Below are 129909 nucleotides of genomic sequence, written 5' to 3' on the forward strand. Positions count from 1 at the left end.
TGACCTTTGACCTTTGAGCAACAACTTGTTCCTGAAAGCCCAAACAAGCCATAATTATGATAATTCCCAGAAACACACTCGCGCTCCTTTGAGTGTGTGATTGTTTCGATTAAAGACGGCGGCGGGCGTTAAATAAATAATGTGCATCATCAAACTAGAGCCCTCAACTTTATATCATGCACAGCATACGTGATATGTTTATAACCTTTTAGAGAGAATAAGGGTCTTGATGAATAGTTTATGTCATTACATGCAACAAGTCTTCGGTGAAAGAAATCACTGCCAGTTCAATCTTTCAAAAAACAAAAAACACAAATAAAACAGAATTAATTTGATCGCAACATTAAAATTATTTTTTTTGGGAAACCCGCAGTTTGATAATCCTCAGATTTGTTTTGACGGCTGAAAAACCAATCATGGACATGTTTTTTTTTTTGGGGGGGGGGGCTCAGGGCTTCATCATCGGACCTCCCGCTGTGCGTCTGGAGGTCTTCATCTCTCTCATCGGCTTATCACCTGGGAGGGCAAAGGGGGTCCCGGTTTAGGTGAGGGAGGCAGAAAGATTGGTGGATTACGTAAGAGCTCTCACATTGTAGCAGATTTAAAGCATTTATAAATGACAAATTTGCAATATTTTTGACATGCATGTCTCCAAATGTTTTTTATTGTAAAAGGAGACAACTATCGATATACGACTGCAACGCCGAGTCATTTTGTGCAGGTTTATTTGATAAAACATCTTATTAAAAAATACAAAACGTGTGCATAACGTGCCGTGTGGAGTCGAGTGGTGCTCAGTAAACCCACCATGTAGCGATAAAAGCCATTCATCAGTTAGATTACGGGGCGGCGAACACACACACACACACACACACACACACACACACACACACACACACACTTTCAGAGTGAGTGTGGCTGCTCGGAGAGGTTAATTAATCATAGTTGGAATAGAAGCAGATATCGCCTGCTCACGACGTGCAGCCCGGAGTCCATCATCAGGCTTAACGAAGCCGACGGACAGACAGAGGCGTGATTGATGACACCGCAAAGGAACAGCCGGAATATGAACTCGTTATTAGTTATTTATGAGTCGCATCTTTGGGAGTCGTTTAGAATCTTCTGTCTGCCTTCTCTCTCTCTCTCTCTCTTGTCTCTCCTCTTCTTCTTCTTTTTTTGACATGTGGGCCTGTTTTATGTGTGTGTGTGTGTGTGTGTGTGTGTGTGTGTGTGTGTGTGTGTGTCCTTATTACGCACCACAGGCTCAACTCAATATTCTGCTGACAAAGACGGAGCGAGGGAGAGATTATAGGGAGGAAATGAAAAAAAAAGGCATGAATTTAAAAAAAAGCCTAACATGCATGTTACGGGGAGTAAAAAAAAAAGAAAAAAAGAAGGATGGAGGGGCGTGAGAAGAACAAAAGAAAGGGAGGAAGTTAAAGCAGAAAATGGGTGAAGAATATAATGGAATATAAAAACTCTGACAAGATATAAAACGACCCATATGTATAACATATTAACCATTACTATTTATAGTCTTAATGTAAAACACGTTACCTCATTGTCGACGTGCCACGCGACCAGTTGCATTGCATCAAAAATATATATATATATATATCTCTTATGAGGTAAATAAAGGCTGAATGAAGAGAAATGACTCATCAAAACAAGCAGAAGCATCGGCGTGTCGTGCACGCACGGAGTCGTTTTGAGGTCGGCATCAAGTTTACAACCTACATCATGATGTATCATAGCTGGTGCAGAAAAAAAGCCCTTTTATCTCCTCTCCATTATTCAACTGCTGCTGCGTAGCTGACACTTTGGAAGACTCTCGTCAACCATGCCGGGAATACTCGTACAGCCTGTGCAGTCACGGAGAGAAAATCTGGGCCTTTTTTTTTTGGGGGGGGGGGGGGGGGGGTCCTGTTGTCATTGTTGCAAGACAGGAAGTGAACTTTGACCCGAAGCAGTGGGAACAGAATGGAAATGAGAGGGTCTTTGCATAGCTATCACACGCACACACACACACACACACACACGGGAGATTACTGATCTCAAACACAGAAGCAGTTTGCATCCGTGTGTGTGCATGTGTGCACGACCCAGATTTTTGGGGTCAGCGGAGTACGCTGTGTGTGTGTGTGTGTGTGTGTGTGTGTGTGTGTGTGTGCAGACCCCACGTGAAGATCTTGAGTGAAGAGCAGGGATTTTTTTAGGTGCATCAGAACTCACCCGTCTCTCTTCTATATCCCATGACATGCTCCGCCAGCTTATGCTATTTTTGGCCGACGTGCTATTTTCGTGCGACGTCTCCCCACGAGATAACGGTCGCTGTGTAATTCAAGGCGTGTGTGTGTGTGTGTGTGTGTGTGTGTGTGTGTGTGTGTGTGTGTGGAGACGGGGTTCGGTCGGCGTGTGTGCTGCTGTTTCCCGTCACTGCGGTGATTAATTCTGTCAATGGAAATTGGTAGAGATGTGTGGAAAGGAGAGATAACAAGATGATGATTATGTGCTCTTGTTCAGGCAGGCACAAACATACACACACACATACATCTACACACACACACATACATCTACACACACACACGCATACATCTACACACACACACGCATACTTGCACAAAGGTGTCTGAACAATGAGCAAATGTACAAAAGATAGAAGGACACACATCACATGCAGCAAAGGAATGCACATTTAATTACGGAAGATGTGTGTGTGTGTGTGTGTGTGTGTGTGTGTGTGTGTGTGTGTGTGTGTGTGTGTGTGTGTAAGCCAATTAAGGTGTATTGTGAGCAAATTTATTCAATTATGACAACTCACAAACGAAATCGACGCACATCTTAATTTTAAGAAATGGATTCCGACCATTTCATCGCTTTTCGCGCCCTCCAGTCGGCCTCCTGGCGACCCACTAATGGCTGCTTTGCCGTTACCGTGGAGATTTACAGACTCCACACATGGCCTTATGGGAGCCGGTCAAAACAAAGAACAACCCTGACAGCTGCTAACGGTCTTGAGATTGCTGCAGAGGTGTGTGTGTGTGACCATGTGTGTGTGACTGTGTGTGTGTGTGTTTACCACATCTCTGCAAACACCGAAGAGAAGACGTGGGGGCAGAGGAGAGAGAGAGAGAGAGAGAGAGAGAGAGAGAGAGACACCGCTGGCTAATGGGTTTCCCGCAGGGCCATCCCTCACCGCGACCCTCAGTAGAAAGTGGCGCCGCCACAGGGGAGCAGCTATTAGGAAAACCTCAGTCTTCTTCATCCGCTAACAAGACTGTGGAAGTAGTTCCTCCTGATCCCGGCTCACGAGAAATAAAATAATCACAGCGACGGGCGTCTGACAGGAGCGGACTAAAATGATCTGCTCACAATTGCTAAAAGCTTTTTTCATCAACGCGCTTTAATGCTGACGGACACCCAAACTAGTGGAGGGGAAATGGATGTTTATCAATGTATGGGAATGCATTTTAAACTGGATTAAAAGGGGTAGAATGATGACATGGACTGGAGTATTATCACCTCTCTCTCTCGGCTCTGGCAAACATTTATTATCGTAGTCGATTCATCCGCTAATTACTTTTCCATTGATTTCCAGTAACCTTTCGGTTTTATGCTGTCGTGGGTTGGGTGATCGCTCTCAGAGCGGATTTCATGCATCTTTTTCTGACTGAACATTGCTTTTAACAAGCAAAGGGGTTCCACAGGGCCCATTACTATTTAAAATCCTCCCAAACGGTGTTATTGCTCCAACATTATGCAGATGATACAATCCTTTATACGGATTGGCCACATCTATTGATTTATAATCTGCCTTTAATGATCTTTGTTTTAAACCTGGGATTCTACGTTATATTTCTCTAATAATACTGAAATTCAAGTTGTTCAAACTTATAAATGTCTGGAAATTTAGTGAGATTGTAGTTGGCAAACGAAGGAAAAAAATAGTTAAAAGATAAAGGAAGTCAATGGAGCACAAGATTAGTCACGTCCCTCCTCTACTCTGGATTTGATGTGTTATCAAAATCTTAATTGGACAGTTTTGAGAAATTAGAGCTGCTTTTTGGATGCAGATGCACCCCTCACCCCTCTTAACCCTTCAAAAAAAAAAACTATTCTTGGCTTTTGAGCACTGTTGGTGATATTTAAGGTGGTACTGCAATAAAGCTTCTGCTCATATAGACAATAATGTCCCTTTATGGCACAAAATGCCCACCTAAGTGTTTGTAGACTTTAAGCTAACTGCACGGTTCACTTTTCAAAAGGTCCATTAAGACACGATCGAAAAAATTCACGAGTGTAAACAAACATATGGGGATGTGAATACAGTGCATCAAACCACATGTAAATGATATGAGGGAGGAAAAAACAACACAGTACGGTGAATTTTAAACAGATATACGCTACTTTTTTTAATTATATGAACATATGTATATTCTGTGTGCAGAATATTTAATCTCCGAAGCTCAAAACGGATCAGAATCCGATGATCATCCATTTCGGTGTAGGAGTCGAGACGCACGTGAGCGCCCACAAACGTATAACTGCATAGAAAAACACACACACACACACACACACACACAATGAGGACAATGCAAACATTCTCCATCTGTCATTAAAATGCTGGTCCGGTAAGCAATCCATCCATTCCAGCATGCATCGATTCCTTCATTCCCTCCGCCGGTCACTCTTAAACTTCATTGGTCCATATGTTCATCCGACCGACCCTCCGGTGATGTCATTTGCTCCGGCCCCACGCGGACCACGCAGACCTTGAATCTCCCACATGCCTTTACCTCCATCTTGTTAACCCTCCTGTCGACCCCGCTCACTAAAAAAACCAAGCAGCTAATGAATTGTCAACAGTTTGTGTCCACCCTGTCGTCGTCATTCTTCAGACGGTATGATGTGTTTGTGTTGCATTGTGGGCAGTTTGAACCCACTGAACAGACCTGTGTGTGTGTGTGTGCGTGTGTGCGTGTGTGCGTGTGTGCGTGTGTGTGTGTGTGAGAGAGAAGCAGAATGGGTATGCTTGTTTTTCAGCGACACATCTTCTGTCAGACGTGTGGAGTTTCAAGTCGTCCTTCTCTCCCCGCGGTATTAAAGGAGGAGGAACCAGATCGGGCTTGGAGGAAAAAATTGAATGAACACTGTAGCCTGGAGATGTAATACAACACACACTTACAGCTGGGGGGGGGGGTGGGGGGGGACTGCCGGCTGCCCCCTTGAGGTGATTGATTTGGTGGGCGCGTGATATATTTTTGCACCAATCGAGAGCGAGCTGAAATATTTATTCGACACCTCTCTTTATTGGTCGTGATACCACAGTGTTTCTTCTCTCAGACGATTATTACATTCAAAATTCAAGGTTTTTCACCACCTGGTCCAATAGACAAAAAAAGGTTTAACAGGAGAATATTTTTGGAAAAAAGATAAGACGATGTTTGATTGCGTAATAGCTGCTGAGCTGTTGTGTAACAAGTATTCTATTTTTGTTCATCTTTTGTTATTTCTTTCTGTTTTGGTTTATAGTTTTTTTCCTATGTTAAACAAAGAATGTAAGTTTCCCTTTAACCTGCATCAAGTCGTATTTGTTTTTATAAAAACATGCAAAGGTGTATTGTGCAGCAGTTCATATACAAGTTCATACTAAATATGCTCTGCAGATATGCTGAGTGTACAAATATACTTTTATTAAACAAGTGTTTTCATCATGTTGAAGAAGAAACGTGTAACCTAGGCTACATTTACTCCACTGCAAAATGAATTTGCATTATAATTTAGCAGCAATGTTCAACTCAAACATTCAAAACACAGATCTCATTTGTTTGTATTCATCCACAAAACAAAAATCACCATGATGCTAAGATAAAAAAAAAATACACAGACAATAAAGTTTTGACGCCAAGTTATTTATTTAAGTAACATGACGCCTGTAACAGTACTATCTGAACATTTTGTTTTCTTTCTGAATAAAAAAAACTATACCATTTTATTACCATAACAACCACCGATGTTTCTGCTGCTCCCAGAGGAGGCGATTGTCGTCTTATTCCTGACTCCTAGGTCAGGTCGGGTTAATAATCTGGTCCGTGCGTACAGCGACACCCAGCGGCGGACGCGGTGAACAGCGACCGCCTTGTGTAAACGCGAACGTGCGACGTTTGTCCCTCGCGACTCTCCGTGGATCGCCGCTGTCATGTCAGCCCCCTTCGCGGTGAGTTACCCTTCACGTTTCGACTTGTTATCACGCTTTAGAGTAGATTTAACGATATTTGCACTTGATTAGCACATGAGAGTGTGTGCGCGTGTGAGCACGTGCTCGGTGTGACGTCACGCTGCGTGCTCTTTCAAGCCGCACGGCTCACCAGACAACCCACAATATATATCTCTCTCTCTCTCTCCTCCGCCCCCAGCGTCTGCTGCGGAGGTGCTGCCGGCGGTCGGCTCTCCTCGCCGGTGCCGTTCGGCCGTGGAGCTCCGGCTCGGCGTCCCCGCCGGCTCTGCACACGCGGTTCCTCCTCTACCTCACGCAGCGGTTCTATGACGTGGAGATGCTCCTGAGCTGGGGGTCTCTGCAGAGGAGGAAGATGATTCAGAAGAGGAATGCGTAAGAGGATGTCTTGAACCAGTGCTGCTGTTTGCAAAAAAAGTTCAACAGGCCTGCATGATATTATTCAATATGCAATATTTACATCAGCAGCACTCTATCGTATGTAGATGGTGTTGTGCAACAGGTTGCAGTAAAATAATTAATAATGCTTTGTAACAGGTTTCCTGTAGATATTTAACCATCACTGATTGTTTTCCTGTCTCTCACAGTTACTATGGCTACACTCAGCAGATCTATGGTGCAGACTTAGCATCAGCGTATTATATCTTGAGTCTGAGGGGAGGATTTAGGTAAGTGCCCTGCAACCTTGTCTCCGTACTGTCTGTCATATATATATATATATATATATATATATATATATATTCCAACGTGAAATGAAGCATTCGCATGGGGCTGCAAGTAACAATAATTTTCATCACTGATTGATTTTCAATCGATTTTCTTTTTGGTTCATCCCCCCCAAAGAAATGTAAATGCCCGTCAAAAGTTGCCATGGTGGCCTCCTCAAATGTTTGTTTTTTGTACGTAGCCGTAACATTTTGAATGTACCTGATATGAAGCAGAGAAAAGCAGAAAACCCCTCACATTAAAAATAAATTGTTTGGAGTTTAAGCTTTAAAAAAAACCCTAGCAAATAACCAATTATTTAAATAGTTTGTTTATTTTTATAGCATAACAGACTGACTTCCTGTTTGCTATCGGCTGATTCTCAGACTCTTGATTTGCATTCGATGTCTCGATTTTTTTAATGACGATTTATTAGCCGTGTCGTCGAAATGTGCCCGCTGCGATCCGGTTGTCACGTGATCGTCTGCGTTGTGCCGTCAGGTATGTCGGCCAGTCGGAGTGGTTCCGTACAGACCGGAGGGGCAAATTCAACTGGAAGTTCTTGGATCACAAAGAGACGCCCCTCGAGGAAGTGAACATGAGCTACACGGTCATCAACTACGGCGGACTGGGGAACCTGGGTAATGAATTTTTACCTTTACTGTAACCGTCATTTTCTATCTGTCTTGTACTCTGCGCTGTTCATCCATCTGCTTCGTCCTCTCTCAGAGGGGCAGAAGTCTTTGCGGACCCTGTCGTTACGAGGATGTCCCGAGGTGGACGACTGGTTCCTGGCCAGGCTCCACGTGTTCCAGGACTCTCTGGAGGAACTGGACATCTCTCACTGTCCTCGCATCACTACAGGCGGCCTGGCAGCGCTCAGGAATCTCAAGTGAGGGTCCGAACACCGACGTCGAGTTAGTATTTTTCCAAAGGGTACATTTGCATTGAGTCCCTCCCTCTTTGTGTGTGTGTGTGTGTGTGTGTGTGTGTGTGTGTGTGTGTGTGTGTGTGTGTGTGTGTGTGTGTGTGTGTGTGTGTGTGTGTGTGTGTGTGTGTGTGTGTGTGTGTGTGTGTGTGTGTGTGTGTGTGTGTGTGTGTGTGTGTGTGTGTGTGTGTGTGTGTGTGTGTGTGTGTGTGTGTGTGTGTGTGTGTGTGTGTGTGTGTGTGTGTGTGTGTGTGGCAGGGGACTGCGGCGTCTGGACGTGTCGTCGCTCCCCGGGATCTCGAGTTCCGGGTTGCTGGTTATCCTGCTGGAGGAGATGTTACCGCAGTGCCAGGTCGTCGCCACCGGCTACGACCACAGCCTGAGGGAGGAGAGCGGAGAGGAGATGAAAGGGTCGAGGTAGGGAACAGGCCCGGGACTCGGAGGGATCAAGAGACCGTGTTTTCGGAAAGGAGGGAGTCCTCTGACGGAACGAGCGCCGATGGAGCAAAGAGACATGTGGAGAAACCACCTCGCAGCAATTTAACCATCGCAGCTTATTGCCAGGTTCGGACCAAATTTGGTGGTCGCAGATAAAGTCCGTGACCGTGGATGTATAAAGAGAACTGCGTTGGGAGGCAGCGCCCTGTTCACCCCTTGGAAAGTTCCTCCTCAGTGGCGCATAAAATCCTGATGAAGATACCTGTAGCTTCCACATCCCTTTCCCCGCCTCCCAGCCTTGTTCTCTGACTCATTTCTCGAAGTATATATCTTTGATTTTTGGCTATTGGAGCATTTTCAACTTTTAGGTTCTTTATGATTTCAATAAAAGCTAATCATGCGTTTGCACTGGGAAGTGTGTTCCACTTTAAAAATAAATATTCACCGAGTTACAGACATCTCTTTCCCAAAGTAAGTCTATGGGACCTGGAAATGCCACCATTTGGCCACTTTATGAACCAGTTATTGACGCATATTTGACATGAGCATGCGAAAAAAAGTGTGGAAGAATAATATACTACCACTAGTTTGTTGAATCATTCGGCTTTGTGATGTAAAACATGACACATGTCATCACAGTCTGTTTGTGTTGAGTCAACTTGTTGTCTAGAGTGCACACATTTATGACGTATATGCAAAAATGTGCTCTTTTTCCATCCAATGTGGTAATATTTTGATTTGCTTAAATGTACAGAATAAAGATTCAGAATTTGAATATGGTTATTGCATCAAGTCGTGTTTCACAATGAAATCCGTGTGGCTAAACGTCTCAGTGTGTCTGCATGTATGTTTATAATCCTCCCAGTGGAGGCTGTGAGGAAATGAAAGCCCATAATCCAGTATGAGCCAGTGTCAGACCACACAGGGGGGGACGAAGACACCAATAAGGCTGGGAGACAAGAGCGGATGGTGAGGAAGAAATCACTGACACTCCAGTACGTTAAGATGTTTTGATGCAAACATAATTTGTTTTTTTAGAACTAATTTGACCTCCAACCTCATGTTGGGTAGTGTTGTTATTGCCAGTTGTCAATTCTCATATTCTATTCGCTTTGAATTTAGAGTTGTAGGCGTCATCAGCGGTAGGAACCAATGGCGCCGTGGGAACCGGGTCACGAGGAACACGGACAGTATTTGCGACGGACAACAACAAGGAGGTCCAGCCGAGTGCTCGCTGTAGTAGATAGCTAGCTCGCTACCCGGTCGTAACTTCGCGTGAGATTTTGGGATTTAAACACAATTGTCATCCGCACCCTCGTGGTTGAAGTGTCTCAGTAGACTTATAGATGTCTGATGCACCGGGTAGGAAGTCTGATTTGTGAATGAAATATCACAACTTGCGCTGGCTAGTCTAGCTAGCTTAGCTAGCTAGACTAGCTTCATGGCGTTACACGGAGAAACATTCGTTGAGTTTTAACGTGTCATTACATTTTTCATTTGTAGAACTTCCTAAAGAAGAAGAAGAAGAAAGGGAGGAGGAGTTAACGCCTGAGCCAGAGGTGAGTAAACACATTTTATCTGCCGTTGCGATACCGCCTTTCATCTTTTAATGTGATGACAACGTCGCAATACACTTCTAACGTACCGTTATTTAATTGATTGTTTACCGTAGTTGTATTGTACATTTTAATATTATGAAAGGACGTCTGGTGCTATTGCACTGTGGTTTTTTGTTTATTGTTATGCACCTTTTCACAGACTAAAATCATTTGTTTTTGTAATAAGCAATGGTGATTTTTGCAGGATCAATCCGACGACAGCAGCGGGGAAGAGGCTGCAGGCAACACGGAGAGTATGTGGGGGAAACGACGGCACATATGAACAACTTTAATATAAAGTTATACTCTTTTACAGTTCAGTTAATCTGGCCTCGTACATCATTAATATATTCTGTAGACGTGCTGCGTACATTAATTTATTATTCATGAATACATTTATCTTTTTATTGATTTGTATCTGCATCCACAGTGTTGTGTTTACACTTGAACGCATCGCCATCTTCTTGTGTGTTTTTTCTCCCAGTGGACTTCCTGCGTAACCTCTTCTCCAGCACCCTCGGTCTCGGCTCCGCAGACAAAGTTCTGGACGAGCTGACCCTGGACGGAGTGGCGCAATACATAAAGAGTGGCAAATGTGAGTCCTCGACCCGCCGCGGGTTTGTTTACAAGCCTGTTGTCGTGAAGCACTTGTTTATTTATTTATTTATTTATTCGTCTCTGCATCCTCGCAGGTAAAAACATTCTCTGCATGGTCGGAGCAGGAATATCCACATGTGAGTGTCTCGGTTTAAATACCAAAGTACCACTTTCATTAGTCGTTGTTTTGTTTGTTTTAAAGATTTGTAATCATCGGTAACCGTCTACGTAATTTCCACCAACAGCGGCTGGAATCCCTGATTTCCGCTCACCGGAAACTGGCCTGTACGCAAATATGCAAAAATATAACCTGCCTTACCCAGAGGCCATCTTCCAGATAGATTACTTTAAGGTTTGTGTGTGAACGGTTACTTTGTTTGACGGTTTTGACAAATTATTAGAAATAATATTGGAACCTTTTATTATATCAATATGTAAGATCAAAGATTTACCTCCTATATTTTCTCAGAAACATCCAGAGCCTTTCTTTGCCTTGGCCAAGGAGCTTTACCCAGGACAGTTTAAGGTACAACCCCACGTGTTGCTGCCTTTTTTAGGTCTCATATTGAGTATTTAAAACTATGAAATAAATTTTTAAAATTCTTTATAAGGCTAAAATTTTGTGTTTTTTGGGTGTTTAGCCGACTATCTGTCACTACTTCATGAAGCTGCTGAAGGACAAGGGGCACCTGAGACGCTGCTACACACAGGTGAGAAAAGTGTCTCCGCTTCCCATCGACCGTGCGTCGAATCTTTCTGGTTTGGCATCGACGTTCACGCACGTTTTGTTCATTCAGAACATCGACACCCTGGAGCGAGTGGCCGGGCTCGAGGGAGACGATCTGATTGAAGCTCATGGGACGTTCTTCACGTCCCACTGCGTGAGCTTCTGTTGCCGCCAGGAGTACAACCTGGACTGGATGAGAGGTGCCGCTTCGCTTTTTGTTAGTCTTTTTTACGAGAGCCTGGGGGTTGTCGAGTCGTCGTGATTTAAAGCCGTTCTTTAACGTCGTCCTCTTGCTTTCGCAGATAAAATCTTCTCCGAAGACATTCCTCGATGTGACAAGTGCAGCAGTTTGGTGAAGCCAGGTCAGTGGATCTTTGGCTCTTATTGTTCATTTAAGTTCGATAAGATTTTTCCATGTCGTTTTTTTTTTTTTTTCCTTCGTTCCTCCTCCTCCTCCTCCTCAAAGCCCCACCACACAGTGCTATCTTCTTACTTCACAAACGTGACTGCTACAATTGTGTCACCGGTTATCTCAGTATCTTTCTGTCCCTCGGTCCTCTTTCCCCAGATATCGTCTTCTTCGGAGAGAGTCTGCCCGTCCGGTTCTTCACTTCAATGAAGATGGTGAGCACACAAGATGGTGGTTCTGCGTGCATGTTTGAAGGCAACGCGATGTAACCCCCGCTTCCTTTTACCCGCCAGGACTTTCCTCGCTGTGATCTCCTCATCATCATGGGGACGTCGCTGCAGGTCCAACCGTTTGCAGGTCTCGTCGGCAGGTACTGCAGATCCAGATCCAGATCCATATTCCTGGCATCTACCCGCTGATCACAGAAAAAATAATATACACAAATATATATATATATAAAAGTAAGTCATTCTTTTTTTTCCTCTCTCTTGTTTCTCTTGTTATTTAGGGTTTCAAAAGGTTGCCCCCGTCTGCTCATTAACATGGAGAAGGCAGGGCAGGTGAGCCTACATCCGTCCGCCAACAGCTTCCCTCCTTCATACACACTCCTTTCTTTTTGCCATCGATGTATTTCTCGGACTCTCTGTGCAGCGTCGTTTGTTTCTGCTTGCAGGCCGATCCTTTGTTTGGGCTGCTGGGTTTCGGAGGCGGCATGGACTTTGACTCCGAGAAGGCGTACAGGTAATCCAGAGACGCTGCCGCTGCACCATCTTGTCTTTTTTGGCTTTCTGTCCAAGAGCAGACATTAGGAGAAAGAATACAGATGGAAACAGTTTTTAAATATTGACCAACTGATCCAAAATGATCAGTGATAACTGATAAATTAAACATGCACGAGTAGTTTCGACTTACAACATGCAGTTTGCTTCTTTACCACCAGAGGGTGCCGATGCATCGTCCATAATTATCATTTTTAGTGCGATACTTCGTTTGTGCTTCACTACATCTTTTAGCTTAACATTTGATGTAGTTAGTCAGCACCTCACTCACTCAATAATCACTCAATAGTGCTGCAAATGAAGAAGTCGCATGGAGGTTTTAACATGGTGTCCTTTCTTTCTTTTCCTTCTCTCCAGAGATGTAGCTCACATCAGCACGTGTGACGACGGCTGTCTGGCCCTCGCCGAGCTGTTGGGATGGAAGGCAAGTTACACAATCATCAGGCCCTAGTTCCTCTGCTCATTTTAAGGCTTGCACTTTTCGTTTAAGTCCAGGCTATTTGTCACGGAACAAATGGCCTCGGACCGCAGTGATCACTTCAGTCAGGAGGTAATCAGGCCAATATTAAAATATAGGCTCATTAGTGTTTTACTGATCTAATTTTTGAGGGTATGTGTCTGTTGTTTTAAATCGTCGGGCCTCTCATTTCCTCTCTGATTGCCTTCTCCTCATCTCATTTGTTACTTTTGACTCCTCCCACACTGTATAAAGTACACATGGGAAGTTCCAGCTGCGTTAAATTAAACATACTAACGGATCATTTTAAGGATTGATCCTCTTTCCAGAGGGACATCTTGTTCCTGTGAGCAACACCAAACTGTATGTGTTGATAAAAATCAATAGCTTGCTCATATTTCGGTCAATCAGTATGGTTGGATTAAATGAATAGTTCTATAAAGTCCACCTACCAGCGCGTTGCATTTAGCTTGTTTAATCTTCAACAACGGAATAGTAAAAAAACCTCAATTTATGCTTTTTTTAGAGGAAGCGACGTGACTGCAAAAACTTCTTGGTGAACAAACGGCTCGGAGCAATGACTTCCTGGAGTCTGGTTCTCATTGTGCGGTTGCCAGGCAACCAGCCGAGATGCTGCACCACGTAACCACAGAGTGTCGCTTTTTAACTTTTTTTTTTTTGTGTACGAACGTACAGCAGCACAATAAGGAAAAAGTAAGGAAAGAAAAGAGGAAAAAAAGTCTTCCTCTTTTTCTGTTGCGCGTGTCCTCCTTGCGCATTAGTCACGTTAACTCCCCCTCCACCTCCCCTTCCAGGTGGAGCTGGAGGAGCTGGTGAAGCAGGAGCATGCGAGGATCGACGGCCAGGAGAAGGAGAAGGAGAAGGTCGGCGAGAGCAAAGGAGCTGCAGCCGAGGTGAGCGCTGCTGCACCGGTGGCACCAGAGCCCAAGAAGGAAGAGTGACTTATTCAAAAGCTCCCTGGAGGAGGAGGAGGAGGAGGAGGAGGAGGAGGAGGAGGAGGAGGAGGAGGAGGAGGAGGAGGAGGACGAGGAGGACGAGGACAACAGGGTTTCTTGTTTGGAAGTGAAGCTTCGGCGGGGGTGTCACACTCTCATTTTCCACAGGCGGACATTTAATTCTTCTTAACATTCTCACTGTTGTCTTTACGCCTCTTGTTTGTATCAGTATTTTTCTTTTTCTTTAATCTTTTGTTGCACTAGCTATTTCTTTCTGCTGCTGCAGGTGACTCTATGTACGGGCAGATGTTTACAGCGATAGAGGGCGTTGATGTAAACAGATCTCAGTGTGAAAGTTGATTTTAATATGTTCTATATCCAGCTGTGAGATCATGACTTACTGTATCAGAGCCTCTTCGCTTCTGTTGAGTCGTGTGGTTTCTGTTCGAGCCCCCCAGAAAAGATAACCAGGCTATTGTGTATTTTTTACACAATAGCCCCCCCCCAAGCTGAAATCTGCTGGCCTGATTGGTCCTCCTTGAAGTCATCAAACGTATGACAGAATGAACTTAAGACTTTTAAAAACCTTTTAAATGAAGTGTTTTTTCATGTTTAACCACCTCCTTCCCGTTTAAAATAGATTTCTATCAATTCTGCTAACGCGATGTTTATGATGCAAGTTGTATCGTCTTCATCTTCACGGAGCAACAGATATATCTTTTGTCGTTGATTCTGCTTTTTTTTTTACATCGTCGGGGAGACTGTGAGTGCTGCAGGAACACGAGAAGGCTAAAAAAAAAAAGACAAGAATTGCTGAAATAAAGTGTAATTATGTAGTTTCATAGGAATCTATTTGGGTTTATCTGAAAGAAAGGAGGGGGGGGGGGGGGAAAAAGCATGAATTGTTGCATAATAAAATAAATAAAAAATACATTACCATCTGTACACTGTAATGAAAACCAATACGAACATCTTGCAATAAATATGAACTTTGTAAAGCTGAAAAAACGTTTGTTGAGACTGTCAAAGAGGAGCTGATTGCAACACCCTTGATTATGATAAACGATGCCAATGATTTCCGCCAGCAAAAAAAACTTCAGTTATTGAAACAAAAACAAAAATGCTGGTCTTCAAACTTTATAAAAAAGTAATAACCCCCCCCCCCCCCCCGTTGAGGAAGCCGATGAGTCTCGCTGCCGTGGAAACGCTGACCAATAAACAACACCTCCAGCTAATCCAGTAACCCCCCCCCCCATCATCAGCGTCTCCCTCTGGCCCTCTCGGTTACATCTTCTGCTGATGGAGCGTTTTTTGGCCCCGTGTGCACATTTATTATCGGGTGCAAATTAAATCTGTAACATGGGTGATCTCAAGAGCATTTTAAGTGTCAGGCACATGTCACTCTTTAGAGTTCATGCAGTGTCGTTTCTCTGCTCTGAGCCGGGTTAACCACACGCAGACCTGGTGGTGGGGGAGGAGGAGGAGGTGTCGTGATGAAACATCAGCTCAACGGTTTCACATGAAAACTGGAAGTTCATTAAATGCCAGCAGCAGCATGTGCAGAACGCACGACAGTTCTTAAAATATTGAAAATATTCTGCACGTTATACGCCGGGAACCTTCTCGAGGATGTATTTCTGAGGAGGATGTGAGCTTCCTATTTTGGCCCTTGTATTTTTGTATTTTTTTTGGAGCTCTTGAGCAACATCTTTCAGAAAGGAAGAAGATTGCAACATGTGGTGAAATGTGCGAGAGAAGATACATGAACCAACTGAGGCGGTCCAACACATGTAAGTAGCAACCATTTTCATACCATAAAAAAGGGAAATATGACATAAAATACCACCAGGAAAAAGGTCAGAACCTTGATTTATTTATTTTTTGTCTCTGGATGCAGACGGTCGCACGTGCACATAAACGCGTCCGCATGTCCCGCGCGCTCCACGGTTCAGTCAACGGGACGACGGCCATCCCATGGAGGGGCAACAGGAGGCGGCTGTCGCTGGTGGAGCAGCTGAGGGGCTGCCAGGAGGCCTGGTGCCCCGCGGCCCCCTGGGACAGAGAGGGGGCACACGCTGCTATCTGTGGAACGCCTGCTGGGGTGAGCTGTCCATCAAAGAGCCCCTTGTTGTTGTTTAATGTGGCGTCAAGTGGTCGGCATGAGGCTGAATTGCATTTAATGCTGAGAGGAAGAAAATATTTTCTTTTTCTTCTTGAATTATATATATATATATATATATATATATATATATATATATATATATATATATATACATGTGTATACATGTTGTCCTCCAGCAATAAGTCATCCAACAATAATGAATAATTTTCCGTGTTTTTTTTATTTCTGGGGGAAAAGCTGGTTGTTTTTTATCACAATGCAATAAATCCTTAGATTTTGAATTTCTGCCCGAAGCACACAAGTGTTTTAATATGACCAAAAATCCCAAATCCAATCAGCTGACCTCCATTTGTTACAATCTAACTCATCGTACAAAAAAATATATATATATTTTCTTCTTGCTCAACTTTCTCTTCGTGTTTTTAAAAAAAAAAAATTTGGAGAAGTTACTTTTTTTTTTTTGTTGTCCCTTTTTAGCTCCATTTTTTCTTTCCCCCCCATCTCTTTGCATGTCCTCCCACTGTTCCCATCACGTGTCCTCCCACTGTTCCCATCACGTGTCCTCCCACTGTTCCCATCACGTGTCCTCCCACTGTTCCCATCAACCTCAGAAGCTCTCGGGTTAGTTTTTGCTGCTCATCAGGGTTTTTTTTTATGAAAAACTCCGCAGCTTCGCTGAAGCGTGTGCGTCAACCACAGAAGTGTCCTGAGCACCGACGTGCCCCGGCTCTGCGGCGCGAAAGTAGTTCCCTTTTTTTCTACGACCTCGTAAAACGATGACCTCTTTGTGCACCGAATGCAGAAGTGGTGTCAAATTTTAAAACGGTCCCGCATCTCCGGGGGAAAAATGACAGGAAACAAGTAGTGAAGCGGCATGTTTGAAAAAGAGTGACGTGCAACAGCACAGAAATGCAAAGTTCTAACTGGAAGCAGCAAAGAAAGGCAGTGGCCCGTGAGTGTGTGCGGTCACGTGGGGAAGGAAAGGCTGTTGTTGTTGTTTTTTTCACTGCGGAAATAAATGTACAAATTTTGATGTCGGTTGGAGGCCGGACGATTGGTTTCCGATATGCTGAACAGAAATAATTTCTGCTTGACTTCTTCTTCCTATGAATTTGCACACTATTTATTTCTGTGCACACTTGACAGCCACTTCCTGTGTGTGTGTGTGAAGTTATTTATGTGTCAACAATCTGCGTTTTTCAGTTCAGTTCAATGTGATCGGGCTCATTGTCTACGCAGTTAAAGCCACGTTTAATAATGTCTTTAAGTAGAATGGATGATGATATATTAGAAATAAAAAAAGAGTCCAAAAAAAAGACCTCGATAAAAGTCCCAAAACTCACACTGACATAAATATGCTTATCAGTCATGATGGACTGAACCAGGAAGAGTTTCAGCTGCAGTCCACATCCGACTTACTGGTAAAGCTCTGAGTCGTGTCACCTGGACAATATCCAAAAGGACAAAAGCTTTAAATGTATAATGAATCAATGTCTTAGTGTATATATATTTGTAGGTGTGTTTGGAGAGAAAAGCAGATTTATATCCTGAACCGGCCTCTGCATCACTTCTCGGGGACTTTACTGTTACCCTGACTGTCGTCATGACGGCATTTCAAGATATAAAAATCGATCCAGTCATAAAAACACTGACGTGTTGAGTCCTTTACCGCACACACACAAAAAAAAAAAAAAAAAAACCTGCCCAGCGAGCTTCCGCGACTACTAAAATACTGAAGTGAGTCACCGTGTGTGTGTGTGTGTGTGCGTGTGTGTGTGTGTGTGTGTGTGTGTGTGTGTGTGCGTGCGTGTTTCCCTCCAGAGTTTCCTGGTTGTGCGAGACTCCGCGACGTCTCAGCCCGGCCTGCTGTGCGTGTCTGCCGGAGGACTCAATGGGGCGGTCCACGATCACAACATCGAAAGCACGGGCACAGGTAGGGACTACTTTCTCTCTCTAGTCGTTATATATTCATGATAAACAAAGTGACCCGATATCGTCACTTCAGTTCAAAGTGCAAAACCTGTCATGTGGGTTGAGAGAGAGAGAGCGCGTGAGAACAGGTGAGCGCTTACCTCGTCAAAACGGGGGCCTTCTAAATGCAAATACTGGTTCCTCAAACCGAGTTTCAAATCACAGGCCCGAAGAGACAAAAAATGAAAGATCTAATGGATGAAACGGTCACTTTGGCTTATCTTTTAGAAGCCTCCCCTTCCTTCTCATTCTTCCTGTTTTTTTTTTTTAAAAGCTTCGGTGTGTTTCCAGGAATGAGACTAACTGCCTCCTCTTTTCTCTGTGACCCCATTTCAGTCTTCTGGCTGTCCGAGTCTCGCCTGTCTTTCTCTGACTTGGCTCAGCTCGTGCTCTTCTACTCTCTGACCAGGTAAGAAAACCTGCTGCGTCTTTGTCGTCGTTGTGTGTGTGTGATTGAACTTTCCCCCCATTTTGAACTCTTTCTATTTATTCATCTAACATCTTCAACGTAATCCCCCGTCATCGTCGTCGTCGTCTTCTTATCGCGCGGCAGGGACGTGTTGGCCGTCCGTCTTTCCATTCCTCGCTGGATCTACGGCGTCACCGAGAAGACAGGAGATCGTCTCTCTGGACTCGAGCCCGGTGAGTCCTCGCGTCCTCTCCTATAGGAGCTACGTCAGAAAACACCGACTGTCTCATTCACACCACCTTCCTAACGCAGGTACTTGGCTCTGCACGCCGGGCGACCAGCCCGCCGAGGGGATGACCCAGAGGGAGCCGGGCGATGTAATGTGCTCCATACAGGTATACGCTGTGTGTGTGTGTGTGTGTGTGTGTGTGTAAAAGAACAAGGGATTCTAACAACTTCCTTTATTTCCTCGCGTGCACGTTTGTCGACGCCCGCCGTGTGTTGACGGTTCCTCAGCTGACGTCCACCAACGGCGCCCTGTGCTTCATCAACCCGCTCTACCTTCGCGAGCACGGAGACGATTGGCTGACCTGCAGACCGGGGCGCCGCCTCAGCACCACCCGGGCGTGGGCGGGGTCAGGGTTGCAGAGCAAACGCACCATCTCGTTGGATAAGGAAGGCTCCGCTGCCAGCTTGGAGAGTTCTGGTGGGGACCACTTTTTAATTTATTTACTCAGGACAACCTGAAGAGGTGGATATATCAAAACTTAAGCGGTTTAAAACTGAATGGCTATGTTTGTTCCTCATCCATGTTTCCAGGTCTTATCAGAGCCATGTCTGCTGATTCGGCGAATTTCCCACCGACCCCGTCAGCACCAGCTGCTCCAGAAGGGGTGGTTCTCAGGAGGCCCAGTAGAGATTCGGACTCCGGCCATCTTCACAGAGCGAGCCCAGGGAGCCTCCCTCCATCTACTCCCTCCACCCCTATAAGTTCAAACTCTATGTTTGAGCTGCAGACCCATTGCAGCCCGGTGCCTCAGTCCCCTCACCGGGTGTCCTGGATTGAGGACGGAGTCTGGCTGCCTCCGCCCAGGCCTCCCTCTTTGCTCCACCCGCTGTCGCTGGAGCTCGACTCGCTGTCCATCAGCAGCATCGAAGAAGAGCAGGACTCCCAGGTGGCGAACCCCGGCCCGCTCCACCCGTGCGCGCAGCGGCTGGCCGACAAGGTCATCCACCGTCTCTCGGCGGTGGGCCAGGCTCTCGGCGGCCTGGTGAGTCAGAAGAAGAGGCTGACCAATCGCGTGGAGGAGCTGAGCGAGCGGAAAGGCGCGGAGTTCGCCGAGGCCGTGAAGGGATTCGTGGAGATGACGCTGAAGAAAGGCGCGGATCCCGGCGGGGTCACGGGGTCAGAGTTCTTACAGGAGGTGAGGTCGTCGCTCTCGTCGCTGAAGGAGACGCTGTTGGACTGCCAAGAGATCCAGGCGTTGTTGGACAGCATCGCTGACATGAACGACTTGGAGATCGGTGAGTACATTTCTTATACGAAGTGTTAACTGCTTTTAAAGTGCACAGCTCCAATTCCTCCTCTCGCACCGTTCGACCCTCCTGCAGACTCCCTGGTTGAGCTTTCCCTCCACAAGGCGGCGCTGAAGCCCGTCTCCGAACACCTGTACTCCTGCATCCAAATGTCCCGGACCGACGACGGCAGCTTCCAGCGTCTCCAGAGAAACATGAGCGTGCTGGAAAAGAACGGCGTGGAGGAGCTCGGCGGGTCGGCGGGCGTCGGAGTGCCCGACGCCGTCACCCTGGAGCGGATCCAGCAGAGGTGGACGAGCATGCATGAGGCCTACTCCCCAAACAAGAAGGTCCACGTCCTGCTCAAAGTCTGCAAGATCATCTATCACAGCATGAGTGCTAATGCCATCTCAGGTAGCCAGCTGTTTATTTATTTATCATAATTGTATTTATTTATTTATTGCTGTCACTTAATTTGTCTGTTAGTTACCCCTTTTAAATCCCCACTCTTCCTCTGCTGCAGGCACGACGTTCGGAGCGGACGACTTCCTGCCCTGCCTCACGTGGGTGCTGCTCCGCAGTGACGTGGTCACCTTACACCTGGACACAGACTACATGATGGAGCTGCTGGACCCCACGCAGCTGCAGGGAGAAGGTCAGGCCGACACGAGCAACGCACACTGCAGGTGCTCGTGCACAGGAATCTTCCACACGCACGATAGCCGACGCACTATTGGCTGATTCATTAATTCTTCTTCGCGTATAAACGTCACTAAATGAAAACAGGTTGTGCCACACAAACTTTCTTACGTGGAGATGAGTTTAATAATCTTCTTCCAGTAGCTGTTGTGGCCGGCTGACAATGTTGCTTATTATAACACAACTTCTAGATGAAGTAACGCCGCGCTCACACTGCACGGCTTTAGCCCTTGATTTTCCTCTCGACAACCAGCTTTTTGCACCCGTCTGTCAGGGAGCAACAGCTCTGCTGTATGTATTGCACCTGGAGGATCAGGCTATAAACAGTAAAGACATGTAGGAACGGGCTATGTTGTGAACAACAGTGACAACAACCAGCATGACTACGTCTACGTCACTTCTTGCATGTGTAGTTTGGAGACCTCATCTGGGAAGATCTTGTTGTGTGTCACTGTTGAAAGTTGTGTTGCGTGAACTTGCAAAAGGACCTTCATGCACTGAACTTCATGGCGATGGTTCATCGCCATAAGGGAGGCGTGGGTTTGATCCCCCCGGCTGTGCTCGTTCAAATGGGTTCTTTTAAGGATTTAGATGCTGTTTTAATAACCATTACAAGTCACAGAGCGTCTCCCTTTCTTCATCCTCCCCCATATCAACAGGTGGCTACTACCTTACGACTCTATACGCCTCTCTTTACTACATCAGCAGCTTCCGGCCGAAGCTGGCCGCCCGTCAGCTCAGCATCGAGGCCCAACACTCTCTCAACCAATGGCATCGCCGGCGGACCCTGCACTGCAACCAGTCGCGGCGCAGCGAGAACCGGCTGACCTTCCGCAGGCAGGCGTGCCGGAACAAAGGGTCGCAGAGCACCGAGACGGACGACGAGGGCAAAGAGGAGAGTGGGAAAGAAGATGAGTCTGCGAAGGGGGAGGAGTCACAGCGGCGGGAGGGGAGCGGCGCCGAGGCTCTGCGGCCGCGGAGGGAGGAGGAGACGGGCAGAGGGCGAGGATCCGAGTGGGAATCGCAGACGTCGTCTCCGGCATCGGACCGCGATCGGCAAGACGTGACGAGGAGCAAGCGGGAAGATGGACGGACTCTATGCACGGAAGGAGAAGAGGATCACAGATGATCGTAGAGTGGCCCCCTTCATGGGTCATAACCCTCCTGGGACGAAAACCACCGGCAGAGATCCCTCTATTCTAATAGTCCATACTGTTCGAGAGCACCGAGTATTATTATTATTATTATTATTATATTTATATGGGAGCTAATAATAGTTAAAGCTGTTTGGAGGCTATTAGGTTTTGTACGGTGCAGCATGAGTTTGATTTGTAAAGATTTTTTTTTATACGCAAATTTTTTGATTTGTAAATATTAACATGAAAGTAATAAATGAGCAAAAAAAGAGGACATTAATAAAACCGATTAACAGTTTTGATTCCCTCTTAATTCCATTTGCAGCAGCAGCTCTGTCTTTTATTATTATTATTTGCATACATCACATGATGCTTGATCTGTAATATGAAGTTATTCCTCAGTCCCATTTTATCCCAGTCCCTCTCACATTTGGTGAAAGTAGAACACTTTTACCCAAAAAAACGATTAAAAGAAATTTGGTTTTAGACATTTATTACATGTATTTACTATTGTATTCATATATTCCACGACTTTTGTGAACCTAAGGTTTTTGGTAAACCAGTTTCCAGCACCAAAACAGTTCATCCACATGAGTAAAGGTATGTTTTCACAAGCCATTTGAAGAATCTTTAATAAATCAGACTTCAACTTTTCAGCTTTAGGGCCAAATTACCTTTTTTTACACTGTAGACAACTGGTGCTTCATTAAATCGATAGCTGAGATTGTTATGCAATTTTTTTAATGTATATCACATGTATCAAATGCAAGTGCCTCTAAAAAAAAAGAAGGTGAATTTAAGAAATTATGTAAAGAGGGTTAAATTGTATGCTCATACACGTAGTATTGAACGTATTCAGTGGATACCTCCATGTTTACGTATAAACACACAGAATTTACCCTCATTTGCATATTACGGAACACGGTGATGTCACAGGCTGTGACCTCAAAGGCCCGGAATGTACAGCACTTGAACATTCCGTGCCAGTTCCATTATATATAGTCCATCCAGCCTTGCAGCAACAAACACCAACGTTTTTACGAAAGCTCTTCAGCCATCTTCAGTTATAATGGGTAAAGTATTTGGAAAGCTCTTCACAGCTGTGGAGAAGGAGAAGGAGTTGCCTTCAAACTCAGAAGACATTGGTGTCGTCGCTGGAGGAGGGAAGAGGAAACGGACAGAAGATGGGGAAAGCCTACCGAGGAAAAGAAGTAGGAAACGGGACTCCTCCCCGCAGAACGATGAGTTGCCGTCCAGCTCAGAAGACATTGGTGTTGTCGATGGAGGAGGGAAGAGGAAACAGACAGAAGATGGGGAAAGCCCACCCTGGAAAAGAAGCAGGAAACCGGGCCCCTTCCCGTGGAGCGGTGAGTTGTTCAGCTCAGAGGACACTGGTAAGCTTTATGCCGATATTTTAACCATTATTCTGCTATAAATGATTTAAGAGACCTTGAATGATTGTCTTGTCTTTTAGTTTGAGGGACTCTTTGTCCTCGCTCGTGTTGTGAATGCCGGTAAATTCATGTCGTGATGTTTTTTCTCCCATCTCTAGAAAGCAGAAACACACCCGAGGCGGCTCTGAGCGAGGGAAGCGCTAAGAGGAAGGCGGTCGACGATGAAGGACCGGTTGAGAAGAAGTACAGGCTTCTAGACGAGTCAGACGTGTTTAAGGCCAAGTACCAGCAGCTGAAGAAACTTGGCCAAGGATCGTTTGGATGCGTGTTTGCTGGCTACCGCAGAGCGGATAATCTACCCGTAAGTGTTCCTCACATTTTCTTGCACACACATGCAGACACACACATGCACAGTACGGTCAGAAAGTGTAACCAAAAAGTCTTGTTTCTATCTCTTAGGTCGCCATCAAGCATATCGACAGGAAACACCATCTCACCCTTTACCAAGAAGATGATGGGTACACGATCCCCATGGAGGTCGCTGTCCTAGAGCATCTACAGGCCAACTCAGAGCGGCATTCAGCACCAGTTGACCTACTGGACTGGTACGTTGAGGAACAGGGGCTGATCCTGGTGCTGGAGAGACCGTTGCCGGCCGTAGACCTCGCCAACTACATCCAAGGCAAAGGAGGCCACTTGATAGAAACGGAAGCCAAGGTAAGCTGCTGTAGTCATCTCAGAGTCACAGCCATGAAAACATGTCCAAGCATCATCTCTGATCCCTCAACTCTCTCTTTTTGTCTTTCAGATTATAATTAATCAGCTGCTGGATGCAGCCATTGACCTCAAGCAGAAGCACATTTTCCACCGTGACATTAAACCCGAAAATCTTCTTATTGAGACCTGCATGAAGTCGCCGCGAGTTCGCCTCATCGACTTCGGTTTGAGCTGCTTCGACGGAGACGGAGACACCTATAGCAACTTTTATGGTAAGAAGTCCAGCTTCACTCCTGCTCTTTATTAACATTATTTATCGGTGACTTTTACATTGAAACAAAGCTCCTCCTCCTCCTCACTGTCTCTTTATTATGTCTGTATATTTTAGGTTCTTTCGTCCCCCCAGAGTGGCACCGTCGGCAGGAATACGAAGCCGGACCCTCGACAGTATACCAGATCGGAGTGGTCCTGTTCGCCATGCTCCAAGGCGTGGAATCTAGCGGGCACCTGTCCTTTCAGAAGCTGAAGAACAGTTGGTGGCTTTCCGAATGTAAGAGAAACATACACAAATATGTCGGCAGACACAAATCTATTCACGTTGTGATGGATCACAGGACCTCACCCTTTCTTCTCTTTCTTTCTCTCCAGATTGCAAAGATTTCTACAAGGCGTGCATGCATGTGAATCCGGATCAGCGGTTCACCCTGGAGCAGATGAGGAATCACCCGTGGCTGAGATAGTATCACACTACACCCACACACACACAAACACACGCATACATTGAAATGTCCAAGTGTCCTTGAGCAAGACACTGACCCTAAATTGCTCCCGAGGGTTGAGCCCTCTGTGTTTTAAATTGGAACATATGTGATATATGTGATATATATGATATATGTGATCTTATGATTAACATAATTAAGAAGTGTGTGACGAAAGAGAGGTGTGACGAGGACCAAACTTTAACTTTAACGTGATGCATGCATACGGACCCGGATCAGCGGTTCCCCCTGGAGCAGCTGAGGAATCACCCGTAGCTTAGATAGTATCACACTTAACAAACACCTACATTTAAATTTAAACATAAACTACACAAACGTAGATTTAAATGTCCAAGTGTCCTTGAGCAAGACACTGAACCTAAATTGCTCCCGAGGGTTGAGCCCTCTGTGTTTTAAATGGGAACATATGTGATATATGTGATATATATGATATATGTGATATATATCATATATGTGATCTGGTGCCACCTTGTGTGACAGTTATTAGTTCAATCACTTCACACAAACAAACGCCTACATTTAAATATAAACTACACACACATAGATTTAAATGTCCAAGTGTCCTTGAGCAAGACACTGACCCTAAATTGCTCCCGAGGGTTGAGCCCTCTGTGTTTTAAATTGGAACATATGTGATATATGTGATATATATGATATATGTGATCTGGTGCCACCTTGTGTGACAGTTATTAGTTCAATCACTTCACACAAACAAACGCCTACATTTAAATATAAACTACACACACATAGATTTAAATGTCCAAGTGTCCTGGAGCAAGACACTGAACCTAAATTGCTCCCGAGGGTTGAGCCCTCTGTGTTTTAAATTGGAACATATTGGAACATTCAAGTTAAACACCCCAAAAGATAGATAAGGCCCCTAGTCAAGTTTTAGATCAGGAACTAGGGATTAAGAAGTGGTCCCGTTGGACCAGGAAAAGAGACGTGTGACGAGGACCAAACTCCAACTTTAACGTGAAGAGGTCCAAACTTTTAATTTAATGTGTCGACGTCCGAAATTTAACTTTACGTGGCGAGGTCAAACTTTTAAATTAATGCGTCGAGATCCGAACTTTTAATTTAATGTGTCGAGGTCCACACTTTTAACGTGGCGAGGTCCGAAATTTTAGTTTGCGTGACGAGGTCTGAACTTTTACTTTAACGTGACACATGCATACGGACCCGGATCAGCGGTTCCCCCTGGAGCAGCTGAGGAATCACCCGTGGCTTAGATAGTATCACACTTCACACAAACAAACATCTACATTTAAATTTAAACATAAACTACACAAACGTAGATTTAAATGTCCAAGTGTCCTTGAGCAAGACACTGAACCTAAATTGCTCCAGAGGGTTGAACCCTCTGTGTTTTAAATTGGAACATATGTGATATATATGATATATGTGATATATATGATATATGTGATATATATGATATATGTGATCTGGTGGCACCTTGTGTGACAGTTATTAGTTCAATCACTTCACACAAACAAACGCCTACATTTAAATATAAACTACACACACATAGATTTAAATGTCCAAGTGTCCTCGAGCAAGACACTGAACCTAAATTGCTTCAAGTTAAACACCCCAAAAGATAGATAAGGCCCCTAGTCAAGTTTTAGATCAGGAACTAGGGATTAAGAAGTGGTCCCGTTGGACCAGGAAAAAAGACGTGTGACGAGGACCAAACTCTAACTTTACGTGACGAGGTCCAAACTTTTAATTTAATGTGTCGAGATCCGAACTTTTACATTAATGTGACGAGGTCCGAACTTTTAAGGTGACGAGGTCCGAACCTTTAATTTTACTTTAACGTGATGCATGCATACAGACCCGGATCAGCGGTTCCCCCTGGAGCAGCTGAGGAATCACCCGTAGCTTAAATAGTATCACACTTTACACAAACAAACGCCTACATTTAAATTTAAACATAAACTACACAAACGTAGATTTAAATGTCCAAGTGTCCTTGAGCAAGACACTGAACCTAAATTGCTCCCGAGGGTTGAGCCCTCTGTGTTTTAAATTGGAACATATGTGATATATGTGATATATATGATATATGTGATCTGGTGCCACCTTGTGTGACAGTTATTAGTTCAATCACTTCACACAAACAAACGCCTACATTTAAATATAAACTACACACACATAGATTTAAATGTCCAAGTGTCCTGGAGCAAGACACTGAACCTAAATTGCTCCCGAGGGTTGAGCCCTCTGTGTTTTAAATTGGAACATATTGGAACATTCAAGTTAAACACCCCAAAAGATAGATAAGGCCCCTAGTCAAGTTTTAGATCAGGAACTAGGGATTAAGAAGTTGTCCCGTTGGACCAGGAAAAAAGACGTGTGACGAGGACCAAACTCTAACTTTAACGTGACGAGGTCCGAACCTTTAATTTTACTTTAACGCGATCCATGCATACAGACCCGGATCAGCGGTTCCCCCTGGAGCAGCTGAGGAATCACCCGTAGCTTAAATAGTATCACATACAAACAAACGCCTACATTTAAATTTACACACACACTACACACACGCCTACATTTAAATGTCCAAGTGTCCTGGAGCAAGACACTGAACCTAAATTGCTCCCGAGGGTTGAGCCCTCTGTGTTTTAAATTGGAACATATGTGATATATGTGATGTATATGATATATGTGATATATATGATATATGTGATCTGGTGGCACCTTGTGTGACAGTTATTAGTTGAAACAAACACGTACATTTAAATATAAACTACACACACATAGATTTAAATATTGAAGATTTAAAAAGTGTCCTTGAGCAAGACACTGAACCTAAAATGCTCCAGAGGGTTGAGCCCTCTGTGTTTTAAATTGGAACATATTATTATTAACATTAACATAATTAAGATGTGTGTGACGAAACTTTAACGTAACGAGATCCGAACTTTAACTTTAACGTGACTTTTTATTTACCTACCTACCTCCCGACAGCCCGGAGCTGCTGCTGCTGCTACCTACCTACCTAGCTATCTACCGACCGACTGACCGGAGCTGCTGCTGCTTCTACCTGCCTGCTGCTGCTACCTAGCTACCTAGCTATCTACCAACCGACTGACCGGAGCTGCTGCTGCTTCTACCTACCTGCTGCTGCTACCTAGCTATCTACCGACCGACTGACCGGAGCTGCTGCTGCTTCTACCTACCTGCTGCTACCTACCTACATACCTAGCTATCTACCAACCGACTGACCGGAGCTGCTGCTGCTTCTACCTACCTGCTGCTGCTACCTAGCTACCTAGCTATCTACCGATCGACTGACCGGAGCTGCAGCTGCTTCTACCTGCCTGCTGCTGCTGCTACCTACTTACCTACCTACCGGAGCTGCTGCTACTTCTACCTACCTGCTGCTGCTACCTACCTACCTACCTAGCTATCTACCAACCGACTGACCGGAGCTGCTGCTGCTTCTACCTACCTGCTGCTGCTACCTAGCTACCTAGCTAACTACCTACCGGAGCTGCTGCTGCTTCTACCTGCCTGCTGCTGCTGCTACCTACTTACCTACCTACCGGAGCTGCTGCTACTTCTACCTACCTGCTGCTGCTACCTACCTACCTACCTACCTAGCTATCTACCAACCGACTGACCGGAGCTGCTGCTGCTTCTACCTACCTGCTGCTGCTACCTAGCTACCTAGCTATCTACCGACCGGAGCTGCTGGTGCTTCTACCTGCCTGCTGCTGCTACCTACTTACCTACCTACCGGAGCTGCTGCTACTTCTACCTGCCTGCTGCTGCTACCTACTTACCTACCTACCGGAGCTGCTGCTACTTCTACCTGCCTGCTGCTGCTACCTACTTACCTACCGGAGCTGCTGCTACTTCTACCTACCTGCTGCTACCTACCTACCTACCTAGCTATCTACCAACCGACTGACCGGAGCTGCTGCTGCTTCTACCTACCTGCTGCTGCTACCTAGCTATCTACCGACCGACTGACCGGAGCTGCTGCTGCTTATACCTACCTGCTGCTGCTACCTAGCTATCTACCAACCGACTGACCGGAGCTGCTGCTGCTTATACCTACCTGCTGCTGCTACCTAGTTACCTAGCTATCTACCGACCGACTGACCGGAGCTGCTGCTGCTTATACCTACCTGCTGCTGCTACCTAGCTACCTACCTGCCTACTGCTGCTTCTACCTACCTGCTGCTCCTATCTACGTACGTACCTACCTACCTGCCTGCTGCTGCTACCTACCTACCGGAGCTGCTGCTGCTTCTACATACCTGCTGCTGCTACCTACCTAACTACTGGAGCTGCTGCTAGTTCTACCTACCTGCTGCTGCTACCTACCTACCTACCTACCTACCGACAGACTGACCGACCAACCGGAGTTGCTGCTGCTACCTATCTAATAGAGGTATTGCTGCTTCTACCTACCCTCTGCTGTTACCTAGCTACCTACCTACCGACCGACCGACCGGAGCTGCTGCTGCTTCTACCTACCTGCTGCTGCTACCTACCTACCTACCGACAGATTGACCGACCAACCAGAGTTGCTGCTGCTACCTATCTAACGGAGCTGCTGCTGCTTCAACCTGCCTGCTGCTGCTACCTACCTACCTAGCTATCTACCGACCGACTGACCGGAGCTGCTGCTGCTTCTACCTGCCTGCTGCTGCTACCTACCTAGCTACCTAGCTATCTACCAACCAACTGACCGGAGCTGCTGCTGCTGCTACCTACCTAGCTACCTAGCTATCTACCAACCGACTGACCGGAGCTGCTGCTGCTTCTACCTACCTGCTGCTGCTACCTAGCTACCTAGCTATCTACCGATCGACTGACCGGAGCTGCAGCTGCTTCTACCTGCCTGCTGCTGCTACCTAGCTACCTACCTACCGGAGCTGCTGCTACTTCTACCTGCCAGCTGCTGCTACCTACTTACCTACCGGAGCTGCTGCTACTTCTACCTACCTGCTGCTACCTACCTACCTACCTAGCTATCTACCAACCGACTGACCGGAGCTGCTGCTGCTTATACCTACCTGCTGCTGCTACCTAGCTATCTACCGACCGACTGACCGGAGCTGCTGCTGCTAATACCTACCTGCTGCTGCTACCTAGCTATCTACCGACCGACTGACCGGAGCTGCTGCTGCTTATACCTACCTGCTGCTGCTACCTAGCTACCTAGCTATCTACCGACCGACTGACCGGAGCTGCTGCTGCTTATACCTACCTGCTGCTGCTACCTAGCTACCTACCTGCCTACTGCTGCTTCTACCTACCTGCTGCTCCTATCTACGTACGTACCTACCTACCTGCCTGCTGCTGCTACCTACCTACCGGAGCTGCTGCTGCTTCTACATACCTGCTGCTGCTACCTACCTAACTACTGGAGCTGCTGCTAGTTCTACCTACCTGCTGCTGCTACCTACCTACCTACTGGAGCTGCTGCTAGTTCTACCTACCTGCTGCTGCTACCTACCGACAGACTCACCGACCGACCGGAGTTGCTGCTGCTACCTATCTAATAGAGCTATTGCTGCTTCTACCTACCCTCTGCTCTTACCTTGCTACCTACCTACCGACCGACCGGAGCTGCTGCTGCTTCTACCTACCTGCTGCTGCTACCTACCTACCTACCTACCTACCGACAGATTGACCGACCGACCAGAGCTGCTGCTGCTACCTATCTACCGGAGCTGCTGCTGCTTCAACCTGCCTGCTGCTGCTACCTACCTACCTAGCTATCTACCGACCGACTGACCGGAGCTGCTGCTGCTTCTACCTGCCTGCTGCTGCTACCTACCTAGCTACCTAGCTATCTACCAACCAACTGACCGGAGCTGCTGCTGCTGCTACCTACCTAGCTACCTACCAACCGACTGACCGGAGCTGCTGCTGCTTCTACCTGCCTGCTGCTGCTACCTACCTACCTACCGACAGATTGACTGACCAACCAGAGTTGCTGCTGCTACCTATCTACCGGAGCTGCTGCTGCTTCAACCTGCCTGCTGCTGCTACCTACCTACCTAGCTATCTACCGACCGACTGACCGGAGCTGCTGCTGCTTCTACCTGCCTGCTGCTGCTACCTACCTAGCTACCTATCTATCTACCAACCAACTGACCGGAGCTGCTGCTGCTGCTACCTACCTAGCTACCTAGCTATCTACCAACTGTCTGACCGGAGCTGCTGCTGCTTCTACCTACCTGCTGCTGCTACCTAGCTACCTAGCTATCTACCGATCGACTGACCGGAGCTGCAGCTGCTTCTACATACCTGCTGCTGCTACCTACCTAACTACTGGAGCTGCTGCTAGTTCTACCTACCTGCTGCTGCTACCTACCGACAGACTGACCGACCGGAGTTGCTGCTGCTACCTATCTAATAGAGCTATTGCTGCTTCTACCTACCCTCTGCTCTTACCTTGCTACCTACCTACCGACCGACCGACCGGAGCTGCTGCTGCTTCTACCTACCTGCTGCTGCTACCTACCTACCTACCTACCGGAGCTGCTGCTGCTTCTACCTGCCTGCTGCTGCTACCTACTTACCTACCTACCGGAGCTGCTGCTACTTCTACCTGCCTGCTGCTGCTACCTACTTACCTACCGGAGCTGCTGCTACTTCTACCTACCTGCTGCTACCTACCTACCTACCTAGCTATCTACCAACCGACTGACCGGAGCTGCTGCTGCTTATACCGACCTGCTGCTGCTACCTAGCTATCTACCGACCGACTGACCGGAGCTGCTGCTGCTTATACCTACCTGCTGCTGCTACCTAGCTATCTACCAACCGACTGACCAGAGCTGCTGCTGCTTATACCTACCTGCTGCTGCTACCTAGTTACCTAGCTATCTACCGACCGACTGACCGGAGCTGCTGCTGCTAATACCTACCTGCTGCTGCTACCTAGCTATCTACCGACCGACTGACCGGAGCTGCTGCTGCTTATACCTACCTGCTGCTGCTACCTAGCTACCTAGCTATCTACCGACCGACTGACCGGAGCTGCTGCTGCTTATACCTACCTGCTGCTGCTACCTAGCTACCTACCTGCCTACTGCTGCTTCTACCTACCTGCTGCTCCTATCTACGTACGTACCTACCTACCTGCCTGCTGCTGCTACCTACCTACCGGAGCTGCTGCTGCTTCTACATACCTGCTGCTGCTACCTACCTAACTACTGGAGCTGCTGCTAGTTCTACCTACCTGCTGCTGCTACCTACCTACCTACTGGAGCTGCTGCTAGTTCTACCTACCTGCTGCTGCTACCTACCGACAGACTCACCGACCGACCGGAGTTGCTGCTGCTACCTATCTAATAGAGCTATTGCTGCTTCTACCTACCCTCTGCTCTTACCTTGCTACCTACCTACCGACCGACCGGAGCTGCTGCTGCTTCTACCTACCTGCTGCTGCTACCTACCTACCTACCTACCTACCGACAGATTGACCGACCGACCAGAGTTGCTGCTGCTACCTATCTACCGGAGCTGCTGCTGCTTCTACCTGCCTGCTGCTGCTACCTACCTACCTAGCTATCTACCGACCGACTGACCGGAGCTGCTGCTGCTTCTACCTGCCTGCTGCTGCTACCTACCTAGCTACCTAGCTATCTACCAACCAACTGACCGGAGCTGCTGCTGCTGCTACCTACCTAGCTACCTACCAACCGACTGACCGGAGCTGCTGCTGCTTCTACCTGCCTGCTGCTGCTACCTACCTACCTACCGACCGATTGACTGACCAACCAGAGTTGCTGCTGCTACCTATCTACCGGAGCTGCTGCTGCTTCAACCTGCCTGCTGCTGCTACCTACCTACCTAGCTATCTACCGACCGACTGACCGGAGCTGCTGCTGCTTCTACCTGCCTGCTGCTGCTACCTACCTAGCTACCTATCTATCTACCAACCAACTGACCGGAGCTGCTGCTGCTGCTACCTACCTAGCTACCTAGCTATCTACCAACTGTCTGACCGGAGCTGCTGCTGCTTCTACCTACCTGCTGCTGCTACCTAGCTACCTAGCTATCTACCGATCGACTGACCGGAGCTGCAGCTGCTTCTACATACCTGCTGCTGCTACCTACCTAACTACTGGAGCTGCTGCTAGTTCTACCTACCTGCTGCTGCTACCTACCGACAGACTGACCGACCGGAGTTGCTGCTGCTACCTATCTAATAGAGCTATTGCTGCTTCTACCTACCCTCTGCTCTTACCTTGCTACCTACCTACCGACCGTCCGACCGGAGCTGCTGCTGCTTCTACCTACCTGCTGCTGCTACCTACCTACCTACCTACCGGAGCTGCTGCTGCTTCTACCTGCCTGCTGCTGCTACCTACTTACCTACCTACCGGAGCTGCTGCTACTTCTACCTGCCTGCTGCTGCTACCTACTTACCTACCGGAGCTGCTGCTACTTCTACCTACCTGCTGCTACCTACCTACCTACCTAGCTATCTACCAACCGACTGACCGGAGCTGCTGCTGCTTATACCGACCTGCTGCTGCTACCTAGCTATCTACCGACCGACTGACCGGAGCTGCTGCTGCTTATACCTACCTGCTGCTGCTACCTAGCTATCTACCAACCGACTGACCAGAGCTGCTGCTGCTTATACCTACCTGCTGCTGCTACCTAGTTACCTAGCTATCTACCGACCGACTGACCGGAGCTGCTGCTGCTTATACCTACCTGCTGCTGCTACCTAGCTACCTACCTGCCTACTGCTGCTTCTACCTACCTGCTGCTCCTATCTACGTACGTACCTACCTACCTGCCTGCTGCTGCTACCTACCTACCGGAGATGCTGCTGCTTCTACATACCTGCTGCTGCTACCTACCTAACTACTGGAGCTGCTGCTAGTTCTACCTACCTGCTGCAGCTACCTACCTACCTACTGGAGCTGCTGCTAGTTCTACCTACCTGCTGCTGCTACCTACCGACAGACTGACCGACCGACCGGAGTTGCTGCTGCTACCTATCTAATAGAGCTATTGCTGCTTCTACCTACCCTCTGCTCTTACCTTGCATCCTACCTACCGACCGACCGACCGGAGCTGCTGCTGCTTCTACCTACCTGCTGCTGCTACCTACCTACCTACCTACCTACCGACAGATTGACCGACCGACCAGAGTTGCTGCTGCTACCTATCTACCGGAGCTGCTGCTGGTTCAACCTGCCTGCTGCTGCTACCTACCTACCTAGCTATCTACCGACCGACTGACCGGAGCTGCTGCTGCTTCTACCTGCCTGCTGCTGCTACCTACCTAGCTATCTACCAACCAACTGACCGGAGCTGCTGCTGCTGCTACCTACCTAGCTACCTACCAATCGACTGACCGGAGCTGCTGCTGCTTCTACCTACCTGCTGCTGCTACCTCGCTACCTAGCTATCTACCAACCGACTGACCGGAGCTGCAGCTGCTTCTACCTGCCTGCTGCTGCTACCTAGCTACCTACCTACCGGAGCTGCTGCTGCTTCTACCTGCCTGCTGCTGCTGCTACCTACATACCTAACTACCGGAGCTGCTGCTACTTCTACCTACCTGCTGCTGCTACCTACCTACCTACCTAGCTATCTACCAACCGACTGACCGGAGCTGCTGCTGCTTCTACCTACCTGCTGCTGCTACCTAGCTACTTAGCTATCTACCGACCGACTGACCGGAGCTGCAGCTGCTTCTACCTGCCTGCTGCTGCTACCTAGCTACCTACCTACCGGAGCTGCTGCTGCTTCTACCTGCCTGCTGCTGCTACCTACTTACCTACCTACCGGAGCTGCTGCTACTTCTACCTGCCTGCTGCTGCTACCTACTTACCTACCGGAGCTGCTGCTACTTCAACCTACCTGCTGCTACCTACCTACCTACCTAGCTATCTACCAACCGACTGACCGGAGCTGCTGCTGCTTATACCGACCTGCTGCTGCTACCTAGCTATCTACCGACCGACTGACCGGAGCTGCTGCTGCTTATACCTACCTGCTGCTGCTACCTAGCTATCTACCAACCGTCTGACCGGAGCTGCTGCTGCTTCTACCTACCTGCTGCTGCTACCTAGCTACCTAGCTATCTACCGATCGACTGACCGGAGCTGCAGCTGCTTCTACATACCTGCTGCTGCTACCTACCTAACTACTGGAGCTGCTGCTAGTTCTACCTACCTGCTGCTGCTGCTACCTACCGACAGACTGACCGACCGACCGGAGTTGCTGATGCTACCTATCTAATAGAGCTATTGCTGCTTCTACCTACCCTCTGCTCTTACCTTGCTACCTACCTACCGACCGACCGACCGGAGCTGCTGCTGCTTCTACCTACCTGCTGCTGCTACCTACCTACCTACCTAACGGAGCTGCTGCTGCTTCTACCTGCCTGCTGCTGCTACCTACTTACCTACCTACCGGAGCTGCTGCTACTTCTACCTGCCTGCTGCTGCTACCTACTTACCTACCGGAGCTGCTGCTACTTCTACCTACCTGCTGCTACCTACCTACCTACCTAGCTATCTACCAACCGACTGACCGGAGCTGCTGCTGCTTCTACCTGCCTGCTGCTGCTACCTAACTACCTACCTACCGGAGCTGCCTAGCTATCTACCGACCGACTGACCGGAGCTGCTCCTACTTCTACCTGCCTGCTGCTGCTACCTACCTACCTAGCTATCTACCGACCGACTGACCGGAGCTGCTGCTGCTTCTACCTACCTGCTGCTGCTACCTACCGGAGCTGCTGCTGCTACCTACCGGAGCTGCTGCTGCTTCTACATACCTGCTGCTGCTACCTAGTTACCTAGCTATCTACCGACCGACTGACCGGAGCTGCAGCTGCTTCTACCTGCCTGCTGCTGCTACCTACCTACCTACCTACCGGAGCTGCTGCTGCTTCTACCTGCCTGCTGCTGCTACCTACCTACCTACCTAGCTATCTACCAACCGACTGACCGGAGCTGCTGCTGCTTCTACCTGCCTGCTGCTGCTACCTACCTACCTACCTAGCTATCTACCGACCGACTGACCGGAGCTGCTGCTGTTTATACCTACCTACCTGCTGCTGCTTCTACCTACCTGCTGCTCCTATCTACCTACCTACCTACCGGAGCTGCTGCTGCTTCTACATACCTGCTGCTGCTACCTACCTACCTACTGGAGCTGCTGCTAGTTCTACCTACCTGCTGCTGCTACCTAACAACAGACTGACCGACCGACCGGAGTTGCTGCTGCTACCTATCGCTACCTATCTACCAGAGCTATTGCTGCTTCTACCTACCCTCTGCTGTTACCTAGCTACCTACCTACCGACCGGAGCTGCTGCTGCTACCTACCTACCGACAGATTGACCGACCGACCGGAGTTGCTGCTGCTACCTATCTACCGGAGCTGCTGCTGCTTCAACCTACCTACCTGCTGCTGCTACCTACCTACCGACCGACCGGAGCTGCTTCTACCTTCCTGCTGCTGCTACCTACCTATCTACCGACCGACCGGAGCTGCTTCTACCTTCCTGCTGCTGCTACCTACCTACCTACCGACCGACCGGAGCTGCTTCTACCTTCCTGCTGCTGCTACCTACCTACCTACCGACCGACCGGAGCTGCTTCTACCTTCCTGCTGCTGCTGCTACCTACCTACCGACAGACTGACCGACCGGAGCTGCTGCTGCTACCTACCTACCTGGTGCTGCTACCTACCTACCGACCGACCGGAGCTGCTTCTACCTTCCTGCTTCTGCTACCTACCTACGTACCTACCGACCGACCGGAGCTAATTTTGCTTCTACCTACCTGCAGCTGCTGCTCCTAGCTACCGACCAACCGACCGGAGCTGCTGCTGCTACCTACCTACTGACCAACCGACTGACTGGAGCTGCTTCTACCTACCTGCTGCTGCTTTTGCTACCTACCTACCGACAGACCGACCGGAGCTGCTGCTGCTTCTACCTACCTGCTGCTGCTACCTACCTACCTACCTACCGACAGACTGACCGACTGACCGGAGTTGCTGCTGCTACCTATCTACCTGAGCTGCAGCTGCTTCAACCTACCTACCTGCTGCTGATACCTACCTACCTACCGACAGACGGACAGACCGACCGGAGCTGCTGCTGCTTCAACCTACCTACCTGCTGCTGCTACCTACCTACCGACCGACCGGAGCTTTTTCTACCTTCCTGCTTCTGCTACCTACCTACCGACCGACCGGAGCTAATTTTGCTTCTGCTGCTCCTACCTACCTACCTACTGACTGACTGGAGCTGCTTCTACCTACCTGCTGCTGCTTTTGCTATCTACCTACCTACCGACCGACCGGAGCTGCTGCTGCTTCTGCCTATTTGCTGCTACCTACCTACCGACCAACCAGAGCTGCTGCTGCTACCTACCTACCGACCAACCAGAGCTGCTGCTGCTACCTACCTACCGACCAACCAGAGCTGCTGCTGCTACCTACCTACCGACTGACCGGAGCTGCTGCTGCTTTGAAAATAATAAAATGGAAACTAAATAAATGTATCTTTTCTTTTGAAATGTTTTACTTGAAATGTTTTAATACTGTTAATCTTGCACATGTTGAAACATGTCAATAATCCTGGAAGGTCGGTATCAAAAAGGTCTGTATTTCACATCAACTGTGACGGACGACGAGGGCAAAGAGGAGAGTGGGAAAGAAGATGAGTCTGCGAAGGGGGAGGAGACGGGCAGAGGGCGAGGATCCGAGTGGGAATCGGCAAGACGTGACGAGGGGCAAGCGGGAAGATGGACGGACTCTATGCACGGAAGGAGAAGAGGATCACAGATGATCGTAGAGTGGCCCCCTTCATGGGTCATAACCCTCCTGGGACGAAAACCACCGGCAGAGATCCCTCTATTCTAATAGTCCATACTGTTCGAGAGCACCGAGTATTATTATTATTATTATTATATTTATATGGGAGCAAATAATAGTTAAAGCTGTTTGGAGGCTATTAGGTTTTGTACGGTGCAGCATGAGTTTGATTTGTAAAGATTTTTTTAATACGCAAATTCTTTGATTTGTAAATATTAACATGAAAGTAATAAATGAGCAAAAAAAGAGGACATTAATAAAACCGATTAACAGTTTTGATTCCCTCTTAATTCCATTTGCAGCAGCAGCTCTGTCTTTTATTATTATTATTTGCATACATCACATGATGCTTGATCTGTAATATGAAGTCATTCCTCAGTCCCATTTTATCCCAGTCCCTCTCACATTTGGTGAAAGTAGAACACTTTTACCCAAAAAAACGATTAAAAGAAATTTGGTTTTAGACATTTATTACATGTATTTACTATTGTATTCATATATTCCACGACTTTTGTGAACCTAAGGTTTTTTCGTAAACCAGTTTCCAGCACCAAAACAGTTCATCCACATGAGTAAAGGTATGTTTTCACAAGCCATTTGAAGAATCTTTAATAAATCAGACTTCAACTTTTCAGCTTTAGGGCCAAATTACCTTTTTTTACACTGTAGACAACTGGTGCTTCATTAAATCGATAGCTGAGATTGTTATGCAATTTTTTTAATGTATATCACATGTATCAAATGCAAGTGCCTCTAAAAAAAAAAAAAGGTGAATTTAAGAAATTATGTAAAGGGGGTTAAAGTGTATGCTCATACACGTAGTATTGAATGTATTCAGTGGATACCTCCATGTTTACGTATAAACACACAGAATTTACCCTCATTTGCATATTACGGAACACGGTGATGTCACAGGCTGTGACCTCAAAGGCCCGGAATGTACAGCACTTGAACATTCCGTGCCAGTTCCATTATATATAGTCCATCCAGCCTTGCAGCAACAAACACTAACGTTTTTACGAAAGCTCTTCAGCCATCTTCAGTTATAATGGGTAAAGTATTTGGAAAGCTCTTCACAGCTGTGGAGAAGGAGAAGGAGTTGCCTTCAAACTCAGAAGACATTGGTGTCGTCGCTGGAGGAGGGAAGAGGAAACGGACAGAAGATGGGGAAAGCCTACCGAGGAAAAGAAGTAGGAAACGGGACTCCTCCCCGCAGAACGATGAGTTGCCGTCCAGCTCAGAAGACATTGGTGTTGTCGATGGAGGAGGGAAGAGGAAACAGACAGAAGATGGGGAAAGCCCACCCTGGAAAAGAAGCAGGAAACCGGGCCCCTTCCCGTGGAGCGGTGAGTTGTTCAGCTCAGAGGACACTGGTAAGCTTTATGCCGATATTTTAACCATTATTCTGCTATAAATGATTTAAGAGACATTGAATGATTGTCTTGTCTTTTAGTTTGAGGGACTCTTTGTCCTCGCTCGTGTTGTGAATGCCGGTAAATTCATGTCGTGATGTTTTTTCTCCCATCTCTAGAAAGCAGAAACACACCCGAGGCGGCTCTGAGCGAGGGAAGCGCTAAGAGGAAGGCGGTCGACGATGAAGGACCGGTTGAGAAGAAGTACAGGCTTCTAGACGAGTCAGACGTGTTTAAGGCCAAGTACCAGCAGCTGAAGAAACTTGGCCAAGGATCGTTTGGATGCGTGTTTGCTGGCTACCGCAGAGCGGATAATCTACCCGTAAGTGTTCCTCACATTTTCTTGCACACACATGCAGACACACACATGCACAGTACGGTCAGAAAGTGTAACCAAAAAGTCTTGTTTCTATCTCTTAGGTCGCCATCAAGCATATCGACAGGAAACACCATCTCACCCTTTACCAAGAAGATGATGGGTACACGATCCCCATGGAGGTCGCTGTCCTAGAGCATCTACAGGCCAACTCAGAGCGGCATTCAGCACCAGTTGACCTACTGGACTGGTACGTTGAGGAACAGGGGCTGATCCTGGTGCTGGAGAGACCGTTGCCGGCCGTAGACCTCGCCAACTACATCCAAGGCAAAGGAGGCCACTTGATAGAAACGGAAGCCAAGGTAAGCTGCTGTAGTCATCTCAGAGTCACAGCCATGAAAACATGTCCAAGCATCATCTCTGATCCCTCAACTCTCTCTTTTTGTCTTTCAGATTATAATTAATCAGCTGCTGGATGCAGCCATTGACCTCAAGCAGAAGCACATTTTCCACCGTGACATTAAACCCGAAAATCTTCTTATTGAGACCTGCATGAAGTCGCCGCGAGTTCGCCTCATCGACTTCGGTTTGAGCTGCTTCGACGGAGACGGAGACACCTATAGCAACTTTTATGGTAAGAAGTCCAGCTTCACTCCTGCTCTTTATTAACATTATTTATCGGTGACTTTTACATTGAAACAAAGCTCCTCCTCCTCCTCACTGTCTCTTTATTATGTCTGTATATTTTAGGTTCTTTCGTCCCCCCAGAGTGGCACCGTCGGCAGGAATACGAAGCCGGACCCTCGACAGTATACCAGATCGGAGTGGTCCTGTTCGCCATGCTCCAAGGCGTGGAATCTAGCGGGCACCTGTCCTTTCAGAAGCTGAAGAACAGTTGGTGGCTTTCCGAATGTAAGAGAAACATACACAAATATGTCGGCAGACACAAATCTATTCACGTTGTGATGGATCACAGGACCTCACCCTTTCTTCTCTTTCTTTCTCTCCAGATTGCAAAGATTTCTACAAGGCGTGCATGCATGTGAATCCGGATCAGCGGTTCACCCTGGAGCAGATGAGGAATCACCCGTGGCTGAGATAGTATCACACTACACCCACACACACACAAACACACGCATACATTGAAATGTCCAAGTGTCCTTGAGCAAGACACTGACCCTAAATTGCTCCCGAGGGTTGAGCCCTCTGTGTTTTAAATTGGAACATATGTGATATATGTGATATATATGATATATGTGATCTTATGATTAACATAATTAAGAAGTGTGTGACGAAAGAGAGGTGTGACGAGGACCAAACTTTAACTTTAACGTGATGCATGCATACGGACCCGGATCAGCGGTTCCCCCTGGAGCAGCTGAGGAATCACCCGTAGCTTAGATAGTATCACACTTAACAAACACCTACATTTAAATTTAAACATAAACTACACAAACGTAGATTTAAATGTCCAAGTGTCCTTGAGCAAGACACTGAACCTAAATTGCTCCCGAGGGTTGAGCCCTCTGTGTTTTAAATGGGAACATATGTGATATATGTGATATATATGATATATGTGATATATATCATATATGTGATCTGGTGCCACCTTGTGTGACAGTTATTAGTTCAATCACTTCACACAAACAAACGCCTACATTTAAATATAAACTACACACACATAGATTTAAATGTCCAAGTGTCCTTGAGCAAGACACTGACCCTAAATTGCTCCCGAGGGTTGAGCCCTCTGTGTTTTAAATTGGAACATATGTGATATATGTGATATATATGATATATGTGATCTTATGATTAACATAATTAAGAAGTGTGTGACGAAAGAGAGGTGTGACGAGGACCAAACTTTAACTTTAACGTGATGCATGCATACGGACCCGGATCAGCGGTTCCCCCTGGAGCAGCTGAGGAATCACCCGTAGCTTAGATAGTATCACACTTAACAAACACCTACATTTAAATTTAAACATAAACTACACAAACGTAGATTTAAATGTCCAAGTGTCCTGGAGCAAGACACTGAACCTAAATTGCTCCCGAGGGTTGAGCCCTCTGTGTTTTAAATTGGAACATATGTGATATATGTGATATATATGATATATGTGATCTGGTGGCACCTTGTGTGACAGTTATTAGTTCAATCACTTCACACAAACAAACGCCTACATTTAAATATAAACTACACACACATAGATTTAAATGTCCAAGTGTCCTGGAGCAAGACACTGAACCTAAATTGCTCCCGAGGGTTGAGCCCTCTGTGTTTTAAATTGGAACATATTGGAACATTCAAGTTAAACACCCCAAAAGATAGATAAGGCCCCTAGTCAAGTTTTAGATCAGGAACTAGGGATTAAGAAGTGGTCCCGTTGGACCAGGAAAAGAGACGTGTGACGAGGACCAAACTCCAACTTTAACGTGAAGAGGTCCAAACTTTTAATTTAATGTGTCGACGTCCGAAATTTAACTTTACGTGGCGAGGTCAAACTTTTAAATTAATGCGTCGAGATCCGAACTTTTAATTTAATGTGTCGAGGTCCACACTTTTAACGTGGCGAGGTCCGAAATTTTAGTTTGCGTGACGAGGTCTGAACTTTTACTTTAACGTGACACATGCATACGGACCCGGATCAGCGGTTCCCCCTGGAGCAGCTGAGGAATCACCCGTGGCTTAGATAGTATCACACTTCACACAAACAAACATCTACATTTAAATTTAAACATAAACTACACAAACGTAGATTTAAATGTCCAAGTGTCCTTGAGCAAGACACTGAACCTAAATTGCTCCAGAGGGTTGAACCCTCTGTGTTTTAAATTGGAACATATGTGATATATATGATATATGTGATATATATGATATATGTGATATATATGATATATGTGATATATATGATATATGTGATCTGGTGGCACCTTGTGTGACAGTTATTAGTTCAATCACTTCACACAAACAAACGCCTACATTTAAATATAAACTACACACACATAGATTTAAATGTCCAAGTGTCCTCGAGCAAGACACTGAACCTAAATTGCTTCAAGTTAAACACCCCAAAAGATAGATAAGGCCCCTAGTCAAGTTTTAGATCAGGAACTAGGGATTAAGAAGTGGTCCCGTTGGACCAGGAAAAAAGACGTGTGACGAGGACCAAACTCTAACTTTACGTGACGAGGTCCAAACTTTTAATTTAATGTGTCGAGATCCGAACTTTTACATTAATGTGACGAGGTCCGAACTTTTAAGGTGACGAGGTCCGAACCTTTAATTTTACTTTAACGTGATGCATGCATACAGACCCGGATCAGCGGTTCCCCCTGGAGCAGCTGAGGAATCACCCGTAGCTTAAATAGTATCACACTTTACACAAACAAACGCCTACATTTAAATTTAAACATAAACTACACAAACGTAGATTTAAATGTCCAAGTGTCCTTGAGCAAGACACTGAACCTAAATTGCTCCCGAGGGTTGAGCCCTCTGTGTTTTAAATTGGAACATATGTGATATATGTGATATATATGATATATGTGATCTGGTGCCACCTTGTGTGACAGTTATTAGTTCAATCACTTCACACAAACAAACGCCTACATTTAAATATAAACTACACACACATAGATTTAAATGTCCAAGTGTCCTGGAGCAAGACACTGAACCTAAATTGCTCCCGAGGGTTGAGCCCTCTGTGTTTTAAATTGGAACATATTGGAACATTCAAGTTAAACACCCCAAAAGATAGATAAGGCCCCTAGTCAAGTTTTAGATCAGGAACTAGGGATTAAGAAGTTGTCCCGTTGGACCAGGAAAAAAGACGTGTGACGAGGACCAAACTCTAACTTTAACGTGACGAGGTCCGAACCTTTAATTTTACTTTAACGCGATCCATGCATACAGACCCGGATCAGCGGTTCCCCCTGGAGCAGCTGAGGAATCACCCGTAGCTTAAATAGTATCACATACAAACAAACGCCTACATTTAAATTTACACACACACTACACACACGCCTACATTTAAATGTCCAAGTGTCCTGGAGCAAGACACTGAACCTAAATTGCTCCCGAGGGTTGAGCCCTCTGTGTTTTAAATTGGAACATATGTGATATATGTGATGTATATGATATATGTGATATATATGATATATGTGATCTGGTGGCACCTTGTGTGACAGTTATTAGTTGAAACAAACACGTACATTTAAATATAAACTACACACACATAGATTTAAATATTGAAGATTTAAAAAGTGTCCTTGAGCAAGACACTGAACCTAAAATGCTCCAGAGGGTTGAGCCCTCTGTGTTTTAAATTGGAACATATTATTATTAACATTAACATAATTAAGATGTGTGTGACGAAACTTTAACGTAACGAGATCCGAACTTTAACTTTAACGTGACTTTTTATTTACCTACCTACCTCCCGACAGCCCGGAGCTGCTGCTGCTGCTACCTACCTACCTAGCTATCTACCGACCGACTGACCGGAGCTGCTGCTGCTTCTACCTGCCTGCTGCTGCTACCTAGCTACCTAGCTATCTACCAACCGACTGACCGGAGCTGCTGCTGCTTCTACCTACCTGCTGCTGCTACCTAGCTATCTACCGACCGACTGACCGGAGCTGCTGCTGCTTCTACCTACCTGCTGCTACCTACCTACATACCTAGCTATCTACCAACCGACTGACCGGAGCTGCTGCTGCTTCTACCTACCTGCTGCTGCTACCTAGCTACCTAGCTATCTACCGATCGACTGACCGGAGCTGCAGCTGCTTCTACCTGCCTGCTGCTGCTGCTACCTACTTACCTACCTACCGGAGCTGCTGCTACTTCTACCTACCTGCTGCTGCTACCTACCTACCTACCTAGCTATCTACCAACCGACTGACCGGAGCTGCTGCTGCTTCTACCTACCTGCTGCTGCTACCTAGCTACCTAGCTAACTACCTACCGGAGCTGCTGCTGCTTCTACCTGCCTGCTGCTGCTGCTACCTACCTACCTACCTACCTAGCTATCTACCAACCGACTGACCGGAGCTGCTGCTGCTTCTACCTACCTGCTGCTGCTACCTAGCTACCTAGCTATCTACCGACCGGAGCTGCTGGTGCTTCTACCTGCCTGCTGCTGCTACCTACTTACCTACCTACCGGAGCTGCTGCTACTTCTACCTGCCTGCTGCTGCTACCTACTTACCTACCTACCGGAGCTGCTGCTACTTCTACCTGCCTGCTGCTGCTACCTACTTACCTACCGGAGCTGCTGCTACTTCTACCTACCTGCTGCTACCTACCTACCTACCTAGCTATCTACCAACCGACTGACCGGAGCTGCTGCTGCTTATACCTACCTGCTGCTGCTACCTAGCTATCTACCGACCGACTGACCGGAGCTGCTGCTGCTTATACCTACCTGCTGCTGCTACCTAGCTATCTACCAACCGACTGACCGGAGCTGCTGCTGCTTATACCTACCTGCTGCTGCTACCTAGTTACCTAGCTATCTACCGACCGACTGACCGGAGCTGCTGCTGCTTATACCTACCTGCTGCTGCTACCTAGCTACCTACCTGCCTACTGCTGCTTCTACCTACCTGCTGCTCCTATCTACGTACGTACCTACCTACCTGCCTGCTGCTGCTACCTACCTACCGGAGCTGCTGCTGCTTCTACATACCTGCTGCTGCTACCTACCTAACTACTGGAGCTGCTGCTAGTTCTACCTACCTGCTGCTGCTACCTACCTACCTACCTACCTACCGACAGACTGACCGACCAACCGGAGTTGCTGCTGCTACCTATCTAATAGAGGTATTGCTGCTTCTACCTACCCTCTGCTGTTACCTAGCTACCTACCTACCGACCGACCGACCGGAGCTGCTGCTGCTTCTACCTACCTGCTGCTGCTACCTACCTACCTACCGACAGATTGACCGACCAACCAGAGTTGCTGCTGCTACCTATCTAACGGAGCTGCTGCTGCTTCAACCTGCCTGCTGCTGCTACCTACCTACCTAGCTATCTACCGACCGACTGACCGGAGCTGCTGCTGCTTCTACCTGCCTGCTGCTGCTACCTACCTAGCTACCTAGCTATCTACCAACCAACTGACCGGAGCTGCTGCTGCTGCTACCTACCTAGCTACCTAGCTATCTACCAACCGACTGACCGGAGCTGCTGCTGCTTCTACCTACCTGCTGCTGCTACCTAGCTACCTAGCTATCTACCGATCGACTGACCGGAGCTGCAGCTGCTTCTACCTGCCTGCTGCTGCTACCTAGCTACCTACCTACCGGAGCTGCTGCTGCTTCTACCTGCCTGCTGCTGCTGCTACCTACTTACCTACCTACCGGAGCTGCTGCTACTTCTACCTACCTGCTGCTGCTACCTACCTACCTACCTAGCTATCTACCAACCGACTGACCGGAGCTGCTGCTGCTTCTACCTACCTGCTGCTGCTACCTAACTACCTAACTATCTACCGACCGACTGACCGGAGCTGCAGCTGCTTCTACCTGCCTGCTGCTGCTACCTAGCTACCTACCTACCGGAGCTGCTGCTACTTCTACCTGCCAGCTGCTGCTACCTACTTACCTACCGGAGCTGCTGCTACTTCTACCTACCTGCTGCTACCTACCTACCTACCTAGCTATCTACCAACCGACTGACCGGAGCTGCTGCTGCTTATACCTACCTGCTGCTGCTACCTAGCTATCTACCGACCGACTGACCGGAGCTGCTGCTGCTAATACCTACCTGCTGCTGCTACCTAGCTATCTACCGACCGACTGACCGGAGCTGCTGCTGCTTATACCTACCTGCTGCTGCTACCTAGCTACCTAGCTATCTACCGACCGACTGACCGGAGCTGCTGCTGCTTATACCTACCTGCTGCTGCTACCTAGCTACCTACCTGCCTACTGCTGCTTCTACCTACCTGCTGCTCCTATCTACGTACGGACCTACCTACCTGCCTGCTGCTGCTACCTACCTACCGGAGCTGCTGCTGCTTCTACATACCTGCTGCTGCTACCTACCTAACTACTGGAGCTGCTGCTAGTTCTACCTACCTGCTGCTGCTACCTACCTACCTACTGGAGCTGCTGCTAGTTCTACCTACCTGCTGCTGCTACCTACCGACAGACTCACCGACCGACCGGAGTTGCTGCTGCTACCTATCTAATAGAGCTATTGCTGCTTCTACCTACCCTCTGCTCTTACCTTGCTACCTACCTACCGACCGACCGGAGCTGCTGCTGCTTCTACCTACCTGCTGCTGCTACCTACCTACCTACCTACCTACCGACAGATTGACCGACCGACCAGAGTTGCTGCTGCTACCTATCTACCGGAGCTGCTGCTACTTCTACCTACCTGCTGCTGCTACCTACCTACCTAGCTATCTACCGACCGACTGACCGGAGCTGCTGCTGCTTCTACCTGCCTGCTGCTGCTACCTACCTAGCTACCTAGCTATCTACCAACCAACTGACCGGAGCTGCTGCTGCTGCTACCTACCTAGCTACCTACCAACCGACTGACCGGAGCTGCTGCTGCTTCTACCTGCCTGCTGCTGCTACCTACCTACCTACCGACAGATTGACTGACCAACCAGAGTTGCTGCTGCTACCTATCTACCGGAGCTGCTGCTGCTTCAACCTGCCTGCTGCTGCTACCTACCTACCTAGCTATCTACCGACCGACTGACCGGAGCTGCTGCTGCTTCTACCTGCCTGCTGCTGCTACCTACCTAGCTACCTATCTATCTACCAACCAACTGACCGGAGCTGCTGCTGCTGCTACCTACCTAGCTACCTAGCTATCTACCAACTGTCTGACCGGAGCTGCTGCTGCTTCTACCTACCTGCTGCTGCTACCTAGCTACCTAGCTATCTACCGATCGACTGACCGGAGCTGCAGCTGCTTCTACATACCTGCTGCTGCTACCTACCTAACTACTGGAGCTGCTGCTAGTTCTACCTACCTGCTGCTGCTACCTACCGACAGACTGACCGACCGACCGGAGTTGCTGCTGCTACCTATCTAATAGAGCTATTGCTGCTTCTACCTACCCTCTGCTCTTACCTTGCTACCTACCTACCGACCGACCGACCGGAGCTGCTGCTGCTTCTACCTACCTGCTGCTGCTACCTACCTACCTACCTACCGGAGCTGCTGCTGCTTCTACCTGCCTGCTGCTGCTACCTACTTACCTACCTACCGGAGCTGCTGCTACTTCTACCTGCCTGCTGCTGCTACCTACTTACCTACCGGAGCTGCTGCTACTTCTACCTACCTGCTGCTACCTACCTACCTACCTAGCTATCTACCAACCGACTGACCGGAGCTGCTGCTGCTTATACCGACCTGCTGCTGCTACCTAGCTATCTACCGACCGACTGACCGGAGCTGCTGCTGCTTATACCTACCTGCTGCTGCTACCTAGCTATCTACCAACCGACTGACCAGAGCTGCTGCTGCTTATACCTACCTGCTGCTGCTACCTAGTTACCTAGCTATCTACCGACCGACTGACCGGAGCTGCTGCTGCTTATACCTACCTGCTGCTGCTACCTAGCTACCTACCTGCCTACTGCTGCTTCTACCTACCTGCTGCTCCTATCTACGTACGTACCTACCTACCTGCCTGCTGCTGCTACCTACCTACCGGAGATGCTGCTGCTTCTACATACCTGCTGCTGCTACCTACCTAACTACTGGAGCTGCTGCTAGTTCTACCTACCTGCTGCAGCTACCTACCTACCTACTGGAGCTGCTGCTAGTTCTACCTACCTGCTGCTGCTACCTACCGACAGACTGACCGACCGACCGGAGTTGCTGCTGCTACCTATCTAATAGAGCTATTGCTGCTTCTACCTACCCTCTGCTCTTACCTTGCATCCTACCTACCGACCGACCGACCGGAGCTGCTGCTGCTTCTACCTACCTGCTGCTGCTACCTACCTACCTACCTACCTACCGACAGATTGACCGACCGACCAGAGTTGCTGCTGCTACCTATCTACCGGAGCTGCTGCTGGTTCAACCTGCCTGCTGCTGCTACCTACCTACCTAGCTATCTACCGACCGACTGACCGGAGCTGCTGCTGCTTCTACCTGCCTGCTGCTGCTACCTACCTAGCTATCTACCAACCAACTGACCGGAGCTGCTGCTGCTGCTACCTACCTAGCTACCTACCAATCGACTGACCGGAGCTGCTGCTGCTTCTACCTACCTGCTGCTGCTACCTCGCTACCTAGCTATCTACCAACCGACTGACCGGAGCTGCAGCTGCTTCTACCTGCCTGCTGCTGCTACCTAGCTACCTACCTACCGGAGCTGCTGCTGCTTCTACCTGCCTGCTGCTGCTGCTACCTACATACCTAACTACCGGAGCTGCTGCTACTTCTACCTACCTGCTGCTGCTACCTACCTACCTACCTAGCTATCTACCAACCGACTGACCGGAGCTGCTGCTGCTTCTACCTACCTGCTGCTGCTACCTAGCTACTTAGCTATCTACCGACCGACTGACCGGAGCTGCAGCTGCTTCTACCTGCCTGCTGCTGCTACCTAGCTACCTACCTACCGGAGCTGCTGCTGCTTCTACCTGCCTGCTGCTGCTACCTACTTACCTACCTACCGGAGCTGCTGCTACTTCTACCTGCCTGCTGCTGCTACCTACTTACCTACCGGAGCTGCTGCTACTTCAACCTACCTGCTGCTACCTACCTACCTACCTAGCTATCTACCAACCGACTGACCGGAGCTGCTGCTGCTTATACCGACCTGCTGCTGCTACCTAGCTATCTACCGACCGACTGAACGGAGCTGCTGCTGCTTATACCTACCTGCTGCTGCTACCTAGCTATCTACCAACCGTCTGACCGGAGCTGCTGCTGCTTCTACCTACCTGCTGCTGCTACCTAGCTACCTAGCTATCTACCGATCGACTGACCGGAGCTGCAGCTGCTTCTACATACCTGCTGCTGCTACCTACCTAACTACTGGAGCTGCTGCTAGTTCTACCTACCTGCTGCTGCTGCTACCTACCGACAGACTGACCGACCGACCGGAGTTGCTGATGCTACCTATCTAATAGAGCTATTGCTGCTTCTACCTACCCTCTGCTCTTACCTTGCTACCTACCTACCGACCGACCGACCGGAGCTGCTGCTGCTTCTACCTACCTGCTGCTGCTACCTACCTACCTACCTAACGGAGCTGCTGCTGCTTCTACCTGCCTGCTGCTGCTACCTACTTACCTACCTACCGGAGCTGCTGCTACTTCTACCTGCCTGCTGCTGCTACCTACTTACCTACCGGAGCTGCTGCTACTTCTACCTACCTGCTGCTACCTACCTACCTACCTAGCTATCTACCAACCGACTGACCGGAGCTGCTGCTGCTTCTACCTGCCTGCTGCTGCTACCTAACTACCTACCTACCGGAGCTGCCTAGCTATCTACCGACCGACTGACCGGAGCTGCTCCTACTTCTACCTGCCTGCTGCTGCTACCTACCTACCTAGCTATCTACCGACCGACTGACCGGAGCTGCTGCTGCTTCTACCTACCTGCTGCTGCTACCTACCGGAGCTGCTGCTGCTACCTACCGGAGCTGCTGCTGCTTCTACATACCTGCTGCTGCTACCTAGTTACCTAGCTATCTACCGACCGACTGACCGGAGCTGCAGCTGCTTCTACCTGCCTGCTGCTGCTACCTACCTACCTACCTACCGGAGCTGCTGCTGCTTCTACCTGCCTGCTGCTGCTACCTACCTACCTACCTAGCTATCTACCAACCGACTGACCGGAGCTGCTGCTGCTTCTACCTGCCTGCTGCTGCTACCTACCTACCTACCTAGCTATCTACCGACCGACTGACCGGAGCTGCTGCTGTTTATACCTACCTACCTGCTGCTGCTTCTACCTACCTGCTGCTCCTATCTACCTACCTACCTACCGGAGCTGCTGCTGCTTCTACATACCTGCTGCTGCTACCTACCTACCTACTGGAGCTGCTGCTAGTTCTACCTACCTGCTGCTGCTACCTAACAACAGACTGACCGACCGACCGGAGTTGCTGCTGCTACCTATCGCTACCTATCTACCAGAGCTATTGCTGCTTCTACCTACCCTCTGCTGTTACCTAGCTACCTACCTACCGACCGGAGCTGCTGCTGCTACCTACCTACCGACAGATTGACCGACCGACCGGAGTTGCTGCTGCTACCTATCTACCGGAGCTGCTGCTGCTTCAACCTACCTACCTGCTGCTGCTACCTACCTACCGACCGACCGGAGCTGCTTCTACCTTCCTGCTGCTGCTACCTACCTATCTACCGACCGACCGGAGCTGCTTCTACCTTCCTGCTGCTGCTACCTACCTACCTACCGACCGACCGGAGCTGCTTCTACCTTCCTGCTGCTGCTACCTACCTACCTACCGACCGACCGGAGCTGCTTCTACCTTCCTGCTGCTGCTGCTACCTACCTACCGACAGACTGACCGACCGGAGCTGCTGCTGCTACCTACCTACCTGGTGCTGCTACCTACCTACCGACCGACCGGAGCTGCTTCTACCTTCCTGCTTCTGCTACCTACCTACGTACCTACCGACCGACCGGAGCTAATTTTGCTTCTACCTACCTGCAGCTGCTGCTCCTAGCTACCGACCAACCGACCGGAGCTGCTGCTGCTACCTACCTACTGACCAACCGACTGACTGGAGCTGCTTCTACCTACCTGCTGCTGCTTTTGCTACCTACCTACCGACAGACCGACCGGAGCTGCTGCTGCTTCTACCTACCTGCTGCTGCTACCTACCTACCTACCTACCGACAGACTGACCGACTGACCGGAGTTGCTGCTGCTACCTATCTACCTGAGCTGCAGCTGCTTCAACCTACCTACCTGCTGCTGATACCTACCTACCTACCGACAGACGGACAGACCGACCGGAGCTGCTGCTGCTTCAACCTACCTACCTGCTGCTGCTACCTACCTACCGACCGACCGGAGCTTTTTCTACCTTCCTGCTTCTGCTACCTACCTACCGACCGACCGGAGCTAATTTTGCTTCTGCTGCTCCTACCTACCTACCTACTGACTGACTGGAGCTGCTTCTACCTACCTGCTGCTGCTTTTGCTATCTACCTACCTACCGACCGACCGGAGCTGCTGCTGCTTCTGCCTATTTGCTGCTACCTACCTACCGACCAACCAGAGCTGCTGCTGCTACCTACCTACCGACCAACCAGAGCTGCTGCTGCTACCTACCTACCGACCAACCAGAGCTGCTGCTGCTACCTACCTACCGACTGACCGGAGCTGCTGCTGCTTTGAAAATAATAAAATGGAAACTAAATAAATGTATCTTTTCTTTTGAAATGTTTTACTTGAAATGTTTTAATACTGTTAATCTTGCACATGTTGAAACATGTCAATAATCCTGGAAGGTCGGTATCAAAAAGGTCTGTATTTCACATCAACTGTGACGGACGACGAGGGCAAAGAGGAGAGTGGGAAAGAAGATGAGTCTGCGAAGGGGGAGGAGACGGGCAGAGGGCGAGGATCCGAGTGGGAATCGGCAAGACGTGACGAGGGGCAAGCGGGAAGATGGACGGACTCTATGCACGGAAGGAGAAGAGGATCACAGATGATCGTAGAGTGGCCCCCTTCATGGGTCATAACCCTCCTGGGACGAAAACCACCGGCAGAGATCCCTCTATTCTAATAGTCCATACTGTTCGAGAGCACCGAGTATTATTATTATTATTATTATATTTATATGGGAGCAAATAATAGTTAAAGCTGTTTGGAGGCTATTAGGTTTTGTACGGTGCAGCATGAGTTTGATTTGTAAAGATTTTTTTAATACGCAAATTCTTTGATTTGTAAATATTAACATGAAAGTAATAAATGAGCAAAAAAAGAGGACATTAATAAAACCGATTAACAGTTTTGATTCCCTCTTAATTCCATTTGCAGCAGCAGCTCTGTCTTTTATTATTATTATTTGCATACATCACATGATGCTTGATCTGTAATATGAAGTCATTCCTCAGTCCCATTTTATCCCAGTCCCTCTCACATTTGGTGAAAGTAGAACACTTTTACCCAAAAAAACGATTAAAAGAAATTTGGTTTTAGACATTTATTACATGTATTTACTATTGTATTCATATATTCCACGACTTTTGTGAACCTAAGGTTTTTTCGTAAACCAGTTTCCAGCACCAAAACAGTTCATCCACATGAGTAAAGGTATGTTTTCACAAGCCATTTGAAGAATCTTTAATAAATCAGACTTCAACTTTTCAGCTTTAGGGCCAAATTACCTTTTTTTACACTGTAGACAACTGGTGCTTCATTAAATCGATAGCTGAGATTGTTATGCAATTTTTTTAATGTATATCACATGTATCAAATGCAAGTGCCTCTAAAAAAAAAAAAAGGTGAATTTAAGAAATTATGTAAAGGGGGTTAAAGTGTATGCTCATACACGTAGTATTGAATGTATTCAGTGGATACCTCCATGTTTACGTATAAACACACAGAATTTACCCTCATTTGCATATTACGGAACACGGTGATGTCACAGGCTGTGACCTCAAAGGCCCGGAATGTACAGCACTTGAACATTCCGTGCCAGTTCCATTATATATAGTCCATCCAGCCTTGCAGCAACAAACACTAACGTTTTTACGAAAGCTCTTCAGCCATCTTCAGTTATAATGGGTAAAGTATTTGGAAAGCTCTTCACAGCTGTGGAGAAGGAGAAGGAGTTGCCTTCAAACTCAGAAGACATTGGTGTCGTCGCTGGAGGAGGGAAGAGGAAACGGACAGAAGATGGGGAAAGCCTACCGAGGAAAAGAAGTAGGAAACGGGACTCCTCCCCGCAGAACGATGAGTTGCCGTCCAGCTCAGAAGACATTGGTGTTGTCGATGGAGGAGGGAAGAGGAAACAGACAGAAGATGGGGAAAGCCCACCCTGGAAAAGAAGCAGGAAACCGGGCCCCTTCCCGTGGAGCGGTGAGTTGTTCAGCTCAGAGGACACTGGTAAGCTTTATGCCGATATTTTAACCATTATTCTGCTATAAATGATTTAAGAGACATTGAATGATTGTCTTGTCTTTTAGTTTGAGGGACTCTTTGTCCTCGCTCGTGTTGTGAATGCCGGTAAATTCATGTCGTGATGTTTTTTCTCCCATCTCTAGAAAGCAGAAACACACCCGAGGCGGCTCTGAGCGAGGGAAGCGCTAAGAGGAAGGCGGTCGACGATGAAGGACCGGTTGAGAAGAAGTACAGGCTTCTAGACGAGTCAGACGTGTTTAAGGCCAAGTACCAGCAGCTGAAGAAACTTGGCCAAGGATCGTTTGGATGCGTGTTTGCTGGCTACCGCAGAGCGGATAATCTACCCGTAAGTGTTCCTCACATTTTCTTGCACACACATGCAGACACACACATGCACAGTACGGTCAGAAAGTGTAACCAAAAAGTCTTGTTTCTATCTCTTAGGTCGCCATCAAGCATATCGACAGGAAACACCATCTCACCCTTTACCAAGAAGATGATGGGTACACGATCCCCATGGAGGTCGCTGTCCTAGAGCATCTACAGGCCAACTCAGAGCGGCATTCAGCACCAGTTGACCTACTGGACTGGTACGTTGAGGAACAGGGGCTGATCCTGGTGCTGGAGAGACCGTTGCCGGCCGTAGACCTCGCCAACTACATCCAAGGCAAAGGAGGCCACTTGATAGAAACGGAAGCCAAGGTAAGCTGCTGTAGTCATCTCAGAGTCACAGCCATGAAAACATGTCCAAGCATCATCTCTGATCCCTCAACTCTCTCTTTTTGTCTTTCAGATTATAATTAATCAGCTGCTGGATGCAGCCATTGACCTCAAGCAGAAGCACATTTTCCACCGTGACATTAAACCCGAAAATCTTCTTATTGAGACCTGCATGAAGTCGCCGCGAGTTCGCCTCATCGACTTCGGTTTGAGCTGCTTCGACGGAGACGGAGACACCTATAGCAACTTTTATGGTAAGAAGTCCAGCTTCACTCCTGCTCTTTATTAACATTATTTATCGGTGACTTTTAGATTGAAACAAAGCTCCTCCTCCTCCTCACTGTCTCTTTATTATGTCTGTATATTTTAGGTTCTTTCGTCCCCCCAGAGTGGCACCGTCGGCAGGAATACGAAGCCGGACCCTCGACAGTATACCAGATCGGAGTGGTCCTGTTCGCCATGCTCCAAGGCGTGGCATCTAGCGGGCACCTGTCCTTTCAGAAGCTGAAGAACAGTTGGTGGCTTTCCGAATGTAAGAAAAACATACACAAATATGTCGGCAGACACAAATCTATTCACGTTGTGATGGATCACAGGACCTCACCCTTTCTTCTCTTTCTTTCTCTCCAGATTGCAAAGATTTCTACAAGGCGTGCATGCATGTGAATCCGGATCAGCGGTTCACCCTGGAGCAGATGAGGAATCACCCGTGGCTGAGATAGTATCACACTACACCCACACACACACAAACACACGCATACATTGAAATGTCCAAGTGTCCTTGAGCAAGACACTGACCCTAAATTGCTCCCGAGGGTTGAGCCCTCTGTGTTTTAAATTGGAACATATGTGATATATGTGATATATATGATATATGTGATCTTATGATTAACATAATTAAGAAGTGTGTGACGAAAGAGAGGTGTGACGAGGACCAAACTTTAACTTTAACGTGATGCATGCATACGGACCCGGATCAGCGGTTCCCCCTGGAGCAGCTGAGGAATCACCCGTAGCTTAGATAGTATCACACTTAACAAACACCTACATTTAAATTTAAACATAAACTACACAAACGTAGATTTAAATGTCCAAGTGTCCTTGAGCAAGACACTGAACCTAAATTGCTCCCGAGGGTTGAGCCCTCTGTGTTTTAAATGGGAACATATGTGATATATGTGATATATATGATATATGTGATATATATCATATATGTGATCTGGTGCCACCTTGTGTGACAGTTATTAGTTCAATCACTTCACACAAACAAACGCCTACATTTAAATATAAACTACACACACATAGATTTAAATGTCCAAGTGTCCTTGAGCAAGACACTGACCCTAAATTGCTCCCGAGGGTTGAGCCCTCTGTGTTTTAAATTGGAACATATGTGATATATGTGATATATATGATATATGTGATCTTATGATTAACATAATTAAGAAGTGTGTGACGAAAGAGAGGTGTGACGAGGACCAAACTTTAACTTTAACGTGATGCATGCATACGGACCCGGATCAGCGGTTCCCCCTGGAGCAGCTGAGGAATCACCCGTAGCTTAGATAGTATCACACTTAACAAACACCTACATTTAAATTTAAACATAAACTACACAAACGTAGATTTAAATGTCCAAGTGTCCTGGAGCAAGACACTGAACCTAAATTGCTCCCGAGGGTTGAGCCCTCTGTGTTTTAAATTGGAACATATGTGATATATGTGATATATATGATATATGTGATCTGGTGGCACCTTGTGTGACAGTTATTAGTTCAATCACTTCACACAAACAAACGCCTACATTTAAATATAAACTACACACACATAGATTTAAATGTCCAAGTGTCCTGGAGCAAGACACTGAACCTAAATTGCTCCCGAGGGTTGAGCCCTCTGTGTTTTAAATTGGAACATATTGGAACATTCAAGTTAAACACCCCAAAAGATAGATAAGGCCCCTAGTCAAGTTTTAGATCAGGAACTAGGGATTAAGAAGTGGTCCCGTTGGACCAGGAAAAGAGACGTGTGACGAGGACCAAACTCCAACTTTAACGTGAAGAGGTCCAAACTTTTAATTTAATGTGTCGACGTCCGAAATTTAACTTTACGTGGCGAGGTCAAACTTTTAAATTAATGCGTCGAGATCCGAACTTTTAATTTAATGTGTCGAGGTCCACACTTTTAACGTGGCGAGGTCCGAAATTTTAGTTTGCGTGACGAGGTCTGAACTTTTACTTTAACGTGACACATGCATACGGACCCGGATCAGCGGTTCCCCCTGGAGCAGCTGAGGAATCACCCGTGGCTTAGATAGTATCACACTTCACACAAACAAACATCTACATTTAAATTTAAACATAAACTACACAAACGTAGATTTAAATGTCCAAGTGTCCTTGAGCAAGACACTGAACCTAAATTGCTCCAGAGGGTTGAACCCTCTGTGTTTTAAATTGGAACATATGTGATATATATGATATATGTGATATATATGATATATGTGATATATATGATATATGTGATCTGGTGGCACCTTGTGTGACAGTTATTAGTTCAATCACTTCACACAAACAAACGCCTACATTTAAATATAAACTACACACACATAGATTTAAATGTCCAAGTGTCCTCGAGCAAGACACTGAACCTAAATTGCTTCAAGTTAAACACCCCAAAAGATAGATAAGGCCCCTAGTCAAGTTTTAGATCAGGAACTAGGGATTAAGAAGTGGTCCCGTTGGACCAGGAAAAAAGACGTGTGACGAGGACCAAACTCTAACTTTACGTGACGAGGTCCAAACTTTTAATTTAATGTGTCGAGATCCGAACTTTTACATTAATGTGACGAGGTCCGAACTTTTAAGGTGACGAGGTCCGAACCTTTAATTTTACTTTAACGTGATGCATGCATACAGACCCGGATCAGCGGTTCCCCCTGGAGCAGCTGAGGAATCACCCGTAGCTTAAATAGTATCACACTTTACACAAACAAACGCCTACATTTAAATTTAAACATAAACTACACAAACGTAGATTTAAATGTCCAAGTGTCCTTGAGCAAGACACTGAACCTAAATTGCTCCCGAGGGTTGAGCCCTCTGTGTTTTAAATTGGAACATATGTGATATATGTGATATATATGATATATGTGATCTGGTGCCACCTTGTGTGACAGTTATTAGTTCAATCACTTCACACAAACAAACGCCTACATTTAAATATAAACTACACACACATAGATTTAAATGTCCAAGTGTCCTGGAGCAAGACACTGAACCTAAATTGCTCCCGAGGGTTGAGCCCTCTGTGTTTTAAATTGGAACATATTGGAACATTCAAGTTAAACACCCCAAAAGATAGATAAGGCCCCTAGTCAAGTTTTAGATCAGGAACTAGGGATTAAGAAGTTGTCCCGTTGGACCAGGAAAAAAGACGTGTGACGAGGACCAAACTCTAACTTTAACGTGACGAGGTCCGAACCTTTAATTTTACTTTAACGCGATCCATGCATACAGACCCGGATCAGCGGTTCCCCCTGGAGCAGCTGAGGAATCACCCGTAGCTTAAATAGTATCACATACAAACAAACGCCTACATTTAAATTTACACACACACTACACACACGCCTACATTTAAATGTCCAAGTGTCCTGGAGCAAGACACTGAACCTAAATTGCTCCCGAGGGTTGAGCCCTCTGTGTTTTAAATTGGAACATATGTGATATATGTGATGTATATGATATATGTGATATATATGATATATGTGATCTGGTGGCACCTTGTGTGACAGTTATTAGTTGAAACAAACACGTACATTTAAATATAAACTACACACACATAGATTTAAATATTGAAGATTTAAAAAGTGTCCTTGAGCAAGACACTGAACCTAAAATGCTCCAGAGGGTTGAGCCCTCTGTGTTTTAAATTGGAACATATTATTATTAACATTAACATAATTAAGATGTGTGTGACGAAACTTTAACGTAACGAGATCCGAACTTTAACTTTAACGTGACTTTTTATTTACCTACCTACCTCCCGACAGCCCGGAGCTGCTGCTGCTGCTACCTACCTACCTAGCTATCTACCGACCGACTGACCGGAGCTGCTGCTGCTTCTACCTGCCTGCTGCTGCTACCTAGCTACCTAGCTATCTACCAACCGACTGACCGGAGCTGCTGCTGCTTCTACCTACCTGCTGCTGCTACCTAGCTATCTACCGACCGACTGACCGGAGCTGCTGCTGCTTCTACCTACCTGCTGCTACCTACCTACATACCTAGCTATCTACCAACCGACTGACCGGAGCTGCTGCTGCTTCTACCTACCTGCTGCTGCTACCTAGCTACCTAGCTATCTACCGATCGACTGACCGGAGCTGCAGCTGCTTCTACCTGCCTGCTGCTGCTGCTACCTACTTACCTACCTACCGGAGCTGCTGCTACTTCTACCTACCTGCTGCTGCTACCTACCTACCTACCTAGCTATCTACCAACCGACTGACCGGAGCTGCTGCTGCTTCTACCTACCTGCTGCTGCTACCTAGCTAACTACCTACCGGAGCTGCTGCTGCTTCTACCTGCCTGCTGCTGCTGCTACCTACTTACCTACCTACCGGAGCTGCTGCTACTTCTACCTACCTGCTGCTGCTACCTACCTACCTACCTACCTAGCTATCTACCAACCGACTGACCGGAGCTGCTGCTGCTTCTACCTACCTGCTGCTGCTACCTAGCTACCTAGCTATCTACCGACCGGAGCTGCTGGTGCTTCTACCTGCCTGCTGCTGCTACCTACTTACCTACCTACCGGAGCTGCTGCTACTTCTACCTGCCTGCTGCTGCTACCTACTTACCTACCTACCGGAGCTGCTGCTACTTCTACCTGCCTGCTGCTGCTACCTACTTACCTACCGGAGCTGCTGCTACTTCTACCTACCTGCTGCTACCTACCTACCTACCTAGCTATCTACCAACCGACTGACCGGAGCTGCTGCTGCTTATACCTACCTGCTGCTGCTACCTAGCTATCTACCGACCGACTGACCGGAGCTGCTGCTGCTTATACCTACCTGCTGCTGCTACCTAGCTATCTACCAACCGACTGACCGGAGCTGCTGCTGCTTATACCTACCTGCTGCTGCTACCTAGTTACCTAGCTATCTACCGACCGACTGACCGGAGCTGCTGCTGCTTATACCTACCTGCTGCTGCTACCTAGCTACCTACCTGCCTACTGCTGCTTCTACCTACCTGCTGCTCCTATCTACGTACGTACCTACCTACCTGCCTGCTGCTGCTACCTACCTACCGGAGCTGCTGCTGCTTCTACATACCTGCTGCTGCTACCTACCTAACTACTGGAGCTGCTGCTAGTTCTACCTACCTGCTGCTGCTACCTACCTACCTACCTACCTACCGACAGACTGACCGACCAACCGGAGTTGCTGCTGCTACCTATCTAATAGAGGTATTGCTGCTTCTACCTACCCTCTGCTGTTACCTAGCTACCTACCTACCGACCGACCGACCGGAGCTGCTGCTGCTTCTACCTACCTGCTGCTGCTACCTACCTACCTACCGACAGATTGACCGACCAACCAGAGTTGCTGCTGCTACCTATCTAACGGAGCTGCTGCTGCTTCAACCTGCCTGCTGCTGCTACCTACCTACCTAGCTATCTACCGACCGACTGACCGGAGCTGCTGCTGCTTCTACCTGCCTGCTGCTGCTACCTACCTAGCTACCTAGCTATCTACCAACCAACTGACCGGAGCTGCTGCTGCTGCTACCTACCTAGCTACCTAGCTATCTACCAACCGACTGACCGGAGCTGCTGCTGCTTCTACCTACCTGCTGCTGCTACCTAGCTACCTAGCTATCTACCGATCGACTGACCGGAGCTGCAGCTGCTTCTACCTGCCTGCTGCTGCTACCTAGCTACCTACCTACCGGAGCTGCTGCTGCTTCTACCTGCCTGCTGCTGCTGCTACCTACTTACCTACCTACCGGAGCTGCTGCTACTTCTACCTACCTGCTGCTGCTACCTACCTACCTACCTAGCTATCTACCAACCGACTGACCGGAGCTGCTGCTGCTTCTACCTACCTGCTGCTGCTACCTAACTACCTAGCTATCTACCGACCGACTGACCGGAGCTGCAGCTGCTTCTACCTGCCTGCTGCTGCTACCTAGCTACCTACCTACCGGAGCTGCTGCTACTTCTACCTGCCAGCTGCTGCTACCTACTTACCTACCGGAGCTGCTGCTACTTCTACCTACCTGCTGCTACCTACCTACCTACCTAGCTATCTACCAACCGACTGACCGGAGCTGCTGCTGCTTATACCTACCTGCTGCTGCTACCTAGCTATCTACCGACCGACTGACCGGAGCTGCTGCTGCTAATACCTACCTGCTGCTGCTACCTAGCTATCTACCGACCGACTGACCGGAGCTGCTGCTGCTTATACCTACCTGCTGCTGCTACCTAGTTACCTAGCTATCTACCGACCGACTGACCGGAGCTGCTGCTGCTTATACCTACCTGCTGCTGCTACCTAGCTACCTACCTGCCTACTGCTGCTTCTACCTACCTGCTGCTCCTATCTACGTACGTACCTACCTACCTGCCTGCTGCTGCTACCTACCTACCGGAGCTGCTGCTGCTTCTACATACCTGCTGCTGCTACCTACCTAACTACTGGAGCTGCTGCTAGTTCTACCTACCTGCTGCTGCTACCTACCTACCTACTGGAGCTGCTGCTAGTTCTACCTACCTGCTGCTGCTACCTACCGACAGACTCACCGACCGACCGGAGTTGCTGCTGCTACCTATCTAATAGAGCTATTGCTGCTTCTACCTACCCTCTGCTCTTACCTTGCTACCTACCTACCGACCGACCGGAGCTGCTGCTGCTTCTACCTACCTGCTGCTGCTACCTACCTACCTACCTACCTACCGACAGATTGACCGACCGACCAGAGTTGCTGCTGCTACCTATCTACCGGAGCTGCTGCTGCTTCAACCTGCCTGCTGCTGCTACCTACCTACCTAGCTATCTACCGACCGACTGACCGGAGCTGCTGCTGCTTCTACCTGCCTGCTGCTGCTACCTACCTAGCTACCTAGCTATCTACCAACCAACTGACCGGAGCTGCTGCTGCTGCTACCTACCTAGCTACCTACCAACCGACTGACCGGAGCTGCTGCTGCTTCTACCTGCCTGCTGCTGCTACCTACCTACCTACCGACAGATTGACTGACCAACCAGAGTTGCTGCTGCTACCTATCTACCGGAGCTGCTGCTGCTTCAACCTGCCTGCTGCTGCTACCTACCTACCTAGCTATCTACCGACCGACTGACCGGAGCTGCTGCTGCTTCTACCTGCCTGCTGCTGCTACCTACCTAGCTACCTATCTATCTACCAACCAACTGACCGGAGCTGCTGCTGCTGCTACCTACCTAGCTACCTAGCTATCTACCAACTGTCTGACCGGAGCTGCTGCTGCTTCTACCTACCTGCTGCTGCTACCTAGCTACCTAGCTATCTACCGATCGACTGACCGGAGCTGCAGCTGCTTCTACATACCTGCTGCTGCTACCTACCTAACTACTGGAGCTGCTGCTAGTTCTACCTACCTGCTGCTGCTACCTACCGACAGACTGACCGACCGACCGGAGTTGCTGCTGCTACCTATCTAATAGAGCTATTGCTGCTTCTACCTACCCTCTGCTCTTACCTTGCTACCTACCTACCGACCGACCGACCGGAGCTGCTGCTGCTTCTACCTACCTGCTGCTGCTACCTACCTACCTACCTACCGGAGCTGCTGCTGCTTCTACCTGCCTGCTGCTGCTACCTACTTACCTACCTACCGGAGCTGCTGCTACTTCTACCTGCCTGCTGCTGCTACCTACCTAGCTACCTAGCTATCTACCAACCAACTGACCGGAGCTGCTGCTGCTGCTACCTACCTAGCTACCTACCAACCGACTGACCGGAGCTGCTGCTGCTTCAACCTGCCTGCTGCTGCTACCTACCTACCTAGCTATCTACCGACCGACTGACCGGAGCTGCTGCTGCTTCTACCTGCCTGCTGCTGCTACCTACCTAGCTACCTAGCTATCTACCAACCAACTGACCGGAGCTGCTGCTGCTGCTACCTACCTAGGTACCTAGCTATCTACCGATCGACTGACCGGAGCTGCAGCTGCTTCTACCTGCCTGCTGCTGCTACCTAGCTACCTACCTACCGGAGCTGCTGCTGCTTCTACCTGCCTGCTGCTGCTGCTACCTACTTACCTACCTACCGGAGCTGCTGCTACTTCTACCTACCTGCTGCTGCTACCTACCTACCTACCTAGCTATCTACCAACCGACTGACCGGAGCTGCTGCTGCTTCTACCTACCTGCTGCTGCTACCTAGCTACCAAGCTATCTACCGACCGACTGACCGGAGCTGCAGCTGCTTCTACCTGCCTGCTGCTGCTACCTAGCTACCTACCTACCGGAGCTGCTGCTGCTTCCACCTGCCTGCTGCTGCTACCTACTTACCTACCTACCGGAGCTGCTGCTACTTCTACCTACCTGCTGCTGCTACCTACCTACCTACCTAGCTATCTACCAACCGACTGACCGGAGCTGCTGCTGCTACCTATCTACCGGAGCTGCTGCTGCTTCAACCTGCCTGCTGCTGCTACCTACCTACCTAGCTATCTACCGACCGACTGACCGGAGCTGCTGCTGCTTCTACCTGCCTGCTGCTGCTACCTACCTAGCTACCTAGCTATCTACCAACCAACTGACCGGAGCTGCTGCTGCTGCTACCTACCTAGCTATCTACCAACCGACTGACCGGAGCTGCTGCTGCTTCTACCTACCTGCTGCTGCTACCTAGCTATCTACCGACCGACTGACCGGAGCTGCAGCTGCTTCTACCTGCCTGCTGCTGCTACCTAGCTACCTACCTACCGGAGCTGCTGCTGCTTCTACCTGCCTGCTGCTGCTACCTACTTACCTACCTACCGGAGCTGCTGCTACTTCTACCTGCCTGCTGCTGCTACCTACTTACCTACCGGAGCTGCTGCTACTTCTACCTACCTGCTGCTACCTACCTACCTACCTAGCTATCTACCAACCGACTGACCGGAGCTGCTGCTGCTTCTACCTACCTGCTGCTGCTACCTACCTACCTACCGACAGATTGACCGACCAACCAGAGTTGCTGCTGCTACCTATCTACCGGAGCTGCTGCTGCTTCAACCTGCCTGCCTGCTGCTGCTACCTACCTACCTACCTATCTACCGACCGACTGACCGGAGCTGCTGCTGCTTCTACCTGCCTGCTGCTGCTACCTACCTAGCTACCTACCAACCAACTGACAGGAGCTGCTGCTGCTGCTACCTACCTAGCTACCTAGCTATCTACCAACCGACTGACCGGAGCTGCTGCTGCTTCTACCTACCTGCTGCTGCTACCTAGCTACCTAGCTATCTACCGATCGACTGACCGGAGCTGCAGCTGCTTCTACCTGCCTGCTGCTGCTACCTAGCTACCTACCTACCGGAGCTGCTGCTGCTTCTATCTGCCTGCTGCTGCTGCTACCTACTTACCTACCTACCGGAGCTGCTGCTACTTCTACCTACCTGCTGCTGCTACCTACCTACCTACCTAGCTATCTACCAACCGACTGACCGGAGCTGCTGCTGCTTCTACCTACCTGCTGCTGCTACCTAGCTATCTACCGACCGACTGACCGGAGCTGCAGCTGCTTCTACCTGCCTGCTGCTGCTACCTAGCTACCTACCTACCGGAGCTGCTGCTGCTTCTACCTGCCTGCTGCTGCTACCTAGCTACCTACCTACCGGAGCTGCTGCTACTTCTACCTGCCTGCTGCTGCTACCTACTTACCTACCGGAGCTGCTGCTACTTCTACCTACCTGCTGCTACCTACCTACCTACCTAGCTATCTACCAACCGACTGACCGGAGCTGCTGCTGCTTATACCTACCTGCTGCTGCTACCTAGCTATCAACCGACCGACTGACCGGAGCTGCTGCTGCTTATACCTACCTGCTGCTGCTACCTAGCTATCTACCAACCGACTGACCGGAGCTGCTGCTGCTTATACCTACCTGCTGCTGCTACCTAGCTACCTACCTGCCTACTGCTGCTTCTACCTACCTGCTGCTCCTATCTACGTACGTACCTACCTACCTGCCTGCTGCTGCTACCTGCCTACCGGAGCTGCTGCTGCTTCTACATAACTGCTGGTGCTACCTACCTAACTACTGGAGCTGCTGCTAGATCTACCTACCTGCTGCTGCTACCTACCTACCTACCTACCTACCGACAGACTGACCGACTGACCGGAGTTGCTGCTGCTACCTATCTAATAGAGCTATTGCTGCTTCTACCTACCCTCTGCTCTTACCTTGCTACCTACCTACCGACCGACCGACCGGAGCTGCTGCTGCTTCTACCTACCTGCTGCTGCTACCTACCTACCTACCGACAGATTGACCGACCAACCAGAGTTGCTGCTGCTACCTATCTACCGGAGCTGCTGCTGCTTCAACATGCCTGCTGCTGCTACCTACCTACCTAGCTATCTACCGACCGACTGACCGGAGCTGCTGCTGCTTCTACCTGCCTGCTGCTGCTACCTACCTAGCTACCTAGCTATCTACTAACCAACTGACCGGAGCTGCTGCTGCTGCTACCTACCTAGCTACCTAGCTATCTACCAACCGACTGACCGGAGCTGCTGCTGCTTTTACCTACCTGCTGCTGCTACCTAGCTACCTAGCTATCTACCGATCGACTGACCGCAGCTGCAGCTGCTTCTACCTGCCTGCTGCTGCTACCTAGCTACCTACCTACCGGAGCTGCTGCTGCTTCTACCTGCCTGCTGCTGCTGCTACCTACTTACCTACCTACCGACAGACTGACCGACCGACCGGAGTTGCTGCTGCTACTTATCTACCAGAGCTATTGCTGCTTCTACTTACCCTCTGCTGTTACCTAGCTACCTACCTACTGACAGACCGACCGGAGCTGCTGCTGCTTCTACCTACCTGCTGCTGCTACCTACCTACCTACCGACAGATTGACCGACCGACCGGAGTTGCTGCTGCTACCTATCTACCGGAGCTGCAGCTGCTTCAACCTACCTACCTGCTGCTGCTACCTACCGACCGACCGACCGGAACTGCTTCTACCTTCCTGCTGCTACCTACCTACCGACAGACTGACCGACCAGAGCTGCTGCTGCTACCTATCTACCGGAGCTGCTGCTGCTTCAACCTACCTACCTGGTGCTGCTACCTACCTACCGACCGACCGGAGCTGCTTCTACCTTCCTGCTGCTGCTACCTACCTAACTACCTACCTACCTACCGACAGACTGACCGACTGGAGCTGCTGCTGCTACCTATCTACCGGAGCTGCTGCTGCTTCAACCTACCTACCTGCTGCTGCTACCTACCTACCGACCGACCGGAGCTGCTTCTACCTTCCTGCTTCTGCTACCTACCTACCTACTGACCGACCGGAGCTAATTTTGCTTCTACTTACCTGCAGCTGCTGCTCCTACCTACCTACCTACTGACCGACCGACTGACTGGAGCTGCTTCTACCTACCTGCTGCTGCTTTTGCTATCTACCTACCTACCGACCGACCGGAGCTGCTGCTGCTTCTGCCTACCTGCTGCTACCTACCTACCGACCAACCGACTGACCGGAGCTGCTGCTGCTTTGAAAATAATAAAATGGAAACTAAATAAATTCATCTTTTCTTTCGAAATGTTTTACTTGAAATGTTTTAATACTGTTAATCTTGCACATGTTGAAACATGTCAATAATCCTGGAAGGTCGGTATCAAAAAGGTCTGTATTTCACATCAACTGTGACGGACGACGAGGGCAAAGAGGAGAGTGGGAAAGAAGATGAGTCTGCGAAGGGGGAGGAGACGGGCAGAGGGCGAGGATCCGAGTGGGAATCGGCAAGACGTGACGAGGGGCAAGCGGGAAGATGGACGGACTCTATGCACGGAAGGAGAAGAGGATCACAGATGATCGTAGAGTGGCCCCCTTCATGGGTCATAACCCTCCTGGGACGAAAACCACCGGCAGAGATCCCTCTATTCTAATAGTCCATACTGTTCGAGAGCACCGAGTATTATTATTATTATTATATTTATATGGGAGCAAATAATAGTTAAAGCTGTTTGGAGGCTATTAGGTTTTGTACGGTGCAGCATGAGTTTGATTTGTAAAGATTTTTTTAATACGCAAATTCTTTGATTTGTAAATATTAACATGAAAGTAATAAATGAGCAAAAAAAGAGGACATTAATAAAACCGATTAACAGTTTTGATTCCCTCTTAATTCCATTTGCAGCAGCAGCTCTGTCTTTTATTATTATTATTTGCATACATCACATGATGCTTGATCTGTAATATGAAGTCATTCCTCAGTCCCATTTTATCCCAGTCCCTCTCACATTTGGTGAAAGTAGAACACTTTTACCCAAAAAAACGATTAAAAGAAATTTGGTTTTAGACATTTATTACATGTATTTACTATTGTATTCATATATTCCACGACTTTTGTGAACCTAAGGTTTTTGGTAAACCAGTTTCCAGCACCAAAACAGTTCATCCACATGAGTAAAGGTATGTTTTCACAAGCCATTTGAAGAATCTTTAATAAATCAGACTTCAACTTTTCAGCTTTAGGGCCAAATTACCTTTTTTTACACTGTAGACAACTGGTGCTTCATTAAATCGATAGCTGAGATTGTTATGCAATTTTTTTAATGTATATCACATGTATCAAATGCAAGTGCCTCTAAAAAAAAAAAAAAGGTGAATTTAAGAAATTATGTAAAGGGGGTTAAAGTGTATGCTCATACACGTAGTATTGAATGTATTCAGTGGATACCTCCATGTTTACGTATAAACACACAGAATTTACCCTCATTTGCATATTACGGAACACGGTGATGTCACAGGCTGTGACCTCAAAGGCCCGGAATGTACAGCACTTGAACATTCCGTGCCAGTTCCATTATATATAGTCCATCCAGCCTTGCAGCAACAAACACTAACGTTTTTACGAAAGCTCTTCAGCCATCTTCAGTTATAATGGGTAAAGTATTTGGAAAGCTCTTCACAGCTGTGGAGAAGGAGAAGGAGTTGCCTTCAAACTCAGAAGACATTGGTGTCGTCGCTGGAGGAGGGAAGAGGAAACGGACAGAAGATGGGGAAAGCCTACCGAGGAAAAGAAGTAGGAAACGGGACTCCTCCCCGCAGAACGATGAGTTGCCGTCCAGCTCAGAAGACATTGGTGTTGTCGATGGAGGAGGGAAGAGGAAACAGACAGAAGATGGGGAAAGCCCACCCTGGAAAAGAAGCAGGAAACCGGGCCCCTTCCCGTGGAGCGGTGAGTTGTTCAGCTCAGAGGACACTGGTAAGCTTTATGCCGATATTTTAACCATTATTCTCCTATAAATGATTTAAGAGACATTGAATGATCGTCTTGTCTTTGAGTTTGAGGGACTCTTTGTCCTCGCTCGTGTTGTGAATGCCGGTAAATTCATGTCGTGATGTTTTTTCTCCCATCTCTAGAAAGCAGAAACACACCCGAGGCGGCTCTGAGCGAGGGAAGCGCTAAGAGGAAGGCGGTCGACGATGAAGGACCGGTTGAGAAGAAGTACAGGCTTCTAGACGAGTCAGACGTGTTTAAGGCCAAGTACCAGCAGCTGAAGAAACTTGGCCAAGGATCGTTTGGATGCGTGTTTGCTGGCTACCGCAGAGCGGATAATCTACCCGTAAGTGTTCCTCACATTTTCTTGCACACACATGCAGACACACACATGCACAGTACGGTCAGAAAGTGTAACCAAAAAGTCTTGTTTCTATCTCTTAGGTCGCCATCAAGCATATCGACAGGAAACACCATCTCACCCTTTACCAAGAAGATGATGGGTACACGATCCCCATGGAGGTCGCTGTCCTAGAGCATCTACAGGCCAACTCAGAGCGGCATTCAGCACCAGTTGACCTACTGGACTGGTACGTTGAGGAACAGGGGCTGATCCTGGTGCTGGAGAGACCGTTGCCGGCCGTAGACCTCGCCAACTACATCCAAGGCAAAGGAGGCCACTTGATAGAAACGGAAGCCAAGGTAAGCTGCTGTAGTCATCTCAGAGTCACAGCCATGAAAACATGTCCAAGCATCATCTCTGATCCCTCAACTCTCTCTTTTTGTCTTTCAGATTATAATTAATCAGCTGCTGGATGCAGCCATTGACCTCAAGCAGAAGCACATTTTCCACCGTGACATTAAACCCGAAAATCTTCTTATTGAGACCTGCATGAAGTCGCCGCGAGTTCGCCTCATCGACTTCGGTTTGAGCTGCTTCGACGGAGACGGAGACACCTATAGCAACTTTTATGGTAAGAAGTCCAGCTTCACTCCTGCTCTTTATTAACATTATTTATCGGTGACTTTTACATTGAAACAAAGCTCCTCCTCCTCCTCACTGTCTCTTTATTATGTCTGTATATTTTAGGTTCTTTCGTCCCCCCAGAGTGGCACCGTCGGCAGGAATACGAAGCCGGACCCTCGACAGTATACCAGATCGGAGTGGTCCTGTTCGCCATGCTCCAAGGCGTGGCATCTAGCGGGCACCTGTCCTTTCAGAAGCTGAAGAACAGTTGGTGGCTTTCCGAATGTAAGAAAAACATACACAAATATGTCGGCAGACACAAATCTATTCACGTTGTGATGGATCACAGGACCTCACCCTTTCTTCTCTTTCTTTCTCTCCAGATTGCAAAGATTTCTACAAGGCGTGCATGCATGTGAATCCGGATCAGCGGTTCACCCTGGAGCAGATGAGGAATCACCCGTGGCTGAGATAGTATCACACTACACCCACACACACACAAACACACGCATACATTGAAATGTCCAAGTGTCCTTGAGCAAGACACTGACCCTAAATTGCTCCCGAGGGTTGAGCCCTCTGTGTTTTAAATTGGAACATATGTGATATATGTGATATATATGATATATGTGATATATAAGATATATGTGATCTGGTGCCACCTTGTGTGACAGTTATTAGTTCAATCACTTCACACAAACAAACGCCTACATTTAAATATAAACTACACACACATAGATTTAAATGTCCAAGTGTCCTGGAGCAAGACACTGAACCTAAATTGCTCCCGAGGGTTGAGCCCTCTGTGTTTTAAATTGGAACATATGTGATATATGTGATATATATGATATATGTGATCTTATGATTAACATAATTAAGAAGTGTGTGACGAAAGAGAGGTGTGACGAGGACCAAACTTTAACTTTAACGTGATGCATGCATACGGACCCGGATCAGCGGTTCCCCCTGGAGCAGCTGAGGAATCACCCGTAGCTTAGATAGTATCACACTTAACAAACACCTACATTTAAATTTAAACATAAACTACACAAACGTAGATTTAAATGTCCAAGTGTCCTGGAGCAAGACACTGAACCTAAATTGCTCCCGAGGGTTGAGCCCTCTGTGTTTTAAATTGGAACATATGTGATATATGTGATATATGTGATATGGTGGCACCTTGTGTGACAGTTATTAGTTCAATCACTTCACACAAACAAACGCCTACATTTAAATATAAACTACACACACATAGATTTAAATGTCCAAGTGTCCTGGAGCAAGACACTGAACTTAAATTGCTCCCGAGGGTTGAGCCCTCTGTGTTTTAAATTGGAACATATTGGAACATTCAAGTTAAACACCCCAAAAGATAGATAAGGCCCCTAGTCAAGTTTTAGATCAGGAACTAGGGATTAAGAAGTGGTCCCGTTGGACCAGGAAAAGAGACGTGTGACGAGGACCAAACTCTAACTTTAACGTGAAGAGGTCCAAACTTTTAATTTAATGTGTCGAGGTCCGAAAATTAACTTTACGTGGCGAGGTCAAACTTTTAAATTAATGCGTCGAGATCCGAACTTTTAATTTAATGTGTCGAGGTCCACACTTTTAACGTGGCGAGGTCCGAAATTTTAGTTTGCGTGACGAGGTCTGAACTTTTACTTTAACGTGACACATGCATACGGACCCGGATCAGCGGTTCCCCCTGGAGCAGCTGAGGAATCACCCGTGGCTTAGATAGTATCACACTTCACACAAACAAACATCTACATTTAAATTTAAACAAAAACTACACAAACGTAGATTTAAATGTCCAAGTGTCCTTGAGCAAGACACTGAACCTAAATTGCTCCAGAGGGTTGAGCCCTCTGTGTTTTAAATTCGAACATATGTGATATATATGATATATGTGATATATATGATATATGTGATCTGGTGGCACCTTGTGTGACAGTTATTAGTTCAATCACTTCACACAAACAAACGCCTACATTTAAATATAAACTACACACACATAGATTTAAATGTCCAAGTGTCCTCGAGCAAGACACTGAACCTAAATTGCTTCAAGTTAAACACCCCAAAAGATAGATAAGGCCCCTAGTCAAGTTTTAGGTCAGGAACTAGGGATTAAGAAGTGGTCCCGTTGGACCAGGAAAAAAGACGTGTGACGAGGACCAAACTCTAACTTTACGTGACGAGGTCCAAACTTTTAATTTAATGTGTCGAGATCCGAACTTTTACATTAATGTGACGAGGTCTGAACTTTTAAGGTGACGAGGTCCGAACCTTTAATTTTACTTTAACGTGATGCATGCATACAGACCCGGATCAGCGGTTCCCCCTGGAGCAGCTGAGGAATCACCCGTAGCTTAAATAGTATCACATACAAACAAACGCCTACATTTAAATTTACACACACACTACACAAACGTAGATTTAAATGTCCAAGTGTCCTGGAGCAAGACACTGAACCTAAATTGCTCCCGAGGGTTGAGCCCTCTGTGTTTTAAATTGGAACATATGTGATATATGTGATATATATGATATATGTGATCTGGTGGCACCTTGTGTGACAGTTATTAGTTCAATCACTTCACACAAACAAACGCCTACATTTAAATATAAACTACACACACATAGATTCAAATGTCCAAGTGTCCTGGAGCAAGACACTGAACTTAAATTGCTCCCGAGGGTTGAGCCCTCTGTGTTTTAAATTGGAACATATTGGAACGTTCAAGTTAAACACCCCAAAAGATAGATAAGGCCCCTAGTCAAGTTTTAGATCAGGAACTAGGGATTAAGAAGTGGTCCCGTTGGACCAGGAAAAAAGACGTGTGACGAGGACCAAACTCTAACTTTACGTGACGAGGTTCAAACGTTTAAGGTGACGAGGTCCGAACCTTTAATTTTACTTTAACGCGACCCATGCATATAGACCCGGATCAGCGGTTCCCCCTGGAGCAGCTGAGGAATCACCCGTAGCTTAGATAGTATCACACTTCACACAAACAAACACCCACATTTAAATTTATACACACACGTCTACATTTAAATGTCCAAGTGTCCTCGAGCAAGACACTGAACCTAAATTGCTCCCGAGGGTTGAGCCCTCTGTGTTTTAAATTGGAACATATGTGATATATGTGATATATATGATATATGTGATCTGGTGGCACCTTGTGTGACAGTTATTATAAACACGTACATTATTAAATATAAACTACACACACATAGATTTAAATATTGAAGATTCAAAAAGTGTCCTTGAGCAAGACACTGAACCTAAATTGCTCCAGAGGGTTGAGCCCTCTGTGTTTTAAATTGGAACATATTATTATTAACATTAACATAATTAAGATGTGTGTATGACGAAACTTTAACGTAACGAGATCCGAACTTTAACTTTAACGTGACTTTTTATTTACCTACCTACCTCCCGACAGACCGGAGCTGCTGCTGCGTCTACCTCCCTGCTGCTGCTGCTACCTAGCTACCGACAGATTGACCGAACGACCGGAGTTGCTGCTGCTACCTATCTACCGGAGCTGCTGCTGCTTCAACCTACCGACCGACCGGAGCTGCTTCTACTTCTACCTACCTGCTGCTACCTACCTACCTACCTACCTAGCTATCTACCAACCGACTGACCGGAGCTGCTGCTGCTACCTACCTACCGACAGACTGACCGACCGACCGGAGTTGCTGCTGCTACCTATCTACCAGAGCTATTGCTGCTTCTACCTACCCTCTGCTGTTACCTAGCTACCTACCTACTGACCGACCGACCGGAGCTGCTGCTGCTTCTACCTACCTGCTGCTGCTACCTACCTACCGACAGATTGACCGACCGACCGGAGTTGCTGCTGCTTCAACCTAGGTAGGTAGGTAGGTAGGTAGGTAGCAGCAGCAGGTAGGTACCTGCTGCTGCTACCTACCTACCGACCGACCGGAGCTGCTTCTACCTTCCTGCTGCTGCTACCTACCTACCTACCGACCGACCGACCGGAGCTGCTTCTACCTACCTACCTACCTACCGACAGACTGACCGACCGGAGCTGCTGCTGCTACCTATCTACCGGAGCTGCTGCTGCTTCAACCTACCTACCTACTGCTGCTACCTACATGCTGACCGACCGGAGCTGCTTCTACCTTCCTGCTGCTGCTACCTACCTACCTACCAACCGACCAGAGCTAATTTTGCTTCTACTTACCTGCAGCTGCTGCTCCTACCTACCGACCGACCGACCGGAGCTGCTGCTGCTACCTACCTACTGACCGACCGACTGACTGGAGCTGCTTCTACCTACCTGCTGCTGCTTTTGCTACCTACCTACCGACCGACCGGAGCTGCTGCTGCTTCTGCCTACCTGCTGCTACCTACCTACCTAGCTACCTAGCTATCTACCAACCGACTGACCGGAGCTGCTGCTGCTTCTACCTGCCTGCTGCTCCTACCTACCTACCAGAGCTGCTGCTGCTTCTACCTGCCTGCTGCTGCTACCTACCTACCTACCTACCAGAGCTGCTGCTACTTCTACCTACCTGATGCTGCTACCTACCTACCTACTTAGCTACCTAGCTATCTACCAACCGACTGACCGGAGCTGCTGCTGCTTCTACCTACCTGCTGCTGCTACCTAGTTACCTAGCTATCTACCGACTGACTGACCAGAGCTGCAGCTGCTTCTACCTGCCTGCTGCTGCTACCTACCTACCAACCTACCGGAGCTGCTGCTGCTTCTACCTGTCTGCTGCTGCTACCTACCTACCTGCTGGTCCTATCTACCTACGTACCTACCTACCTGCCTGCTGCTGCTACCTACCTACCGGAGCTGCTGCTACTTCTACCTGCCTGCTGCTGCTACCTACCGGAGCTGCTGCTACCTACCTACCTACCTACCTAGCTATCTACCGACCGACTGACCGGAGCTGCTGCTGCTTATACCTACCTGCCTACTGCTGCTTCTCCCTACCTGCTTGTCCTATCTACCTACGTACCTACCTACCTGCCTGCTGCTGCTACCTACCTACCGGAGCTGCTGCTGCTTCTACATACCTGCTGCTGCTACCTACCTACCGACAGACTGACCGACCGACCGGAGTTGCTGCTGCTACTTATCTACCAGAGCTATTGCTGCTTCTACTTACCCTCTGCTGCTACCTACCTACCTACCGACAGACTGACCGACCGACCGGAGTTGCTGCTGCTACTTATCTACCAGAGCTATTGCTGCTTCTACTTACCCTCTGCTGCTACCTACCTACCTACCGACAGATTGACCGACCGACCGGAGTTGCTGCTGCTACCTATCTACCGGAGCTGCTGCTGCTTCAACCTATCTACCTGCTGCTGCTACCTACCGACCGACCGACCGGAACTGCTTCTACCTTCCTGCTGCTACCTACCTACCTACCGACAGACTGACCGACCAGAGCTGCTGCTGCTACCTATCTACCGGAGCTGCTGCTGCTTCAACCTACCTACCTGGTGCTGCTACCTACCTACCTACCGACCGAAACTGCTTCTACCTTCCTGCTGTTGCTACCTACCTACCTACCTACCGACAGACTGACCGACCGGAGCTGCTGCTGCTACCTATCTACCGGAGCTGCTGCTGCTTCAACCTACCTACCTGCTGCTGCTACCTACCTACCGACCGACCGGAGCTGCTTCTACCTTCCTGCTTCTGCTACCTACCTACCTACCGACCGACCAGAGCTAATTTTGCTTCTACTTACCTGCAGCTGCTGCTCCTACCTACCTACCTACTGACCGACCGACTGGAGCTGCTTCTACCTACCTGCTGCTGCTTTTGCTATCGACCTACCTACAGACCGACCGGAGCTGCTGCTGCTTCTGCCTACCTGCTGCTACCTACCTACCTAGCTACCTAGCTATCTACCAACCGACTGACCGGAGCTGCTGCTGCTTCTACCTGCCTGCTGCTGCTACCTACCTACCTACCTGCCGGAGCTGCTGCTGCTTCTACCTGCCTGCTGCTGCTACCTACCTACCTACTTAGCTACCTAGCTATCTACCGACTGACTGACCAGAGCTGCTGCTGCTTCTACCTGCCTGCTGCTGCTACCTACCTACCTACCTACCGGAGCTGCTGCTGCTTCTACCTGCCTGCTGCTGCTACCTACCTACCGGAGCTGCTGCTACTTCTACCTGCCTGCTGCTGCTACCTACCGGAGTTGCTGCTACTTCTACCTACCTGCTGCTACCTACCTACCTACCTACCTAGCTATCTACCAACCGACTGACCGGAGCTGCTGCTGCTTCTACCTACCTGCTGCTGCTACCTAGTTACCTAGCTATCTACCGACCGACTGACCGGAGCTGCTGCTGCTTATACCTATCTACCTGCTGCTGCTACCTAGCTACCTACCTGCCTACTGCTGCTTCTACCTACCTGCTGGTCCTATCTACCTACGTACCTACCTACCTGCCTGCTGCTGCTACCTACCTACCGGAGCTGCTGCTGCTTCTACATACCTGCTGCTGCTACCTACCTACCTACTGGAGCTGCTGCTAGTTCTACCTACCTGCTGCTGCTACCTACCTACCGACAGACTGACCGACCGGAGTTGCTGCTGCTACTTATCTACCAGAGCTATTGCTGCTTCTACTTACCCTCTGCTGTTACCTAGCTACCTACCTACTGACCGACCGACCGGAGCTGCTGCTGCTTCTACCTACCTGCTGCTGCTACCTACCTACCTACCTACCGACAGATTGACTGACCGACCGGAGTTTCTGCTGCTACCTATCTACCGGAGCTGCTTCTGCTTCAACCTACCTACCTGCTGCTGCTACCTACCGACCGACCGACCGGAACTGCTTCTACCTTCCTGCTGCTACCTACCGACAGACTGACCGACCAGAGCTGCTGCTGCTACCTATCTACCGGAGCTGCTGCTGCTTCAACCTACCTACCTGGTGCTGCTACCTACCTACCGACCGACCGGAGCTGCTTCTACCTTCCTGCTTCTGCTACCTACCTACCTACTGACCGACCGGAGCTAATTTTGCTTCTACTTACCTGCAGCTGCTGCTCCTACCTACCTACCTACTGACCGACCGACTGACTGGAGCTGCTTCTACCTACCTGCTGCTGCTTTTGCTATCTACCTACCTACCGACCGACCGGAGCTGCTGCTGCTTCTGCCTACCTGCTGCTACCTACCTACCGACCAACCGGAGCTGCTGCTACCTACCTACCTACCTACCGACCGACCAACCGACTGACCGGAGCTGCTGCTGCTGCTTTGAAAATAATAAAATGGAAACTAAATAAATTTATCTTTTCTTTCGAAATGTTTTACTTGAAATGTTTTAATACTGTTAATCTTGCACATGTTGAAACATGTCAATAATCCTGGAAGGTCGGTATTAAAAAGGTCTGTATTTCACATCAACTGTGACGGACGACGAGGGCAAAGAGGAGAGTGGGAAAGAAGATGAGTCTGCGAAGGGGGAGGAGACGGGCAGAGGGCGAGGATCCGAGTGGGAATCGGCAAGACGTGACGAGGAGCAAGCGGGAAGATGGACGGACTCTATGCACGGAAGGAGAAGAGGATCACAGATGATCGTAGAGTGGCCCCCTTCATGGGTCATAACCCTCCTGGGACGAAAACCACCGGCAGAGATCCCTCTATTCTAATAGTCCATACTGTTCGAGAGCACCGAGTATTATTATTATTATTATATTTATATGGGAGCAAATAATAGTTAAAGCTGTTTGGAGGCTATTAGGTTTTGTACGGTGCAGCATGAGTTTGATTTGTAAAGATTTTTTTAATACGCAAATTCTTTGATTTGTAAATATTAACATGAAAGTAATAAATGAGCAAAAAAAGAGGACATTAATAAAACCGATTAACAGTTTTGATTCCCTCTTAATTCCATTTGCAGCAGCAGCTCTGTCTTTTATTATTATTATTTGCATACATCACATGATGCTTGATCTGTAATATGAAGTCATTCCTCAGTCCCATTTTATCTCAGTCCCTCTCACATTTGGTGAAAGTAGAACACTTTTACCCAAAAAAACGATTAAAAGAAATTTGGTTTTAGACATTTATTACATGTATTTACTATTGTATTCATATATTCCACGACTTTTGTGAACCTAAGGTTTTTGGTAAACCAGTTTCCAGCACCAAAACAGTTCATCCACATGAGTAAAGGTATGTTTTCACAAGCCATTTGAAGAATCTTTAATAAATCAGACTTCAACTTTTCAGCTTTAGGGCCAAATTACCTTTTTTTACACTGTAGACAACTGGTGCTTCATTAAATCGATAGCTGAGATTGTTATGCAATTTTTTTAATGTATATCACATGTATCAAATGCAAGTGCCTCTAAAAAAAAAAAAAGGTGAATTTAAGAAATTATGTAAAGGGGGTTAAAGTGTATGCTCATACACGTAGTATTGAATGTATTCAGTGGATACCTCCATGTTTACGTATAAACACACAGAATTTACCCTCATTTGCATATTACGGAACACGGTGATGTCACAGGCTGTGACCTCAAAGGCCCGGAATGTACAGCACTTGAACATTCCGTGCCAGTTCCATTATATATAGTCCATCCAGCCTTGCAGCAACAAACACTAACGTTTTTACGAAAGCTCTTCAGCCATCTTCAGTTATAATGGGTAAAGTATTTGGAAAGCTCTTCACAGCTGTGGAGAAGGAGAAGGAGTTGCCTTCAAACTCAGAAGACATTGGTGTCGTCGCTGGAGGAGGGAAGAGGAAACGGACAGAAGATGGGGAAAGCCTACCGAGGAAAAGAAGTAGGAAACGGGACTCCTCCCCGCAGAACGATGAGTTGCTGTCCAGCTCAGAAGACATTGGTGTTGTCGATGGAGGAGGGAAGAGGAAACAGACAGAAGATGGGGAAAGCCCACCCTGGAAAAGAAGCAGGAAACCGGGCCCCTTCCCGTGGAGCGGTGAGTTGTTCAGCTCAGAGGACACTGGTAAGCTTTATGCCGATATTTTAACCATTATTCTGCTATAAATGATTTAAGAGACATTGAATGATTGTCTTGTCTTTTAGTTTGAGGGACTCTTTGTCCTCGCTCGTGTTGTGAATGCCGGTAAATTCATGTCGTGATGTTTTTTCTCCCATCTCTAGAAAGCAGAAACACACCCGAGGCGGCTCTGAGCGAGGGAAGCGCTAAGAGGAAGGCGGTCGACGATGAAGGACCGGTTGAGAAGAAGTACAGGCTTCTAGACGAGTCAGACGTGTTTAAGGCCAAGTACCAGCAGCTGAAGAAACTTGGCCAAGGATCGTTTGGATGCGTGTTTGCTGGCTACCGCAGAGCGGATAATCTACCCGTAAGTGTTCCTCACATTTTCTTGCACACACATGCAGACACACACATGCACAGTACGGTCAGAAAGTGTAACCAAAAAGTCTTGTTTCTATCTCTTAGGTCGCCATCAAGCATATCGACAGGAAACACCATCTCACCCTTTACCAAGAAGATGATGGGTACACGATCCCCATGGAGGTCGCTGTCCTAGAGCATCTACAGGCCAACTCAGAGCGGCATTCAGCACCAGTTGACCTACTGGACTGGTACGTTGAGGAACAGGGGCTGATCCTGGTGCTGGAGAGACCGTTGCCGGCCGTAGACCTCGCCAACTACATCCAAGGCAAAGGAGGCCACTTGATAGAAACGGAAGCCAAGGTAAGCTGCTGTAGTCATCTCAGAGTCACAGCCATGAAAACATGTCCAAGCATCATCTCTGATCCCTCAACTCTCTCTTTTTGTCTTTCAGATTATAATTAATCAGCTGCTGGATGCAGCCATTGACCTCAAGCAGAAGCACATTTTCCACCGTGACATTAAACCTGAAAATCTTCTTATTGAGACCTGCATGAAGTCGCCGCGAGTTCGCCTCATCGACTTCGGTTTGAGCTGCTTCGACGGAGACGGAGACACCTATAGCAACTTTTATGGTAAGAAGTCCAGCATCACTCCTTCTCTTTATTAACATTATTTATCGGTGACTTTTACATTGAAACAAAGCTCCTCCTCCTCCTCACTGTCTCTTTATTATGTCTGTATATTTTAGGTTCTTTCGTCCCCCCAGAGTGGCACCGTCGGCAGGAATACGAAGCCGGACCCTCGACAGTATACCAGATCGGAGTGGTCCTGTTCGCCATGCTCCAAGGCGTGGCATCTAGCGGGCACCTGTCCTTTCAGAAGCTGAAGAACAGTTGGTGGCTTTCCGAATGTAAGAAAAACATACACAAATATGTCGGCAGACACAAATCTATTCACGTTGTGATGGATAACAGGACCTCACCCTTTCTTCTCTTTCTTTCTCTCCAGATTGCAAAGATTTCTACAAGGCGTGCATGCATGTGAATCCGGATCAGCGGTTCACCCTGGAGCAGATGAGGAATCACCCGTGGCTGAGATAGTATCACACTACACCCACACACACACAAACACACGCATACATTGAAATGTCCAAGTGTCCTTGAGCAAGACACTGACCCTAAATTGCTCCCGAGGGTTGAGCCCTCTGTGTTTTAAATTGGAACATATGTGATATATGTGATATATATGATATATGTGATATATATGATATATGTGATCTGGTGCCACCTTGTGTGACAGTTATTAGTTCAATCACTTCACACAAACAAACGCCTACATTTAAATATAAACTACACACACATAGATTTAAATGTCCAAGTGTCCTGGAGCAAGACACTGAACCTAAATTGCTCCCGAGGGTTGAGCCCTCTGTGTTTTAAATTGGAACATATGTGATATATGTGATATATATGATATATGTGATCTTATGATTAACATAATTAAGAAGTGTGTGACGAAAGAGAGGTGTGACGAGGACCAAACTTTAACTTTAACGTGATGCATGCATACGGACCCGGATCAGCGGTTCCCCCTGGAGCAGCTGAGGAATCACCCGTAGCTTAGATAGTATCACACTTAACAAACACCTACATTTAAATTTAAACATAAACTACACAAACGTAGATTTAAATGTCCAAGTGTCCTGGAGCAAGACACTGAACCTAAATTGCTCCCGAGGGTTGAGCCCTCTGTGTTTTAAATTGGAACATATTGGAACATTCAAGTTAAACACCCCAAAAGATAGATAAGGCCCCTAGTCAAGTTTTAGATCAGGAACTAGGGATTAAGAAGTGGTCCCGTTGGACCAGGAAAAGAGACGTGTGACGAGGACCAAACTCCAACTTTAACGTGAAGAGGTCCAAACTTTTAATTTAATGTGTCGACGTCCGAAATTTAACTTTACGTGGCGAGGTCAACCTTTTAAATTAATGCGTCGAGATCCGAACTTTTAATTTAATGTGTCGAGGTCCACACTTTTAACGTGACGAGGTCCGAAATTTTAGTTTGCGTGACGAGGTCTGAACTTTTACTTTAACGTGACACATGCATACGGACCCGGATCAGCGGTTCCCCCTGGAGCAGCTGAGGAATCACCCGTGGCTTAGAGAGTATCACACTTCACACAAACAAACATCTACATTTAAATTTAAACATAAACTACACAAACGTAGATTTAAATGTCCAAGTGTCCTTGAGCAAGACACTGACCCTAAATTGCTCCCGAGGGTTGAGCCCTCTGTGTTTTAAATTGGAACATATGTGATATATGTGATATATATGATATATGTGATATATATGATATATGTGATCTGGTGCCACCTTGTGTGACAGTTATTAGTTCAATCACTTCACACAAACAAACGCCTACATTTAAATATAAACTACACACATATAGATTTAAATGTCCAAGTGTCCTCGAGCAAGACACTGACCCTAAATTGCTCCCGAGGGTTGAGCCCTCTGTGTTTTAAATTGGAACATATGCGATATATGTGATATATATGATATATGTGATCTTATGATTAACATAATTAAGAAGTGTGTGACGAAAGAGAGGTGTGACGAGGACCAAACTTTAACTTTAACGTGATGCATGCATACGGACCCGGATCAGCGGTTCCCCCTGGAGCAGCTGAGGAATCACCCGTAGCTTAGATAGTATCACACTTAACAAACACCTACATTTAAATTTAAACATAAACTACACAAACGTAGATTTAAATGTCCAAGTGTCCTTGAGCAAGACACTGAACCTAAATTGCTCCCGAGGGTTGAGCCCTCTGTGTTTTAAATTGGAACATATGTGATATATGTGATATATATGATATATGTGATATGGTGGCACCTTGTGTGACAGTTATTAGTTCAATCACTTCACACAAACAAACGCCTACATTTAAATATAAACTACACAAACGTAGATTTAAATGTCCAAGTGTCCTCGAGCAAGACACTGAACCTAAAATGCTCCAGAGGGTTGAGCCCTCTGTGTTTTAAATTGGAACATATTATTATTAACATTAACATAATTAAGATGTGTGTGACGAAACTTTAACGTAACGAGATCCGAACTTTAACTTTAACGTGACTTTTTATTTACCTACCTACCTCCCGACAGCCCGGAGCTGCTGCTGCTGCTACCTACCTACCTACCGACCGGAGCTGCTTCTACCTTCCTGCTGCTGCTACCTAGCTACCTAGCTATCTACCGACCGACTGACCGGAGCTGCTGCTGCTTCTACCTGCCTGCTGCTGCTACCTACCTACCTACCTACCGGAACTGCTGCTGCTTCTACCTGCCTGCTGCTGCTACCTAGCTACCTAGCTATCTACCGACCGACTGACCGGAGCTGCTGCTGCTTCTACCTACCTGCTGCTACCTACCTACATACCTAGCTATCTACCAACCGACTGACCGGAGCTGCTGCTGCTTCTACCTACCTGCTGCTGCTACCTAGCTACCTAGCTATCTACCGATCGACTGACTGGAGCTGCAGCTGCTTCTACCTGCCTGCTGCTGCTGCTACCTACTTACCTACCTACCGGAGCTGCTGCTACTTCTACCTACCTGCTGCTGCTACCTACCTACCTACCTAGCTATCTACGAACCGACTGACCGGAGCTGCTGCTGCTTCTACCTACCTGCTGCTGCTACCTAGCTACCTAGCTATCTACCGACCGGAGCTGCTGCTGCTTCTACCTGCCTGCTGCTGCTACCTACTTACCTACCTACCGGAGCTGCTGCTACTTCTACCTACCTGCTGCTGCTACCTACCTACCTACCTAGCTATCTACCAACCGACTGACCGGAGCTGCTGCTGCTTCTACCTACCTGCTGCTGCTACCTAGCTACCTAGCTATCTACCTACCGGAGCTGCTGCTGCTTCTACCTGCCTGCTGCAGCTGCTACCTACTTACCTACCTACCGGAGCTGCTGCTACTTCTACCTACCTGCTGCTGCTACCTACCTACCTACCTAGCTATCTACCAACCAACTGACCAGAGCTGCTGCTGCTGCTACCTACCTAGCTACCTAGCTATCTACCAACCGACTGACCGGAGCTGCTGCTGCTTCTACCTACCTGCTGCTGCTACCTAGCTACCTAGCTATCTACCGATCGACTGACCGGAGCTGCAGCTGCTTCTACCTGCCTGCTGCTGCTACCTAGCTAACTACCTACCGGAGCTGCTGCTGCTTCTACCTGCCTGCTGCTGCTGCTACCTACTTACCTACCTACCGGAGCTGCTGCTACTTCTACCTACCTGCTGCTGCTACCTACCTACCTACCTAGCTATCTACCAACCGACTGACCAAAGCTGCTGCTGCTTCTACCTGCCTGCTGCTGCTACCTAGCTACCTAGCTATCTACCGACCGACTGACCGGAGCTGCAGCTGCTTCTACCTGCCTGCTGCTGCTACCTAGCTACCTACCTACCGGAGCTGCTGCTGCTTCTACCTGCCTGCTGCTGCTACCTACTTACCTACCTACCGGAGCTGCTGCTACTTCTACCTGCCTGCTGCTGCTACCTACTTACCTACCGGAGCTGCTGCTACTTCTACCTACCTGCTGCTACCTACCTACCTATCTACCAACCGACTGACCGGAGCTGCTGCTGCTTATACCTACCTGCTGCTGCTACCTAGCTATCTACCGACCGACTGACCGGAGCTGCTGCTGCTAATACCTACCTGCTGCTGCTACCTAGCTATCTACCAACCGACTGACCGGAGCTGCTGCTGCTTATACCTACCTGCTGCTGCTACCTAGCTATCTACCGACCGACTGACCGGAGCTGCTGCTGCTAATACCTACCTGCTGCTGCTACCTAGCTATCTACCGACCGACTGACCGGAGCTGCTGCTGCTTATACCTACCTGCTGCTGCTACCTAGCTATCTACCAACCGACTGACCGGAGCTGCTGCTGCTTATACCTACCTGCTGCTGCTATCTAGTTACCTAGCTATCTACCGACCGACTGACCGGAGCTGCTGCTGCTTATACCTACCTGCTGCTGCTACCTAGCTACCTACCTGCCTACTGCTGCTTCTACCTACCTGCTGCTCCTATCTACGTACGTACCTACCTACCTGCCTGCTGCTGCTACCTACCTACCGGAGCTGCTGCTGCTTCTACATACCTGCTGCTGCTACCTACCTAACTAGTGGAGCTGCTGCTAGTTCTACCTACCTGCTGCTGCTACCTACCTACCTACCTACTTACCGACAGACTGACCGACCGACCGGAGTTGCTGCTGCTACCTATCTAATAGAGCTATTGCTGCTTCTACCTACCCTCTGCTCTTACCTTGCTACCTACCTACCGACCGACTGACCGGAGCTGCTGCTGCTGCTACCTACCTGCTGCTGCTACCTAACTACCTACCAACAGATTGACCGACCAACCAGAGTTGCTGCTGCTACCTATCTACCGGAGCTGCTGCTGCTTCAACCTGCCTGCTGCTGCTACCTACCTACCTAGCTATCGGAGCTGCTGCTACTTCTACCTGCCTGCTGCTGCTACCTACTTACCTACCGGAGCTGCTGCTACTTCTACCTACCTGCTGCTACCTACCTACCTACCTAGCTATCTACCAACCGACTGACCGGAGCTGCTGCTGCTTATACCTACCTGCTGCTGCTACCTAGCTATCTACCGACCGACTGACCGGAGCTGCTGCTGCTTATACCTACCTGCTGCTGCTACCTAGCTATCTACCAACCGACTGACCGGAGCTGCTGCTGCTTATACCTACCTGCTGCTGCTACCTAGTTACCTAGCTATCTACCGACCGACTGACCGGAGCTGCTGCTGCTTATACCTACCTGCTGCTGCTACCTAGCTACCTACCTGCCTACTGCTGCTTCTACCTACCTGCTGCTCCTATCTACGTACGTACCTACCTACCTGCCTGCTGCTGCTACCTACCTACCGGAGCTGCTGCTGCTTCTACATACCTGCTGCTGCTACCTACCTAACTACTGGAGCTGCTGCTAGTTCTACCTACCTGCTGCTGCTACCTACCTACCGACAGACTGACCGACCGACCGGAGTTGCTGCTGCTACTTATCTACCAGAGCTATTGCTGCTTCTACTTACCCTCTGCTGTTACCTAGCTACCTACCTACTGACCGACCGACCGGAGCTGCTGCTGCTTCTACCTACCTGCTGCTGCTACCTACCTACCTACCTACCTATCGACAGATTGACCGACCGACCGGAGTTGCTGCTGCTACCTATCTACCGGAGCTGCTGCTGCTTCAACCTACCTACCTGCTGCTGCTACCTACCGACCGACCGACCGGAACTGCTTCTACCTTCCTGCTGCTACCTACCTACCTACCGACAGACTGACCGACCAGAGCTGCTGCTGCTACCTATCTACCGGAGCTGCTGCTGCTTCAACCTACCTACCTGGTGCTGCTACCTACCTACCGACCGACCGGAGCTGCTTCTACCTTCCTGCTGCTGCTACCTACCTACCTACCTACCTACCGACAGACTGACCGACCGGAGCTGCTGCTGCTACCTATCTACCGGAGCTGCTGCTGCTTCAACCTACCTACCTGCTGCTGCTACCTACCTACCGACCGACCGGAGCTGCTTCTACCTTCCTGCTTCTGCTACCTACCTACCTACTGACCGACCGGAGCTAATTTTGCTTCTACTTACCTGCAGCTGCTGCTCCTACCTACCTACCTACTGACCGACCGACTGACTGGAGCTGCTTCTACCTACCTGCTGCTGCTTTTGCTATCTACCTACCTACCGACCGACCGGAGCTGCTGCTGCTTCTGCCTACCTGCTGCTACCTACCTACCGACCAACCGACTGACCGGAGCTGCTGCTGCTTTGAAAATAATAAAATGGAAACTAAATAAATTCATCTTTTCTTTCGAAATGTTTTACTTGAAATGTTTTAATACTGTTAATCTTGCACATGTTGAAACATGTCAATAATCCTGGAAGGTCGGTATCAAAAAGGTCTGTATTTCACATCAACTGTGACGGACGACGAGGGCAAAGAGGAGAGTGGGAAAGAAGATGAGTCTGCGAAGGGGGAGGAGACGGGCAGAGGGCGAGGATCCGAGTGGGAATCGGCAAGACGTGACGAGGGGCAAGCGGGAAGATGGACGGACTCTATGCACGGAAGGAGAAGAGGATCACAGATGATCGTAGAGTGGCCCCCTTCATGGGTCATAACCCTCCTGGGACGAAAACCACCGGCAGAGATCCCTCTATTCTAATAGTCCATACTGTTCGAGAGCACCGAGTATTATTATTATTATTATATTTATATAGGAGCAAATAATAGTTAAAGCTGTTTGGAGGCTATTAGGTTTTGTACGGTGCAGCATGAGTTTGATTTGTAAAGATTTTTTTAATACGCAAATTCTTTGATTTGTAAATATTAACATGAAAGTTAAAAAAAAGAGGACATTAATAAAACCGATTAACAGTTTTGATTCCCTCTTAATTCCATTTGCAGCAGCAGCTCTGTCTTTTATTATTATTATTTGCATACATCACATGATGCTTGATCTGTAATATGAAGTTATTCCTCAGTCCCATTTTATCTCAGTCCCTCTAACATTTGGTGAAAGTAGAACACTTTTACCCAAAAAAACGATTAAAAGAAATTTGGTTTTAGACATTTATTACATGTATTTACTATTGTATTCATATATTCCACGACTTTTGTGAACCTAAGGTTTTTGGTTAACCAGTTTCCAGCACCAAAACAGTTCATCCACATGAGTAAAGGTATGTTTTCACAAGCCATTTGAAGAATCTTTAATAAATCAGACTTCAACTTTTCAGCTTTAGGGCCAAATTACCTTTTTTTACACTGTAGACAACTGGTGCTTCATTAAATCGATAGCTGAGATTGTTATGCAATTTTTTTAATGTATATCACATGTATCAAATGCAAGTGCCTCTAAAAAAAAAAAAGGTGAATTTAAGAAATTATGTAAAGGGGGTTAAAGTGTATGCTCATACACGTAGTATTGAATGTATTCAGTGGATACCTCCATGTTTACGTATAAACACACAGAATTTACCCTCATTTGCATATTACGGAACACGGTGATGTCACAGGCTGTGACCTCAAAGGCCCGGAATGTACAGCACTTGAACATTCCGTGCCAGTTCCATTATATATAGTCCATCCAGCCTTGCAGCAACAAACACTAACGTTTTTACGAAAGCTCTTCAGCCATCTTCAGTTATAATGGGTAAAGTATTTGGAAAGCTCTTCACAGCTGTGGAGAAGGAGAAGGAGTTGCCTTCAAACTCAGAAGACATTGGTGTCGTCGCTGGAGGAGGGAAGAGGAAACGGACAGAAGATGGGGAAAGCCTACCGAGGAAAAGAAGTAGGAAACGGGACTCCTCCCCGCAGAACGATGAGTTGCTGTCCAGCTCAGAAGACATTGGTGTTGTCGATGGAGGAGGGAAGAGGAAACAGACAGAAGATGGGGAAAGCCCACCCTGGAAAAGAAGCAGGAAACCGGGCCCCTTCCCGTGGAGCGGTGAGTTGTTCAGCTCAGAGGACACTGGTAAGCTTTATGCCGATATTTTAACCATTATTCTGCTATAAATGATTTAAGAGACATTGAATGATTGTCTTGTCTTTTAGTTTGAGGGACTCTTTGTCCTCGCTCGTGTTGTGAATGCCGGTAAATTCATGTCGTGATGTTTTTTCTCCCATCTCTAGAAAGCAGAAACACACCCGAGGCGGCTCTGAGCGAGGGAAGCGCTAAGAGGAAGGCGGTCGACGATGAAGGACCGGTTGAGAAGAAGTACAGGCTTCTAGACGAGTCAGACGTGTTTAAGGCCAAGTACCAGCAGCTGAAGAAACTTGGCCAAGGATCGTTTGGATGCGTGTTTGCTGGCTACCGCAGAGCGGATAATCTACCCGTAAGTGTTCCTCACATTTTCTTGCACACACATGCAGACACACACATGCACAGTACGGTCAGAAAGTGTAACCAAAAAGTCTTGTTTCTATCTCTTAGGTCGCCATCAAGCATATCGACAGGAAACACCATCTCACCCTTTACCAAGAAGATGATGGGTACACGATCCCCATGGAGGTCGCTGTCCTAGAGCATCTACAGGCCAACTCAGAGCGGCATTCAGCACCAGTTGACCTACTGGACTGGTACGTTGAGGAACAGGGGCTGATCCTGGTGCTGGAGAGACCGTTGCCGGCCGTAGACCTCGCCAACTACATCCAAGGCAAAGGAGGCCACTTGATAGAAACGGAAGCCAAGGTAAGCTGCTGTAGTCATCTCAGAGTCACAGCCATGAAAACATGTCCAAGCATCATCTCTGATCCCTCAACTCTCTCTTTTTGTCTTTCAGATTATAATTAATCAGCTGCTGGATGCAGCCATTGACCTCAAGCAGAAGCACATTTTCCACCGTGACATTAAACCCGAAAATCTTCTTATTGAGACCTGCATGAAGTCGCCGCGAGTTCGCCTCATCGACTTCGGTTTGAGCTGCTTCGACGGAGACGGAGACACCTATAGCAACTTTTATGGTAAGAAGTCCAGCTTCACTCCTGCTCTTTATTAACATTATTTATCGGTGACTTTTACATTGAAACAAAGCTCCTCCTCCTCCTCACTGTCTCTTTATTATGTCTGTATATTTTAGGTTCTTTCGTCCCCCCAGAGTGGCACCGTCGGCAGGAATACGAAGCCGGACCCTCGACAGTATACCAGATCGGAGTGGTCCTGTTCGCCATGCTCCAAGGCGTGGCATCTAGCGGGCACCTGTCCTTTCAGAAGCTGAAGAACAGTTGGTGGCTTTCCGAATGTAAGAGAAACATACACAAATATGTCGGCAGACACAAATCTATTCACGTTGTGATGGATCACAGGACCTCACCCTTTCTTCTCTTTCTTTCTCTCCAGATTGCAAAGATTTCTACAAGGCGTGCATGCATGTGAATCCGGATCAGCGGTTCACCCTGGAGCAGATGAGGAATCACCCGTGGCTGAGATAGTATCACACTACACCCACACACACACAAACACACGCATACATTGAAATGTCCAAGTGTCCTTGAGCAAGACACTGACCCTAAATTGCTCCCGAGGGTTGAGCCCTCTGTGTTTTAAATGGGAACATATGTGATATATGTGATATATATGATATATGTGATATATATCATATATGTGATCTGGTGCCACCTTGTGTGACAGTTATTAGTTCAATCACTTCACACAAACAAACGCCTACATTTAAATATAAACTACACACACATAGATTTAAATGTCCAAGTGTCCTTGAGCAAGACACTGAACCTAAATTGCTCCCGAGGGTTGAGCCCTCTGTGTTTTAAATGGGAACATATGTGATATATGTGATATATATGATATATGTGATATATATCATATATGTGATCTGGTGCCACCTTGTGTGACAGTTATTAGTTCAATCACTTCACACAAACAAACGCCTACATTTAAATATAAACTACACACACATAGATTTAAATGTCCAAGTGTCCTGGAGCAAGACACTGAACCTAAATTGCTCCCGAGGGTTGAGCCCTCTGTGTTTTAAATTGGAACATATTGGAACATTCAAGTTAAACACCCCAAAAGATAGATAAGGCCCCTAGTCAAGTTTTAGATCAGGAACTAGGGATTAAGAAGTTGTCCCGTTGGACCAGGAAAAAAGACGTGTGACGAGGACCAAACTCTAACTTTAACGTGAAGAGGTCCAAACTTTTAATTTAATGTGTCGAGGTCCGAAATTTAACTTTACGTGGCGAGGTCAAACTTTTAAATTAATGCGTCGAGTTTCGAACTTTTAATTTAATGTGTCGAGGTCCACACTTTTAACGTGGCGAGGTCCGAAATTTTAGTTTGCGTGACGAGGTCTGAACTTTTACTTTAACGTGACACATGCATACGGACCCGGATCAGCGGTTCCCCCTGGAGCAGCTGAGGAATCACCCGTGGCTTAGATAGTATCACACTTAACAAACACCTACATTTAAATTTAAACATAAACTACACAAACGTAGATTTAAATGTCCAAGTGTCCTGGAGCAAGACACTGAACCTAAATTGCTCCCGAGGGTTGAGCCCTCTGTGTTTTAAATTGGAACACATGTGATATATATGATATATGTGATATATATGATATATGTGATATATATGATATATGTGATATATATGATATATGTGATCTGGTGCCACCTTGTGTGACAGTTATTAGTTCAATCACTTCACACAAACAAACGCCTACATTTAAATATAAACTACACACACATAGATTTAAATGTCCAAGTGTCCTCGAGCAAGACACTGACCCTAAATTGCTCCCGAGGGTTGAGCCCTCTGTGTTTTAAATTGGAACATATGTGATATATGTGATATATATGATATATGTGATCTTATGATTAACATAATTAAGAAGTGTGTGACGAAAGAGAGGTGTGACGAGGACCAAACTTTTAATTTAACGTGATGCATGCATACGGACCCGGATCAGCGGTTCCCCCTGGAGCAGCTGAGGAATCACCCGTAGCTTAGATAGTATCACACTTAACAAACACCTACATTTAAATTTAAACATAAACTACACAAACGTAGATTTAAATGTCCAAGTGTCCTTGAGCAAGACACTGAACCTAAATTGCTCCCGAGGGTTGAGCCCTCTGTGTTTTAAATTGGAACATATGTGATATATATGATATATGTGATCTGGTGGCACCTTGTGTGACAGTTATTAGTTCAATCACTTCACACAAACAAACGCCTACATTTAAATATAAACTACACACACATAGATTCAAATGTCCAAGTGTCCTCGAGCAAGACACTGAACCTAAATTGCTCCCGAGGGTTGAGCCCTCTGTGTTTTAAATTGGAACATATTGGAACGTTCAAGTTAAACACCCCAAAAGATAGATAAGGCCCCTAGTCAAGTTTTAGATCAGGAACTAGGGATTAAGAAGTGGTCCCGTTGGACCAGGAAAAAAGACGTGTGACGAGGACCAAACTCTAACTTTACGTGACGAGGTTCAAACGTTTAAGGTGACGAGGTCCGAACCTTTAATTTTACTTTAACGCGACCCATGCATACAGACCCGGATCAGCGGTTCCCCCTGGAGCAGCTGAGGAATCACCCGTAGCTTAGATAGTATCACACTTCACACAAACAAACACCTACATTTAAATTTATACACACACGTCTACATTTAAATGTCCAAGTGTCCTCGAGCAAGACACTGAACCTAAATTGCTCCTGAGGGTTGAGCCCTCTGTGTTTTAAATTGGAACATATGTGATATATGTGATATATATGATATATGTGATCTGGTGGCACCTTGTGTGACAGTTATTATAAACACGTACATTATTAAATATAAACTACACACACATAGACTTAAATATTGAAGATTCAAAAAGTGTCCTTGAGCAAGACACTGAACCTAAATTGCTCCAGAGGGTTGAGCCCTCTGTGTTTTAAATTGGAACATATTATTATTAACATTAACATAATTAAGATGTGTGTGACGAAACTTTAACGTAACAAGATCCGAACTTTAACTTTAACGTGACTTTTTATTTACCTACCTACCTCCCGACAGACCGGAGCTGCTGCTGCGTCTACCTCCCTGCTGCTGCTGCTGCTACCTAGCTACCGACAGATTGACCGACCGACCGGAGTTGCTGCTGATACCTATCTACCGGAGCTGCTGCTGCTTCAACCTACCGACCGACCGGAGCTGCTTCTACTTCTACCTACCTGCTGCTACCTACCTACCTACCTACCTAGTTACCTAGCTATCTACCAACCGACTGACCGGAGCTGCTGCTGCTACCTACCTACCGACAGACTGACCGACCAACCGGAGTTGCTGCTGCTACCTATCTACCAGAGCTATTGCTGCTTCTACCTACCCTCTGCTGTTACCTAGCTACCTACCTACTGACCGACCGACCGGAGCTGCTGCTGCTTCAACCTACCTACTGCTGCTACCTACCTACCGGAGCTGCTTCTACCTTCCTGCTGCTGCTACCTACCTACCTACCTACCGACAGACTGACCGGAGCTGCTTCTACCTACCTGCTGCTGCTACCTACCTACCTACCTACCGACAGACTGACCGACCGGAGCTGCTGCTGCTACCTATCTACCGGAGCTGCTGCTGCTTCAACCTACCTACCTACTGCTGCTACCTACATGCTGACCGACCGGAGCTGCTTCTACCTTCCTGCTGCTGCTACCTACCTACCTACCAACCGACCAGAGCTAATTTTGCTTCGACCTACCTGCAGCTGCTGCTCCTACCTACCGACCGACCGACCGGAGCTGCTGCTGCTACCTACCTACTGACCGACCGACTGACTGGAGCTGCTTCTACCTACCTACTGCTGCTTTTGCTACCTACCTACCGACCGACCGGAGCTGCTGCTGCTTCTGCCTACCTGCTGCTACCTACCTACCTAGCTACCTAGCTATCTACTAACCGACTGACCGGAGCTGCTGCTGCTTCTACCTGCCTGCTGCTGCTACCTACCTACCAGAGCTGCTGCTGCTTCTACCTGCCTGCTGCTGCTACCTACCTACCAGAGCTGCTGCTACTTCTACCTACCTGATGCTGCTACCTACCTACCTACCTACCGGAGCTGCTGCTGCTTCTACCTAGTTACCTAGCTATCTACCGACTGACTGACCAGAGCTGCAGCTGCTTCTACCTGCCTGCTGCTGCTACCTACCTACCGGAGCTGCTGCTACTTCTACCTGCCTGCTGCTGCTACCTACCGGAGCTGCTGCTACTTCTACCTACCTGCTGCTACCTACCTACCTACCTAGCTATCTACCGACCGACTGACCGGAGCTGCTGCTGCTTATACCTACCTGCCTACTGCTGCTTCTACCTACCTGCTGGTCCTATCTACCTACGTACCTACCTACCTGCCTGCTGCTGCTACCTACCTACCGGAGCTGCTGCTGCTTCTACATACCTGCTGCTGCTACCTACCTACCTACTGGAGCTGCTGCTAGTTCTACCTACCTGCTGCTGCTACCTACCTACCAACAGACTGACCGACCGACCGGAGTTGCTGCTGCTACTTATCTACCAGAGCTATTGCTGCTTCTACTTACCCTCTGCTGCTACCTACCTACCTACCGACAGATTGAACGACCGACCGGAGTTGCTGCTGCTACCTATCTACCGGAGCTGCTGCTGCTTCAACCTACCTACCTGCTGCTGCTACCTACCGACCGACCGACCGGAACTGCTTCTACCTTCCTGCTGCTGCTACCTACCTACCGACCGACCGACCGACCGACCGACCGGAGCTGCTTCTACCTACCTGCTGCTGCTACCTACCTACCTACCTACCGACAGACTGACCGACCGGAGCTGCTGCTGCTACCTATCTACCAGAGCTGCTGCTGCTTCAACCTACCTACCTACTGCTGCTACCTACATGCTGCTGCTACCTACCTACCTACCAACCGACCAGAGCTAATTTTGCTTCTACCTACCTGCAGCTGCTGCTCCTACCTACCGACCGACCGACCGGAGCTGCTGCTGCTACCTACCTACTGACCGACCGACTGACTGGAGCTGCTTCTACCTACCTGCTGCTGCTTTTGCTACCTACCTACCGACCGACCGGAGCTGCTGCTGCTTCTGCCTACCTGCTGCTACCTACCTACCTAGCTACCTAACTATCTACTAACCGACTGACCGGAGCTGCTGCTGCTTCTACTTGCCTGCTGCTGCTACCTACCTACCAGAGCTGCTGCTGCTTCTACCTGCCTGCTGCTGCTACCTACCTACCTACCTACCAGAGCTGCTGCTACTTCTACCTACCTGATGCTGCTACCTACCTACCTACTTAGCTACCTAGCTATCTACCAACCGACTGACCGGAGCTGCTGCTGCTTCTACCTACCTGCTGCTGCTACCTAGTTACCTAGCTATCTACCGACTGACTGACCAGAGCTGCAGCTGCTTCTACCTGCCTGCTGCTGCTACCTACCTACCTACCTACCTACCGGAGCTGCTGCTGCTTCTACCTGTCTGCTGCTGCTACCTACCTACCGGAGCTGCTGCTACTTCTACCTGCCTGCTGCTGCTACCTACCGGAGCTGCTGCTACTTCTACCTACCTGCTGCTACCTACCTACCTACCTAGCTATCTACCGACCGACTGACCGGAGCTGCTGCTGCTTATACCTACCTGCCTACTGCTGCTTCTACCTACCATCTGGTCCTATCTACCTACGTACCTACCTACCTGCCTGCTGCTGCTACCTACCAACCGGAGCTGCTGCTGCTTCTACATACCTGCTGCTGCTACCTACCTACCTACTGGAGCTGCTGCTAGTTCTACCTACCTGCTGCTGCTACCTACCTACCAACAGACTGACCGACCGGAGTTGCTGCTGCTACCTATCTACCGGAGCTGCTGCTGCTTCAACCTACCTACCTGCTGCTGCTACCTACCTACCTACTGGAGCTGCTGCTAGTTCTACCTACCTGCTGCTGCTACCTACCTACCAACAGACTGACCGACCGGAGTTGCTGCTGCTACCTATCTACCGGAGCTGCTGCTGCTTCAACCTACCTACCTGCTGCTGCTACCTACCGACCGACCGACCGGAACTGCTTCTACCTTCCTGCTGCTACCTACCTACCTACCTACCTACCGACAGACAGACTGACCGACCAGAGCTGCTGCTGCTACCTATCTACCGGAGCTGCTGCTGCTTCAACCTACCTACCTGGTGCTTCTACCTACCTACCGACCGACCGGAGCTGCTTCTACCTTCCTGCTGCTGCTACCTACCTACCTACCTACCTACCTACCGACAGACTGACCGACCGGAGCTGCTGCTGCTACCTATCTACCGGAGCTGCTGCTGCTTCAACCTACCTACCTGGTGCTGCTACCTACCTACCGACCGACCGGAGTTGCTTCTACCTTCCTGCTTCTGCTACCTACCTACCTACCGACCGACCGGAGCTAATTTTGCTTCTACTTCCCTGCAGCTGCTGCTCCTACCTACCTACCTACTGACCGACCGACTGACTGGAGCTGCTTTTACCTACCTGCTGCTGCTTTTGCTATCTACCTACCTACCGACCGACCGGAGCTGCTGCTGCTTCTGCCTACCTGCTGCTACCTACCTACCTAGCTACCTAGCTATCTACCAACCGACTGACCGGAGCTGCTGCTGCTTCTACCTGCCTGCTGCTGCTACCTACCTACCTACCTACCGGAGCTGCTGCTGCTTCTACCTGCCTGCTGCTGCTACCTACCTACCGGAGCTGCTGCTACTTCTACCTGCCTGCTGCTGCTACCTACCGGAGCTGCTGCTACTTCTACCTACCTGCTGCTACCTACCTACCTACCTACCTAGCTATCTACCAACCGACTGACCGGAGCTGCTGCTGCTTCTACCTACCTGATGCTGCTACCTAGTTACCTAGCTATCTACCGACCGACTGACCGGAGCTGCTGCTGCTTATACCTATCTACCTGCTGCTGCTACCTAGCTACCTACCTGCCTACTGCTGCTTCTACCTACCTGCTGGTCCTATCTACCTACGTACCTACCTACCTGCCTGCTGCTGCTACCTACCTACCGGAGCTGCTGCTGCTTCTACATACCTGCTGCTGCTACCTACCTACCTACTGGAGCTGCTGCTAGTTCTACCTACCTGCTGCTGCTACCTACCTACCGACAGACTGACCGACCGACCGGAGTTGCTGCTGCTACTTATCTACCAGAGCTATTGCTGCTTCTACTTACCCTCTGCTGTTACCTAGCTACCTACCTACTGACCGACCGACCGGAGCTGCTGCTGCTTCTACCTACCTGCTGCTGCTACCTACCTACCTACCGACAGATTGACCGACCGACCGGAGTTGCTGCTGCTTCAACCTACCTACCTGGTGCTGCTACCTACCTACAACCCGACCGGAGCTGCTTCTACCTTCCTGCTTCTGCTACCTACCTACCTACTGACCGACCGGAGCTAATTTTGCTTCTACTTACCTGCAGCTGCTGCTCCTACCTACCTACCTACTGACCGACCGACTGACTGGAGCTGCTTCTACCTACCTGCTGCTGCTTTTGCTATCTACCTACCTACCGACCGACCGGAGCTGCTGCTGCTTCTGCCTACCTGCTGCTACCTACCTACCGACCAACCGGAGCTGCTGCTACCTACCTACCTACCTACCGACCGACCAACCGACTGACCGGAGCTGCTGCTGCTTTGAAAATAATAAAATGGAAACTAAATAAATTCATCTTTTCTTTCGAAATGTTTTACTTGAAATGTTTTAATACTGTTAATCTTGCACATGTTGAAACATGTCAATAATCCTGGAAGGTCGGTATCAAAAAGGTCTGTATTTCACATCAACTGTGACGGACGACGAGGGCAAAGAGGAGAGTGGGAAAGAAGATGAGTCTGCGAAGGGGGAGGAGACGGGCAGAGGGCGAGGATCCGAGTGGGAATCGGCAAGACGTGACGAGGGGCAAGCGGGAAGATGGACGGACTCTATGCACGGAAGGAGAAGAGGATCACAGATGATCGTAGAGTGGCCCCCTTCATGGGTCATAACCCTCCTGGGACGAAAACCACCGGCAGAGATCCCTCTATTCTAATAGTCCATACTGTTCGAGAGCACCGAGTATTATTATTATTATATTTATATGGGGGCTGCACGGTGGTGTAGTGGCTAGCACTGTCGCCTCACAGCAAGAGGGCCGCGGGTTCGATTCCCGGTCGGAGCGGTCCTTCTGTGTGGAGTTTGCATGTTCTCCCCGTGGCAGCGTGGGTTCTCTCCGGGCTCTCCGGCTTCCTCCCACAGTCCAAAGACATGCTGCAGGTTAATTGATCTCTAAATGTCCCATAGGTGTGAATGTGAGAGTGAATGGTTGTATGTCCCTACATGTGCCCTCGATGGACTGGCGGCCTGTCCAGGGTGTCCCCTGCCTTCGCCCTATGTCAGCTGGGATAGGCTCCAGCGCCCCGCGACCCTAATGAGGATAAGCGGTATTGAAAATGGATGGATGGATGGATATTTATATGGGAGCAAATAATAGTTAAAGCTGTTTGGAGGCTATTAGGTTTTGTACGGTGCAGCATGAGTTTGATTTGTAAAGATTTTTTTAATACGCAAATTCTTTGATTTGTAAATATTAACATGAAAGTAATAAATGAGCAAAAAAAGAGGACATTAATAAAACCGATTAACAGTTTTGATTCCCTCTTAATTCCATTTGCAGCAGCAGCTCTGTCTTTTATTATTATTATTTGCATACATCACATGATGCTTGATCTGTAATATGAAGTTATTCCTCAGTCCCATTTTATCTCAGTCCCTCTAACATTTGGTGAAAGTAGAACACTTTTACCCAAAAAAACGATTAAAAGAAATTTGGTTTTAGACATTTATTACATGTATTTACTATTGTATTCATATATTCCACGACTTTTGTGAACCTAAGGTTTTTGGTAAACCAGTTTCCAGCACCAAAACAGTTCATCCACATGAGTAAAGGTATGTTTTCACAAGCCATTTGAAGAATCTTTAATAAATCAGACTTCAACTTTTCAGCTTTAGGGCCAAATTACCTTTTTTTACACTGTAGACAACTGGTGCTTCATTAAATCGATAGCTGAGATTGTTATGCAATTTTTTTAATGTATATCACACGTATCAAATGCAAGTGCCTCTAAAAAAAAAAAAAGGTGAATTTAAGAAATTATGTAAAGGGGGTTAAAGTGTATGCTCATACACGTAGTATTGAATGTATTCAGTGGATACCTCCATGTTTACGTATAAACACACAGAATTTACCCTCATTTGCATATTACGGAACACGGTGATGTCACAGGCTGTGACCTCAAAGGCCCGGAATGTACAGCACTTGAACATTCCGTGCCAGTTCCATTATATATAGTCCATCCAGCCTTGCAGCAACAAACACTAACGTTTTTACGAAAGCTCTTCAGCCATCTTCAGTTATAATGGGTAAAGTATTTGGAAAGCTCTTCACAGCTGTGGAGAAGGAGAAGGAGTTGCCTTCAAACTCAGAAGACATTGGTGTCGTCGCTGGAGGAGGGAAGAGGAAACGGACAGAAGATGGGGAAAGCCTACCGAGGAAAAGAAGTAGGAAACGGGACTCCTCCCCGCAGAACGATGAGTTGCCGTCCAGCTCAGAAGACATTGGTGTTGTCGATGGAGGAGGGAAGAGGAAACAGACAGAAGATGGGGAAAGCCCACCCTGGAAAAGAAGCAGGAAACCGGGCCCCTTCCCGTGGAGCGGTGAGTTGTTCAGCTCAGAGGACACTGGTAAGCTTTATGCCGATATTTTAACCATTATTCTGCTATAAATGATTTAAGAGACATTGAATGATTGTCTTGTCTTTTAGTTTGAGGGACTCTTTGTCCTCGCTCGTGTTGTGAATGCCGGTAAATTCATGTCGTGATGTTTTTTCTCCCATCTCTAGAAAGCAGAAACACACCCGAGGCGGCTCTGAGCGAGGGAAGCGCTAAGAGGAAGGCGGTCGACGATGAAGGACCGGTTGAGAAGAAGTACAGGCTTCTAGACGAGTCAGACGTGTTTAAGGCCAAGTACCAGCAGCTGAAGAAACTTGGCCAAGGATCGTTTGGATGCGTGTTTGCTGGCTACCGCAGAGCGGATAATCTACCCGTAAGTGTTCCTCACATTTTCTTGCACACACATGCAGACACACACATGCACAGTACGGTCAGAAAGTGTAACCAAAAAGTCTTGTTTCTATCTCTTAGGTCGCCATCAAGCATATCGACAGGAAACACCATCTCACCCTTTACCAAGAAGATGATGGGTACACGATCCCCATGGAGGTCGCTGTCCTAGAGCATCTACAGGCCAACTCAGAGCGGCATTCAGCACCAGTTGACCTACTGGACTGGTACGTTGAGGAACAGGGGCTGATCCTGGTGCTGGAGAGACCGTTGCCGGCCGTAGACCTCGCCAACTACATCCAAGGCAAAGGAGGCCACTTGATAGAAACGGAAGCCAAGGTAAGCTGCTGTAGTCATCTCAGAGTCACAGCCATGAAAACATGTCCAAGCATCATCTCTGATCCCTCAACTCTCTCTTTTTGTCTTTCAGATTATAATTAATCAGCTGCTGGATGCAGCCATTGACCTCAAGCAGAAGCACATTTTCCACCGTGACATTAAACCCGAAAATCTTCTTATTGAGACCTGCATGAAGTCGCCGCGAGTTCGCCTCATCGACTTCGGTTTGAGCTGCTTCGACGGAGACGGAGACACCTATAGCAACTTTTATGGTAAGAAGTCCAGCTTCACTCCTGCTCTTTATTAACATTATTTATCGGTGACTTTTACATTGAAACAAAGCTCCTCCTCCTCCTCACTGTCTCTTTATTATGTCTGTATATTTTAGGTTCTTTCGTCCCCCCAGAGTGGCACCGTCGGCAGGAATACGAAGCCGGACCCTCGACAGTATACCAGATCGGAGTGGTCCTGTTCGCCATGCTCCAAGGCGTGGCATCTAGCGGGCACCTGTCCTTTCAGAAGCTGAAGAACAGTTGGTGGCTTTCCGAATGTAAGAGAAACATACACAAATATGTCGGCAGACACAAATCTATTCACGTTGTGATGGATCACAGGACCTCACCCTTTCTTCTCTTTCTTTCTCTCCAGATTGCAAAGATTTCTACAAGGCGTGCATGCATGTGAATCCGGATCAGCGGTTCACCCTGGAGCAGATGAGGAATCACCCGTGGCTGAGATAGTATCACACTACACCCACACACACACAAACACACGCATACATTGAAATGTCCAAGTGTCCTTGAGCAAGACACTGACCCTAAATTGCTCCCGAGGGTTGAGCCCTCTGTGTTTTAAATTGGAACATATGTGATATATGTGATATATATGATATATGTGATATATATGATATATGTGATATATGTGATATATATGATATATGTGATATATGTGATATATGTGATCTGGTGCCACATTGTGTGACAGTTGTTAGTTCAATCACTTCACACAAACAAACGCCTACATTTAAATATAAACTACACACACATAGATTTAAATGTCCAAGTGTCCTTGAGCAAGACACTGACCCTAAATTGCTCCCGAGGGTTGAGCCCTCTGTGTTTTAAATTGGAACATATGTGATATATGTGATATATATGATATATGTGATCTTATGATTAACATAATTAAGAAGTGTGTGACGAAAGAGAGGTGTGACGAGGACCAAACTTTAACTTTAACGTGATGCATGCATACGGACCCGGATCAGCGGTTCCCCCTGGAGCAGCTGAGGAATCACCCGTAGCTTAGATAGTATCACACTTAACAAACACCTACATTTAAATTTAAACATAAACTACACAAACGTAGATTTAAATGTCCAAGTGTCCTTGAGCAAGACACTGAACCTAAATTGCTCCCGAGGGTTGAGCCCTCTGTGTTTTAAATTGGAACATATGTGATATATGTGATATATATGATATATGTGATCTGGTGGCACCTTGTGTGACAGTTATTAGTTCAATCACTTCACACAAACAAACGCCTACATTTAAATATAAACTACACACACATAGATTTAAATGTCCAAGTGTCCTGGAGCAAGACACTGAACCTAAATTGCTCCCGAGGGTTGAGCCCTCTGTGTTTTAAATTGGAACATATTGGAACGTTCAAGTTAAACACCCCAAAAGATAGATAAGGCCCCTAGTCAAGTTTTAGATCAGGAACTAGGGATTAAGAAGTGGTCCCGTTGGACCAGGAAAAAAGACGTGTGACGAGGACCAAACTCTAACTTTACGTGACGAGGTTCAAACTTTTAATTTAATGTGTCGAGATCCGAACTTTTACATTAATGTGACGAGGTCCGAACTTTTAAGGTGACGAGGTCCGAACCTTTAATTTTACTTTAACGCGACCCATGCATACAGACCCATCACCCGTAGCTTAAATAGTATCACCCTTCACACACACATACAAACAAACGCCTACATTTAAATTTATACACACACTACACACACGACAACATTTAAATGTCCAAGTGTCCTGGAGCAAGACACTGAACCTAAATTGCTCCCGAGGGTTGAGCCCTCTGTGTTTTAAATTGGAACATATGTGATATATGTGATATATATGATATATGTGATATATATGATATATGTGATATATATGATATATGTGATCTGGTGCCACCTTGTGTGACAGTTATTAGTTCAATCACTTCACACAAACAAACGCCTACATTTAAATATAAACTACACACACATAGATTTAAATGTCCAAGTGTCCTCGAGCAAGACACTGACCCTAAATTGCTCCCGAGGGTTGAGCCCTCTGTGTTTTAAATTGGAACATATGTGATATATGTGATATATATGATATATGTGATCTTATGATTAACATAATTAAGAAGTGTGTGACGAAAGAGAGGTGTGACGAGGACCAAACTTTAACTTTAACGTGATGCATGCATACGGACCCGGATCAGCGGTTCCCCCTGGAGCAGCTGAGGAATCACCCGTAGCTTAGATAGTATCACACTTAACAAACACCTACATTTAAATTTAAACATAAACTACACAAACGTAGATTTAAATGTCCAAGTGTCCTGGAGCAAGACACTGAACCTAAATTGCTCCCGAGGGTTGAGCCCTCTGTGTTTTAAATTGGAACATATGTGATATATGTGATATATATGATATATGTGATCTGGTGGCACCTTGTGTGACAGTTATTAGTTCAATCACTTCACACAAACAAACGCCTACATTTAAATATAAACTACACACACATAGATTTAAATGTCCAAGTGTCCTGGAGCAAGACACTGAACCTAAATTGCTCCCGAGGGTTGAGCCCTCTGTGTTTTAAATTGGAACATATTGGAACGTTCAAGTTAAACACCCCAAAAGATAGATAAGGCCCCTAGTCAAGTTTTAGATCAGGAACTAGGGATTAAGAAGTGGTCCCGTTGGACCAGGAAAAGAGACGTGTGACGAGGACCAAACTCCAACTTTAACGTGAAGAGGTCCAAACTTTTAATTTAATGTGTCGACGTCCGAAATTTAACTTTACGTGGCGAGGTCAACCTTTTAAATTAATGCGTCGAGATCCGAACTTTTAATTTAATGTGTCGAGGTCCACACTTTTAACGTGGCGAGGTCCGAAATTTTAGTTTGCGTGACGAGGTCTGAACTTTTACTTTAACGTGACACATGCATACGGACCCGGATCAGCGGTTCCCCCTGGAGCAGCTGAGGAATCACCCGTAGCTTAGATAGTATCACACTTAACAAACACCTACATTTAAATTTAAACATAAACTACACAAACGTAGATTTAAATGTCCAAGTGTCCTTGAGCAAGACACTGAACCTAAATTGCTCCCGAGGGTTGAGCCCTCTGTGTTTTAAATTGGAACATATGTGATATATGTGATATATATGATATATGTGATATGGTGGCATCTTGTGTGACAGTTATTAGTTCAATCACTTCACACAAACAAACGCCTACATTTAAATATAAACTACACAAACGTAGATTTAAATGTCCAAGTGTCCTCGAGCAAGACACTGAACCTAAAATGCTCCAGAGGGTTGAGCCCTCTGTGTTTTAAATTGGAACATATTATTATTAACATTAACATAATTAAGATGTGTGTGACGAAACTTTAACGTAACGAGATCCGAACTTTAACTTTAACGTGACTTTTTATTTACCTACCTACCTCCCGACAGCCCGGAGCTGCTGCTGCTGCTACCTACCTACCTACCGACCGGAGCTGCTTCTACCTTCCTGCTGCTGCTACCTAGCTACCTAGCTATCTACCGACCGACTGACCGGAGCTGCTGCTGCTTATACCTGCCTGCTGCTGCTACCTACCTACCTACCTACCGGAACTGCTGCTGCTTCTACCTGCCTGCTGCTGCTACCTAGCTACCTAGCTATCTACCAACCGACTGACCGGAGCTGCTGCTGCTGCTTCTACCTAGCTATCTACCGACCGACTGACCGGAGCTGCTGCTGCTTCTACCTACCTGCTGCTACCTACCTACATACCTAGCTATCTACCAACCGACTGACCGGAGCTGCTGCTGCTTCTACCTACCTGCTGCTGCTACCTAGCTACCTAGCTATCTACCGATCGACTGAATGGAGCTGCAGCTGCTTCTACCTGCCTGCTGCTGCTGCTACCTACTTACCTACCTACCGGAGCTGCTGCTACTTCTACCTACCTGCTGCTGCTACCTACCTACCTACCTAGCTATCTACGAACCGACTGACCGGAGCTGCTGCTGCTTCTACCTACCTGCTGCTGCTACCTAGCTACCTAGCTATCTACCGACCGGAGCTGCTGCTGCTTCTACCTGCCTGCTGCTGCTACCTACTTACCTACCTACCGGAGCTGCTGCTACTTCTACCTACCTGCTGCTGCTACCTACCTACCTACCTAGCTATCTACCAACCGACTGACTGGAGCTGCTGCTGCTTCTACCTACCTGCTGCTGCTACCTAGCTACCTAGCTAACTACCTACCGGAGCTGCTGCTGCTTCTACCTGCCTGCTGCTGCTGCTACCTACTTACCTACCTACCGGAGCTGCTGCTACTTCTACCTACCTGCTGCTGCTACCTACCTACCTACCTAGCTATCTACCAACCGACTGACCGGAGCTGCTGCTGCTTCTACCTACCTGCTGCTGCTACCTAGCTACCTAGCTATCTACTGACCAGAGCTGCTGGTGCTTCTACCTGCCTGCTGCTGCTACCTACTTACCTACCTACCAGAGCTGCTGCTACTTCTACCTGCCTGCTGCTGCTACCTACTTACCTACCGGAGCTGCTGCTACTTCTACCTACCTGCTGTTACCTACCTAGCTATCTACCAACCGACTGACCGGAGCTGCTGCTGCTTATACCTACCTGCTGCTGCTACCTAGCTATCTACCGACCGACTGACCGGAGCTGCTGCTGCTTATACCTACCTGCTGCTGCTACCTAGCTATCTACCAATCGACTGACCGGAGCTGCTGCTGCTTATACCTACCTGCTGCTGCTACCTAGTTACCTAGCTATCTACCGACCGACTGACCGGAGCTGCTGCTGCTTATACCTACCTGCTGCTGCTACCTAGCTACCTACCTGCCTACTGCTGCTTCTACCTACCTGCTGCTCCTATCTACGTACGTACCTACCTACCTGCCTGCTGCTGCTACCTACCTACCGGAGCTGCTGCTGCTTCTACATACCTGCTGCTGCTACCTACCTAAATACTGGAGCTGCTGCTAGTTCTACCTACCTCCTGCTGCTGCTACCTACCTACCTACCTACCTACCTACCGACAGACTGACCGACCGACCGACCGGAGTTGCTGCTGCTACCTATCTAATAGAGCTATTGCTACTTCTAACTACCCTCTGCTGTTACCTAGCTACCTACCTACCGACCGACCGACCGGAGCTGCTGCTGCTTCTACCTACCTGCTGCTGCTACCTACCTACCTACCGACAGATTGACCGACCAACCAGAGTTGCTGCTGCTACCTATCTAACGGAGCTGCTGCTGCTTCTACCTGCCTGCTGCTGCTACCTACCTAGCTACCTAGCTATCAAACAACCAACTGACCGGAGCTGCTGCTACCTACCTAGCTACCTAGCTATCTACCAACCGACTGACCGGAGCTGCTGCTGCTTCTACCTACCTGCTGCTGCTACCTAGCTATCTACCGATCGACTGACCGGAGCTGCTGCTGCTAATACCTACCTGCTGCTGCTACCTAGCTATCTACCTACCGACTGACCGGAGCTGCTGCTGCTTATACCTACCTGCTGCTGCTACCTAGCTATCTACCGACCGACTGACCGGAGCTGCTGCTGCTAATACCTACCTGCTGCTGCTACCTAGCTATCTACCGACCGACTGACCGGAGCTGCTGCTGCTTATACCTACCTGCTGCTGCTACCTAGCTATCTACCGACCGACTAACCGGAGCTGCTGCTGCTTATACCTACCTGCTGCTGCTACCTAGCTACCTACCTGCCTACTGCTGCTTCTACCTACCTGCTGCTCCTATCTACGTACGTACCTACCTACCTGCCTGCTGCTGCTACCTACCTACCGGAGCTGCTGCTGCTTCTACATACCTGCTGCTGCTACCTACCTAACTACTGGAGCTGCTGCTAGTTCTACCTACCTGCTGCTGCTACCTACCTACCTACCGACAGATTGACCGACCAACCAGAGTTGCTGCTGCTACCTATCTAACGGAGCTGCTGCTGCTTCTACCTGCCTGCTGCTGCTACCTACCTAGCTACCTAGCTATCAAACAACCAACTGACCGGAGCTGCTGCTACCTACCTAGCTACCTAGCTATCTACCAACCGACTGACCGGAGCTGCTGCTGCTTCTACCTACCTGCTGCTGCTACCTAGCTATCTACCGATCGACTGACCGGAGCTGCAGCTGCTTCTACCTGCCTGCTGCTGCTACCTAGCTAACTACCTACCGGAGCTGCTGCTGCTTCTACCTGCCTGCTGCTGCTGCTACCTACTTACCTACCTACCGGAGCTGCTGCTACTTCTACCTACCTGCTGCTGCTACCTACCTACCTACCTAGCTATCTACCAACCGACTGACCGGAGCTGCTGCTGCTTCTACCTGCCTGCTGCTGCTACCTAGCTACCTAGCTATCTACCGACCGACTGACCGGAGCTGCAGCTGCTTCTACCTGCCTGCTACTGCTACCTAGCTACCTACCTACCGGAGCTGCTGCTACTTCTACCTGCCTGCTGCTGCTACCTACTTACCTACCGGAGCTGCTGCTACTTCTACCTACCTGCTGCTAACTACCTACCTACCTAGCTATCTACCAACCGACTGACCGGAGCTGCTGCTGCTTATACCTACCTGCTGCTGCTACCTAGCTATCTACCGACCGACTGACCGGAGCTGCTGCTGCTAATACCTACCTGCTGCTGCTACCTAGCTATCTACCGACCGACTGACCGGAGCTGCTGCTGCTTATACCTACCTGCTGCTGCTACCTAGCTATCTACCGACCGACTGACCGGAGCTGCTGCTGCTAATACCTACCTGCTGCTGCTACCTAGCTATCTACCGACCGACTGACCGGAGCTGCTGCTGCTTATACCTACCTGCTGCTGCTACCTAGCTATCTACCAACCGACTGACCGGAGCTGCTGCTGCTTATACCTACCTGCTGCTGCTATCTAGTTACCTAGCTATCTACCGACCGACTGACCGGAGCTGCTGCTGCTTATACCTACCTGCTGCTGCTACCTAGCTACCTACCTGCCTACTGCTGCTTCTACCTACCTGCTGCTCCTATCTACGTACGTACCTACCTACCTGCCTGCTGCTGCTACCTACCTACCGGAGCTGCTGCTGCTTCTACATACCTGCTGCTGCTACCTACCTAACTACTGGAGCTGCTGCTAGTTCTACCTACCTGCTGCTGCTACCTACCTACCGACAGACTGACCGACCGACCGGAGTTGCTGCTGCTACTTATCTACCAGAGCTATTGCTGCTTCTACTTACCCTCTGCTGTTACCTAGCTACCTACCTACTGACCGACCGACCGGAGCTGCTGCTGCTTCTACCTACCTGCTGCTGCTACCTACCTACCTACCTACCTATCGACAGATTGACCGACCGACCGGAGTTGCTGCTGCTACCTATCTACCGGAGCTGCTGCTGCTTCAACCTACCTACCTGCTGCTGCTACCTACCGACCGACCGACCGGAACTGCTTCTACCTTCCTGCTGCTACCTACCTACCTACCGACAGACTGACCGACCAGAGCTGCTGCTGCTACCTATCTACCGGAGCTGCTGCTGCTTCAACCTACCTACCTGGTGCTGCTACCTACCTACCGACCGACCGGAGCTGCTTCTACCTTCCTGCTTCTGCTACCTACCTACCTACTGACCGACCGGAGCTAATTTTGCTTCTACTTACCTGCAGCTGCTGCTCCTACCTACCTACCTACTGACCGACCGACTGACTGGAGCTGCTTCTACCTACCTGCTGCTGCTTTTGCTATCTACCTACCTACCGACCGACCGGAGCTGCTGCTGCTTCTGCCTACCTGCTGCTACCTACCTACCGACCAACCGACTGACCGGAGCTGCTGCTGCTTTGAAAATAATAAAATGGAAACTAAATAAATTTATCTTTTCTTTCGAAATGTTTTACTTGAAATGTTTTAATACTGTTAATCTTGCACATGTTGAAACATGTCAATAATCCTGGAAGGTCGGTATCAAAAAGGTCTGTATTTCACATCAACTGTGACGGACGACGAGGGCAAAGAGGAGAGTGGGAAAGAAGATGAGTCTGCGAAGGGGGAGGAGACGGGCAGAGGGCGAGGATCCGAGTGGGAATCGGCAAGACGTGACGAGGGGCAAGCGGGAAGATGGACGGACTCTATGCACGGAAGGAGAAGAGGATCACAGATGATCGTAGAGTGGCCCCCTTCATGGGTCATAACCCTCCTGGGACGAAAACCACCGGCAGAGATCCCTCTATTCTAATAGTCCATACTGTTCGAGAGCACCGAGTATTATTATTATTATTATATTTATATAGGAGCAAATAATAGTTAAAGCTGTTTGGAGGCTATTAGGTTTTGTACGGTGCAGCATGAGTTTGATTTGTAAAGATTTTTTTAATACGCAAATTCTTTGATTTGTAAATATTAACATGAAAGTAAAAAAAAGAGGACATTAATAAAACCGATTAACAGTTTTGATTCCCTCTTAATTCCATTTGCAGCAGCAGCTCTGTCTTTTATTATTATTATTTGCATAAATCACATGATGCTTGATCCGTAATATGAAGTTATTCCTCAGTCCCATTTTATCTCAGTCCCTCTAACATTTGGTGAAAGTAGAACACTTTTACCCAAAAAAACGATTAAAAGAAATTTGGTTTTAGACATTTATTACATGTATTTACTATTGTATTCATATATTCCACGACTTTTGTGAACCTAAGGTTTTTGGTAAACCAGTTTCCAGCACCAAAACAGTTCATCCACATGAGTAAAGGTATGTTTTCACAAGCCATTTGAAGAATCTTTAATAAATCAGACTTCAACTTTTCAGCTTTAGGGCCAAATTACCTTTTTTTACACTGTAGACAACTGGTGCTTCATTAAATCGATAGCTGAGATTGTTATGCAATTTTTTTAATGTATATCACATGTATCAAATGCAAGTACCTCTAAAAAAAAAAAAGAGGTGAATTAAAAAAATTATGTAAAGGGGGTTAAATTGTATGCTCATACACGTAGTATTGAATGTATTCAGTGGATACCTCCATGTTTACGTATAAACACACAGAATTTACCCTCATTTGCATATTACGGAACACGGTGATGTCACAGGCTGTGACCTCAAAGGCCCGGAATGTACAGCACTTGAACATTCCGTGCCAGTTCCATTATATATAGTCCATCCAGCCTTGCAGCAACAAACACTAACGTTTTTACGAAAGCTCTTCAGCCATCTTCAGTTATAATGGGTAAAGTATTTGGAAAGCTCTTCACAGCTGTGGAGAAGGAGAAGGAGTTGCCTTCAAACTCAGAAGACATTGGTGTCGTCGCTGGAGGAGGGAAGAGGAAACGGACAGAAGATGGGGAAAGCCTACCGAGGAAAAGAAGTAGGAAACGGGACTCCTCCCCGCAGAACGATGAGTTGCCGTCCAGCTCAGAAGACATTGGTGTTGTCGATGGAGGAGGGAAGAGGAAACAGACAGAAGATGGGGAAAGCCCACCCTGGAAAAGAAGCAGGAAACCGGGCCCCTTCCCGTGGAGCGGTGAGTTGTTCAGCTCAGAGGACACTGGTAAGCTTTATGCCGATATTTTAACCATTATTCTGCTATAAATGATTTAAGAGACATTGAATGATTGTCTTGTCTTTTAGTTTGAGGGACTCTTTGTCCTCGCTCGTGTTGTGAATGCCGGTAAATTCATGTCGTGATGTTTTTTCTCCCATCTCTAGAAAGCAGAAACACACCCGAGGCGGCTCTGAGCGAGGGAAGCGCTAAGAGGAAGGCGGTCGACGATGAAGGACCGGTTGAGAAGAAGTACAGGCTTCTAGACGAGTCAGACGTGTTTAAGGCCAAGTACCAGCAGCTGAAGAAACTTGGCCAAGGATCGTTTGGATGCGTGTTTGCTGGCTACCGCAGAGCGGATAATCTACCCGTAAGTGTTCCTCACATTTTCTTGCACACACATGCAGACACACACATGCAGACACACACATGCACAGTACGGTCAGAAAGTGTAACCAAAAAGTCTTGTTTCTATCTCTTAGGTCGCCATCAAGCATATCGACAGGAAACACCATCTCACCCTTTACCAAGAAGATGATGGGTACACGATCCCCATGGAGGTCGCTGTCCTAGAGCATCTACAGGCCAACTCAGAGCGGCATTCAGCACCAGTTGACCTACTGGACTGGTACGTTGAGGAACAGGGGCTGATCCTGGTGCTGGAGAGACCGTTGCCGGCCGTAGACCTCGCCAACTACATCCAAGGCAAAGGAGGCCACTTGATAGAAACGGAAGCCAAGGTAAGCTGCTGTAGTCATCTCAGAGTCACAGCCATGAAAACATGTCCAAGCATCATCTCTGATCCCTCAACTCTCTCTTTTTGTCTTTCAGATTATAATTAATCAGCTGCTGGATGCAGCCATTGACCTCAAGCAGAAGCACATTTTCCACCGTGACATTAAACCCGAAAATCTTCTTATTGAGACCTGCATGAAGTCGCCGCGAGTTCGCCTCATCGACTTCGGTTTGAGCTGCTTCGACGGAGACGGAGACACCTATAGCAACTTTTATGGTAAGAAGTCCAGCTTCACTCCTGCTCTTTATTAACATTATTTATCGGTGACTTTTACATTGAAACAAAGCTCCTCCTCCTCCTCACTGTCTCTTTATTATGTCTGTATATTTTAGGTTCTTTCGTCCCCCCAGAGTGGCACCGTCGGCAGGAATACGAAGCCGGACCCTCGACAGTATACCAGATCGGAGTGGTCCTGTTCGCCATGCTCCAAGGCGTGGCATCTAGCGGGCACCTGTCCTTTCAGAAGCTGAAGAACAGTTGGTGGCTTTCCGAATGTAAGAGAAACATACACAAATATGTCGGCAGACACAAATCTATTCACGTTGTGATGGATCACAGGACCTCACCCTTTCTTCTCTTTCTTTCTCTCCAGATTGCAAAGATTTCTACAAGGCGTGCATGCATGTGAATCCGGATCAGCGGTTCACCCTGGAGCAGATGAGGAATCACCCGTGGCTGAGATAGTATCACACTACACCCACACACACACAAACACACGCATACATTGAAATGTCCAAGTGTCCTTGAGCAAGACACTGACCCTAAATTGCTCCCGAGGGTTGAGCCCTCTGTGTTTTAAATTGGAACATATGTGATATATGTGATATATATGATATATGTGATATATATGATATATGTGATCTGGTGCCACCTTGTGTGACAGTTATTAGTTCAATCACTTCACACAAACAAACGCCTACATTTAAATATAAACTACACACACATAGATTTAAATGTCCAAGTGTCCTGGAGCAAGACACTGAACCTAAATTGCTCCCGAGGGTTGAGCCCTCTGTGTTTTAAATTGGAACATATTGGAACATTCAAGTTAAACACCCCAAAAGATAGATAAGGCCCCTAGTCAAGTTTTAGATCAGGAACTAGGGATTAAGAAGTTGTCCCGTTGGACCAGGAAAAAAGACGTGTGACGAGGACCAAACTCTAACTTTAACGTGAAGAGGTCCAAACTTTTAATTTAATGTGTCGAGGTCCGAAATTTAACTTTACGTGGCGAGGTCAAACTTTTAAATTAATGCGTCGAGTTTCGAACTTTTAATTTAATGTGTCGAGGTCCACACTTTTAACGTGGCGAGGTCCGAAATTTTAGTTTGCGTGACGAGGTCTGAACTTTTACTTTAACGTGACACATGCATACGGACCCGGATCAGCGGTTCCCCCTGGAGCAGCTGAGGAATCACCCGTGGCTTAGATAGTATCACACTTAACAAACACCTACATTTAAATTTAAACATAAACTACACAAACGTAGATTTAAATGTCCAAGTGTCCTGGAGCAAGACACTGAACCTAAATTGCTCCCGAGGGTTGAGCCCTCTGTGTTTTAAATTGGAACACATGTGATATATATGATATATGTGATATATATGATATATGTGATATATATGATATATGTGATATATATGATATATGTGATCTGGTGCCACCTTGTGTGACAGTTATTAGTTCAATCACTTCACACAAACAAACGCCTACATTTAAATATAAACTACACACACATAGATTTAAATGTCCAAGTGTCCTCGAGCAAGACACTGACCCTAAATTGCTCCCGAGGGTTGAGCCCTCTGTGTTTTAAATTGGAACATATGTGATATATGTGATATATATGATATATGTGATCTTATGATTAACATAATTAAGAAGTGTGTGACGAAAGAGAGGTGTGACGAGGACCAAACTTTAACTTTAACGTGATGCATGCATACGGACCCGGATCAGCGGTTCCCCCTGGAGCAGCTGAGGAATCACCCGTAGCTTAGATAGTATCACACTTAACAAACACCTACATTTAAATTTAAACATAAACTACACAAACGTAGATTTAAATGTCCAAGTGTCCTGGAGCAAGACACTGAACCTAAATTGCTCCCGAGGGTTGAGCCCTCTGTGTTTTAAATTGGAACACATGTGATATATATGATATATGTGATATATATGATATATATATAATATATATAATATATGTGATATATATGATATATGTGATCTGGTGCCACCTTGTGTGACAGTTATTAGTTCAATCACTTCACACAAACAAACGCCTACATTTAAATATAAACTACACACACATAGATTTAAATGTCCAAGTGTCCTCGAGCAAGACACTGACCCTAAATTGCTCCCGAGGGTTGAGCCCTCTGTGTTTTAAATTGGAACATATGTGATATATGTGATATATATGATATATGTGATCTTATGATTAACATAATTAAGAAGTGTGTGACGAAAGAGAGGTGTGACGAGGACCAAACTTTAACTTTAACGTGATGCATGCATACGGACCCGGATCAGCGGTTCCCCCTGGAGCAGCTGAGGAATCACCCGTAGCTTAGATAGTATCACACTTAACAAACACCTACATTTAAATTTAAACATAAACTACACAAACGTAGATTTAAATGTCCAAGTGTCCTTGAGCAAGACACTGAACCTAAATTGCTCCCGAGGGTTGAGCCCTCTGTGTTTTAAATTGGAACATATGTGATATATGTGATATATATGATATATGTGATCTGGTGGCACCTTGTGTGACAGTTATTAGTTCAATCACTTCACACAAACAAACGCCTACATTTAAATATAAACTACACACACATAGATTCAAATGTCCAAGTGTCCTGGAGCAAGACACTGAACCTAAATTGCTCCCGAGGGGTGAGCCCTCTGTGTTTTAAATTGGAACATATTGGAACGTTCAAGTTAAACACCCCAAAAGATAGATAAGGCCCCTAGTCAAGTTTTAGATCAGGAACTAGGGATTAAGAAGTGGTCCCGTTGGACCAGGAAAAAAGACGTGTGACGAGGACCAAACTCTAACTTTACGTGACGAGGTTCAAACGTTTAAGGTGACGAGGTCCGAACCTTTAATTTTACTTTAACGCGACCCATGCATACAGACCCGGATCAGCGGTTCCCCCTGGAGCAGCTGAGGAATCACCCGTAGCTTAGATAGTATCACACTTCACACAAACAAACACCTACATTTAAATTTATACACACACGTCTACATTTAAATGTCCAAGTGTCCTCGAGCAAGACACTGACCCTAAATTGCTCCCGAGGGTTGAGCCCTCTGTGTTTTAAATTGGAACATATGTGATATATGTGATATATATGATATATGTGATCTTATGATTAACATAATTAAGAAGTGTGTGACGAAAGAGAGGTGTGACGAGGACCAAACTTTAACTTTAACGTGATGCATGCATACGGACCCGGATCAGCGGTTCCCCCTGGAGCAGCTGAGGAATCACCCGTAGCTTAGATAGTATCACACTTAACAAACACCTACATTTAAATTTAAACATAAACTACACAAACGTAGATTTAAATGTCCAAGTGTCCTTGAGCAAGACACTGAACCTAAATTGCTCCCGAGGGTTGAGCCCTCTGTGTTTTAAATTGGAACATATGTGATATATGTGATATATATGATATATGTGATCTGGTGCCACCTTGTGTGACAGTTATTAGTTCAATCACTTCACACAAACAAACGCCTACATTTAAATATAAACTACACACACATAGATTCAAATGTCCAAGTGTCCTCGAGCAAGACACTGAACCTAAATTGCTCCCGAGGGTTGAGCCCTCTGTGTTTTAAATTGGAACATATTGGAACGTTCAAGTTAAACACCCCAAAAGATAGATAAGGCCCCTAGTCAAGTTTTAGATCAGGAACTAGGGATTAAGAAGTGGTCCCGTTGGACCAGGAAAAAAGACGTGTGACGAGGACCAAACTCTAACTTTACGTGACGAGGTTCAAACGTTTAAGGTGACGAGGTCCGAACCTTTAATTTTACTTTAACGCGACCCATGCATACAGACCCGGATCAGCGGTTCCCCCTGGAGCAGCTGAGGAATCACCCGTAGCTTAGATAGTATCACACTTCACACAAACAAACACCTACATTTAAATTTATACACACACGTCTACATTTAAATGTCCAAGTGTCCTCGAGCAAGACACTGAACCTAAATTGCTCCTGAGGGTTGAGCCCTCTGTGTTTTAAATTGGAACATATGTGATATATGTGATATATATGATATATGTGATCTGGTGGCACCTTGTGTGACAGTTATTATAAACACGTACATTATTAAATATAAACTACACACACATAGACTTAAATATTGAAGATTCAAAAAGTGTCCTTGAGCAAGACACTGAACCTAAATTGCTCCAGAGGGTTGAGCCCTCTGTGTTTTAAATTGGAACATATTATTATTAACATTAACATAATTAAGATGTGTGTGACGAAACTTTAACGTAACAAGATCCGAACTTTAACTTTAACGTGACTTTTTATTTACCTACCTACCTCCCGACAGACCGGAGCTGCTGCTGCGTCTACCTCCCTGCTGCTGCTGCTGCTACCTAGCTACCGACAGATTGACCGACCGACCGGAGTTGCTGCTGATACCTATCTACCGGAGCTGCTGCTGCTTCAACCTACCGACCGACCGGAGCTGCTTCTACTTCTACCTACCTGCTGCTACCTACCTACCTACCTACCTAGTTACCTAGCTATCTACCAACCGACTGACCGGAGCTGCTGCTGCTACCTACCTACCGACAGACTGACCGACCAACCGGAGTTGCTGCTGCTACCTATCTACCAGAGCTATTGCTGCTTCTACCTACCCTCTGCTGTTACCTAGCTACCTACCTACTGACCGACCGACCGGAGCTGCTGCTGCTTCAACCTACCTACTGCTGCTACCTACCTACCGGAGCTGCTTCTACCTTCCTGCTGCTGCTACCTACCTACCTACCTACCGACAGACTGACCGGAGCTGCTTCTACCTACCTGCTGCTGCTACCTACCTACCTACCTACCGACAGACTGACCGACCGGAGCTGCTGCTGCTACCTATCTACCGGAGCTGCTGCTGCTTCAACCTACCTACCTACTGCTGCTACCTACATGCTGACCGACCGGAGCTGCTTCTACCTTCCTGCTGCTGCTACCTACCTACCTACCAACCGACCAGAGCTAATTTTGCTTCGACCTACCTGCAGCTGCTGCTCCTACCTACCGACCGACCGACCGGAGCTGCTGCTGCTACCTACCTACTGACCGACCGACTGACTGGAGCTGCTTCTACCTACCTACTGCTGCTTTTGCTACCTACCTACCGACCGACCGGAGCTGCTGCTGCTTCTGCCTACCTGCTGCTACCTACCTACCTAGCTACCTAGCTATCTACTAACCGACTGACCGGAGCTGCTGCTGCTTCTACCTGCCTGCTGCTGCTACCTACCTACCAGAGCTGCTGCTGCTTCTACCTGCCTGCTGCTGCTACCTACCTACCAGAGCTGCTGCTACTTCTACCTACCTGATGCTGCTACCTACCTACCTACCTACCGGAGCTGCTGCTGCTTCTACCTAGTTACCTAGCTATCTACCGACTGACTGACCAGAGCTGCAGCTGCTTCTACCTGCCTGCTGCTGCTACCTACCTACCGGAGCTGCTGCTACTTCTACCTGCCTGCTGCTGCTACCTACCGGAGCTGCTGCTACTTCTACCTACCTGCTGCTACCTACCTACCTACCTAGCTATCTACCGACCGACTGACCGGAGCTGCTGCTGCTTATACCTACCTGCCTACTGCTGCTTCTACCTACCTGCTGGTCCTATCTACCTACGTACCTACCTACCTGCCTGCTGCTGCTACCTACCTACCGGAGCTGCTGCTGCTTCTACATACCTGCTGCTGCTACCTACCTACCTACTGGAGCTGCTGCTAGTTCTACCTACCTGCTGCTGCTACCTACCTACCAACAGACTGACCGACCGACCGGAGTTGCTGCTGCTACTTATCTACCAGAGCTATTGCTGCTTCTACTTACCCTCTGCTGCTACCTACCTACCTACCGACAGATTGAACGACCGACCGGAGTTGCTGCTGCTACCTATCTACCGGAGCTGCTGCTGCTTCAACCTACCTACCTGCTGCTGCTACCTACCGACCGACCGACCGGAACTGCTTCTACCTTCCTGCTGCTGCTACCTACCTACCGACCGACCGACCGACCGACCGACCAGAGCTGCTTCTACCTACCTGCTGCTGCTACCTACCTACCTACCTACCGACAGACTGACCGACCGGAGCTGCTGCTGCTACCTATCTACCAGAGCTGCTGCTGCTTCTACATACCTGCTGCTGCTACCTACCTACCTACCTACCGACAGACTGACCGACCGGAGCTGCTGCTGCTACCTATCTACCAGAGCTGCTGCTGCTTCAACCTACCTACCTACTGCTGCTACCTACATGCTGCTGCTACCTACCTACCTACCAACCGACCAGAGCTAATTTTGCTTCTACCTACCTGCAGCTGCTGCTCCTACCTACCGACCGACCGACCGGAGCTGCTGCTGCTACCTACCTACTGACCGACCGACTGACTGGAGCTGCTTCTACCTACCTGCTGCTGCTTTTGCTACCTACCTACCGACCGACCGGAGCTGCTGCTGCTTCTGCCTACCTGCTGCTACCTACCTACCTAGCTACCTAACTATCTACTAACCGACTGACCGGAGCTGCTGCTGCTTCTACTTGCCTGCTGCTGCTACCTACCTACCAGAGCTGCTGCTGCTTCTACCTGCCTGCTGCTGCTACCTACCTACCTACCTACCAGAGCTGCTGCTACTTCTACCTACCTGATGCTGCTACCTACCTACCTACTTAGCTACCTAGCTATCTACCAACCGACTGACCGGAGCTGCTGCTGCTTCTACCTACCTGCTGCTGCTACCTAGTTACCTAGCTATCTACCGACTGACTGACCAGAGCTGCAGCTGCTTCTACCTGCCTGCTGCTGCTACCTACCTACCTACCTACCTACCGGAGCTGCTGCTGCTTCTACCTGTCTGCTGCTGCTACCTACCTACCGGAGCTGCTGCTACTTCTACCTGCCTGCTGCTGCTACCTACCGGAGCTGCTGCTACTTCTACCTACCTGCTGCTACCTACCTACCTACCTACCTAGCTATCTACCGACCGACTGACCGGAGCTGCTGCTGCTTATACCTACCTGCCTACTGCTGCTTCTACCTACCATCTGGTCCTATCTACCTACGTACCTACCTACCTGCCTGCTGCTGCTACCTACCAACCGGAGCTGCTGCTGCTTCTACATACCTGCTGCTGCTACCTACCTACCTACTGGAGCTGCTGCTAGTTCTACCTACCTGCTGCTGCTACCTACCTACCAACAGACTGACCGACCGGAGTTGCTGCTGCTACCTATCTACCGGAGCTGCTGCTGCTTCAACCTACCTACCTGCTGCTGCTACCTACCTACCTACTGGAGCTGCTGCTAGTTCTACCTACCTGCTGCTGCTACCTACCTACCAACAGACTGACCGACCGGAGTTGCTGCTGCTACCTATCTACCGGAGCTGCTGCTGCTTCAACCTACCTACCTGCTGCTGCTACCTACCGACCGACCGACCGGAACTGCTTCTACCTTCCTGCTGCTACCTACCTACCTACCTACCTACCGACAGACAGACTGACCGACCAGAGCTGCTGCTGCTACCTATCTACCGGAGCTGCTGCTGCTTCAACCTACCTACCTGGTGCTTCTACCTACCTACCGACCGACCGGAGCTGCTTCTACCTTCCTGCTGCTGCTACCTACCTACCTACCTACCTACCTACCGACAGACTGACCGACCGGAGCTGCTGCTGCTACCTATCTACCGGAGCTGCTGCTGCTTCAACCTACCTACCTGGTGCTGCTACCTACCTACCGACCGACCGGAGTTGCTTCTACCTTCCTGCTTCTGCTACCTACCTACCTACCGACCGACCGGAGCTAATTTTGCTTCTACTTCCCTGCAGCTGCTGCTCCTACCTACCTACCTACTGACCGACCGACTGACTGGAGCTGCTTCTACCTACCTGCTGCTGCTTTTGCTATCTACCTACCTACCGACCGACCGGAGCTGCTGCTGCTTCTGCCTACCTGCTGCTACCTACCTACCTAGCTACCTAGCTATCTACCAACCGACTGACCGGAGCTGCTGCTGCTTCTACCTGCCTGCTGCTGCTACCTACCTACCTACCTACCGGAGCTGCTGCTGCTTCTACCTGCCTGCTGCTGCTACCTACCTACCGGAGCTGCTGCTACTTCTACCTGCCTGCTGCTGCTACCTACCGGAGCTGCTGCTACTTCTACCTACCTGCTGCTACCTACCTACCTACCTACCTAGCTATCTACCAACCGACTGACCGGAGCTGCTGCTGCTTCTACCTACCTGATGCTGCTACCTAGTTACCTAGCTATCTACCGACCGACTGACCGGAGCTGCTGCTGCTTATACCTATCTACCTGCTGCTGCTACCTAGCTACCTACCTGCCTACTGCTGCTTCTACCTACCTGCTGGTCCTATCTACCTACGTACCTACCTACCTGCCTGCTGCTGCTACCTACCTACCGGAGCTGCTGCTGCTTCTACATACCTGCTGCTGCTACCTACCTACCTACTGGAGCTGCTGCTAGTTCTACCTACCTGCTGCTGCTACCTACCTACCGACAGACTGACCGACCGACCGGAGTTGCTGCTGCTACTTATCTACCAGAGCTATTGCTGCTTCTACTTACCCTCTGCTGTTACCTAGCTACCTACCTACTGACCGACCGACCGGAGCTGCTGCTGCTTCTACCTACCTGCTGCTGCTACCTACCTACCTACCGACAGATTGACCGACCGACCGGAGTTGCTGCTGCTTCAACCTACCTACCTGGTGCTGCTACCTACCTACCGACCGACCGGAGCTGCTTCTACCTTCCTGCTGCTGCTACCTACCTACCTACTTACCTACCTACCGACAGACTGACCGACCGGAGCTGCTGCTGCTACCTATCTACCGGAGCTGCTGCTGCTTCAAGCTACCTACCTGCTGCTGCTACCTACCTACAACCCGACCGGAGCTGCTTCTACCTTCCTGCTTCTGCTACCTACCTACCTACTGACCGACCGGAGCTAATTTTGCTTCTACTTACCTGCAGCTGCTGCTCCTACCTACCTACCTACTGACCGACCGACTGACTGGAGCTGCTTCTACCTACCTGCTGCTGCTTTTGCTATCTACCTACCTACCGACCGACCGGAGCTGCTGCTGCTTCTGCCTACCTGCTGCTACCTACCTACCGACCAACCGGAGCTGCTGCTACCTACCTACCTACCTACCGACCGACCAACCGACTGACCGGAGCTGCTGCTGCTTTGAAAATAATAAAATGGAAACTAAATAAATTCATCTTTTCTTTCGAAATGTTTTACTTGAAATGTTTTAATACTGTTAATCTTGCACATGTTGAAACATGTCAATAATCCTGGAAGGTCGGTATCAAAAAGGTCTGTATTTCACATCAACTGTGACGGACGACGAGGGCAAAGAGGAGAGTGGGAAAGAAGATGAGTCTGCGAAGGGGGAGGAGACGGGCAGAGGGCGAGGATCCGAGTGGGAATCGGCAAGACGTGACGAGGGGCAAGCGGGAAGATGGACGGACTCTATGCACGGAAGGAGAAGAGGATCACAGATGATCGTAGAGTGGCCCCCTTCATGGGTCATAACCCTCCTGGGACGAAAACCACCGGCAGAGATCCCTCTATTCTAATAGTCCATACTGTTCGAGAGCACCGAGTATTATTATTATTATTATATTTATATGGGGGCTGCACGGTGGTGTAGTGGCTAGCACTGTCGCCTCACAGCAAGAGGGCCGCGGGTTCGATTCCCGGTCGGAGCGGTCCTTCTGTGTGGAGTTTGCATGTTCTCCCCGTGGCAGCGTGGGTTCTCTCCGGGCTCTCCGGCTTCCTCCCACAGTCCAAAGACATGCTGCAGGTTAATTGATCTCTAAATGTCCCATAGGTGTGAATGTGAGAGTGAATGGTTGTATGTCCCTACATGTGCCCTCGATGGACTGGCGGCCTGTCCAGGGTGTCCCCTGCCTTCGCCCTATGTCAGCTGGGATAGGCTCCAGCGCCCCGCGACCCTAATGAGGATAAGCGGTATTGAAAATGGATGGATGGATGGATATTTATATGGGAGCAAATAATAGTTAAAGCTGTTTGGAGGCTATTAGGTTTTGTACGGTGCAGCATGAGTTTGATTTGTAAAGATTTTTTTAATACGCAAATTCTTTGATTTGTAAATATTAACATGAAAGTAATAAATGAGCAAAAAAAGAGGACATTAATAAAACCGATTAACAGTTTTGATTCCCTCTTAATTCCATTTGCAGCAGCAGCTCTGTCTTTTATTATTATTTGCATACATCACATGATGCTTGATCTGTAATATGAAGTTATTCCTCAGTCCCATTTTATCTCAGTCCCTCTAACATTTGGTGAAAGTAGAACACTTTTACCCAAAAAAACGATTAAAAGAAATTTGGTTTTAGACATTTATTACATGTATTTACTATTGTATTCATATATTCCACGACTTTTGTGAACCTAAGGTTTTTGGTAAACCAGTTTCCAGCACCAAAACAGTTCATCCACATGAGTAAAGGTATGTTTTCACAAGCCATTTGAAGAATCTTTAATAAATCAGACTTCAACTTTTCAGCTTTAGGGCCAAATTACCTTTTTTTACACTGTAGACAACTGGTGCTTCATTAAATCGATAGCTGAGATTGTTATGCAATTTTTTTAATGTATATCACACGTATCAAATGCAAGTGCCTCTAAAAAAAAAAAAAGGTGAATTTAAGAAATTATGTAAAGGGGGTTAAAGTGTATGCTCATACACGTAGTATTGAATGTATTCAGTGGATACCTCCATGTTTACGTATAAACACACAGAATTTACCCTCATTTGCATATTACGGAACACGGTGATGTCACAGGCTGTGACCTCAAAGGCCCGGAATGTACAGCACTTGAACATTCCGTGCCAGTTCCATTATATATAGTCCATCCAGCCTTGCAGCAACAAACACTAACGTTTTTACGAAAGCTCTTCAGCCATCTTCAGTTATAATGGGTAAAGTATTTGGAAAGCTCTTCACAGCTGTGGAGAAGGAGAAGGAGTTGCCTTCAAACTCAGAAGACATTGGTGTCGTCGCTGGAGGAGGGAAGAGGAAACGGACAGAAGATGGGGAAAGCCTACCGAGGAAAAGAAGTAGGAAACGGGACTCCTCCCCGCAGAACGATGAGTTGCCGTCCAGCTCAGAAGACATTGGTGTTGTCGATGGAGGAGGGAAGAGGAAACAGACAGAAGATGGGGAAAGCCCACCCTGGAAAAGAAGCAGGAAACCGGGCCCCTTCCCGTGGAGCGGTGAGTTGTTCAGCTCAGAGGACACTGGTAAGCTTTATGCCGATATTTTAACCATTATTCTGCTATAAATGATTTAAGAGACATTGAATGATTGTCTTGTCTTTTAGTTTGAGGGACTCTTTGTCCTCGCTCGTGTTGTGAATGCCGGTAAATTCATGTCGTGATGTTTTTTCTCCCATCTCTAGAAAGCAGAAACACACCCGAGGCGGCTCTGAGCGAGGGAAGCGCTAAGAGGAAGGCGGTCGACGATGAAGGACCGGTTGAGAAGAAGTACAGGCTTCTAGACGAGTCAGACGTGTTTAAGGCCAAGTACCAGCAGCTGAAGAAACTTGGCCAAGGATCGTTTGGATGCGTGTTTGCTGGCTACCGCAGAGCGGATAATCTACCCGTAAGTGTTCCTCACATTTTCTTGCACACACATGCAGACACACACATGCACAGTACGGTCAGAAAGTGTAACCAAAAAGTCTTGTTTCTATCTCTTAGGTCGCCATCAAGCATATCGACAGGAAACACCATCTCACCCTTTACCAAGAAGATGATGGGTACACGATCCCCATGGAGGTCGCTGTCCTAGAGCATCTACAGGCCAACTCAGAGCGGCATTCAGCACCAGTTGACCTACTGGACTGGTACGTTGAGGAACAGGGGCTGATCCTGGTGCTGGAGAGACCGTTGCCGGCCGTAGACCTCGCCAACTACATCCAAGGCAAAGGAGGCCACTTGATAGAAACGGAAGCCAAGGTAAGCTGCTGTAGTCATCTCAGAGTCACAGCCATGAAAACATGTCCAAGCATCATCTCTGATCCCTCAACTCTCTCTTTTTGTCTTTCAGATTATAATTAATCAGCTGCTGGATGCAGCCATTGACCTCAAGCAGAAGCACATTTTCCACCGTGACATTAAACCCGAAAATCTTCTTATTGAGACCTGCATGAAGTCGCCGCGAGTTCGCCTCATCGACTTCGGTTTGAGCTGCTTCGACGGAGACGGAGACACCTATAGCAACTTTTATGGTAAGAAGTCCAGCTTCACTCCTGCTCTTTATTAACATTATTTATCGGTGACTTTTACATTGAAACAAAGCTCCTCCTCCTCCTCACTGTCTCTTTATTATGTCTGTATATTTTAGGTTCTTTCGTCCCCCCAGAGTGGCACCGTCGGCAGGAATACGAAGCCGGACCCTCGACAGTATACCAGATCGGAGTGGTCCTGTTCGCCATGCTCCAAGGCGTGGCATCTAGCGGGCACCTGTCCTTTCAGAAGCTGAAGAACAGTTGGTGGCTTTCCGAATGTAAGAGAAACATACACAAATATGTCGGCAGACACAAATCTATTCACGTTGTGATGGATCACAGGACCTCACCCTTTCTTCTCTTTCTTTCTCTCCAGATTGCAAAGATTTCTACAAGGCGTGCATGCATGTGAATCCGGATCAGCGGTTCACCCTGGAGCAGATGAGGAATCACCCGTGGCTGAGATAGTATCACACTACACCCACACACACACAAACACACGCATACATTGAAATGTCCAAGTGTCCTTGAGCAAGACACTGACCCTAAATTGCTCCCGAGGGTTGAGCCCTCTGTGTTTTAAATTGGAACATATGTGATATATGTGATATATATGATATATGTGATATATATGATATATGTGATATATGTGATATATATGATATATGTGATATATGTGATATATGTGATCTGGTGCCACATTGTGTGACAGTTGTTAGTTCAATCACTTCACACAAACAAACGCCTACATTTAAATATAAACTACACACACATAGATTTAAATGTCCAAGTGTCCTTGAGCAAGACACTGACCCTAAATTGCTCCCGAGGGTTGAGCCCTCTGTGTTTTAAATTGGAACATATGTGATATATGTGATATATATGATATATGTGATCTTATGATTAACATAATTAAGAAGTGTGTGACGAAAGAGAGGTGTGACGAGGACCAAACTTTAACTTTAACGTGATGCATGCATACGGACCCGGATCAGCGGTTCCCCCTGGAGCAGCTGAGGAATCACCCGTAGCTTAGATAGTATCACACTTAACAAACACCTACATTTAAATTTAAACATAAACTACACAAACGTAGATTTAAATGTCCAAGTGTCCTTGAGCAAGACACTGAACCTAAATTGCTCCCGAGGGTTGAGCCCTCTGTGTTTTAAATTGGAACATATGTGATATATGTGATATATATGATATATGTGATCTGGTGGCACCTTGTGTGACAGTTATTAGTTCAATCACTTCACACAAACAAACGCCTACATTTAAATATAAACTACACACACATAGATTTAAATGTCCAAGTGTCCTGGAGCAAGACACTGAACCTAAATTGCTCCCGAGGGTTGAGCCCTCTGTGTTTTAAATTGGAACATATTGGAACGTTCAAGTTAAACACCCCAAAAGATAGATAAGGCCCCTAGTCAAGTTTTAGATCAGGAACTAGGGATTAAGAAGTGGTCCCGTTGGACCAGGAAAAAAGACGTGTGACGAGGACCAAACTCTAACTTTACGTGACGAGGTTCAAACTTTTAATTTAATGTGTCGAGATCCGAACTTTTACATTAATGTGACGAGGTCCGAACTTTTAAGGTGACGAGGTCCGAACCTTTAATTTTACTTTAACGCGACCCATGCATACAGACCCATCACCCGTAGCTTAAATAGTATCACCCTTCACACACACATACAAACAAACGCCTACATTTAAATTTATACACACACTACACACACGACAACATTTAAATGTCCAAGTGTCCTGGAGCAAGACACTGAACCTAAATTGCTCCCGAGGGTTGAGCCCTCTGTGTTTTAAATTGGAACATATGTGATATATGTGATATATATGATATATGTGATATATATGATATATGTGATATATATGATATATGTGATCTGGTGCCACCTTGTGTGACAGTTATTAGTTCAATCACTTCACACAAACAAACGCCTACATTTAAATATAAACTACACACACATAGATTTAAATGTCCAAGTGTCCTCGAGCAAGACACTGACCCTAAATTGCTCCCGAGGGTTGAGCCCTCTGTGTTTTAAATTGGAACATATGTGATATATGTGATATATATGATATATGTGATCTTATGATTAACATAATTAAGAAGTGTGTGACGAAAGAGAGGTGTGACGAGGACCAAACTTTAACTTTAACGTGATGCATGCATACGGACCCGGATCAGCGGTTCCCCCTGGAGCAGCTGAGGAATCACCCGTAGCTTAGATAGTATCACACTTAACAAACACCTACATTTAAATTTAAACATAAACTACACAAACGTAGATTTAAATGTCCAAGTGTCCTGGAGCAAGACACTGAACCTAAATTGCTCCCGAGGGTTGAGCCCTCTGTGTTTTAAATTGGAACATATGTGATATATGTGATATATATGATATATGTGATCTGGTGGCACCTTGTGTGACAGTTATTAGTTCAATCACTTCACACAAACAAACGCCTACATTTAAATATAAACTACACACACATAGATTTAAATGTCCAAGTGTCCTGGAGCAAGACACTGAACCTAAATTGCTCCCGAGGGTTGAGCCCTCTGTGTTTTAAATTGGAACATATTGGAACGTTCAAGTTAAACACCCCAAAAGATAGATAAGGCCCCTAGTCAAGTTTTAGATCAGGAACTAGGGATTAAGAAGTGGTCCCGTTGGACCAGGAAAAGAGACGTGTGACGAGGACCAAACTCCAACTTTAACGTGAAGAGGTCCAAACTTTTAATTTAATGTGTCGACGTCCGAAATTTAACTTTACGTGGCGAGGTCAACCTTTTAAATTAATGCGTCGAGATCCGAACTTTTAATTTAATGTGTCGAGGTCCACACTTTTAACGTGGCGAGGTCCGAAATTTTAGTTTGCGTGACGAGGTCTGAACTTTTACTTTAACGTGACACATGCATACGGACCCGGATCAGCGGTTCCCCCTGGAGCAGCTGAGGAATCACCCGTAGCTTAGATAGTATCACACTTAACAAACACCTACATTTAAATTTAAACATAAACTACACAAACGTAGATTTAAATGTCCAAGTGTCCTTGAGCAAGACACTGAACCTAAATTGCTCCCGAGGGTTGAGCCCTCTGTGTTTTAAATTGGAACATATGTGATATATGTGATATATATGATATATGTGATATGGTGGCATCTTGTGTGACAGTTATTAGTTCAATCACTTCACACAAACAAACGCCTACATTTAAATATAAACTACACAAACGTAGATTTAAATGTCCAAGTGTCCTCGAGCAAGACACTGAACCTAAAATGCTCCAGAGGGTTGAGCCCTCTGTGTTTTAAATTGGAACATATTATTATTAACATTAACATAATTAAGATGTGTGTGACGAAACTTTAACGTAACGAGATCCGAACTTTAACTTTAACGTGACTTTTTATTTACCTACCTACCTCCCGACAGCCCGGAGCTGCTGCTGCTGCTACCTACCTACCTACCGACCGGAGCTGCTTCTACCTTCCTGCTGCTGCTACCTAGCTACCTAGCTATCTACCGACCGACTGACCGGAGCTGCTGCTGCTTATACCTGCCTGCTGCTGCTACCTACCTACCTACCTACCGGAACTGCTGCTGCTTCTACCTGCCTGCTGCTGCTACCTAGCTACCTAGCTATCTACCAACCGACTGACCGGAGCTGCTGCTGCTGCTTCTACCTAGCTATCTACCGACCGACTGACCGGAGCTGCTGCTGCTTCTACCTACCTGCTGCTACCTACCTACATACCTAGCTATCTACCAACCGACTGACCGGAGCTGCTGCTGCTTCTACCTACCTGCTGCTGCTACCTAGCTACCTAGCTATCTACCGATCGACTGAATGGAGCTGCAGCTGCTTCTACCTGCCTGCTGCTGCTGCTACCTACTTACCTACCTACCGGAGCTGCTGCTACTTCTACCTACCTGCTGCTGCTACCTACCTACCTACCTAGCTATCTACGAACCGACTGACCGGAGCTGCTGCTGCTTCTACCTACCTGCTGCTGCTACCTAGCTACCTAGCTATCTACCGACCGGAGCTGCTGCTGCTTCTACCTGCCTGCTGCTGCTACCTACTTACCTACCTACCGGAGCTGCTGCTACTTCTACCTACCTGCTGCTGCTACCTACCTACCTACCTAGCTATCTACCAACCGACTGACTGGAGCTGCTGCTGCTTCTACCTACCTGCTGCTGCTACCTAGCTACCTAGCTAACTACCTACCGGAGCTGCTGCTGCTTCTACCTGCCTGCTGCTGCTGCTACCTACTTACCTACCTACCGGAGCTGCTGCTACTTCTACCTACCTGCTGCTGCTACCTACCTACCTACCTAGCTATCTACCAACCGACTGACCGGAGCTGCTGCTGCTTCTACCTACCTGCTGCTGCTACCTAGCTACCTAGCTATCTACTGACCAGAGCTGCTGGTGCTTCTACCTGCCTGCTGCTGCTACCTACTTACCTACCTACCAGAGCTGCTGCTACTTCTACCTGCCTGCTGCTGCTACCTACTTACCTACCGGAGCTGCTGCTACTTCTACCTACCTGCTGTTACCTACCTAGCTATCTACCAACCGACTGACCGGAGCTGCTGCTGCTTATACCTACCTGCTGCTGCTACCTAGCTATCTACCGACCGACTGACCGGAGCTGCTGCTGCTTATACCTACCTGCTGCTGCTACCTAGCTATCTACCAATCGACTGACCGGAGCTGCTGCTGCTTATACCTACCTGCTGCTGCTACCTAGTTACCTAGCTATCTACCGACCGACTGACCGGAGCTGCTGCTGCTTATACCTACCTGCTGCTGCTACCTAGCTACCTACCTGCCTACTGCTGCTTCTACCTACCTGCTGCTCCTATCTACGTACGTACCTACCTACCTGCCTGCTGCTGCTACCTACCTACCGGAGCTGCTGCTGCTTCTACATACCTGCTGCTGCTACCTACCTAAATACTGGAGCTGCTGCTAGTTCTACCTACCTCCTGCTGCTGCTACCTACCTACCTACCTACCTACCTACCGACAGACTGACCGACCGACCGACCGGAGTTGCTGCTGCTACCTATCTAATAGAGCTATTGCTACTTCTAACTACCCTCTGCTGTTACCTAGCTACCTACCTACCGACCGACCGACCGGAGCTGCTGCTGCTTCTACCTACCTGCTGCTGCTACCTACCTACCTACCGACAGATTGACCGACCAACCAGAGTTGCTGCTGCTACCTATCTAACGGAGCTGCTGCTGCTTCTACCTGCCTGCTGCTGCTACCTACCTAGCTACCTAGCTATCAAACAACCAACTGACCGGAGCTGCTGCTACCTACCTAGCTACCTAGCTATCTACCAACCGACTGACCGGAGCTGCTGCTGCTTCTACCTACCTGCTGCTGCTACCTAGCTATCTACCGATCGACTGACCGGAGCTGCTGCTGCTAATACCTACCTGCTGCTGCTACCTAGCTATCTACCTACCGACTGACCGGAGCTGCTGCTGCTTATACCTACCTGCTGCTGCTACCTAGCTATCTACCGACCGACTGACCGGAGCTGCTGCTGCTAATACCTACCTGCTGCTGCTACCTAGCTATCTACCGACCGACTGACCGGAGCTGCTGCTGCTTATACCTACCTGCTGCTGCTACCTAGCTATCTACCGACCGACTAACCGGAGCTGCTGCTGCTTATACCTACCTGCTGCTGCTACCTAGCTACCTACCTGCCTACTGCTGCTTCTACCTACCTGCTGCTCCTATCTACGTACGTACCTACCTACCTGCCTGCTGCTGCTACCTACCTACCGGAGCTGCTGCTGCTTCTACATACCTGCTGCTGCTACCTACCTAACTACTGGAGCTGCTGCTAGTTCTACCTACCTGCTGCTGCTACCTACCTACCTACCGACAGATTGACCGACCAACCAGAGTTGCTGCTGCTACCTATCTAACGGAGCTGCTGCTGCTTCTACCTGCCTGCTGCTGCTACCTACCTAGCTACCTAGCTATCAAACAACCAACTGACCGGAGCTGCTGCTACCTACCTAGCTACCTAGCTATCTACCAACCGACTGACCGGAGCTGCTGCTGCTTCTACCTACCTGCTGCTGCTACCTAGCTATCTACCGATCGACTGACCGGAGCTGCAGCTGCTTCTACCTGCCTGCTGCTGCTACCTAGCTAACTACCTACCGGAGCTGCTGCTGCTTCTACCTGCCTGCTGCTGCTGCTACCTACTTACCTACCTACCGGAGCTGCTGCTACTTCTACCTACCTGCTGCTGCTACCTACCTACCTACCTAGCTATCTACCAACCGACTGACCGGAGCTGCTGCTGCTTCTACCTGCCTGCTGCTGCTACCTAGCTACCTAGCTATCTACCGACCGACTGACCGGAGCTGCAGCTGCTTCTACCTGCCTGCTACTGCTACCTAGCTACCTACCTACCGGAGCTGCTGCTACTTCTACCTGCCTGCTGCTGCTACCTACTTACCTACCGGAGCTGCTGCTACTTCTACCTACCTGCTGCTAACTACCTACCTACCTAGCTATCTACCAACCGACTGACCGGAGCTGCTGCTGCTTATACCTACCTGCTGCTGCTACCTAGCTATCTACCGACCGACTGACCGGAGCTGCTGCTGCTAATACCTACCTGCTGCTGCTACCTAGCTATCTACCGACCGACTGACCGGAGCTGCTGCTGCTTATACCTACCTGCTGCTGCTACCTAGCTATCTACCGACCGACTGACCGGAGCTGCTGCTGCTAATACCTACCTGCTGCTGCTACCTAGCTATCTACCGACCGACTGACCGGAGCTGCTGCTGCTTATACCTACCTGCTGCTGCTACCTAGCTATCTACCAACCGACTGACCGGAGCTGCTGCTGCTTATACCTACCTGCTGCTGCTATCTAGTTACCTAGCTATCTACCGACCGACTGACCGGAGCTGCTGCTGCTTATACCTACCTGCTGCTGCTACCTAGCTACCTACCTGCCTACTGCTGCTTCTACCTACCTGCTGCTCCTATCTACGTACGTACCTACCTACCTGCCTGCTGCTGCTACCTACCTACCGGAGCTGCTGCTGCTTCTACATACCTGCTGCTGCTACCTACCTAACTACTGGAGCTGCTGCTAGTTCTACCTACCTGCTGCTGCTACCTACCTACCGACAGACTGACCGACCGACCGGAGTTGCTGCTGCTACTTATCTACCAGAGCTATTGCTGCTTCTACTTACCCTCTGCTGTTACCTAGCTACCTACCTACTGACCGACCGACCGGAGCTGCTGCTGCTTCTACCTACCTGCTGCTGCTACCTACCTACCTACCTACCTATCGACAGATTGACCGACCGACCGGAGTTGCTGCTGCTACCTATCTACCGGAGCTGCTGCTGCTTCAACCTACCTACCTGCTGCTGCTACCTACCGACCGACCGACCGGAACTGCTTCTACCTTCCTGCTGCTACCTACCTACCTACCGACAGACTGACCGACCAGAGCTGCTGCTGCTACCTATCTACCGGAGCTGCTGCTGCTTCAACCTACCTACCTGGTGCTGCTACCTACCTACCGACCGACCGGAGCTGCTTCTACCTTCCTGCTTCTGCTACCTACCTACCTACTGACCGACCGGAGCTAATTTTGCTTCTACTTACCTGCAGCTGCTGCTCCTACCTACCTACCTACTGACCGACCGACTGACTGGAGCTGCTTCTACCTACCTGCTGCTGCTTTTGCTATCTACCTACCTACCGACCGACCGGAGCTGCTGCTGCTTCTGCCTACCTGCTGCTACCTACCTACCGACCAACCGACTGACCGGAGCTGCTGCTGCTTTGAAAATAATAAAATGGAAACTAAATAAATTTATCTTTTCTTTCGAAATGTTTTACTTGAAATGTTTTAATACTGTTAATCTTGCACATGTTGAAACATGTCAATAATCCTGGAAGGTCGGTATCAAAAAGGTCTGTATTTCACATCAACTGTGACGGACGACGAGGGCAAAGAGGAGAGTGGGAAAGAAGATGAGTCTGCGAAGGGGGAGGAGACGGGCAGAGGGCGAGGATCCGAGTGGGAATCGGCAAGACGTGACGAGGGGCAAGCGGGAAGATGGACGGACTCTATGCACGGAAGGAGAAGAGGATCACAGATGATCGTAGAGTGGCCCCCTTCATGGGTCATAACCCTCCTGGGACGAAAACCACCGGCAGAGATCCCTCTATTCTAATAGTCCATACTGTTCGAGAGCACCGAGTATTATTATTATTATTATATTTATATAGGAGCAAATAATAGTTAAAGCTGTTTGGAGGCTATTAGGTTTTGTACGGTGCAGCATGAGTTTGATTTGTAAAGATTTTTTTAATACGCAAATTCTTTGATTTGTAAATATTAACATGAAAGTAAAAAAAAGAGGACATTAATAAAACCGATTAACAGTTTTGATTCCCTCTTAATTCCATTTGCAGCAGCAGCTCTGTCTTTTATTATTATTATTTGCATAAATCACATGATGCTTGATCCGTAATATGAAGTTATTCCTCAGTCCCATTTTATCTCAGTCCCTCTAACATTTGGTGAAAGTAGAACACTTTTACCCAAAAAAACGATTAAAAGAAATTTGGTTTTAGACATTTATTACATGTATTTACTATTGTATTCATATATTCCACGACTTTTGTGAACCTAAGGTTTTTGGTAAACCAGTTTCCAGCACCAAAACAGTTCATCCACATGAGTAAA

The 129909-nt window shown here is 47.8% G+C and overlaps 12 protein-coding genes across 16 annotated transcripts; all 12 read left to right on the top strand.

Moving 5' to 3' along the window:
- Positions 1-6179: 6179 nt before the first annotated feature.
- On the top strand, positions 6180-9089 carry si:ch1073-228b5.2 (distal membrane-arm assembly complex protein 2). Its single transcript, XM_034548394.1, has 6 exons — positions 6180-6217; positions 6417-6610; positions 6823-6903; positions 7442-7581; positions 7670-7832; positions 8127-9089. Exons 1-6 carry the CDS (start codon positions 6200-6202, stop codon positions 8287-8289), a joined length of 759 nt encoding a protein of 252 aa, XP_034404285.1. The 5' UTR covers positions 6180-6199; the 3' UTR covers positions 8290-9089.
- Positions 9090-9512: 423 nt separating this feature from the next.
- On the top strand, positions 9513-14824 carry sirt2 (sirtuin 2 (silent mating type information regulation 2, homolog) 2 (S. cerevisiae)). 2 transcript variants are annotated; one of them, XM_034549111.1, is made up of 16 exons: positions 9513-9668; positions 9810-9865; positions 10110-10158; positions 10389-10499; positions 10597-10638; positions 10747-10853; positions 10971-11027; positions 11143-11211; positions 11299-11428; positions 11531-11590; positions 11797-11852; positions 11931-12007; positions 12146-12197; positions 12311-12378; positions 12774-12840; positions 13689-14824. In XM_034549111.1, exons 1-16 carry the CDS (start codon positions 9653-9655, stop codon positions 13833-13835), a joined length of 1164 nt encoding a protein of 387 aa, XP_034405002.1. In that variant the 5' UTR covers positions 9513-9652; the 3' UTR covers positions 13836-14824. The 2 variants fall into 2 exon arrangements, with proteins under 2 accessions (XP_034405002.1, XP_034405004.1); XM_034549113.1 differs by having other exon boundaries at positions 9649-9668; positions 10110-10203; positions 13689-14818.
- Positions 14825-15314: 490 nt separating this feature from the next.
- On the top strand, positions 15315-37673 carry rinl (Ras and Rab interactor-like). Of its 4 annotated transcripts, none has more exons than XM_034548721.1 (12): positions 15316-15619; positions 15727-15930; positions 17773-17884; positions 18259-18331; positions 18476-18564; positions 18644-18726; positions 18848-19037; positions 19151-19855; positions 19943-20260; positions 20370-20501; positions 21205-21630; positions 37327-37673. In XM_034548721.1, exons 2-12 carry the CDS (start codon positions 15757-15759, stop codon positions 37368-37370), a joined length of 2346 nt encoding a protein of 781 aa, XP_034404612.1. In that variant the 5' UTR covers positions 15316-15619; positions 15727-15756; the 3' UTR covers positions 37371-37673. The 4 variants fall into 4 exon arrangements, with proteins under 4 accessions (XP_034404614.1, XP_034404612.1, XP_034404613.1 ...); XM_034548722.1 differs by having other exon boundaries at positions 21205-21616; positions 37313-37673; XM_034548723.1 differs by lacking the exon at positions 37327-37673 and having other exon boundaries at positions 15315-15619; positions 20370-20532; positions 21205-21575.
- Positions 22721-24558, top strand: LOC117741593 (serine/threonine-protein kinase pim-2-like). The gene is made up of 6 exons (XM_034548724.1): positions 22721-23075; positions 23234-23436; positions 23535-23792; positions 23884-24064; positions 24181-24342; positions 24441-24558. Exons 1-6 carry the CDS (start codon positions 22751-22753, stop codon positions 24530-24532), a joined length of 1221 nt encoding a protein of 406 aa, XP_034404615.1. The 5' UTR covers positions 22721-22750; the 3' UTR covers positions 24533-24558.
- A 730-nt stretch (positions 37674-38403) lies between the features above and the next one.
- On the top strand, positions 38404-40252 carry LOC117741676 (serine/threonine-protein kinase pim-2-like). Its single transcript, XM_034548866.1, has 6 exons — positions 38404-38769; positions 38928-39130; positions 39229-39486; positions 39578-39758; positions 39875-40036; positions 40135-40252. Exons 1-6 carry the CDS (start codon positions 38445-38447, stop codon positions 40224-40226), a joined length of 1221 nt encoding a protein of 406 aa, XP_034404757.1. The 5' UTR covers positions 38404-38444; the 3' UTR covers positions 40227-40252.
- A 12587-nt stretch (positions 40253-52839) lies between these two features.
- On the top strand, positions 52840-54688 carry LOC117741683 (serine/threonine-protein kinase pim-1-like). Its single transcript, XM_034548877.1, has 6 exons — positions 52840-53205; positions 53364-53566; positions 53665-53922; positions 54014-54194; positions 54311-54472; positions 54571-54688. The coding sequence occupies exons 1-6, from the start codon at positions 52881-52883 to the stop codon at positions 54660-54662; spliced, it is 1221 nt and encodes a 406-aa protein (XP_034404768.1). The 5' UTR covers positions 52840-52880; the 3' UTR covers positions 54663-54688.
- A 12368-nt stretch (positions 54689-67056) lies between these two features.
- On the top strand, positions 67057-68905 carry LOC117741685 (serine/threonine-protein kinase pim-1-like). Its single transcript, XM_034548879.1, has 6 exons — positions 67057-67422; positions 67581-67783; positions 67882-68139; positions 68231-68411; positions 68528-68689; positions 68788-68905. The coding sequence occupies exons 1-6, from the start codon at positions 67098-67100 to the stop codon at positions 68877-68879; spliced, it is 1221 nt and encodes a 406-aa protein (XP_034404770.1). The 5' UTR covers positions 67057-67097; the 3' UTR covers positions 68880-68905.
- An 8127-nt stretch (positions 68906-77032) lies between these two features.
- Positions 77033-78881, top strand: LOC117741702 (serine/threonine-protein kinase pim-1-like). The gene is made up of 6 exons (XM_034548908.1): positions 77033-77398; positions 77557-77759; positions 77858-78115; positions 78207-78387; positions 78504-78665; positions 78764-78881. Exons 1-6 carry the CDS (start codon positions 77074-77076, stop codon positions 78853-78855), a joined length of 1221 nt encoding a protein of 406 aa, XP_034404799.1. The 5' UTR covers positions 77033-77073; the 3' UTR covers positions 78856-78881.
- Positions 78882-86007: 7126 nt separating this feature from the next.
- Positions 86008-87856, top strand: LOC117741539 (serine/threonine-protein kinase pim-1-like). Its single transcript, XM_034548626.1, has 6 exons — positions 86008-86373; positions 86532-86734; positions 86833-87090; positions 87182-87362; positions 87479-87640; positions 87739-87856. The coding sequence occupies exons 1-6, from the start codon at positions 86049-86051 to the stop codon at positions 87828-87830; spliced, it is 1221 nt and encodes a 406-aa protein (XP_034404517.1). The 5' UTR covers positions 86008-86048; the 3' UTR covers positions 87831-87856.
- Positions 87857-96809: 8953 nt separating this feature from the next.
- On the top strand, positions 96810-98658 carry LOC117741689 (serine/threonine-protein kinase pim-1-like). Its single transcript, XM_034548885.1, has 6 exons — positions 96810-97175; positions 97334-97536; positions 97635-97892; positions 97984-98164; positions 98281-98442; positions 98541-98658. The coding sequence occupies exons 1-6, from the start codon at positions 96851-96853 to the stop codon at positions 98630-98632; spliced, it is 1221 nt and encodes a 406-aa protein (XP_034404776.1). The 5' UTR covers positions 96810-96850; the 3' UTR covers positions 98633-98658.
- Positions 98659-107392: 8734 nt separating this feature from the next.
- On the top strand, positions 107393-109255 carry LOC117741566 (serine/threonine-protein kinase pim-1-like). Its single transcript, XM_034548675.1, has 6 exons — positions 107393-107758; positions 107917-108119; positions 108232-108489; positions 108581-108761; positions 108878-109039; positions 109138-109255. Exons 1-6 carry the CDS (start codon positions 107434-107436, stop codon positions 109227-109229), a joined length of 1221 nt encoding a protein of 406 aa, XP_034404566.1. The 5' UTR covers positions 107393-107433; the 3' UTR covers positions 109230-109255.
- Positions 109256-119757: 10502 nt separating this feature from the next.
- Positions 119758-121606, top strand: LOC117742015 (serine/threonine-protein kinase pim-1-like). Its single transcript, XM_034549342.1, has 6 exons — positions 119758-120123; positions 120282-120484; positions 120583-120840; positions 120932-121112; positions 121229-121390; positions 121489-121606. Exons 1-6 carry the CDS (start codon positions 119799-119801, stop codon positions 121578-121580), a joined length of 1221 nt encoding a protein of 406 aa, XP_034405233.1. The 5' UTR covers positions 119758-119798; the 3' UTR covers positions 121581-121606.
- Positions 121607-129909: the final 8303 nt, after the last annotated feature.

This window comes from Cyclopterus lumpus, chromosome 13 (genome assembly GCF_009769545.1).
Source record: "Cyclopterus lumpus isolate fCycLum1 chromosome 13, fCycLum1.pri, whole genome shotgun sequence".
Classification (NCBI taxonomy): Eukaryota; Metazoa; Chordata; class Actinopteri; order Perciformes; family Cyclopteridae; genus Cyclopterus; species Cyclopterus lumpus.

Bases quoted from the DNA above. Each gene is read 5' to 3' on its own strand.
- LOC117741676 (XM_034548866.1), top strand. From the start codon at position 38,445: ATGGGTAAAGTATTTGGAAAGCTCTTCACAGCTGTGGAGAAGGAGAAG. The intron at 39,759-39,874 runs GTAAGAAGTCCA...TGTATATTTTAG, and splicing joins CACCTATAGCAACTTTTATG to GTTCTTTCGTCCCCCCAGAG. The intron at 40,037-40,134 runs GTAAGAGAAACA...CTTTCTCTCCAG, and splicing joins CAGTTGGTGGCTTTCCGAAT to ATTGCAAAGATTTCTACAAG.
- LOC117741685 (XM_034548879.1), top strand. From the start codon at position 67,098: ATGGGTAAAGTATTTGGAAAGCTCTTCACAGCTGTGGAGAAGGAGAAG. The intron at 68,412-68,527 runs GTAAGAAGTCCA...TGTATATTTTAG, and splicing joins CACCTATAGCAACTTTTATG to GTTCTTTCGTCCCCCCAGAG. The intron at 68,690-68,787 runs GTAAGAAAAACA...CTTTCTCTCCAG, and splicing joins CAGTTGGTGGCTTTCCGAAT to ATTGCAAAGATTTCTACAAG.
- LOC117741539 (XM_034548626.1), top strand. From the start codon at position 86,049: ATGGGTAAAGTATTTGGAAAGCTCTTCACAGCTGTGGAGAAGGAGAAG. The intron at 87,091-87,181 runs GTAAGCTGCTGT...TTTGTCTTTCAG, and splicing joins TGATAGAAACGGAAGCCAAG to ATTATAATTAATCAGCTGCT. The intron at 87,641-87,738 runs GTAAGAGAAACA...CTTTCTCTCCAG, and splicing joins CAGTTGGTGGCTTTCCGAAT to ATTGCAAAGATTTCTACAAG.
- si:ch1073-228b5.2 (XM_034548394.1), top strand. The intron at 6,904-7,441 runs GTAAGTGCCCTG...TTGTGCCGTCAG, and splicing joins AGTCTGAGGGGAGGATTTAG to GTATGTCGGCCAGTCGGAGT. The intron at 7,833-8,126 runs GTGAGGGTCCGA...TGTGTGTGGCAG, and splicing joins GCAGCGCTCAGGAATCTCAA to GGGACTGCGGCGTCTGGACG.
- LOC117741593 (XM_034548724.1), top strand. From the start codon at position 22,751: ATGGGTAAAGTATTTGGAAAGCTCTTCACAGCTGTGGAGAAGGAGAAG. The intron at 23,793-23,883 runs GTAAGCTGCTGT...TTTGTCTTTCAG, and splicing joins TGATAGAAACGGAAGCCAAG to ATTATAATTAATCAGCTGCT. The intron at 24,065-24,180 runs GTAAGAAGTCCA...TGTATATTTTAG, and splicing joins CACCTATAGCAACTTTTATG to GTTCTTTCGTCCCCCCAGAG.
- LOC117742015 (XM_034549342.1), top strand. From the start codon at position 119,799: ATGGGTAAAGTATTTGGAAAGCTCTTCACAGCTGTGGAGAAGGAGAAG. The intron at 120,124-120,281 runs GTAAGCTTTATG...TCCCATCTCTAG, and splicing joins GTTCAGCTCAGAGGACACTG to AAAGCAGAAACACACCCGAG. The intron at 121,113-121,228 runs GTAAGAAGTCCA...TGTATATTTTAG, and splicing joins CACCTATAGCAACTTTTATG to GTTCTTTCGTCCCCCCAGAG.
- LOC117741702 (XM_034548908.1), top strand. From the start codon at position 77,074: ATGGGTAAAGTATTTGGAAAGCTCTTCACAGCTGTGGAGAAGGAGAAG. The intron at 78,116-78,206 runs GTAAGCTGCTGT...TTTGTCTTTCAG, and splicing joins TGATAGAAACGGAAGCCAAG to ATTATAATTAATCAGCTGCT. The intron at 78,666-78,763 runs GTAAGAAAAACA...CTTTCTCTCCAG, and splicing joins CAGTTGGTGGCTTTCCGAAT to ATTGCAAAGATTTCTACAAG.
- LOC117741683 (XM_034548877.1), top strand. From the start codon at position 52,881: ATGGGTAAAGTATTTGGAAAGCTCTTCACAGCTGTGGAGAAGGAGAAG. The intron at 53,206-53,363 runs GTAAGCTTTATG...TCCCATCTCTAG, and splicing joins GTTCAGCTCAGAGGACACTG to AAAGCAGAAACACACCCGAG. The intron at 53,567-53,664 runs GTAAGTGTTCCT...TCTATCTCTTAG, and splicing joins GCAGAGCGGATAATCTACCC to GTCGCCATCAAGCATATCGA.
- sirt2 (XM_034549111.1), top strand. The intron at 10,159-10,388 runs GTATGTGGGGGA...TTTTTCTCCCAG, and splicing joins GGCTGCAGGCAACACGGAGA to TGGACTTCCTGCGTAACCTC. The intron at 11,028-11,142 runs GTACAACCCCAC...TTGGGTGTTTAG, and splicing joins TTTACCCAGGACAGTTTAAG to CCGACTATCTGTCACTACTT.
- LOC117741689 (XM_034548885.1), top strand. From the start codon at position 96,851: ATGGGTAAAGTATTTGGAAAGCTCTTCACAGCTGTGGAGAAGGAGAAG. The intron at 98,165-98,280 runs GTAAGAAGTCCA...TGTATATTTTAG, and splicing joins CACCTATAGCAACTTTTATG to GTTCTTTCGTCCCCCCAGAG. The intron at 98,443-98,540 runs GTAAGAGAAACA...CTTTCTCTCCAG, and splicing joins CAGTTGGTGGCTTTCCGAAT to ATTGCAAAGATTTCTACAAG.
- rinl (XM_034548721.1), top strand. From the start codon at position 15,757: ATGTCCCGCGCGCTCCACGGTTCAGTCAACGGGACGACGGCCATCCCA. The intron at 18,565-18,643 runs GTGAGTCCTCGC...TTCCTAACGCAG, and splicing joins TCTCTCTGGACTCGAGCCCG to GTACTTGGCTCTGCACGCCG. The intron at 19,038-19,150 runs GTGGGGACCACT...CCATGTTTCCAG, and splicing joins TGCCAGCTTGGAGAGTTCTG to GTCTTATCAGAGCCATGTCT.
- LOC117741566 (XM_034548675.1), top strand. From the start codon at position 107,434: ATGGGTAAAGTATTTGGAAAGCTCTTCACAGCTGTGGAGAAGGAGAAG. The intron at 108,490-108,580 runs GTAAGCTGCTGT...TTTGTCTTTCAG, and splicing joins TGATAGAAACGGAAGCCAAG to ATTATAATTAATCAGCTGCT. The intron at 109,040-109,137 runs GTAAGAGAAACA...CTTTCTCTCCAG, and splicing joins CAGTTGGTGGCTTTCCGAAT to ATTGCAAAGATTTCTACAAG.